Source organism: Trichosurus vulpecula, chromosome 3 (genome assembly GCF_011100635.1).
Source record: "Trichosurus vulpecula isolate mTriVul1 chromosome 3, mTriVul1.pri, whole genome shotgun sequence".
Classification (NCBI taxonomy): Eukaryota; Metazoa; Chordata; class Mammalia; order Diprotodontia; family Phalangeridae; genus Trichosurus; species Trichosurus vulpecula.
This window is the reverse complement of record NC_050575.1, coordinates 379963396-380068420: the sequence shown is the minus strand read 5'-3', so window position 1 is coordinate 380068420 and position 105025 is coordinate 379963396. Positions and strand designations below refer to the sequence as shown.

The 105025-nt window shown below is 43.6% G+C and overlaps 4 protein-coding genes across 5 annotated transcripts; 2 read left to right on the top strand and 2 right to left on the bottom strand.

Moving 5' to 3' along the window:
* Positions 1-281: 281 nt before the first annotated feature.
* On the top strand, positions 282-68703 carry GFOD2 (glucose-fructose oxidoreductase domain containing 2). The gene is made up of 3 exons (XM_036753133.1): positions 282-565; positions 34146-34471; positions 66291-68703. Exons 2-3 carry the CDS (start codon positions 34213-34215, stop codon positions 67187-67189), a joined length of 1158 nt encoding a protein of 385 aa, XP_036609028.1. The 5' UTR covers positions 282-565; positions 34146-34212; the 3' UTR covers positions 67190-68703.
* A 10178-nt stretch (positions 68704-78881) lies between these two features.
* On the bottom strand, positions 78882-81342 carry C3H16orf86 (chromosome 3 C16orf86 homolog). The gene is made up of 5 exons (XM_036748499.1): positions 81238-81342; positions 80711-80916; positions 79907-80109; positions 79532-79708; positions 78882-79254 (listed from the first exon to the last, which is right to left on the bottom strand). The coding sequence occupies exons 1-5, from the start codon at positions 81340-81342 to the stop codon at positions 79100-79102; spliced, it is 846 nt and encodes a 281-aa protein (XP_036604394.1). The 3' UTR covers positions 78882-79099.
* Positions 81343-94577: 13235 nt separating this feature from the next.
* On the top strand, positions 94578-98020 carry ENKD1 (enkurin domain containing 1). Of its 2 annotated transcripts, none has more exons than XM_036751430.1 (8): positions 94578-94657; positions 94977-95078; positions 95573-95740; positions 96228-96400; positions 96531-96680; positions 96845-97008; positions 97216-97352; positions 97613-98020. In XM_036751430.1, exons 1-8 carry the CDS (start codon positions 94594-94596, stop codon positions 97771-97773), a joined length of 1119 nt encoding a protein of 372 aa, XP_036607325.1. In that variant the 5' UTR covers positions 94578-94593; the 3' UTR covers positions 97774-98020. The 2 variants fall into 2 exon arrangements, with proteins under 2 accessions (XP_036607325.1, XP_036607326.1); XM_036751431.1 differs by having other exon boundaries at positions 94582-94668.
* A 580-nt stretch (positions 98021-98600) lies between these two features.
* PARD6A (par-6 family cell polarity regulator alpha) lies at positions 98601-101400 on the bottom strand. The gene is made up of 3 exons (XM_036752102.1): positions 101338-101400; positions 100494-100716; positions 98601-99640 (listed from the first exon to the last, which is right to left on the bottom strand). The coding sequence occupies exons 1-3, from the start codon at positions 101398-101400 to the stop codon at positions 98865-98867; spliced, it is 1062 nt and encodes a 353-aa protein (XP_036607997.1). The 3' UTR covers positions 98601-98864.
* Between the last annotated feature and the right edge of the window lie 3625 nt (positions 101401-105025).

Here is a 105025-nt window from a genome sequence, read left to right as displayed (position 1 = left end):
GGCGGGCAGTAAGAGCCGCCCTAGAGGCCGCCCCAGGTCTCCAGGCTCGGGGCTCCGTCTGTTTCCCTGACAGCTCTTGAGTTCCGCCCCACCCTAGCCTCCCGGACTACGCCTGAGGCGCTCCTTTCCCCGCCGCCCGCAGCGGGGGGGGGAGCTGGAAGGCCAGCGCCGTGGTTCGGGGTCTGAGGAGCCTGGGAGGGCGCGTAGGGGCCCTTTAAGAGCTGAGCGACGTGGGGGCGGGGCCGCCCCGCCTCCCGAGGGCAGGCATGCGCAGGAGTGCTTCCCCGCGGCGGGGTCCCGGTCCCTCTCTGCCCCCGCCCCTTCCTGAGCCCCTGGTTCCTTAGAAACGGCCGCGGTCCCGGCCACGCGCGAGGCTGCCGCCGGCCACCAGCGCGCGCCCTCGCCCTCGCCAGCTCCCGCCCCGTCCCGCCCTGTCAGTACCGCAACTCGCATCTCCGCGCGCCGAGCCCCGCACGGGCCCCTGCGCGGCCCTAGGGCCCCCGGCGTGTCTGAGGTGGGGATGCCGGCAGGCTCGGGCCGCACCTCCGCGGGCCCCGCGCGCCAGGTGAGAGCGGGGAGCGGCGGCCCGGGCTGGGGAGGGCCGTTGGGGGGAAGGGGCGGGGCCGGGGACGCCGGGACCACCAGCCTCCCGGCCTCAGTTTCCACCTCTGTAAACCGAGGAGCTCGGGCTCGGTCACGGCCACGAGCCCTTCCAGTACTGCATCCCGGCACCTCGGCCGGGGCCCCGGGGCTAAGAGCCCCAAGGGTCCTCCCCTCCCTCCTCGTTTTATAGACGGGGAAACTGAGGACCCCAAGAAGGGAAGAAGCCGCGGCTGGCTGGGCCACGGTCAGGGGGTAGTGACGGAGTCCGCATTCGAACCCAGGACCCGCAGCTTCGTGTCCCGCCCCGCCGCTGCCTTCTCTTGTGCTTTGGCCTCCCCTGAGCCTGTAGGTTTTGAGGGGCGAACCCCTGTGCGGCTCACCCGCCGTCCTCCCTGCTCCCGCTCAGGCATCCTTGACCGCCGGGTGTTCCGTCTGCTTAAATGCTTTGAGTGATCGGAAACTGATGAAGGACCCGGGCAGCCGCCCTTTGTTGGCTGCCTCTCATTGTGATCAAGATGTTGTGTTCAGATGAGGGAGGGAGAAAGGGAGGAAAGAGAGGAGCAAAGGAGGAGAGAAAGGGAGGAAAGAGAGGAGGAAAGGAGGAGAGAAAGGGGAAAAGGAAAAGGAAGGGAGGAGAGAAAGACGAGAGGAAGGAAGGAAAAGAGAGAGGGAGGGAAAAAGGAAGAGAAGGAAGGAAAGAAGTAATCATTTATTAAATGCCTCCTTTGTGCCTGGCACCGTGCTAAGACTGCACAAACACTCTCCCATTTGATTCTCACAACAACTGTAGAAGAGTAACAGCAGCCCTGGTTTGCACGGCACTTTGAGGTATGAAAAACACTGGCTCACAGCAGCCTGGCGAGGTAGATGATGCAAGTAGGTTCGCTATCTTACGGAGCAGAAAACAGATTGAGAGATAAGTGACTTGTCTATAGTCCCAGCTCTGAGCCCAGCTCTCCATTGTCCAGGAGCCTGCCTGTTCTTTCTGCTGTCCTGAAGGCTGTTCCCATCCCACTGCGTATTGTCTGACTACTAAGAGCCCTCTGGAGATGTAAGGACAGCCACAGGGTTGCTGCAGGGAACCTCCTAGAACCTTACAGCTGGAAGGAACCAGCTCTCTGTGGCGGGAAGAACGCCTGCATCTGAAATCAGAAGTTCTTGGCTCAGTCCCTACTTCCTCTCTCCAGCCTTTACTTCTTTGATCTGTCCTAGATGACTCCTAAGGCCCCTCCTAACTCTAATGGTGTGTGACCTGAGTGATTACCTTACTTATATAGAAAGACATGGAGCAAATGGGCAGAAAAATCAAGTAATGACAGCTTATTCCTGGGCAACAGGGATTTCCATGAACAGAATTATCTGTCAGATTTTGATTCACAGGAGACTTGGATGCATTGAATGTAGAATGTTAAGGTTGGAAAAGGACCTTGGATATCATGGAATTTGGCCCTGTCATTTCATAGAGGAGGCAACATCTTGTCCAAAGGTACAAATTAGTCTACAGGTGTTTATGATCGTCAGTGGAACCTCCACCTTTTGACTCCTTGTCAAGTGACCTTTCTACTTCACTTCATAATTTTACTAAGGAGAAGTTGAAATTGGAGCATTAAATCCCTCATAGAACTGTCTCATGTTTGGAAAAGCCTGGGATTTGGAGTTAGAGGATCTGTGTTTGAATATTGTCACCTCACTTGTCTGGACCGAGAAAAGAGGGAGTTGGACTCACTGATGCCTGGGGTCCCTTTCAGCTTTCTAAACCTCTGCTTTATCAAAATGTCAGAAGCAGCTCTCAGAGGAATTAGTAATCTGTTAGCACCTCAAGGATCTGAGGTTTTTGTCAGTATAAGAAACAAAAATAGGATTTTAAAATAGAGCACACTTGCAAAAAAAAAAAAATAGAGAAATGAATCCAGAACCTCATGAGGCTAGTTTCCCTTAAAAACAATGCAATTTGATGTAACTTTTGAATGATTCCACACCCAAATAAACAGGGATTTTTCATGGACTAAAACGTCAAAGCCCCCTTTCACATAAGAAATACCTGTCAACTTGGAGGAATCTTATTAAATGTGTTTTATTAGTTAGTACTTAATCCTCACCTCCTGATGTTTTAGGCTAAAGGAAGCAGGTGGACCTACAGAGACAAATGAAAGATAATATCCCCATACCAAAGCAATGTCAGAAGTCCACAGCAAGTGGTGTTCTCAAAATTGCATCATGTACCCACCACCAAATATAAATACACATAATCTGCAAGTGAAGAGCTTAAAAAATGAATGACCAGGTTATAGTATACTGCTATTTTTTGGTGTGGACCTGTGATTTCCTCTGTGTAAGGAGCTCCTTTGGCAGAGAATTCCCCTACTCTTGCAGACTGGTAGCTGTTTAGCAATTTAGAATCTTGAGAGTTGCCACACAACCAGCATGGGTCAGAGGCAGAGAGAGAAAGCTAAGGGAGAAATTTAAAGAAGCTTAAAAAACCAGGAATATTTCCAATTATGAAGTATCTAAAATCCACCATTCCTGTGGTGCTGCACCTACAGTGTGAGGTGTGCTTATAAGAAAAAAATGCTCCTTGGCAGGACTGCAGAAGGAATAATTAGCCTAGCCTTTCTAACCAGTCTTTGGGACAGTGGCCTAAAGGATGGTCACAGAGGGCTCTCTCAAAACTTGCCTTCCTCACACTTTATAATAGATGACGTCATCCCTATCTTTGGTTTCCGTATTTCATTGTATAGGGAACCATAGACTTAAATAGCTTATACTATAGCTAACATGTAAGCCCATCCAATACTTCACCTGTTTCAAACCTTAATGTTTATACTCTTGCTCTGGGACATAAAGATTTGGGCCTTGTTAAAGCAGAACTGCAGTGAACTTGGCTGAAATTCCTAAGACCATCAGCATCTCTCTTTTAGGAAAATTTGACATAAATTCTTTGGAAATAGTGTATCTTTTTTTTCTCCAAATACATATAAAGATAGTTTTCAACATTCATTTTTTATAAGATTTTGAATTCCAAATTTTTTCTCCTTTCAACCTCCCATCTCCCCTTCCCAAGACAGCAAGCAATCTGATATATATTATACGTGTGTAATCATGTAAACATATTTCCACATTAGTCATGTTGTGAAAAAAGAAAAAACAAAAGGAAAAAGCTACAAAAAAATGAAAATAGTATGCTTTTCCATAATGAGTCTTTTGGAGTTGGCTTAGATCATTGCAATGCTGAGAACTAAGTTAATCCTGGTTGATAATTGCATAGTGTTGCTTTTACTGTCTACAGTGTTCTGGTTCTGCTCACTTCACTCAGAATCAATTCATGTAACTCTTTGCAGGTTTTTCTGAAATCCCACCTGTTTATTTCTTATAGCACAATAGTATTCCATTACATTTATATACCACAGCTTGTTCAGCCATTCCCCAATTGATGCGCATCCCCTCAATTTCCAATTCTTTGCCACTACTTAAAGAGCTGTTATAAATATTTTTGTACATGTGGGTCCTTTTCCCTTTTTTTATGATCTCTTTGGGATGCAGACCTAGAAGTAATATTGCTGGGTCAAAGGGTATGCACAGTCTGATTGCCTGTTGGGTGTAGTTTTGACATGGATTCTAAATGCTGCCTATTCAGAGAGTCTTTGCTTTATCTCGTAGGAGAGAATATGTATTATTAATCTCACTTGACGCATTATTGATTAGAACTTGAAGCCTACATCTATTTTAAGAGGAAGCTAACAGTTACTGCTTTATAATCTTTATTCCTATGTCATGAAATAATTACCAGAAGAAACCTGAGAAATGACCTATTCCAACAGCATCATATTGAGATGAGGAAAATGAGACCTGGAGGGTGACTTGCCCCATGTCTCATAGGTTAGCATAGAACTGAAACTATAACTCAGGTCTTGTTACTCCCCATGTTCTTTCTATTCCCTTCTGTCACAGTGTATATATTTATTGGAATGATCCGTTCATTAATGGTAAAGGAATATTAAGAAAATGTAATTTTTTTTGGATGCTTCTCTAGATCTGTGATCTCATTAACACGGGCAACTCCTTGCAATAATCCAGATCATATTACATCCTGCTTTCTCTTCTTTTGCGATCCTTGCCTGTACTCCCTTTGTAAGTTTTTCCCAGAATGTCTGCCTAATGTATAAGGAGACTTCCTCTTGACTTCTGGATATTGCATGAGTATCAGTGAAATACACATAGTTGTCAATTTCTTAAAGATTTTGTAGAGATGAAAAAGTAGGTACACAATTTAGTAGCTTTTATTCTTTTCTCAGTTAGTTTTTTCCATTAAAATAGCATCTATTATTTTCTGTGAAGTGTTTGTTATCCGCCCTTCTTTCAGATAATACAAAAATCAATTCCTCAAAATTGTGTCATCTCTTCTTTCATGTATACTTAGTCCAGGATGAGCCACTCTTCCCATCTCTGGTTATTTGAGTGTCATTTCTATTTCATCGAAGACTGTGATATTAGAGGCCATATGTATAGAACTGGTGAAATATTGTTTCCTTTTTTGTCTGTTTTCCAGTGTTTTAGATTGAACTTGTTTAACTGGCTCTCTCCCTCTGCTACTCTTCACATATACGTATGTCTGTATATGTAGGCATTTATGTAATCTTAAATACAAAAGACTCAGAAAGTTTAAATGTGAAGTTAGAAATTAAATAGACTATAATAGATTATATATAGAAATATATAGATATATATGGAATTATATATATAGAATATAATAGAATATTAAATAGAAACAAAAAAGAAGTTAGATATTTTTTAAAAAGTCATTAAATCTCAGTGTGTTAAGAGAAAAGTCATTGTTAGCTTTGTAAGTTGATATGTAACAGAGCTATGATAACCTAGATTCTACTCTTGCTTATACTACTTACTCACTTTGGGGCCTTGGATCCTTGGATAAATCACTTCTCAGTTTTCATCTGTAAAATGGTTAGGTTGACTAGTTGACTTAGTGGTTTTCTTCCAGCTCTCAATCAAGGATCCTCTGCCTTCTATTTTCTCTCGGCGAGATGTGTATTTGAAATCACTTGCATAATGTTGTGATTTCATATATAAGATGTAGGACAAAAAAGATGCATAGTTGTAATAACATAGAATTTTCAGGCTTTTTGAGCAAAGATGAAAGACTTTCTGTATATATTTGTTGAGAGATAAGGTAGAATATCGACGCTGTGAGAGAGAACCCAAGGCAAGGGAGAATTTGTTATCTTTGGGTGTTTCCTTCTTTCTGAATTGACATTATTAAGCACATTTATTAGAACATTTCCTTGAACATTGCTATATTCTACATAGAAATTAATTATCTTTTTGTCCCAGATTACACTAGACCAATGAAGCAAGACTGTGAGACAGAACTCTGTACTGTTAGGCACATTGCTTTGAAGGGATTTTGGAACTGAGCTGTAAACCCCTGCATTAGGCAGCTGAAGAGCACAAAGGTAGCATGACTTTTACCACTGTGTGTCAGAAAGGGAACTGGACTTGGAGTATGGGAGGCCTGGATTTACATCTCAGCTACAGGGATTGATGTATGACTTTGAGGAAGTTATTTAACCTCTCCGAGCCTCAGTTTCATCCATAAGATGCAGTGTAAAAATATTTGTAACACTTAGTACCTTATCGGGTTGTTGTGAGTGAAGTCAGTGCATTATAACCAAAAAATGCTACCTAAATGTAAGGAATTATGACTATGGTTCTTTCTCAAGATCACACAGCCAGGTAATAGTGAAGCTGGAACTAAACCCCAGCTCCTTCCTCCTAATTGAATTCTGAAGAAAGACCCTTCTAAGAAGGAGCTTCTAGTGAAGTTTCACTTTTGCATTGGGTTAAAGCTAGTTTAAGTTTGGGTTAACAGTAGAGTTTGTGGAGTCATGTGCATTTTCTGAGAACTTGCCTACAGGTTTGGGGAACCTGTGACCGCAAGGCTACATGTGGCCCTCTAGGTCCTCAAGTGTGGCCCTTTGACTGAATCACAGATTCTGTGAAGTTTGGATTCAGTCACAAGGCTGTAGAGGGCCATATGTGGCCTCAAGGCTGCAGGTTCCCACCCCTAGAAGGACAGAATGACACTTTGCTCTTCAGGATAAATAGCATGGAAGATTTATTTACTCAGGACTTTTAAGTTTTCTCCATTGCCATGCCAGGAGTACCTTTGACAGACAGTTATATAACATTTTACACTGTTCTGGTTCAGTGAGGGCAAGTAATCAAGCTTAGACTATAATAAAATCATTGACTGTGTTTGACAAGAAAGACTACAAGGAATGAGGAAGTGGAGAACTAGTAATATTAACAGAGAATTTGTAGAGTAAATCAGTATCCTCATTATCAACTTTCACTGAGCACATTTCCTAGTTTCAAGATAACAGTGGAAGTGGAACAGGTTTACTGCAGATCACGTGATCTGTTACACCTGATATTGGAAGCTGTAATGCAGAAGTCAGGAAACAAAAGAGCTGAATAAACATTTGAACCTATTGCACCTGAATTATTCTGATGTCTTTAAAGTTGAACATATCATTGTAGGAGGTCTAACACTACAATTTTAATTAGTGAATTTTATATAGTAAGTATTTAATATATGTTTGTTGAATATTAGAGTTGCAATGGGAAAAATGTTTTAGAGAATATTACTGTAAGAATACAGTATGTCAGTACTTGAGTGGATCCATGATTTCATCTTTGGGCATGCGCCATAATTCAGTCTATCTAATCAGTAAGCATTCGTTAAGATCTTGCCATGTCCAAGGTACAGTGCTAGGCACTAGAGATACAAAGACAAAATGACCAAAATCCATTAATACCTATTTATCCGGTGTTCTTGTCTACAGGCCACAGCCTGTAGACCTTCCCTAAGTCTTGTTCTGTTTTGTGGATATCAGTGATATTATATGATTGGAAATCATGGAATACCATGATCTCATAAGAATAAGAAATTTTGCAGATAGCAATGAAAAGCCACATTATGGGTATAAGTAAGTTATAGCTCACTACCAATAGTAACATTTGCCAAAAAGTGGCATAAAAGGAAGCAAGGCCATATATGACATGCTTAAGTAGTTAGTGTTGTCCTAATATTATCAATATATTTTAAAAATACAACATAATGACAGAAAATGCCCTTTCTGGCCTATAAAAGTAGTTCTGTCTCACACATGCCTTTTTGTCTCACTGTCTTGCCTCCTTGGTCTAGTGAGATCTGTCACAAAAAGCTAATTAATTCTTATGTAGGCTATAGTAATGTTCAAAGAAATGTTCTGACAAATGCGGTCAGTAATGTTGATTCAGAGAGCTGGGGACAGCCAAGGATTAGCAAATTCCTCCTTCCCTCATCTTCTCCCTCACAGACCTTCCGTGTTCTGCCTTACCTCTCAGAGAATATAGGCAGAAATAGGATTGCTTTATTGGCATTCAGAATGCTAATGAGATCTTCAAAAGTAGGGTTAGAGAGTCATTGTGGATAGAATAAAATGGATATTTTAGATTGAGAATCCTCTGCATGTGGAGCATCATGAGAAAACAATGAAATATTTTAAATCCCTAAATTATAGCACCTAATATTGCTTTCAGTATTAGTTGAGAATTAGTTCCAACCCATCACAGAACCTTTGCTAATAGGTAAAAGAGAAAGTTTGTGGTATAATTGGAAGGAGTAAGGAAGGAAGCAGACATTTATTAAGCACCTACTGTATGTGCCAGGCATTGTGTCAGGCACTTTACAAGTATCTCACTTGATCCTCACAACAGCCCTGGGATGTAGGTGCTATTATTTACAATAATATTTACAATATTATTTACAATTGGGGAAACTGAGGCAGACAGTGGTTAAGTGACTTACTCAGGGTTACAGTTAGTAAGTGTCTAAGACTGGATTTGAACTCAGGGCTTCATGAGTGCTGCCCTGCACTTTATCCTCTAACCTGCCTCAAGAACATTAGAGTCAGAGGACCTGGATTAGAAACTTGTTCACTCTGTGACTTTCCATAAATTATTTAACTCTTTGAATCATTATTTAACTCTTTGAATCCTCATCTATTAAAGGAAGGGACTGGATTAGATGATCTCTAAGATTCCTTCTCTCTCCGAATCTTATCGTCTTAAATTCTGAAACAAGGTGAATTGATGTCATCTAAAAAAATAAACACAAAGAATTGAAGGAGTGAAATAGTCCTACTTTGTTTAAAGATAGAAAATCCCTTATCTAGGATCTGTTTCTTCACAGTATCTGCCTAGAGAAGATGACTTGTAGGTGCCAGCTCTTTGTCCCTGTCATCAGCAGTTCTCACATCAGCCTTGTGACAGGATGCCACCACGTCTGTGACCTAAATAGCGCCTCCTGGACTGCTGTGATCAGCCCTGGCAGATTAATCCCAGCTTGTCCAAAGCCATTTATAGGGAGGGCTTTCTCCAACTCACACCCTACAATGGAGCATTAGGATTAAAAGCCACAAAGCACGTGACCCAAGTCGTTTCCTGGTGCTGAAGTCATGCTTCTACTGGGACCACCATTCAGTAAGTGGAAAAGGAAAAAGCAGCTCCATGAACTTCGTTGTTTTTTTTTTAACAAGTTTTTATTATTCATAGCTTCTGGTTCTTAACAGCATCATTAGTTCTCCCCGGTACCCCTCTCCCTCTCCCTCCCAGAGAGCCATCCCATAATCATATTTTTCAGGGAGGAAAAAAAAATCAGTCCACTGATGAAAACATTGAAAAAGTCAAAAAACATGTGCAGTGTGTAACATGTCTGGACCTTGGGGGGGAGGGGGCGTCCTCTCATATTTCTCCATTGAAGTCCTGCTTGATCTTTATAATTTTGTTATATTCACTTTTGATTTTTTTGCATATGGTTATTATTTTTTCTCCTCTTCTACTGAAAATACAGTATTATGTCTCTTCAGGTGCTTTACTTACCAGTTCTCACTGGCTCTCTTCTCCTCACTCCTGATACCCTCCTCTCATTTGTTGCCCTTTTCCCTTTGGAGATTTGTTTGTTGGTACCTTTTTCTCTTTCCTGCTTTTATCTAGTTATATAATTCCCCTTCCCCCCACCTTTTCCCCTCTTAGTCAAGTAGATTCCTCTCTTCCCCTTCAACTAATCCTATTCATTAGTTTTTAAATTTCATTTTTTGCACCCCTTTCCAAAAATTATTTCTCTCACTGTCTTTATTATCCATCCTCTCTTGTCTCCTCTAGACCTTCATTCTCTGATTCAGACCCCTATAATTATCTGGTTTTTCTCTTTTCTCTGTATTCCTCATGCAATCGAGGCTTCCAAAGTATGGAGACTAGGCTCTCCCCTGCAGGTGGTTTCTGCCGCTGCCTTGTAGAGCTTGCCTTATTAATTCCCCCTTTCCGTTGTGTCTTCCTGAACAGTGACAGTTATTGCAGCTATCAAAGAATGTGCTATACCTACCATACCCCTGATTTTGTAGCCCAACAACACTTTTACCCTTCTCTAGTTGCCTTTTTGACCCTATTTGCCTCAAAATCTCCTCCCCGGGGCCATGTTCTCCCGCTCCCCTGAGAAGGTTGCTTCCAGGAGTTCCACCTCCTCCCCTCCCTGGGTAGGACAAGAAGACTCTTTAAGCATCAAATCCCCCAGGCCAAACCTAGCCTTAAGGCCCCCATCTCCCTTCTCAGACTGTTGCTTCACCCATAGGAGCCATCTTCATGGAGACCCCTCATATCACCAAGGCAAGGCCTCCTTCCTCTCTGCCTTTTTCTATCCTTTCTTCCTCTTCCTCGTTCACTCCCCTGTAGGCTCTTCTCTTTCAGAGACAACAGGAGTCCCCTTCTCCTTATTTCTTTTCCTTCATTTGACCTCAGCGTATCATATATTTTCTCTATCACTCTCTTCACGCGCCTTCCATGTTGTAATGTAGTCCATAAAAATGTCGATTTACCTGTAGGCGGGGTGTGACGGTTCTGTCCGTAAGGCCCTCTCTCTGCCTCTTTACTGTTACCTCTGCCAGATTTCCGTCTTCATCCCTGTCTCCTTGTGAACATTTAGAACGAGGTCTCTTTTCCTGGTTTCTCTGTTGCCACTGCTATCCTTGGCTGCTGTACTTATTTTCCATTTCTGCTTTTCTGTTGTTCAGGGTGTTTGAGAAGCAAATAATCTCTTCGGTTCTGATTTTCTGTCTAGTGGTGTTTCATACTCTACTTTATTATTGACCTTCCATCTCTTTTTATTTACAGTTAAGCTTAGATTTGCAGGGTAGGTCACTCTGGGCTGCATCCTAACCTCCGTTGCTCTTTGGAACACATGCTTCCATTCCCTCCTACATTTCCTGGTAAGCGCAGAATAGTCTTGTATTTTTTGAATTTTCTTTCCTTTGTGTTTGAAGGTCTTTCTCCTGATCAGTTGCAGAACTTGTTTTTTAATTAAATTGTTAAATTTAACCACGATATATCTTGGAGTTTGCAGCTTTGGGTTTTTTTCTGGAGGTGAATTGTGAATTCTGTGCTCCAAGAGTGATCCAGGGCAAAGTCTGATTGCTCTCTGCATGGTCTGAGCTCTGCAAGTTCATGCCGTGGGTTTGGGCCAGAGCAATAGTAAACAGTTGCTGAACTCAGCCCTTATCAGCTACCTAGGAAGATCTGCAGGTTCAGTGACAGAACTGCAGATTCCTTTATGGTCTGGGTTCCTTCCCTGGTTATTCCTCTGCAGGCTTAAGGCTGGGCTGGAGGCTGGAGTTGAGTCCTTGCTCTGCCCTTGGGGTCTGAGCCACACCGCTACGGCTAGCTTCTAAATTTGCATCCTGCAAGTGTAGGCCTTCACCTTTCCTTAAACCAGAATGCCAACCCTGGGTGCAGGTCCCTTCCTCAGCCTAGCCTGGAATTCCTTCCAGATGCCGTCCATTCCAGTCACAGTACCCTGGTAAGGATCTGGGCCCTCCTCTTGCCTTGGTGCACCACCTCTCCCAGGGCAGTGGAGTATTCCACTGGGTACTCCTAGCCAGACCTCCCCTAGCCAGACCCCTTTGGAGGCTGAGACAGACCTCTCTGCCTATCTCTAGTGTAAACCTGTACAGGAAAAATGATTCACTCTGACTTTTTCTTGGATTTCCCCTGCAGGATTTGATTTGTTTGGAGGTAATAAAATGAAAGCAGTTTTTTAGTAAAATTAAAGGGATATAGCATGGAGTTCAAGGATAGGGAAGAAGACCCAGTATTGAAATAGCCTGACTGGGGAGGGGATCGGGGTGGGGTAAGAGTTCTGACAGAAGTGGTTGTAGTGGTAATGTAAAGGAAGGTACAGATTGATGCAGAGATGCTGTCAAGGATGTGAAGGCATACTAGCCAGGACTTGACTTTTTAACCCATCATGCCTCCTGATTTTTAAGGTTAGTATTGCTTAATTACTTTTATAGAGGAGAAGATAAGGACACACTTTAGTTACAGTGTAGCAGTACCAGTTTTGGTCTTTATAACTCCAGTCTGTCAGACTCTCACCTGTGGCTATCCTTGGCCTTACTAATTCTCGGAGAAAAGCATAAAAACAGCAGTAACAGTGCAACAATAGCATTCATATAGTGCTTTCAGGTTTGCAAAGTGCTTTACTGTGAGGATCATTTGATCCTTGAGGCGACCCTCGGAGGTGGGTGTTATCATTTAATAACATCACTGTTTTGCAGATGAGGAAACTGAAATAGGCAGAGGTTAGGTGACCTGACCAAGATTACACAGTGAGTAGGTCTGAGACTGAATTTGAGCTCTTCTGTCTACACATCCAGCACTCTATCCACCAGGCTCCTCTGCAAACGGATCTTTGTTGGCACTGTGCACGCAGAGTAGAGACCAATAGTCCTGTGCATTTTAGTCTTACTATGACATAAGACTAGTCAGTCATTCAGACAGAATCATCAAAAGCCTGAAACTTATTTCTAACAGTGTTTCTTTTACAGAATTCAAAATCCAAACTATATTGCAAATGTGGAAATTGAAAAACGCACACACACGCACATGCTTCCTGTGTGAACAGCATCACTCCTGTTAAAACAAGATGTGAGCCTGAAATAGAGGAAAAACGTAAAAGAAAAAAATGATTTCCCCATGCCAAATGAGTCTGTGCAGGAGCCAGGATTTGCTTTGGTTTCCCAGGCCAAACTTAGCACTAGAGGTCAGCTCTACTTCCTTTTTGGGATTAGCCATTTTTAAAGCTGAAAATAATCTTTGCCTTAAAACTTTCCCATAGAACCACCTCAGTCTCATGCTCTGTTTTTTCCTCCCTTTAGGGATTTACTAGAAACTAGGCAGGAGGGAAAAAATCTTAAAGCCAAGCAATCCTTTGCTTTACCAATATATAAAAAGTCCTTTTCTTGCCAGTCTCTGAATGTGATTGTCTCCATAAGAAGGGGAAGGAAGGCGGGAAGGGAGCAGAAGCTTGTTTTCCCTGTCTTGCTGGGAGAGCCGTAGGGGGCAGCTGGCTAGCGCAGACCTGAACTTTTTGCTAGCCTCTTTTCTGAGGTTTGAGAAAGGCTCCCCAGGTGCTTAGGCCTGGTTGTTAACTCTTCTGGAGGCCTTTCTTTTTACCAGCCCAGCTTCATGTTAACTCAGTCATAAAGCACTTTGGATTATTTTATATACCAGTAAATCGGTTATAACACTTTAGGCAATATATTTCATTGCAAATGCCTTTTCATTCCCAGATCATAGATATGTGCTATTAGGGCTTTAAAAGTCTTGAGATACTGTTGTTGATTTACTCAGGAAATTGCCCATTGTGCCAGACAGAGTCTTGTTGTTTCTTAAACAGATGCTTTTGGGCTTCTCTTTGACTACAACTGGGTGGGTACCCTGGGCTTGCCAGCACAGGAAAGTGACTAGTGCTTGGTTTTATGGACAGTAAATCTAACTAAAAACCTTTTTGAGGTTTTGAAAGCAAATGCTGGTTGCTAGAATTTGCAAAGAATTTCATCTCAACTAAGCAGCAAGGAAATAAAAACTCTAGGTTATATATAGGATTTGGAGACCACAGAGGTTCATAATCCAACCCCTTATTTTCTGAATGCAGAAAAAGGCTTAGCAAGTAGCAGCTTTAGGATTTTAGCCCAAATCTTTTGACTCCTATGTGCTTTCCATCACATCTTGCAGTTCTTCAAATCTACCTCACTTCTTTTGTGTCATCATTAATTAAAAAAAAATCAGAATTTATTGAGTGCCTACTGTTTTTAATCAAAAATTGTGATACGTGTTCTGACAAAAGATACCCTTTCTTTCCAAGCCTTGTTAACTCTTTGCTTTAAAAATGAGAGCTGTCTCATGGAATACAGAATAGTTATACATGTGTGTATACAAACATGCATACAAACACACCTCTGACTTCCTCCTCCATTTCTTTCTTTACCTCAGAACACTTTTCTCACAGTTTAATTTCTGAAGCTTCACCGTATTCTCAGGGTTGTCTTGTTTGGGACAAAGTTTAGCTGCTACTCCTTGCGTTTCATTTCTTGAAAACTGTATCTTTCTAGTCTATAATGAGGTCATCTGTAATTACTCAGTCCTCAAACCACCCCTGAAAGGCAAGTTGGCATTATTTGAAGCTGAAGCTTCCAGTGATAGAGCGAATTCTGGCCGATTGCAGAGCGCGTGGATGAGCTAAGAGAAAAGCTCTAGGAACAGGTGAGAAGAGGCTACAGACAAACTAACTTGGAAGATCCAATGTTTCAGTTCAGAAAATATCCTAACAGGAAAAAACAGCTGTTAATCTATTTCAATCAAATAGTGAGCAGCAGTCAAGTTCAGCCAGTAAAGCACTGAAATGGTGCTGCCTCAACCCCTTTGGTTAGCCTATTAATTGAGACAAGAGTAACTTTTGCTTCGGGCTCACCTCAGAAAATCTTGTGTCAGTAATGAACTGGATTTAGAATTTTCCCCTTTTAAAATAAGGATCATTATTGACAACCTGCCTTTCTCTTCCATTTCTAATTTGCTCACATAAAATTAATGCCACAAAAAGAGAATATGTGTTGCCTGGCTTGGTGTACCTGGGTATGAGCTTCAGTAAATCAATCAGAGAAGACTTTACTCAGTACTGCTGATTATTTTCATTAGTTTGACAAGATATTCCCAAAACTTGTCTTTTAGAGAGGAGAAATGTGATCTGACAGCTATAAAGGTGCCTACTTGTTCCATCTACTGATCATTGATTTGTTCTATGATCTTAATTGCTGCACATTACTGTCTTTCGTTGTAGTTTTTGGTTGGCCCGGCGAGGGTTTTGGCCTTCCTCAATTGTACTGCCACAATTGGATTATGGGATTATCTCTACTATTCAGATAGAGTAGAAATAAGCTTTCTTTGCAAGCCATGTTATGGTCTATCACTGTAGATGGGTTCCCTGCCTCTAGGTTAAAGATCATTTTAGTGTTTATTAAATTATAGAATCATAGCATTTTAGAACTAGGGGTATATCTAATTAACTCTTTTATTTTACAGATAAAAGGACTGAAGTCCCATAAAGGTCAGATGACTTGTACAAGATCACATAGGTAGGCTTCCTGGTTCTTAGTGCTTTAGTCCACCATATGACCCTGCCTCTTCTCAGGCAGTTTTCTGAATTTGAGGTTGATGTCTTTCTTTAACATCTTTCTTTAAATAGAAACTGGTGCCCTTGTAGTTTGTAACTATTCTGAGTAAATGTGCTTCTGTATGTAAATCATGATTCTTCACGTCCGGCTCAACTTAAATTGTCTTTTATGTAGACAATTTCTTTTCAGTAATGCTCTGTGGAGATGAAGCGTGAAATATCAGCATTAAAGGTGTAGATTACCTAAAGGGCCACGGAGAGAGGCATGAGGGGCATCAGACAGACTGTAGCAGGTTATCAATAAAGAGCCCTGTAGGCCATCATCAGAGGGCTATGACTGGGAAAGAGTGGTTACACAGCAAGAGTAAGAGATAATCAGTGGAAAGCCCAATGCCCTGTAGACCTCTAAAGGAAGGTGGCCGTCATGGTAGATGGAGACCCTTTGGAGGGTTTATAGAGAAGACAAATGGGAAGGAGTGGATGGGGTGGAGTTAGCACTGGTGGAGGGAATACCCACACTGATAGAAGGTAGATCTAGCTAACATCTATTGAAACATTGAAGTATGGGAACAGTTTGATCTGTGTCTGTGTGTCTGGTCCTTTAGAGTATGCATGAACCTAAAATAATGCCTTTGAATTTTCCGGAGAAATTGAGTTCTCCCTTTAGGTACCACTGGTTTTATTCAAACCATTAAAAAAAATGTTGACCTCTGTGGCAACTACTGTGCTATGTCTACACAAAACAGCGTTGAGAGGGAGATTTTCCTGGCTATTGATGTCAGGTTTTTATTCACAATGAAGCCCATTCTGCAGCTGGGCTTCCTTGATGTGCTTCTGGCCACCCGCCCATCCTTGCCTCCTTTGGTTGACCTTATAGTACAGTAAGTGCTTTGATAGCTTTCATAGCTACAGCTTGTTTGTTAAACTCACTGTGGTAAAGGAATGGAGGAAGCTCATTTGGGACAAAGTCTTTGCATGTAAATCAGACACCTACTCTTAGAACTAAGAGAGTGGGCAAACATGGAGTGTCATTTCCCTTGGAAGCAGGTGCTATGGATTGTCAGGCCTTCACATCTGGAAGATCATTTAGTTAAATTCAGCAAACATTGATTAAGTCACTAGAAAGTCACTCTGTGTCTACATCGCTCTTGTGCCTATGATGATCATGGGGAACCAACCTGACTGAAAGGTTCTTTTGACAAATCACTTACTGCCTCTGGGACTCAGTTTCCTCCTCTGTGAAATAAAGGGTTTGGATTTTCTCTCAGGTCTCTGCAGAGTCAGATCCTGTAAATCCATGTCTTAATTCTGTATATCCCTCATTGGAACTTGTTCATGGTAGGTGCTCATTAAATGTTTGCTGATAAGACTAGTCTGCTGTGTTGCATCAGGAAAGCAGTAATTATGGTAACTTTTTAATGACAAAGTCATGAAGGCTGGTATGTCAAGTAGATACTACCTCTGTTGCAAAAAAAGCTTGGATGTAGGTGTATTAAAGACTCAAAAAACCCTATTTAGAGTTTAAAATCTAACCTTTCTCGAAGTCTCAACCTGAAGATGAAGTTTGAACAGAGTTTATTTTAATTGTTTGGTTGATTAGAAGAGATTAAGATGGGTCATTTTTTTTAAGGTTCTAAAGAATCACTTCATGATCTTCAAGTGACATTTTTTATTCTCTTACAGATATTTTTATTAAGTGTAAGATTCTGAGTAAAAAAAGTCACCTTCCAATTGATTTCTGTGACCAGAGTTCACATATCCATAAGAGCAAGCACTTCATGGAGCAGGGGAAACATGAGAAAGCAGCAGGGCCTTTTGTTCTGTCCTAAGGCATTGGGAGTTTACTTATTACATTCTAGTTAATAAAGAGCTGACTGGGCGCAGCTAGGTGGCACAGTGAGCAGAGCACTGGCCTTGGAGTTAGGAGGGCCTGAGTTCAAATCCAGCCTCAGACACCTAACGGGTTTCCTAGCTGTATGCCCTTGGGCAAGTCACTTAACCCCAATTGCCCTGCCTTCTCCACCCAACCCCCCCCCAAATACAAAAAAACCACACAAATTAAAGAGCTGACTGAAGAGACAGGAAGATCTAGATTCAGGTCCTGCCTCCTGGCTTTGTGACCTTGGGCAAGTCACTTGATTACTCACTTGCCCTAGGCAGGACTTCAAGAAGGCAAGTTGCAGAGAGAGTGCCAACTTGCCTTGGTAGAGGAAATTTCCTCATCTTGGTTTTCCCTCTACAAATGAAAGCATGGGTCCGACCCCTTACCTAGAGTTTATTTAGCCAATGACACACTTGCCTTTCCATTAGACTTTAGTACTTCTTAAGAGAGTCACTACTCTGTTTTATGCTAATTTAAAAATTCAGTTTCAGAGTTTTCATAAACATGAACAACTGTGTGTTTGCACTAACAGAATTCCCACACTACAAAGATCTAAACCATATAGGGAGAGGAGAGAGAATAAGCATTTATAGAATACCTGCTGTGTGCCAGGTACTATGCTAAGTACTTTTTACAAATATTATCTCATTCGGTCCTCAGCAACTCTCTGAAGTGGGTGATATTATTATCCCCACTTTACAGCTGAGAAACCTGAGGCATATAGGTTAAATGGTTTGCCCAGCATCTCACAACTAATTCCACTTCTGTTTAGCCCTCATTGTTAGGAAGTTTTTCCTTGCATGGAGCAAATGCTCCCTCTTTGTAATTTCTACACATTGCTACTAATTCTACAGTCTGGGAAAAATTCTGCAACTGATCATGCTTGGAATGCACTCCCTCATATCTGCTAGATGAAATCCTTCCCTTCCTCTAAGATGTAACTCAGCTGCTACCTCCTCCATGAAGCCTTCTTTGATTCCCCCAAGCGAAAGTTAAATTTTCTAGAGCGTACTGTTTCTCCTTAACCCCATCATATTCTTCCGTGTGTTTTGTTTAAGTGTATATGCGTCACATCTCTTCCCTGAATTCTCAGCATCAACCCTGAGGCCTTATAATTAGAAAGTAATCAAATAGTTACTGAATTGAATTTAGTGTATTTTAATTTGATTATTAGTTTGAAAACTGTTTGTTTACATATTAATGAATTGTATGCCACATGGTGCCCATTAATTTCTCTCCACAGTCTTTGAGGTCAAGGGATAGAAGTAGGAGGGGTTCCTGGCCGGTTCCTTGTGAAAAGTACTATTAGTTTATTTGAATGTACAGAAATTGAGGTGGGGGAGGGAGGTTGGAAACAAGGAGATTTTAGATTCTGTGACTGCTGTTCAACATTTTATTAATGGACCTGTTGGAATTGTGGTCCTCTTCTTCACCTATATCTTCAGGCACATGTAAACAGCAACCTTCTTTAAATTAAAAAATGCCATTAGGTTTCTAGTTTGTGCAGTAACACTTAATCTGAGGGAGAGAAAACTTAGCTAAAATAAGGTCCTTAGTTTCGTGCAGCTTTTACAGTCCAGCAGAGGTATCAGAGATAAACACAGATAACTATGATATACAATATTACATGATAGGTAAATTAGAGAAGTGCAAAACAAGATACTTACATCATGGAGGAGTGTGAGGTCACACTGCATTACAGGTCCCCAAACTCTCTTTCCTGTTTTTGTACTTCTCCGTTTTTAAATACAATAAAACATTATTTGAAAATATAAGAATCATTCTTAGCTCACTGACTTTGCCAAAACAGGCTCCCAGTTGGCACTGATGACCTCTAGTCTGGTATGTCCAAAACATACTTTCTCCTTATACTCTCCCTTGCCCACTTCTTTCCCTGTTGCTGCAAAGGGTAACACAATCCTCCCAGGTCCTCAAGCTCACAAACTGTGTTAGCCTGGACTTGTCACTGTCCCTCAGCCCCCTCAGCCTCAGGTGCTAAGGCCCATTGACTTCACCTCTGCAGCATCTCTCTAGCCCCCTTCTCTCTTCTGACGCTGTCACCCCGTGGTAAAGGTCCTTGTCCCTTCATGCCTGGACTGTTGTCATAGTCTGACAGCAGGGTCTGCCTGCCTCAAGTCTCTCCACTCCAGTCCGTCCTTTATTAAGCCACTAAAGTGATTTTCCTAAAGGGCAGGTCAAACTATATCATCCCCCTTTTCAGTAATCTTCAGTGGCCCCTTATTGCCTCCACAATCAAATATGAAATGCTCTGTTTGCCATTCAGAGCCCTTCATCACCTCGCCCCCTCTCATCATTGCAGTTTTCTTACACTTTACTCTCCATATTCTTCGATCCGGTGACACTGACCTTGTGGCTGTTCTACAAACAAGACACTCCATCTCTTGGCTCTGGGTGTTTTCTCTGGCTGTCCCCCATGTGCCTGGAATGCTCTTTCTCCTCCATTCTGACTACTGACCTCCTTGGCTTCTTTTAAGTCCCAGCTAAAAAGTCCCATTTTCTATAGGAAGCCTTCCCCAATTGCCCTTAATTCCAGTGCCTTGTATATATTTGTTTGATGTTGTCTCCCCCAGGAGATTCTAAGCTCCTTGAGGGCAAGGACTGTCTTTTGCCTCTTTTTTTCAGTGCTTGGCATCTTATAGTAGGTGCTTAACAAATGTTTGTTGATTGATTTGGCTGGGTCCTAGTTTGCCAACTCCAGAACTAGAGGGATCAGAGATGCTTTCCTGGAAGATCTGACATTTGAGTTGTAATTTAAAGGAATTCACTGATTAAAGAGAGAGGGAGAGAATTCCAAGTTTTGGAAACAGCCTGGTAAAGGTATAGGGACAAAAAAGTTTACTGCTTTCCTTGTGTTATTAGAAATGAATGAAAAGTAGCCAAGAATATTTTTCTGCAAAGCCTTTTATGTTTAGAGGTATAGGGGCACAAAAACAGTTTTTTCATACATTCAGTATTCCACAAATATCTACTAAGTGAGGAGCCATCTTTTCACAAACTCATTTATAAAACAAAATATCTGATTTCTTTAGGTTACTTATGTTCACATTGAAAAATTAAAATACAACTGCAAAGGCCAACCTTGAATAACAATTGCCCACCAGCTGACATGCCAGACATTCTTTTACCTTTTTTTAGTGTCATGAATTATTTATTTCTGTGTTGTTTTGGGCTTCAGTCAAATTATATTTTAGCAGTTGTGAGCCTTATAATTATCGTCTTTTCTGTCCCCTGAATGTACTGGTCATAACCTAGAACCTATGTGTTCACTCAGGGCAGTGCTGCAGGTTTATGGTGAAGACTTGGTTTTTTTCTTATTTGGGTTTATCTTTTTTATGCATTTGTTGAAGGCTCCCTTCCAAAATCTGGGACACAGAATCAAAATGGGAAAGAGCTGGTGTTCCATCCAATTCATTCACTCAGAAGGGTGTGCTTTGCTGTTGTTGTTCAGTAGCTTCTTTGTGGCCCCATTTGGGCTTTTCTTGGCAAAGATATTGGAACATTTCCTTCTCTGGCTCATTTTACAGATGAGGAAACTGAGGCAAACAGGGTGAAGTGACTTGCCCAGGGTCACACAGCTAGTACGTGTCTGAGGCTGGATTTGAACTGAGGTCCTTCTGACTGGAGCTGGCTCTCTAGCCATTGTGCCAAGGGCAGTGCTAGATGGACTTCATTTTGTGTAGATTGCTCAGGTTCAGGGCTTCATGCAAAATGTTCTTATAGCTTCCTTGGGAGATTTTTTTTTTATTTCTTATTCTGTTTAAATAAAAGATATTAGCATCAATATGTGCCTTTTTTACTAGGCTAAGAATTCTGCTTGCTTACTTCATATATGCTTTATACTATAGACTAATTGTCCATCTCCCCTGGAATTTTTGCTATTCCTCACACTTAATAATTCATCTCCTATCTCTGGTTCTGCATAGACTTCCTCCTGTGTTGCAGTTTCTTCTCATCCTTACACCTTAGAATACCTGGCTTCCTTCCAAGCTCAGTGTCGTCTTTTTTGTGAGCCCCTTCCTGAACCCTTCAGCTGCTAGTGCCTCTCATTCTTTTGCATAGCAGTGCTCACAGCCTGCCCCCTGGAAGCACCTGGAGGGCCAGCTTCATTTTTGCCTTCGTTTCCCTAGTGCCTTATACAGTGTCTGATATGTATACAGTAAGCTATTAATAAGTGCTTGTTGATTGATTGTGATTATGTTTGCCTTTCTGAGATTAGAGAACATTAATGTTTGGAGAGTCAGAAAGAAAAGCAGGAAAAATTAAACAACATAAAAAAACTGACTTGCATTCCAGCATTCTTCAAAGCTTTTCATATGTGTATCAGTTAAAATTCAGCTAAATGGGCTTATTGTGGTCTGTCGGTAGTGCTTTACGGTCTGATAAAATGAAGATTTACTTGAGAAAAGGAAAATAAAATGCATGGAGTTAGGAGGGCCAAAATGAGGGGAAAACATAGGCACTGGTAGAGCTGGGGGGGATTGCCGCCACAAGGGTGTGGGCAGTGAGGAGATTCTCTTGCAGGGCATGTGGTCATGGCAAATGGTGTAGAGACCTTATCTTCCTGATTCTAAGTGGTGAGGTAGATTTGGAAAAGGGACTCGATACAGTGATAACATCTCTAGAGTAGTTTCTTTGTGCCAAATCAGAACAGATAAGCACGTTTGTTAGTCTCATAGAAAGCGTTTACTGCAGAGAAAGTTTGGCAGTTATTTGGACTTTCCTGGATGCCTGATTGTTTTGCCTGTGGCACAGAAACAGTCTCTCTCTTCCTTCCTGTCCTGTCCCATGAAGAGTTTGTCCATGGCTTTCTGGCTTTGTGTGCATGTATTTTAAATCTCTTGAACTCTGTACAGTGCTAAGCACTGAGTAGGCATTCAGTAAATCTTGTTGGTAAATTCTCTGCAAACTTAGTCTTACACCATCTAGTTCATATTACCTCATGTTTAATGGGTGAACATTAGGGGAAATTTGTTTCTTCAATCATGGAGAATCAAGGCAACCATAGTGTAGAGTCAACAGCACTGGATTTTGAGCCAGAAAACCCGGGTTCAAATCTCCCCTCCCAACTCTCCTGCTTTATCACCTGCATGCTGTGTGCAGTCCCTTTACCTCTGGGCTTCAGTGTTCTCATCTGTAGAGCAGAGGACTTAGACTGGCTTATCAATGCTGTGATCCTGTAGGAGCATGGAGCCAGAGGGGTCTGTAGAGCTCCTTTTGCAGATTTTCATGAAGTCCAGAGAGGTTGAATTACATATGGTGCCATATAACTAAGTCGGTGCCAGAGTGAGGACATCGCCCGGTGAGTCACACAGGAGAGCTCAAAACTCATTAGGCATTGCCATTCTCAGTGTCAGTTGGAATACTCATCTTGATTTTCGTGTCTCTCAAACTGCCTATTCGAGATTTGCATAATTGATGACTTGTGCGCATTACTTGTCTTGCCCCATCTTGAACCTACTGAATGCTTCTTTTTAACACACCAGCGCAATGGTGCAGGGCCAGGGTCTCCTCTTTTTTAGTGAGGTGAGTATCGCACTTTTGACAAGTTCATCTCCTGAGTTTAATAATACACTACTTACATTACAGGGATTTTGGAATGATCGCATTTTGTTGTTCATTCAGTCTTGTATGACTCTTTGTGACCCCCGAGCCATACTGTCCATGGGGTTTTCTTGGCAAAGGTACTTGAAGAGTTTGCCATTTCCTTCTCCAGTGGATTAGGGCAAACAACAGTTAAGTGATTTGCCCAGGGTCACAAGCCTAGTAGGTATCTGAGGCTGGATTTGAATTCAGGTCTTTCCAACTCCAGGCCTAGTACTCTATCTACTGAACCATGATCAGATAATCGTGGATATAAAGTGCTTCGTAACCTTAAAGCGCCATGTGAATGTCAGTAGTAGTAGTAGTAGGTGAGGCTTGTGACCTTTGTGTGACCCTTGAGGCATCTCTGTTGTGTAGACAGCCCGCATCAGCTCATGCACTGCCTTCAGAAAGCAATAGCTAACTCTAGCAATCGTCCAGAGAGGGACATCACTCCTTGGTTTGCTCGCCAGCTGGCACTCTTTGTGGGTCTTCAACTTTGTGGTTCTCACCAGTTTTTTGGGTACTTGCCTAAAGAAGCTGTCCCCTGTGGTCACCAAAGTACACTCCTCCTGCCAATGCTGAGGTGGCCCCCCTAGTCCTACAGCACAGCTGCAAGCAGTGACATTAAGTAAATTCAACCTGTGATTGTATGCAGAATTTGGCTAGGGGGTGATAATAATAATAAGGAAGGAAAAGTATTTATTACACAGCTACTTTGTGCCAGGTGCTCCACAAATACCAACTAAATTGATCCTTACAACAACTAGGGGAGGTAGGTGCTACTGTCATCTCCATTTTACAGATAAGGAAACTAAGGCAGACAAGTGACTTGCCCAAGGTCACACAGCAAGTGTCTGAGGTAGGATCTGAACTCAGGCCTTCCTGACCCCAGGCCCACCATTCTATTCAGTGTACCACCTAGCTGCTTCATAATATGATTTAAATATCAAAATAGGAAATCTTTGGCTCTAGCCTCTGCTCCCACATCTTGAATCTTCTCTGTCTCTCTCTCTCTTTCTCTTAGTGACATCCCCCCCCCAACACACACACATTCACAGGACACAAGCACTCAACATACACTGTGACCACACAGTTTATTGACCATAGCACAAATGAAAGGAAAAATTTTAAATACTCCTACTTGGAGCCTTCTGCTTTAATCATCTTCCAATCTCTTCCCCTTCCCCGTCCCAGTTCTTCAGGTGTAGCTAGGGAATTCTCAAACCATATTTGCCCTCAAATTGTGAAAAGGGAATAAGGGAGGTGGCGCATTGGTCTGGTACTGTAGCTACAGGCCACAGGCCACAGAGTACAAACAAAGGAAGGGAGGGGAGATTTGGGGCTCTAGATTAGTCCCACACAAAGCTCCCCATCTCATTCAGGAAGAAGAGTCTCCTGGTATTTGTTTTGGAATGTTATCTCTAGCCTACTGTTTGTCTCTAGGTAAGTCTAAAGAAATTGGCTTCAAAGAAAGGAAAATTACTAATGTATAAAGTACTCTCCCAGACTACTCCTGTCAATGAACATACTCATTCTCCTTTAAGTGGTAGTCCCATTGAAGGGAACTGGGTGTGGTACTTCTATCCCTTTGGTGTGTCTGATGCTTCTTAAGGGCTCAAGGGCTCAGGGTTTGACTGGCATAACCGGTGGAGGTAGAACCCAGCTCTAGGTCTGCAAAGCTCAGGTAGACTCAGGTGTGCCAGGGGTGTAGACAGCGCATTTCTGTTTCTTTCCCGGAAAGACAGTCCTGGCAATGGATTAGCCGTGCTGAGAGGTTTTGACAAGCAGTTCTGGCTTGACTGCACCATCCACAGTTCCACAGATAACACCTCAGACTGACTCAGTGGCACACCCAGGGACATGACTGATGAGGCTCTAAATACCATTTATTTACAGAGAAGTTTGGCTCAGTCTGCACCTTCAGTTCTTCTCTGTTCAGATTCCTTCCCTTCAAAGTTTGTTTGTTCTCATGGCACCAGTTCTTAAGTTGAAGGAACTTAAGGTCATGAAGTACTTTGGCAGTCTGGAGAATAATATTTTTATATTTATGAAACTAAATGCACAGGATTACAAAGAAAACCAGTTATGCTGAAATATAATTATCTAAGTATTTTAAAACCAAGTTTACACACCCAAGATTAAGAGCCCCCTATCCTAAATACCGACTCCCAAAACTTACTAATATTGCTTAAAAAGTAAATTTACAAGGTTTTTTTAGATTTTTTTTAAATAAAAAGGCTTTAAACAAAAAATTATCAACATTTTAGAACCTATTAACAGATTCTAACATTTTTAGTAGTATGGGATTGAACAGATTCTAACATTTTTAGTAGTATGAGATTGATAATCTGGTCAGGTCAGTTGGAGAGTCTAGTTTATATCACTGGATTCCTGGGATTTCCTTTTCATTCCTGAAACTGTGCCTGGTATGTTGATTTGTGGTCAGCTGAGCATATTATCTACATGAACAAGCCAGTCATGAATTTGGGCCTGAGTGCGATGCTGTTTCATCCATGGTGGGCGCTTTTGAGGCTTCTGACCCACGAGCAACATTATGAAAGAGGGTCTTACAGAACACAGTGCTTTTGGTAGCTGATAAGATGACTTGTGGTCATTTCTTTTCCCCCAAAGGCTGCCACAGTGCTCTTGTTGGTACTGCGGAAAGATTAGCGGTGTATCACACCAAGTTCTAATTCTTTGTCCATGAGCAGACTTGTGGTTTCACTGGTATAGGGAGCACCACGTGAAAAAAACTCCTGCCAATGCTCCGAAGTACCTGCTCTGCTACTTAAAGCCCTAGAATTGCATGGGACACTGAGTGATTAAGTGACTTGCCCAGGGGCCCAGGGTCAAAGGCAGGATGCCTCCTGTCTGATTTCTTGTTTGATACTCCACTCCTGCACACAAAAGCTGTTTTGAAAGTATTTCCAATATTTATGAATGAGTATAAGTGTTATTCTCCAAATATAAAAGTTTTAGTTATAGGATATAGATTACAGATTGGGCAAGCTAATCTTCGTTTTATAGATGAAGACACTGAGGCCCAGAGAGGTTAAGCAACAAAGAAATATAATGCCTTCAGCTCTGTGTAATTTTATCTTTTTATTTGCTGTCTTCTGTTCTTAACTCTCCTGTCAGTGATATAAGATTAAAGCCCAGAGGCCTTTAAGCAAAAATTTCAGAAAGGACTCTTTTTCCCTTGTTAGTGGCAAACTAAAATCTCCAATAGAGAGGGGGCCCTACCTGCATGAGTCCCCCTTTTATGTATAAAAGTGGGGTGTGGATTAGATGATCTCTAGGTTCCTGCTCACTCAAGCAGTCCCCCAATTTAAAGATAAGGAAATAGCTTCAGGTAGGTATAAGGTAACTTGCCTAAGATCTCCCAGCAGTAGATTATGGAATTGTAACTTAATTAGACAGTCAACAAACGTTTCTTCTCTGTATAACCTTTGGCCAAAGGCCTTTCACTTTTACGGCCTGTAGGTCTCTTGTCTGATAAAATGAGATGGCGTTTAAGATCTACTCGAACTCTTAATTCTAGATTCCTTTTAGCTCAGGTTTTCTGACACTAAGCTCTTCTATGATACCATCTTGCCCCTTCCACTTTGTGGATTGAGCATCAAAGGCTTAATGAGTTAGATTGATGGAAGGTATCCTGCCATCCTAGGAAGACTGGAATCTGTACAATTCAGGACCGTTTTGATACAGAGTAGGTGCCTAATTAATGCTTGCTGGCTTGATTTAGGTTTGGTTATGTTGCCTCTAACCAGTGCCCATCTGTAAAGTAGCGATTGTCAAACCAGGTTTGGTTCAATAGGGGAGGTGAGAGGAAATGAATCAGTGTGTGCTCTTTTTGAAGCCAGTACAGCCAGCAAGGGGCCTGCCCTCTGTCAACATTATTTTCCGCCTTTTCATAAGATGCTAAAGGGGAATGAATGGGAACATTTTCAGACAAGGGTTACTAGGTAACTATTCTCAAATATTTTAATGGCTTTTATAACAACCAGGAACCATGCCTAACTCTAAAAGTGTAAGATATAGTAGAGCCTATCACCCCACCAAATGGCTATGCTTAGAAATGAGAGAGGAATCAAAATGGATAATTCAGCAATTCCATGTATTTTCTGTATGCTTTTCTGAGCCCTTTAGTTTTTCTAAACTAATAGTATAGCTGATTCCACCAAGGTAATTATTTGCCCTTTCTTCATGGCCAAGCAGCTTGAACAATTTTCATCTAAGTTTGTGCCAAGATGGGAGAGAAGTACCATGGTGGAGCAGAAAGAACCCATAGTCAGCCAATGTTTGGTGAGCCCCTTCGATGCGCCAGGCTTAGTGCTGGTACTAGGAGTACAAATGCAAAATGCGGCAGTTTCTGCTCTCAGAGATTGACATTCCCCTTGGAGAGTGCTGTGTGAAGATCAATGAGTGGCCCAGAGAATGCAGCAAAGGGCCTGGATTGGGCCCTGGGCAAATCCAATAAATGCTAACCATGACTATTATCTTCACAGAGAAGTAAATATGGGACAGTTATTAAAAAAAAATATGAAGTTATTTCAGTGGGGCATTCTTGAAGGAGCTATAACTTGAACCAAACCTTGAAGGGAGCTAAGAGTTCCCGGGCAGAGGCGAGGAAGGCAAGCATTCCCGGCCTGGGAGGCAGCCTGTGCCAGGACAAGGAGACAGCAGTAAGCAGGGCAACTTGGCTTAAGGCTAGAGCTCCTGAGAGGGATGTGCGGTTACCTCCCACGGCCCAGGCACGGTGCTGAGGGAGCTAGTGCAGGAGACAACATACAAACAGCCAGGTACAGTTAAGCTGTGTGCAGGGTAAACTGGAGATAATCACCACAGAATGAAGAGGGCTCAGGAAAGGCTTTCTGTAGAAGGTGGGCTTTTAACTGAGCCTGGAGAGAAGCCATGAGATGGAGATGAGAGCGTTCCAGACGTAGATGGTGAAAGGAGTTAAATACCAGAGGGATTTGTATTTGATTCTAGAGGTGGACAGCCACTGAAAGTCCTTAAACAGAAGGAGACCTGCTCTGTAGGAAGATCCACTGGACACTTATATGGGAGTAGGCCTGAAGAGGAAAGAGCAGAATTCAGGGAACCAGTGAGGATATTGCCGAGGTCCAAATGAGAGATGATAGGGTAATTGTGTGAGGAAAGCCAGTATTCTGACCGTCTTTTGTGTATCATGGCCCCCTTGGGCAGTCTTGTCAAGCCTATAAACTCCTTCTTGGAATACTCTTTCTGAATGAATGAAATACATAGGAATACAAAAGAAATCGATTATATTGAATACAGAACACAATATTAGTGACAGTAGGAACAGAAACTGGACTCCATTGTTACAGGAAACTCTCAGATAAAGAAACTCCTTTTTCCATTGCAGATAAGGACCTTTTCTGCAACATATAGTCTTTTAAAAAATTATTATTTATTTTTAACATTAATTTTAAAAAATGTTGAGTTCTCAATTTTCTCTCTCTCCTGCCCCTCCCCCCACTGAAAAGGCAAGAAATGTGATATCAGTTATATATGTGAAACCATGCAAAACATTTCCATATTAGTCATGTGCAACAACATATATAGTCTTAGAGGGCTGTTCAGAGCACTGAGAGGTTAAGTGACTGATCCAGTCTGTGTCAGAAGCGGTATGTGAATGAGTCTGTCTAGCTCCAAGGTCAGCTCTATCCACTGGATCAGGGCTACCTCTCACAGGGCTCCTATCTCCCTTCACAGAACATCTCTCTTCAGTCATAGGAACATTCATTAGAACCTTCTTCCACCATCAAAAGGCTTCTCTCTTTTCCCCACTTTTCCATTGTTACCCACTCCTCACTCTCCCCTGAAGGTATTTCTTTTCCTGAGAACCACAGAGGTCACCCTAGCTTCACTGTTAGCCGTCAATTTAACTGGGGGAGCATAACACATTCATTTCTCTCCTTTTTTTCTCCTTGTTCCTTCCATGTACCCTCCCATTTTATAATTTAGATGCACAAAGCATATCGATTTACCTGTAGGAAGGATGTTGCCCAGTTTTGTACACAGTACCCTAGGCCTGCCTCTACCATTATGTACACCTGACTTCTGCCTTCACTCCATACAATCAAAGTCTTTTTCTGGTCCCTCTGATAAAGGCCTCATTTCTCAAACATATAGAGAACTGAGTCAAATTTATAAAAATAAGAGCCATTCCCCAATTAATAAATGACCAGAGATATGAACAGTTTTCAGATGAAGTAATCAAAGCTATCTCTAGCCACAAGAAAAAAATACTGTAACTTGTCAGTGATTGGAAAAATGAAAATTAAAACAATTCTGAGGTACTCCCTCATACCTATTAGATTGGCTAATAGGACAGAAAAGGAAAATGACAGATGTTGGTGGGGATGTGGGAAAGTGAGACATTAATGCTGCACTGTTGGAGTTGTGAACTGATTCAACCATTCTATAGAGAATATAAAAGGGCTGTAAAGCCATGCATATACCCTTTGACCTAGCAATATGACTACTAGTTCTATATCCTAAAAGAGATTAAAAACAAAAAGGAAAAGGACCTGCATGTACAAAAATTTTATAGCACTTCTTTTCTAGTGGATAAGAATTGGAAATTGAGGGGATGCCCATCAGTTGGGGAATGGCTGAACAAATTGTGGTAAATGATTATGAGGAAATGCTATTGTGCTATGAAAAATGATGAGCAGAGCGCTCTCAGAAAAACCTGGAAAGACTTACATGAGCTGATGCAAAGTGAAATGTACTGAGGACACTGTAGTAGCCGTATTGTACGATGATCAGCTATTAATGACCTAGCTATTCTCAGCAATACAGTGGCCCAAGACGACTCAGAAAGACTTATGATGAAAACTGTTATCCATCCCCAGAGAAAGAACTGATGGTGTCTGAATACAGGTTGCAGCATACTTTTTTAACTTTATTTTTCTGAGTGAGCGGAGCAGAGCCAGGAGAACGTTGTGCACAGCCACAGATATGTGGATTCCGTGAGGACCAACCCTGACATACTGCGCTTCTCTCAGCAACCTAAAGGGGCAAGGACAACTCCAGGGGACTCACGATGGAGAATGCTATCTTCATTCAGAGAAAGAACTGCGAAGTTTGAATACAGACTGAGGCACACTACATGCTCGCCTTTTCTGCTTCTCTTTTGTTTTTGGTTTTGGGTTTTTTTTTTGTTTTTTTTTTGGTTCTGTTTCTTCTTTCTCATGATTCATTCCATTGGTCAAAATTCTTCTCCACGACTTGACTAGAGCATAAATTAATGCAATGCGAAGTTATACATGACAGTTATATGAGACTTCATGCTGTCTTGGGGAGGGAGGGGGGAGGGAGGGGAGAAAAACTGGAACTCAAAACTATGTAGAACCGTGTGTGGTAAACAAAAAATAAATAAAAAATAAATTAAAAAAAAAATAAAAAAAAATCAGTTTATAAAAAAAAAAACAAACTTTATTTTTCTTGAGGGTTTTTTTTGTTTTTGTTTTCTTTCACAACATTACTAATATGGAAAATGTTTTGCACGTGTACACAAGTATAATCTATATCGAATTGCTTGCTTTCACAAGGGGAGGAAGGAAGAGAGAGAATTTGGAACTCAGAATTTTAAAAACAAGTGTTAAAATTTTTTTACATGTAACTGGAAGAAAGGAAAATACTAAATAAAAATGTTAATAGCAAAAACCTCATTAAGAATTACTGCTTTCTGCTTCTGAAATGTGGAAAGAGGAAAGGCAGTTGAGTGAAAGGGGGAAAGTGTAGAGCCAGAGGGTTCAACTCTGAGAAGCCAAAAATGACATCAAACGACAGAATCTTAGATTTGGAAGGGGTCTAAGAGGTAGCATGACACAATAGAAAGAGTATTGGATTTGGAGTCAGAAGACTTGGGTTCAAATTCTGAATCTGTCATTTATTACTTGGGGGACTTTGGGCAATTCCCTTCTCTAGGCTTCCTATCCTTATCTGTAAAATGAGGGGACTGCACTCTTTTGGCCCTTCTACCTCTAAAGTTTTTAATGTTTGGCTCTCTAAATATACCTGACAGTGGTCCTCTAGCTTTCACTTGCAGATCTGTAGTGACAGTGAACTCACTACCTCCTGTGGACAGTGCTAATTTTGAGGAAGTTGTCAAATTATACCTTTCTGTAACTTCTAGCCTAATTCTGCCCTCTGGTTTTGCCTTTAAGGACAACACCTTAATACTTAATAACCTTTTTTTCTGGGCTGTCATGTTCATAGATGTTTAACAACTACAAAGTTGAGTTAACTTTTTACTTGTCCATGGATTAGAGGATTCTTAATATTCACCAAGAAAGGCTTTTGGGGAAGAGATCAAATAAGAGAGATAGGACCACCCAGGAATGCAATGATGATAATAGATAAGAGAAGGCAGAGCTACTCATTTTTAAAATTTTGCCTTTGACTCTGCCAGGAGAAATGACAGAATAAAAATGGTTAATGGAGTTGAAACCCAAAATCTGTAAGGATGTAGTAAGAGAGTACCTGGCAGCTGTGAATTCAACTTAATCAACCATCAACAAGCATTCCTGAGTGCCTACTATGTGCCAGGTCTGTGCTAAGCACTGCAGAGGACTGATAGATAAAAGTGCTGAATTGCTGCCAATGATCTCTGAGACATTATGGTGAATAGGAGAGGTGTGATAGGCCTGGAAAAGTAAAATGTCCTGATACTCAAAAAAGGAGGTGAGTGGAATCTGCAAACAGTAGGCTGGTATGCCTGGCTTCAATTCCTAGGAAAATATAGCCATTATAGATCACTTAAAAAAAAGAAGTGTTTTTTTTTTGTTGTTAAATTTTGCATTCTGAGTTGTCTCCCTCCCTACCTCCCAACCCAAAGGCCAACTTTTGATATATCTGTATATGTGGAACCATTCAATACATACTTCCAAATATCACTTCTTTCTCTGGAGGTAGATAGCATTTTCCTTCTCAAGTCCTTCCTAGTTGATTTGAATTATCATGTTACTCAGGATAGCTTACTCAGGATAATTACTCTTCCAACGGTATTGCTGTTACTGTATCCAAAGTTCCCTCAGCTCTGCTCTTTTCACTCTGCATTATTTCATGCTTTTCTACTTGTCATTTCTTACAGCAGAGTAGTATTCTCTCACAATCATATACCACAACTTATTCAGCCAATCCCTAGTTGATAGGCATCCCTCACTTTTTAGTTCTTTGCCAGCACAAAGAGAGCTGCTATAAATATTTTAGAACATATATGTTTCAACTACAAAGGACCTATACCACCAGAGAAATACATGGAATCATGTATTTTATAGTTTCTCATGTATGTCTGTGGTATTGCTGAGTCAAAGTGTGTACACAGTTTTATAACTCTTCAGGCATAATTCCAGTTTGTTCAGAGTAACTTGGATCAGTTCAAATTCCACCAACAGTGTATTAGTGTTCCAATTTTTCCACATCACCTCCAACATTTGTCATTTTCTTCTGTCATTTTAGCCAATCTGATAGGTGTAAGATGATACCCGAAAGTTTTAATTTGCATTTCTCTAATCAATAATGATTTAGAGCATTTTTTTTTTCATTTAACTATATATAGCTTTGATTTCTTCTTCCAAAAACTGCCTGTTCATATCCTTTGGCCATTTATCAGTTGAGGAATGATTCATATTCTTCAACATTTTACTCAGTTGTCTATATATTTGAAATATGAGGCTTTTATCAGAGAAACTAAATGTAAAATTTTTTCCCAATTTTCTGCTTTCCTTTAGAGCACATTTTTAAAGGTATTGTTTGTGATGGTCTAACAAAGGAAGTCATGGCATCAGTCAAGTCCATCATGGCTTCACCAACAACAGGTCATGGCAGACCAATTTCATTTTCATTTATGACCAGATTACTCGACTGGTAGAGACTAGATTTACACCGAGAATGCAGGTTGGGTCAACATTAGGAAAACTAGAAAGATAATAGACCATGTTGATAACAAAACTAATAAATATATCAATAGATGCAGAAAGAGCATTTGACAAAGTGCATTTATTTATGTTAAAGACACTAGAAAGCTTAGAAAGAAATGGATTTTTCCTTAATATATTAAAAAATATTTATTAAAGCCCAAGAATTAGCATTATTCAAAGTGGAGTCCCTGATGAGAACAGTAGTGGGGGGAAAAAAGCTACTCGACAGTATGGAAAATAGTAACAAGAATTACAAAAGAAAAGTTTTGCAACCTTGGTGTCATCCTTCCCCCCTCACTTACCTCACATGTCTAATCAGTTGCCAAATCTTGTTTTATTCCTTCACAACATCTTCCGTGTTATTTGCATCTATCCCTTCTCTCCACCCATGGGCTTCATCGGCTCTTACATGGGCTACTGCACTAGCCTTCTAACTGGTCTCCTTGCTCAAGTCTCTCCCCACTATAGTCCATCCTCCCCTGAGCTGCTAAGGTTGCTTTCCTAAAGCGTCGGTCTCACTTAATTAGCTCCCTGCTCATTGAGCTCCAGTGGTGCCTTGTTACTTCCAAGATCAAATACAAGCTTTTTTGTTTGACGTGTAAAGCTCTTCTGATCCAGGGCCCTTCGTAAGACTCCCATCTCTGTACACGTTATTCTCTGTCACAGACTTCCCGATGTATCAATACTGGCACACTTAAACACTCCTCTGGATTCAGTGCCCAGTCACAAGCAGGTTCCCCCCCCCCCAGCTGTGGATGTTCTGGCCCCCTCACCTGCCCCCTGCTGTCTGCCCTGGCTTCCTTCGGGTCTCAGCTCAAATCCAATCAAGCTTAAAGAAGCCCTTCCCAGCCCCGAGCTGCTAATGCTCTGCCCTTACAAATTACCTTCCATCTCCTCTGTATCTGTCTTGTATGCACCTAATTATTTATGTTGTCTCTCCATTAGCATGTGAGCTTTTTAGAGATAGGTGCCCTGTGTTTGCCCTCTTTTGTGTACTCATGGCATAGTGCCAGGCACATAAATAATAGCAATAACTAGGATCTGTGAGTGCTTTGAAGTTTGCAGATGTTTTCAAAGCAGCCTTGGGATCCAGGTACTATTATTATCGCTTGTTTTACAAATGAGGAAACTGAGGCAGACAGAAGTTAAATGACTTGTCCAAGGTCACACAGTAAGTTTGAGACGAGATTTGAACCCAGATCTCCTGATTCCAAGTCCAGGGCTGTCCACTGCCTCCTTGCTGCCTGTGGTAAATACTTAATAAATTTTTTGTTTCCTGACTGATTATAATGGTGAGAGCCAGAGACTGGATCCCATCTGAGCTGCTTACTGTCTGTGTGACTGGGGCAAGTCACTTTACCTATTGGGGCCTTAGTTTCCATATGTATAAAGCAGGAGGCTGTAATTGAGATGGTCTCTAAATTACCTTCTAACTCTAAATCCTATGAACTAATAACATTGATAACAAATGAGTCAGAAAGTAGCTGCTGATTATTGTCTTTTCTGCTAATAATGCGGTGTAACATTCTTGCTATTTTAGGAGCCATCCTTGATCTGTGGGCCTGAGGAATGAGGCCCTGGTGAAGAGATGAATTGGTAAAGCCAGGATGAAGCTGCTACCGGGAGTTGGAGTCTTTGGGACTGGCAGCTCTGCTCGAGTTCTGGTCCCGTTACTGAGAGCTGAAGGCTTCACCATAGAGGCGCTGTGGGGCAAGACTGAGGAGGAGGCAAAGCAGCTGGCTGAAGAGATGAGCATTTCCTTCTACACCAGCCGGACAGACGATGTCTTGCTACACCAGGATGTGGATCTGGTTTGCATCAACATCCCCCCTCCACTCACTCGGCAAATAGCTGTGAAAGCTCTAGGTACAGTGAGGTTTTTCCGTCAGGCCACAAAAAAAGGGGTAGATTGGTTTTAATTATTTCTTTTTTCAGCGCTTGAAACATTGCCAGACACCTTCATGGGTATATGTACAGTGGTGGTAATATCTGGCGCTTACAGAGCTCGTGAAGGTTTACAAACCATTTTCCTAAAAATAACCTTGTCAGGCAAGCTGGGTTGTACTAGTATTGTTTATCCCTGTTTTATAGATGAGAAAGCTGAGACTCAAAGAAATTAAGTGACACGTAACGAGGAGGGATCAGCTGGATTTTAAAGCTGAGTCTCTTCACTCCAATTCAGCATTCTGTCCCCTACCTTTTAGTAAATGTGACAATGTATGTGAGCCAGTGATCCAGAACATCTCACCCTGGGGTGTATCGGGATGGTATAAGAACTTAAGTTGCACTTCTGTCTTTTAGAAGGGTTCCATTGCTTGAAGTAAGTATATGTGTCCTGCTACCAAAGTCCTGGGCTAGAAAATTTCCATGAGAAAACATTCCCTCTCAATTGGGCTCTGCCATATAGGTCAGAGAATCCTTATTCTCTGTGACTTCATGGAGTCTCAGAGCTGGAAGTGACCTTAGAGTTAATTTAGTCCTAAGATCACATACACACCTAGGAAGTGACAGTGCTGGGGGTAGAACTGAGAGAGGCCACTCCTAGGATTTACTTTTTAAAATGAAATTCCATTGTATTTTCTGGTTCAAATTCTCTCCCCTGCCAGTCTCTTCTTCCCTCTCCACCCTCTTCCTTCATTGAGAAACAGGAAGAACAAAGCCCATCACAAAAACCTATAGGCAACATTTGCCTTGTCCAGAAAAAGCCCCCCAAAGCAGAGCCTCAGTCTTCACTCAGAATCCTCGCCTCCCTCTCTGGAGCGGAAGAGTGTGTCTCATCATCCTCATAAAGTTTAGAGAGTGCAGGAAGAGGCCTCGATGATCATCTAGTCCAGCCCTCTCATTTTGCAGTTGGGAAAAGGGGGGCCCACAGAGATCATGACATGACCAAGGTAGAGCCAGGATTCGAACCTGGAACCCTTGGCTCCAAAGGCAGCTCTCTCTCTGTCCTGCCCCCATACTAGAACTCCTGTCTTCTGATTCCAAGGCTTGTGTTGTTTCCATGTAGATTGGCTAAAAACAGGTGAGACCGTGTCATAAGTCGCAGAGATCTCCTCCAAACAGTTATTATTGACAGTGCAGTTTGTGATGCAGTTCAAGTGAAGGCTGATCCTTTTAACTTGGTATGTTAAGTATTTACTGTGCGCCTTTCATTGTGCTAAGGGCAAGGCAAATTTTGTTGTTGTTGTTTTCAGTTGTGTCTGACTCTCCATGACCTCACTTGGGGTTTTCTTGGCAACTGGAATTGTTTGCCATCTCCTTCTCCTGTTCATTTTACAGATGAGGAAACTGAGGCAAATAGGGTCACACAGCTAGTTAAGTATCTGAGGCTGTATTTGAACTCAGGAGGATCAGTCTTTCCATTTGAAGTCCTATCCAAGCTCTGCCCACTATCCACCCAGGTGCCTAAGGACTGGGGCAAAGGAAAGGTGAAAACATGGTCTTTGTTCTCAAGGAGCTCACATTCTAATAGGGAAGACAAAATGCAAATAACTGTACAGATATCAGATATATGTGTGTGTGTGTATACATATACTTTATATATATATATATATATATATATATATATATATTATCTCAAAGTTGAGATAAACCATATATATATATATATATATATATATATATATATATATGGTTTATCTCAACTTTGAGATTCTGTGCAACTATGCCTTTAGCATTTTGTTATCCTGCTTCTGATTTCCCCTCCATATTGCAGAATTCAGTGGCTTGATGGCTGGTGATTGTTATCATAGTTGGTGCATATGTATTTCCATTTCTATAAACTGAAGCACCATAGAGACTATCACTAGTAAGGTCACTGTTGCTTAGTGTTAGTAAATACCATTGTTAACAATGATGTTATTAGAAGCAAATTTCACTGTTTTATTTCCTGAGGACATATTCCCCAACAGACTCTGGGAGAACAGCCTGCCAGCTCATTGATGTCTTACTTTCAGATTCCAAAACACATCTGAGACACAGTTTGAATTCTTTCTGCTTCAGTAATATTCTATCATACATCGAGCTAGGGCCTGCAAGACTTTTTAAAATTGCTTCCTAAACTTCCTATAATAAGAAATAAAGTTAAATCAGCACATATTGTGTATCTACTATGGGTAAGGCCCATGAGGCAGGCACTGGGAGATGTGCAATGAAGTAAAAAAACAGTCCCTATCTCAAGGAATTTGCCATCTCATTGGAGGGAACCAAGAAACAAAATGCATGAAAACCTAAGTAATAGTATAATAGAGTGTGTGTGTGTGTGTGTGTATTTTTGGAGAGGGGAAGGCAGGGAAATTGGGGTTAAGTGACTTGCCCAAGGTCACTCAGGTCCTCATGACTCCAGGGACGGTTCTCTATTCACTGTGCCATCTAGCTGCACCCGTCAGCATTTTATATATATATGGAGAGAGAGAGAGAGAAAGAGAGAAAGTAGGTGTCAATGCATTAGTTACTTTTCTTAAATTGCTTGTTTCTCTTTTTTTTAATATTTGTTATAAAGAATGGCTTACTGGGAGAAGAGCCAAAATATCTGGAAATAAAGGTGATATCAAAACAAAAGCTCAATAAAAGTAAGATTTAAAAAGATAGTAGAAGAGATGTCCTAAGGTAGTATGTTATTGTCAAATTTTACAAACAGTGACTACTTAGATTCAAAGTTTGTTTTTTGTTTTTTTTTACAAATTTCTAGCACTGTGAGAATTGAATTTTCAGAACATTCTGAATATGACACTCCTGTCCTACAACTAATATTGCCTTTATTCTGGGTGCTATTTCTAGGCATCCAGGGACTAAAAAAAGGCGAATCACAAGGGAGTGGCATTTATGTACAAGGTCCGCTGCTTAGCTCTGGGAATATGAAGATGGAAAACAACAGAGACCTCAAAAATGTGGTCATCTGGGAAGCTAAGGGAGTTAGAGATGTAGTGCAATGTGAGAATAGTTGAGACAAAGTCCTATGGGAAAATGTTTTGTGTCAGGAGGAGAAGATTGCCCTGAGGGGGTCAGGGACAACTTCATTGTGGAGTTGGGGTCTGAGCTGAGGCATGAAGGAAGAGAAAGCCTTTAACAGCCACTGGTGACAAGGGAGGCCCAGACCTGGGAGTCAGTCTTTGCTCAAGTGTATACTGGACCTCGAGAACACACGCACATGCCCATGCCCACACCACTGAGGTGGGAGGTGGCAGTTAAGGTCAGGAACCAACTGATCCTGTTTGGTTTGAGCCACAGGGTGTGAAGGGCAGTATTGTGAACAAGGCCAGAAAGGGAGGTGGAAACCAGATGGAGGATGCCAGAACATGGAGCTGATAGTTTGTCCTGTGTGTCATAGGGAGCCACTGTACCTGGTGATTTAATTTACAAAGTTGCACCAGGACTAAGAATCAGAGGCCCTGAGTGTGAAGTAAGACTCTGCTGTTTGGCATGATCTTGAGCAAGTCTCCCCTTCTGAGTCTCAGTCTCCTCATATGTAAAATGGGGGGATTTAACCAGCGGTTCTCACGCTGTGGGCTTAGACACAGTTTAAGAAGTGCTGAAGGGGTTGGAGTGGGAAAAGCTTAAGAATCCCTGAACTAGACAATAAAGTCTGTGATTCTTTCTACCTCTAACATGAAATAATTTGTTGACATGGCTAATTTTATTTCACACTGCTTACATGCAAACTAACACAGATGAATTCAGTTGTTCAACCAGAGCCACAGCTCAGAGCCCCATTCTCCTGGCTGCCTTTTAGGACTGTAGTGACTGTGGCTAGGCCCAGCCAGGCACTGTGCTAGGTGACAGAATTCCCCAGTAATCTTTGGCCAGGTGCCTTCTGTTCTTGGCATGGAAGAATTCTGCAATTTGGGGCCATTTATGTAAACAGGAAGTAGGAAAAAAGAACAAAGGTATCTGAGAGCCTGTGTAGTAATTCTATAGAAAGATTTTTTCCTCCTCCAAAAAAATCTTCTCTGTGGCAAGTTAATGTACCAAAAGCCCCTCTCAGAATGTGCTCTGTACCTTAGTGACCTGGCAGCTAATACCAGTTAACTCTAGTCTGTAACTGTAAGGTTTTCTTAGTGTTTCTTTCAGTTTATCTTGATGGTGTGAATTTAGCTGTGGTCAGAGAGCCCAGGTGGCTACTTTTGAAAATTTTATATACAGGATTGCCATAGCAGTGGTCTAGTGGTCCGAGCACTAGACTGGTCTAGGGGTTGGAAGACCGTGGTCTTTATGCTTTCTGTTCTTTCACAAGCACGTCGAGTCACCCACTTTAGGTCTCAGGCTCTTTGCATATAAAATGAGCATAACAGTAATTGTCCCTCCCTAATTTACCAGCCTTTTGTAAAGAGGAAGGAGTTAATAGATGGCTAAACTTTGAACTCTTTGGAAGGAAGGCACTAGTGTCATCATAAAATAGAACAACTGTCGTCTGCTGTGCCAAGCTAGACTGGTCTGCAAGTCAGATAACCAGAGTTTTGAGTTTGGAGCCCTGGACAAGTCAGGTCACTCATCTGAACCCCTAGATGTGGTTAGCAGTAACATCTCCTAAAGCAGTGAGAAGCAGTGGGGGTTAAAGCAGGTTGAAGAAAGCTTGCCGAGAGAGCCAGCTTAGTAGAGTATTCCTCAGGGCCTTTGGGGATGGATATGGAAAGAGAACTACAAATGAGAGAAAAATGGAAAAAATTTTCAAAAAGCATCTACATAAACTTTTTTCTGTCAAGGCCATCACTGTCCCTGAGACACTTGGAGATACGTTAGAAATGACAACGAGAAAGAACACGGGTGATAACACTAATCACAGCTGGTATTTCTCCGGTCCTTTCAGGTTTGCAAAGGGCTTTACAATATTGCCCCATGTGATCCTCACAACAACCCTGTGAGGTAAATACTGTTATTATTCCCATCTTAGGCATGAGGAAGTAGGCCCACACAGGAACACACAGCTAACACACATCTGAGACAAGGATTTGAACTCAGCTCTTCCTGACTACATTTCCGTATAGAGGAAATACATTTGTAAACGCACCGAGGGACCAACCTCCATGGTATCTGAAGGAGGGGAGAATTTGGAAGGGTTGGGAAAAGTCTTGAACCTTGTTAATACCCTCAAAAGGTGACTGAGAACCTTAATAAATGTTGATTTCCATGCCTACTCTCCCCTATATAACAAAGTATTTATGAGAGTCATCTCTCTCCGAATTGAGGGAGTCCTCAAGGAGTGTGTCAGTATATTCATTAATGAACCACATCTTTGTTATCTCACAGTTGATTGAAAGCTGTACAGAATATGATAGTCCCATTGTGCTTATAGTTTGCTGATACCTAAAAAGTATTCACCACAGTAGAACAAAATGCCACCTCACAGGATCTTTTATAACAAAGTGCTTTCCACCCATAGATCAAGATCCTGTAGAATTCCTTGGAAAAGGTAACCACAGAAATAACCCTGTGATAACAATCATCAGACAAGAAGTCCATCAGTAAGCATCTTTTTAAATGTTGACTTACTCTGTGCTAGGCACTGTGCTAAGTGCAGGGGATACAAAGAAAAACAAAAACCTGGCTTCTGTTTTCAAGGAGCTTACCTTCTAATGGAGGAGGTAACATGTAAATAGCTAGATGGATTATAGGGTGTGTGAAAGAGAGTACAGTGTAAGAAGACTGGAAAGGTAAGAAGTGTCCAGGTTAAAGCTTTAAATGCCATATGGAGATGTTTATATTTGATTCTGGAGGTAACAGGGACCCATTGAGCTGGGTGCGGGGTGGTGTTTTGCGATGCACCAAAAAGTATTCCCCATTGTAATGGAGGAAATATCACACAGAATTCAGATTGAGGGATTTATCTTCACTATCTGTAGGGAATTCTTATTTCCTATGGATAGAGAGGTCCTCCACATGTATTTGTGGATGACATTGTGTTGATTGCCTTAAGTTCCAAGACTTTGTAGCCTCTTGAAATAGATCTCTAATCACTGAAAAAGAGTTTGGCCTATCCATACACAAAGGAAAAACCAAGTGGATGAAGAATGTTTATTGCACAGATTTCATCATGCATTTTGAATGGATTCCCTGTAGAGCTTATCCAACAGTATGTATACTTGGGACAAACAATAAGACATGTATCTGGGCCTAGATACAAAAAAGAGAGGGAAAATGGACTGTATTTCTTTTAGGAAACTACAAAGCACTTTTACTGAACCTAAGCTTTCCATAATAGCAAAGGCGCACCTTTTTCAGGACAAACATTTTACCAGTGTTGCTATATGGCAACTAGGAAAACCACTGCTTCCGAAAAAGGAAAGATATGTACCACACAGAGGGAACTGGAAGGGCTCATGGTAGCTGTGAGTCGGCTGCAGCATAGAACCAATGAAGAAATTAAAAGAAAAGCAGTAGTAAAGAGTGTTGTGAAGGAATAGTATGACTGAAAGAGAAGATGGGAGTCAGAAGGGAGAGTGAACAGGTAAAGGGCCAGATTGCTTCACTGCTATCCTTGTGATGAAAGTGAGGAAGTCCTCCAGCATGTTGGTGCACCCCTGCGGGGAGCTTTTAGGAGGATATGAATGAGAGTGACTCAGGATGGGCAGGTTTGAATGAGTTTGCAATCTGTATCATTGGAAGGAGCCCCCGAATGGATGAGACCATAGACCTTTTTGAGAGAGTAAAATGACGTTAATGTCCTGTTTGTCTTCCTCCCACCCACTTCTTTCCACCCGGATTGTTGTGATGAAAGTACTTAATTTGTTTTTAATTTTTTAATTTAATTTGTTATTATTGAAGATGGTGGCCATCATCATATAGTTGTGTCCTCCTCTTGCCAGCTCATGTCCAATATTACACTGCTAGTTCACTGCAGATTCATAATAGTGCATGTTAATGTTTTCCTAGGGTAAAAATGTATTTTGTATTTATAATTGCATCTTATTACAACTTAAATTTCTATTGTGAATCCAGTGAACTCTTTTCCTTCCCACGTCTAAGCCCCAGAACTATCTCATTTCCGCAGATGGTTACACGGGTGGGGAAACAACTACATCCAGTCTTGGAATTTGATTTCATCAGATTCATGAGGCAAGGACTAATGGGTGATCCCATTGGGGGATGGTGGAAAGAGCACTGGATTGGGAGTTAGAAATGCAGCTCAAATCCTGGCTCTGTCACCTTTGGCAAGTTCTCTAATGCTGCTCTTTGGGCCCTGCCTTCTTCTGTAAGATAAGTGAGATTCTTAACATTTCCAAGGACCCTTTCAGTTCTAAAATATCCTATCAGATCCTATGAAAATTCCCATCCATGCATGTATTGCAAAACTACAACAGATTTCTCTAAAGATCTACCGGGGGTCTTACTTGAGAGGCCACAAGGTGACTCTTCTCTGAAAGCCTATCCCATAAGCCTCATTTGTCTTTAACTTTCCACATATTTCTTTGCATCTTTCATTATGCCTTATGTCTGAGTGCCTTTTTTTTTTTTTACTTTATATTGACTTCTCTATCTTCTCACTCTCTTTCTGTCTTTTATTCCTTCCTTAATTGGTTATATTGAACCTGATGTTTATATTATTTTCTTGTGGAGTGAAATTTCATTTGTTCTATACATAATTCTTTTTTTAAAAATCAAAGATGAAAAACTTGCCTTTTACTTAAGTGACCCACAGGTAATTTTTCCCCTACTGTGGAAGGGCCCTTGGATAAGAAAAAGGAAAGAGGCCCTTGCTTTTGGTTTAGACCTTTTCCATATAAATTATTTATTGATCTCTAAACCCTGACAGTTTCAGCATCTTACAGGGCATTTTTCTTCATGCTATGTTGGGTGGGCATTCTGGGTTATGTAAAAGTAGTAAAAAAAAAAAAAAAAAGTCCCAGGAATGTCCGCTAAGCAGGAACACTTAGGGAAGAATTTGGGGCCTACAAAGCCCTAAATTAAAAAAACTAAGCAAATGAATAAATTATTACACAAATGACTAAGAGGGATGCATTATTTGGTGGCAACTTTTCATACATGTTCTTTAGTGCCTCTACTTTCCAGAGAACAAATTCACCCTTATGGTTTTTTTTTCAGCTTTGTTTTTAAAAAGTAACTTTTAAAATTAGTAGACATTAAACCATCATGGCCATCAATGTATTCTTCCCCTAAAGTCTTTTTTTAATCAGCCACTAAAAGATGAGGATTCCACATTCAGTGGAATATTCTTTTGCTTCTGACAGGAAACAGCAAGTAGCAACATTGTTTTCTTAGGCTGGTGACATAACAAAAAGAAATTGCTTCCCCGGCACCAGCACCTAGATAATCTGGCCCTAGAACTAGAGTGTTAGGACCGAGGAAAGAGAAAAAGCTGAATCCCTAGGCTTTTGTAAGATGATACATCTGTATAAATCTATACTTTTAGATTAAGTCATGTGAAGTCAACAAAAGAAGTAACGCAGACCAGGAGCTAAAGGAATTAGACAATAGGCATATATATTAATTAGCTGTAGAAAATCCAGTCTGCCACATGGGTGCTATGTTTCCCTGATCCTTCACATCTTTCTCTGTGACAAAGGTAGGTGGGGGAAAAACTGGGGAAATTCTTGAGGTTATTTGGTCTTTCATCAAATCTAAAGAAATAGCACTCACAAATCTTGTTTTCTTCAGTCAGCCACAAAAGTGATTTTTCTTAAAATTCAGGTCTAATCACATCTCCTCCCACCCCCTCCACTCCAGTGGCTCCCTCTCTGGACCAAATACAGAATGCTCAGTTTGGCATTCAAAGCCCTGCATAACCTAGCCTCCCCCTACCTTTCCACTAGTTTTACACCTTAGTCTCTGACACATACTCTTCCAAACAGTGACATTGGCCTCCTGGCTATTCCACAAACAAGACACTCCTCTCTTAGCTCCAGATATTTTCTCTGGCACACTACCTAACAATGGATGTTCTCTTCACCCCCAATATTCTCTCTTGGTAAAGTCTTCAGTTTGCTTAGGCTTCACTATCATCTTTAAGATCCCAGACTCCCAGATATGTATATCCACCTCTTTTCTCTCCCCAAGCTTCGGTTCTGCATTACCAATTGCCTGTGGGACTTTTTTTTCAAAGAGGATGTCCTGAAGACATCTTAAACTTGATATGTCTAACACTGAAGTTATTTTCTCCCCTAAACTCCCAACCTCTGCTTCCAAATGTCACTAATTCTGTCAAAGGAACTACCATCATTCCAGTGTTTCATGCTTGTAATCTTGGCGTCATTCTCAGTTTCTCACTCTATTTAAGCACTCAGCACTCTTCCTGGTCCATTGTTGTTCTTGTTCAGTTATGTCTGACCCTTTGTGACTCCCTGGACCATAGCATTCTTCTGTCCTCTACTATTTCCCAAAGTCTGTCCAAGCTTAAGTTCATTGCTTCCATGACACTATCTATCCATCTCATCCTCTGCTTTCCTCTTCTCTTTTTGCCTTCAGTCTTTCCCAACATCAGGGTCTTTTCCAGCGAGTCTGGTCTTCTCATTATGTGGCCAAAATATTTCACCTTCAATATTTGTCCCTTCAGTGAAGTAGTCTGAATTAATTTATTTAAGTATTAACTGATTTGATCTCCTTGCTATCCAAAAGATTCTCAAAAGTCTTCTCCAGCATTACAGTTTGAAAGCATGGATTCTGTGGCATTCAGCTTTCCTTATAGTCCCACTCTCACACCATACATTAGTACTGGAAAAACCATAGCTTTGATTCTAAGGGCCTTTGTTGGGAAGGTGTTATTTCTGCTATCCAAATTTGCTATAGTTTTCCTTCCAAGGAGCCAAGTGTCTCTTAATTTCATGGCTGCAGTTGCCATCTGCAGTGATCCTTTGAGTCCAAGAATGTAAAATCTGACACTGCTCCCATTTCTTCTGCTTCTCTTTGCCAGGAAGTGATGGGACCAGTTGCCATGATCTTAGCTTTTTTAGTGTTAAGCTTCAAGCTAGCTTTTACACTCTCCTCCTTCACCCTCATCAAAAGGCTCCTTCATTCTTTACTTTTGGCCATTAGAATGGTATCATTTGCATATCTGAGATTGTTGATATTTCTCCTGGGAACCTTAATTCCAGCTTTTGATTTGGCCAGCCTGGCATTTTGCATGATGTACTCTGCATGTACATTAAAATGAATAAGGTAATGATATAAGCCTTATCATACTCCTTTCTCAATCTTAATCCAATTTCTTAGTCTTAAACCAATCACTTGTTCCATGTTCAGTTCTAACTGTTGCTTCTTGACCTGCATACAGGATCCTCAGGAAACAAGTAAGGTGATCTACTACTCCCATCTCTTTGAGGACTTGCCACATTTTGTTGTGATCCACACAGTCAAAGGCTTTTGTGTGGCCAATGAAGCAGAAGTAGATAATTTTCTAGAACTCCCTTGCTTTCACCATAATCCAGCAAGTGTTGGCAATTTGGTCTGTAGTTCCTCTTCCTCTTTAAAACTAGTCTGCTCTTCTGGTGATTCTCAGTTCACATATTGCTGAAGCCTAGCTTGCAGAATCTTAAGCATAACCTTGCTGGCATGTGAGATGAGTGTAATTGTTTGGTAATTTGAACATTCTTTGGCATTGCCCTTCTTTAAGATTGGGATGTAAACTGACTTTTTTCGCCCAATCCTGTGGCCACTGTTGAGTTTTCCAAACTTGCTGAGTGCAACACTATAGCAGTGTCTTCTTTTAGGATTTTAAGTAGCTCTGCTGGAATTCTGTCACCTCCTCTAGCTTCATTGTTAACAATTCTTCCTAAGGCCCACTTGACTTCATTCTCTAGGGCGTATGGCTCTAGATCAGTAACCACACCATTGTGGTTATTGGTGACACTAAGATCTTTCTTGTATAGTTCTTCTGTAACTTCTCACCACTTCTACTTAATCTCTTCTATTTCTGTTAAGTTCCTACTATTTTTGTCTTTTATCATGCCCATTTTTGCATGAAACATTCCCTCAATATCTCTGATTTTCTTGAGGAGAACCCTTTTCTTTCCTATCCTATTGTTTTCTTCTATTTCTTTGCATTGTTCATTAAAGAAAACCTTGTCTCTCCTTGCTATTCTCTAGAATTCTGCATTCAGTTAGTTATATCTTTCCCTTTCTCCTTTCCCTTTCCTTCTTCTCAGTTATTTGTAAAGCCTCATCAGATAACCATTTTGCTTTCTTGCTCTTCTTTCTCTTTGGGATGTCTTTTGCTGCTGCCTCCTGTACAATATTGTAACCTCTTTCCATAGTTCTTCAGATACTCTGTCTACCAGATCTAAGTCCTTAAATCTATTCATCACTTTCACTTCATATTCACAAGGGATGTTATTTTGGTCATGCCTATACAGTCTGATGGATTTCCCTACTTTCTTCAATTTAAGTCTGAATTTTGTAATAAGAAACTCATAATGTGAGCCACAGTCAGCTCCAGGCCTTGTTTTAACTGACCGTGTAGAGCTTCTCTACACCTTTGGCTGCAAAATACATAATCAGTCTGATTTCTGTATCGACCATCTGGTGATGTCCATGTGTAGAGTCACCTTTTGGGTTATTGAAAAAGTGTTTGTTATGACCAGCAAGTTATCTTGACAAAACTAGTAGTCTCTGCTGTGCTTCATTTTGTACTACAAGGCCATACTTCCCTGTTATTCCAGTTATCTTTTGATTTCCTACTTTAGCATTCCAGTCCCTTATGATGAATGTGACATCTTTTTTTTTTTGGTGTTATTTCTGGAAGATGTAGGTCTTCATAGAACTGATTTAGCTTTGGCCTCTTCAGCATCATGGTCAGAGCATGGACTTGTATTACTGTGTTGTTGAATGGTTTGCCTTGGATTGAAACATATCATTCTGTCATTTTTGAGATTATATCCCACTTCTCCTTTTCTCGCCCTTTTATTGACTTTGAGGGCTACTCCATTTCTTCTAAGGAACTCTTGCCAACAGTAGTATATGTAATGATCACCTGAATTAAATTCACCCATTCCCATCCATTTAAGTTCACTGACACCCAAGATGTCAACGTTTAATCTTTCCATCTCCTGTTTGACCATATCCAACTTACCTTAGTTCATAGATTTTACATTCCGGATCCCTAAGCAGTATTGATCTCTACAGCATCGGACTTTCTTTTCATTACCAGACACATCCTCAGTTGAGCTTTCTTTTGGCTTTGGCCCAGCTGCTTCGTTCTTTCTGGAGCTACTTGTGGTTGTCCTCTGCTCTTCCCCTGTAGTATATTGGACACCTTCTGACCTGAGGGGCTCATCTTCCAGTGTTAAATCTTTTTACATTTTAATACCGTCCATGGGGTTTTCTTGGCAAAGATACTGGAGTAGTTTGCCATTTCCTTCTCCTAGTACACAGCCAGTGCTTAATAAATGCTTGTTCTCCCTCTCTCCCCATACCCAGTCATACAGCTACTGCAGCAGTCTTCTGATTTTTCTCAGACTCAGTTCTCTCACCACTCCCATCCCCCTTACACGTTGCTGCCAAAGTGATTTTCCTTACAAGCAGATGACCATGTGACTCCCCTACTCAACCAAATGCAGTGGCTTCCTATTTCCTTTAGGATAAAATATAAACTCTCCTGTGTAGCTTTTAAATTCCTATGCAACCTCGTCTAGGATACAGTCTGTCTTTCCAGACTCATTGGACATTAGTCTCCCACCTTCAGCACTTTCCTGTTTAGCCAAACTGGCCTTCTCTCTGTTCTTCACACAAAGCACATCCCCCATCTCCTTCAATAAATAAGCATTGTATTAAGCACTAAGATACAAAAAGGGGCAAAAGGCAAGGCCCTCCCCCTGCCCTCGAAATCTAACAAGGGAGACAATACGCAAACAAATATATGTAAAGTAAGCTATATACAGGATAAATAGGAAATAATTAAGAGAAGACTTGAGTAACAGAGAAGACTTCCTATAAAAGATGACACTTAAAGGAAGTCAGGGAAGGCAGAAAGCAGACTTGAGGAGAGAGAGCTTTCCAGACAAGACAAGCCTCCTTGTCAAGGGGGCACTTCTTTGACAGAGACAGGAGAAAAGAGGAGAGAATGAGAGATGATATCAAGAGGTTTTGAGATGAAGAGAAGAGGGAGCTTCCCTCCCATAGCCTTGGGTGAAGTCCTCCGCTGATAAAGAGTGGTGAAGGGAAGTTTGGGAGGCTTGAGAAAGAATAAGAAGGTTTAGTATCGCTTCTGTGAGAAGTGGTATAAGGAATCAGAAAGATAAAGAATACTGCCTTGATGCAGTGAGGGCTCTGTTGATGTCGGCTAACATGAATATGTAATGTATCCAGTTGGCTAGTGAATAGGAAGCAGATGGTGGGAGTACTCTAGGGCTGAGATTGAGCAAGGGAGCAGCAGCCCTAGAACAGACTGGGTGAGGGATTCGAGAGCAGATGACGACCTCGGGTGGGAATGGCTAACTAGTAATTGAGGTTGGAGAGCTAAGAAAGTGAAGTCACAGGGCAGAGGTCTTTATTCTAATGCTAATTCCAGGATGGAGGTCTTCCTGATGGCAAACAGAGAGGAAGCCTAGGGAGAGGTGGGAGAGGAGGCTAGGGTCAGAGGAATGTCAAGGCTTCCAGTTAGAGAAATGGCACACTTGTGGATAATGGTGAGAGGTGGTGTACACTCATCTTTTGTGGCTGAGGTAGATATGAAGGTGATCATAAGGCTTAGTGAGGTTGAGGGGCCATCTACATTGATGCTAGAGTCCTGTGGTATAAGGCAAGGAGGAGTTGGGCAGAGGGACATGGCAAGAAAGGCCCTGGGCTCAGTGAGAAAGGAGAGATAAGAACACTACAGCAATCATAATTGTAATTGGGTGGGAAATTGCTATTGAGTGGACTTCAAAAGAGGTGAAGGAGGTGAAGAGAAAGTCTGGCAATAATAGTGGGGAGCAAGAAGAATTCCGACTCCTCTAGGACCAGTATAATGGGGCTACATGGCCAGTGTTAACTAAGATAAATCAACATACAATCCCCTCCTCCACTCCACCTTTGAGAAATATACAACATGAAATGCTTCTGTAATCTCAGGAATTATACTTTCCAAATAATTCTTATTTTTAAAATAGTGTGCTCAAAATTGTCTTCTGTTAATAGGAGAAAACAGCTGCTTCTCCAAGTTATTTTTCTTTTGTGAATTAAGAGGACTTTTTATCATCATCATCATCAGCCCACTGAGTAGAAGGAGACTAAACCTGATATTCTAGGTTTGGAATCTAAATATTGACAAACCCATTTTTGTGAGATAAAATAATAGAGAATTCCAAACATCTTAGACTTCCAGGCAAGCTAGCAATTGCCATCTGACTCAACCTAAAACAAATCAGGCACAAAGGTCAAAAGAAATTGTGTAAACTCTACCTTTCCTTTGAGAGGTGGAAGAGAATAAAGAATGAGGAGGAATGCTTGCAATTGGCCAGTAGACAGACGGGGGCAGGGAACAAAAAAGGGGTATGACTGTCTTTGATCAGCAGAGGCAGGGGCAGAAACAAAATTATTTTTGATTGGAAGCAATGACAGCAACAGTTGTAAAGGGGATAAAGATCTTCCCTTCTTATAAAGAGAACTGTTTAAAAAGAAAGGAGTTGCAAAGAAGAGACAATATCAGGTTTTCACAGACAAACAAAAATATTCCGGGAAGAATCATAGCTTTTGCAAAAATTAAAGGCTGAAAACAAAGAAATAGAAAAATAAGGATGAAATAGTAGGATCAGCAGTTTAAAACTGAGACTTTTATATGCTGCCTAGTCAACATCTCCCCTATTTTACTAGTGAAGAAACAGGTCCAGCGAGATAAAGCAATTGTCCAGGGCCACAGAGAGCCTGGACTTGAACCGGTGACCTCGGATTCTGCTGCTGCTGCTACTGCTACTACTGCCGAGATTCCTCTTCCCTCTTTGGAGCGTCCTTTCCTTCTTCTGCAGCTGCAATAAAGGGAGTCTCCTGCCCCAGAGACTAAAAGAAAGGAGTCCCACTGCAGTGGTCATCAGTTATGTAAGGGATGTTCACAGATCAGAGGCTTGTACCTTGGAAACTGCCGCCCTGATCTCCTTGTTCAGCCACTGGTCTTCAGTAGCCAACTTCAATTATTATTGTAGTGTGCATTTAGTCTTCTTTCACCAACCCTAAAATAAGAGAAGATCTTCAAATTACAATATCAGTCATACCAAGAAGAGATACATAAAGAACAAAGAACAAAAGCACAGCGGTTGGGTCCGGTTTTCACAGCCCGTTTGAACCCAGACCTTATACATCATGTGAAAATGTTGTTAAAGTTGGAATCTCCAGACCTTCAGAATCCTGGGGTGTATAGTTGGGAGGTATCTTAAAGACCATCTCGATCAACCCTCTCCTTTTGGAGATAAAGAGACTGGGTAGGGGGGAAGGGAGAGGGCTTGTCTTAGGCTGGGGAGAGAGTGTCTGGAAGGTCTTAATGAAGTACCTCCTAAGTGCCAGGCACTGTGCTTTTTGTGTTTGCTGGAAATCTCAAGGAAGGCAAAAACACAGTCCCTTTCCTCAGATAATTCACAGTCTAATGGAGACAAGAAATAATTATGTACATAGAAGATATAAAAGTGTGTGTGTGTGTGTGTGAAGTGGATTCTCATCATTTGTGGTAGTTATGTTCCATAGTCACCGTGAGCACTGAATTATCGAGCATGGAACCGTTGCTCCAAGGGGAAACACAGGGCTAGGCTCTTTTGAGTCTTTGGGCACAGCACTTCCTGGAGCAGCCTCACATACAGATCAGTTTCCTTTTTCTGAATGACCATATTGTTAATACGTTAACATTGAATTCACAGCCAACAGCACTATGGCTCATGCTTGAAGGAAGCTTATCTAACACACATTTTTTCTCTGCAAGTCACTTCACAACCCTTTTAAGCTGAGAAACATTAGACAGCACTTCAGCACTACACTTGAGGGCCATTTTAAACAGTGAAATCACCAACAGAAAACACAAAAATGCAAAAAACATGGCACTCAATGTAGAGCAAAAAGGACCCTTGCTTTTAGTAGGACAGCTAAAACAAGGCCAAATGTTGCCTTATTTGACTTTAGCTGGGAACATACATATCAGGCAGCTCACATTTTTCAACACTCTGCAAATGACTGCTAGTACACCATGAGTATTTTTTGAGGGCTTACAAATAAATTTTAGCAAGTAGGCAATTTCACAAATACAGGATCTCTGAAGAATGTGGATTGATTGTCTATGTTTCTATATGTATACGTATACGTATACGTATATGTATATGTGGTGTAAATGGAAGGAGACCTGAAAGGGCCTCCTGTCAAAGTAGGACTCAAACTTTTGGACTCTTGGCTTTCTGGATAGAGAAGTTCTGCCATAGCCATTGGACTTTATCTTCTTTGAACTGGATCTCCTTCAGATAGCACTTCTGTGTGACTGCTTCTTTAGATTGTGGGCTTGGTTTTTGAGGTTTTTTAAAAATTATTAATTTAGCTTTAGGGAGAAGATCAAAAATTTGAAGGGCTTTTAATATGGATTTTTTAGCTCACTGCTGTTAAGAAAAACCTTTTTACAATGCTAAGAATAATAATAATCTGCCTATGGTCAGAACCAGTATAAACAGCAGACCCTGGAGTGAAGTTTTAATGCCTCTCTGCCACCTGGACTGGACTAGGTGGGAAGAAATAGTCAAAATACGTGGTGCTAACAATGGAAGAGCAGTAAAAAAGCCACCCAGTACAATGAGGTATCTAGTTTGGGTCATATCCCAATGGGAGTTTCTTAAACGATCAGGCCTGTGTTCCCCAGATGTCAGTGTGGATGGTAGACAGCAGACCTGTACAACTTATAAACTTCTTCCGGTTACAAATAGGTTAGACTAGAGACAGACTGAGGATGTTTGGTTGCCTCAGGTCATGTGATAAACAGGAGGGTGTGAAATGGAAACCCTACATTTTTCAAGGGCAGCCCTAAATCCTTTGGTGTGCCACAAGCAGGCCTGGTATACAGTGTAGTGGAAAGAGCTTTGGGCTAGGACTTTGGCGGCCTGGGTTCTAGGCCTCTCTCTGTTGCCAGTTCACTTTGTAACTTTGAGCAAGTCCTTTCTCCAAAGGTCAGTTGGAGGGTCATTTAAAATGAGTTAAAATCTCCCTTCTTTGCAGAGATGACAGGGTGATCTCAGTTGCATAGTATATATGCTGTCAGACAAGGTTGGTGTCTTTGTTAGTTTGCTTTTTTTCCTCTTCTTTAATCTTTGTTCAAGGAATGGCTCAACGGGTAAGGGATATATTCAGAAGTAAGGGTGGTAATAGAATTGGCCAAATGGAAAAGGAATTACAAAAACTCACTGAAGAAAATAATTCCTTAAAAATTAGAATTGAACAAGTGGAAACTAATGAATCAATGGAATATCAAGATAGAATAAAACAAAATTTTTAAAAAGTGTTTAAAAAGATAGAAGAAAGTGTGAAATTTCTCACTGGAAAAACAACTGACCTAGAAAATAGGTCCAGGGGAGATAATATAAGAATTATTGGAATACTTGAAAGCCATGATAAAAAAAAAAAGGCTTGGATAGCATCTTTCAAGAAATTGTCAAAGAAGACTGCCCTGATACATTAGAACCAGAGGACAAACTAGAAATTGAAAGAATTCACCAATCACCCCCTGAAAGAGATTCCAAAATGAAAACTCCCAGGAACATCATAGCCAAATTCTAGAGCTCACAGATTAAGGAGAAAGTATTGCAAACATCACCCCCCCCCCAAAAAAAAACCCCAAAGAATTCAAGTATCATGGAGCTATAGTCAGGATTACGCAGGCAGCTTCCACATTAAAAAACCAGAGGGCTTGGAATATGATATACAGGAAGGTAAAGGAATTAGCATTACCACCAAGAATCACCTTCTCAGAAAAATTGAATATAATCTTTTGAGGAAAAATGGATATTTAATGAAATAGAGGACTTTTCAAGCATTTTTAATTAAAAGATCAGAGCTGAATAAAAAATTTGACCTCCAAATACAAGACTCAAGGGAGACAGCAAAAGGTAAAAAAAGAAACAAGAAAGGTAAAATATAAGCTATTCAATAAGGTTAAAACTGTTTATATTTCTATATGGCAAGATAATATTTGTAACTCTTAAACAACTTTATTACTGTAAGAGCGATTAGAAGGAGCATATGTAGACAAGAGGGTATGGATATAAGGTGACTTTGATGGGATGATAGCCCAAAAAACAAAATAAAGGTGTGAGAAAGAAAATTGCACTGGAAGAAGGAGGGGGAGATTGAATGGGGTAAATTATCCCACATAAAAGTATCATGAAAAAGCTATTATTGAGGGGAAGATGGGATTGGGGGTGATGGGCAAAGATTTAACTTTACTCTCATCAAAATTGGCTCAAAGAGGGAATTATACACACACTCAGTTGGATATAGAAATCTATCTTATCCTATAAGGAAGTAAAAAGGAATGGAGATAATGGGGGGGGGGGACTGATAAAAGGGAGGGTATATTGGGGAAGAAGATGATCAGAAGAAAAACATTTATAAGGAGGGAAAGGGTGTGGGCTAAGAGAGGGAGATAAACAATCGAAAAATAGCATGGAGGGAAATATACAGCTATCATAAGTATAAATGTGATTGGATTGAACTCAGCCATAAAATAGAAGTGGATTGAAAAATGGATTTAAAACCTGATTCTTACAGTTTGTTGTTTACAGGAAACACTTCTGAAGCAGAGAGATACACATAGGGTAAAAGTAAGGGGCTGGAGCAGAATGTATTATGCTTCAGCTGAAGCAAGGAAAGCAGGGGCAACAATCATGATCTCAGACAAAACAAAAGCAAAAATAGATCTAATTAAAAGACATAAAGAAGGAAACTATATCTTGCTGAAAAGTGCCATAGACAACAAAGTCATATCAATACTAAACATATATGTACCAAGTGGTATAGCTTCTAAATTTTTGAAGGAGAAGTTGAATGAGTTACAGGAGGAAATAGATAATAAAACTATGCTAATGGGGGACCTCAACTTTCCCATCTCAGAACTAGATAAATCTAACCAAAAAATAAAGTAGTTAAGGTGAATAAAATTCTGGAAAAATTAGATATGATAGATCTCTAGAGAAAATTGAATGGGAATAGAAAAGAATATACTTTTTTGTCGGTACTACATGGCACCTACACAAAAACTGACCATGTATTAGGACATAAAAACCTTACAACCAAGTGCAGAAAAGTAGAAATAGTAAATGCATCCTTTTCAGATCATAATGCGATAAAAATTACATTCAATAATGGGTAATGGAAAAAGAGATTAAAAATTAATTGGAAATTAAATAAATAATCCTAAAAAAGTGGGTCAAAGAATGAATCAGAAACATTTGATAATTTCATTTAAAAAAATGACAACAATGAAACAGCATACCAAAATTTATGGGATGCAGCCAAAGCTGTACTTAGGGGAAAATTTATATCTCTAATTGATTACATCAGTAAATAGAGAAAAAGCATATCAATGCATTGGGCATGCAACTAAAACACTAGAAAATGAACAAATTAAAAATCCCCAATTAAACACCAAATTAGAAGTCCTGAAAATCAAAGGAGAGCTTAATAAAATTGAAACTAAGAAAACCATCGAACTAATAAATAAAACTAGAAGCTGGTTTTATGAAAAAAGAACCCGATAAAATGGATAAACCATTGGTTAATTTGATTAAGAAAAGGAAAGAAGAAAACCAAATTACTAGTGTCAAAAATGAAAGAGTGAATTCACCACCAATGAAGAAGAAATTAAGACAATTGTTAGGAGCTATTTTCCCAAATATATGCCAGTAAATTTGATGATCTAAATGAAATGGATGAATATCTTTAAAAATATATAAATTATCCAGATTAACAGAAGAAGAAATAAAATACCTAAATAATTCAATCTTAAAAAAGAAATTGAACAAGCCATCAATGAACTTCCTAAGAAAAAACTCTCAGGACCAGATGGATTCACAAATGGATTTACAAACGAATTCTACCAAATGTTTAAAGAACAGTTAATCCCAATACTATATAAACTATTTGGAAAAACAGGTGAAGAAGGAGTCCTACAAAATTCCTTTTATGACACAGATATGTTGCTGATACCCACACCAGGAAAAGCCAAAACAGAGAAAGAAAATTGTAGACTAATTTCCCTAATGAATATTGATGTAAAATTTTAAAATAAAATACTAGCAAAGAGATTACAGCAATATATCACAAGGATTATACACCAGGACCACATGGGATTTATGCCAAGAATGCAGAGCTGGTTCAGTAGTAGGAAAACTATTAGCATGATTGACCATATCCATAACAAAACCAACAGAAATCATATTATTATCTTAGTAGATGCAGAAAAAGCCTTTGACAAAATATAGCACCCATTCCTATTTAAAAAAAACACTAGAAAGCATAGGAATAAATGGAGCTTACCTTAAAACGATAAGTAGTATTTATCTAAAACCATCAGCAAGCATTATCTGTAATGGGGATAGGCTAGATGCCTTCCCAGCACAATCAGGGATGAAGCAAGGGTGCCCATTTTCACCTCTATTATTTAATATTACACTAGAAATCTTAGCTATAGCAATAAGAGAAGAAAAAGAAGTTAAAAGAATTAGGATAGGCAATGAGGAAACAAAGCTTTCACTCTTTGCAGATGATATAATATTATACTTAGAAATCCTAGAGAATCAAATAAAAAACTACTTGAAATTATTAACAACTTCAGCAAAGTTGCAAGATACAAAATAAACCCATATAAATCATCAGCATTTCTATAAATTACCAGCAAAGTCCAGCAGCAAGAGATAGATAAATTCCATTTAAAATAATTTTAGGCAGTATAAAATTCTTGGGAGTCTACCTGCGAAGACAAACCCAGAACTATATGAACACTTACTATAAAACACTTTTCACACAGATAAACTTACCCAAACAATTGGGAAAATATTAATTGTTCATAAGTAGGCTGAGCCAATGTAATAAAAATGACAGTTCTACCTAAATTAATCTATTCAGTGTCATACCAATCAAACTATCAGAAAATTATAGAGATAGGAAAAATAACCAAATTCATCTGGAAAAACAAAAGCTCAAGGATATTGAGGAAGTCAGTGAAAAAAAAATATGAAAGAAGGTGGTCTAGCCATACCAGACCTCAAAGCATGTTATAAAGTAGTAATTATCAAAATTATATGGTACTGGCTAAGAAAAAGAGTGGTGGATCAGTGGAATAGATTAGTTACAAATTACATTATAGTAAATGACCATAGTGCTCTAGTACATGATAAACTCAAAGATTAAGCTTTTGGAACAAAAGCTTATCACTTGACCAAAACTGCTGGGAAAACTGGAAAACAGTATGATAGAAACTAGATCAACATCTCACACTGTTTACCAAGATAAGGTCAAAATGAGTCCGTGATTTACACATAAAGGGTGATACCATAAGCAAATTAAGAGAGCATAGAATAGTTTACCTGTCAGATCTATGGATAAGGGAAGAACTTAGGACCAAAGAAGATACAGAATGCATTACAAAACATAAAATAGATAATTTTTAATTATATAAAATTAAAAAGTTTTTTGCACAAACAAAACTAGTGCAACCAAAATTATAAGGAAATCAGAAAACTGGGGGGAGGGGAGATTTGCAACAAGTATCTCTGATAAAGGCCTTATTTCTCAAATACAAAGAAAACTAAGTCAAATTTATAAAAATACAAGTCATTACCCTATTGATAAATGGCCAAAGGATCTAAACAGGCAGTTTTCAGACTAAGAAATCAAAGCTATCTATAGTCATCAAAAATGCTCTAAATTACTGCTAATCAGAGAAATTAAAATAACTGTGAGGTACCATCTCACACCTATCAGAATGGCTAATATGACAAAAAAGGAAAATGTTGGATGTTGGAAGAGATATGGGAAAACTGGTGACGCCGATGCATTGTTGATGGAGTTGTGAACTGATCCAGCCATTCTGGAGAGCAATTTGGAACTATGCCCAAAGGGCTATAAATTTGTGCATGCCCTTTGATCTAGCAATACCACTGCTAGATCTACGTTCCAAAGACATTAAAAAAAACCGGGGAAAGGACCTATTTGTACAAAAATATTTATAGCAACTCTTTTTGTGGTGGCTAAGATTTAGAAATCAAAGGTATGCCTATCAGTTGGGGAATGGCTAAACCATGGAATATTATTGTGCTCTAAGAAGTGACAAGCAGGATGACTTCAGAAAAACCTGGAAAAACTTCCATGAACTGATGCAGAAGGAAGTGAACAGAACTAGGACAACATTGCACCCAGTAACAACAACATTGTTCGATGAAGAATTGTGAATGAGTTAGCTATTCTCAGCAATACAATGATCCAGAACAATTCCAAAGGCCTGATGATGAAGCATACTATCTGCCTCCAGAGAAAGAACTGATATTGATTGAATACAGACTGAATCATGATATTTTTCCCTTTTTTCCTTTTATTCAAGTCTTGTGTAAAATGACCTATATGGAAATGTTTTACATAATTGCACATATATAACCTATATCTGATTGCTTGGTAACCATTTCAGGGAGGGGGAAGAGGAGAGGGGAATAGAATTGGGAACTCAAAACTTTAAATAAAAATGTTAATTTTTTTTTAAAAAAAAGAAAGGGTGATATAAACCAGAAGACCATAAATGGTTATGTTAGATCTGAGGATTAGTTGAAGGACTGGAAATGTTTAGCCTGGAAAAGAGAACACATGTCTACTATTTTCAAGTATCTGAAGGCTGGTCTTATGGAGGAGGAATCAGATTTGTTCTGCTTGGTCCCAGAGAACAGAACAAAAAGGGAGAGCAGAGGGTTACATTAAAGCAGATTTAGACTTGGTATAAGAAAAAAGTGGAGCTAAGAGTGGAATGGGGTCCCTCAGAAAGTCCTGGGATCCCCATCACCGCAGCTCTTAGAAAGGAAGCTGAACTACCATTTGTCATAGATGTCATGGGGTATTTGTTGCTCTTCATGATTGGGTTGGACTAGATAACCTCCAAAGTGCTTTCCAGAAATGGGATTCTGAGTAATTGGATATCTGTTACTTTCTAGCTCTAAAGCTCTGCACATTAGAGATTCAAATGCTAGTAATGTAAAGGGGCGATCACTAAAACATACAGTTTGGTTAAAAAGTAGCAAACATTAGTAGAAAAACACTCTTTAAAAAAGAACACCAGGTCAGCTAGGTGGTGCAGTGAGGGCAGCTAGGTTGCACAGTGAGTTGAGCACACTGGCCTTGGAGTCAGGAGGACCTGAGTTCAAATTTGGCCTCTGACACTTGATGTACTTACTAGCTGTGTGACCTTGGGCAACTCACATAACCCTAATTGCCCTGCCTTCCCCCCTCCAAAAAAAAAAAAAACACCACCAAAATTTGGAACTACAGAAAATATGAAAATATTCCAAGAAAAATTTTACTTCCACACAAATCTGAAAATCTCAAAGCTAAAATGGACTCCTCCCACATAAAATTTAATTAACATCAGCTTGGTCCTATTCTCACCCAACCCCCCAACACATACCCACACCCACCAACAGCAGTCATTCATTTGAGGCTGTCTTTCCTTAGGACAGTATCTTGAAAACCTTTTCCTGTTACTGTTCCCTTGTCAGAATTTTCATCTGCCAGTTGCAGCCCTTTCCTTTGGAGGATTTGTGGCCTTCCTGCCTGCTGCATGCAGCTGAATGAGTGGGTTAAGACCTTTATTTTGTGCGTGTCTATATCTTTACTACTAGGCAGTTCATTTTTATTTATTTGGTTTGGCATCAGTGGGTGCCTGGGTCGCTCTTCCTCCAGAAGACTGAGCCTGAATACAACTTGCTTACTGTGGAGATCTGAACTGTTTCTCAGTCCCAGGTGGGACTTTCCCACTCCTCTTCACCAAGCTCTTAGCATAGTACCTCCAGTGCCTGATATATAGTAAGAGTCTGATAAATACTTGTTGACTGACTTACCACCTTCATCTTCAAATTTAATCTGAAGCACTTCCACTTGGAACCTCCTTGACATTTATCTGGGACATTAGCTTTTAGGCCACTGCCCTTCTCCCTTTTGAGATACAGAGTTGGAAAGCTTTCACTTTGACCTCCATTAACATAATATACTAGGAATACCCCACCCCTTAACAAACATAGCAGTTTGGAGGCATCAAAAATAGTGTCCTACTTCAAAACAGTCACCTCAAGGGGCTATAAACATCATTCAGCTCAGTTACCCACTTTCACCAGACTCAGCTCTGAATGGACTTTGGTTGTTCAGAAAACCAAATCTACCCTTGAGCAGTTAAGATTTGCCACCACTAAGAATGTTCAAAAGAATATTTCCTGGGTTCTGAAGAACTTCCCAAGGAGGAATTCCAAAAATGTTTTTTAATGATGATGGTGGTGGTGATGGTGGTGGTGGTGGTAGTAGTAGTAGAAGATGATAGTGGTGGCGGTGTGGTGGTAGTAGAAGATGGTGATGGTGGTGGTGCTGGTGGTGGTGGTGGCGGTGGTAGTAGTAGAAGATGGTAGTGGTAGTGGTGTGGTGGTAGTAGAAGATGGTGATGGTGGTGGTGGTGGTGGTAGTAGTAGTAGAAGATGGTGGTGGTGGTGGTGGTGGTAGTAATAGTAGAAGATGATAGTGGTGGTGGTGGTAGTAGTAGAAGATGGTAGTGGTGGTGGTGTGGTGGTAGTAGAAGATGGTGATGGTGGTGGTGGTGGAGGTTACGGCAGCTTGGAGAGAAGGAGGAGAATTCTGTGTTGGAGCAGCTGTCTCATTCCCCTGCCTTGGAGGCTTCTTCTAATAGTGCATTTATGCATCTGCGGGGAATTCCTCCTTATAGTCAGCAGAGTAATTATAATAGCTTGCATTTCTAGAATGCTTTATTATTTGCAAAAATCTTTCATCGCAATTTCCCTGAAAGGAAGGTATTGCAAGTATTGATATTTCCATTTTAGAGATGAGGAAACTGAGGCTTAGAGACATTAAGTGATTAGCCTATAGTCACACAAAGTCAGAGGCAGCATTTGGACCCAGGTCTTCCTGATCCAAGTCAACATTATATCTACTGTGCCACTCTGCCCCAATACCTTAATATTCTCCTTACTCACTTTACAAGAAACAGAAAGTCCGTATGCTGAAAATAACCCATAGAATCTAAGTTGAAAGAGGACAGTCCAATTTGTACCCGAACAGAAATACACCATTAGACCGTCTCTGACAAGTGGCCATTCAGCATCTGCTTGAAGAACTCCAGTGATGGGAAACACACCGCCTGCCAAGATAGCCCATTCCACTTTTATACAGGGCTTAGGAAGGGTTTACTTAATGTTGAACTGATTTCTGCCTCTCTGCAGCTTCCACCAATCCCCTTTAGTATCTTTACCTTTCATAAATGCTGCTAATCCCATCCAAAAAGGTCCTACCCAAGGGCTAGAGTGGGAGTGATACTGCAAGCTGATGATTTGGTGGGGTCATGTCATTACTGCAGTTATCATAATATGGCAGCCTAAAAAGTCAATATCATCTTAGGCTATTTTAAGAGAAGAATTGTGTTTAAGAGAAGAATTAGGAGGCAATAGTTTGACCATACCCTACTCTACATTTTAGGAGTAATATTGATAAACTGAAGATTGGCAAGACAGTTGGACAGCCAGGGTGAGGAAGGGACCTACAGGTCATCCGATATGAGATTCAGCTATTGTTGAATGACCCAGAGATGGTTAGCCCAAAAAAGAGAAGTGGGAGACCTAACTTTCTTTGGGCATTTGAAGACAGTCCTGTGGATGAGGGATTTAGATTTGTCCTTCTTGAACCTCAAAGGTAAAACTAGGAGAAATAGCTGGAGGTATATTTTAGGCTTGATGTATGGGGCAAAAATTATTTACATTTAGAACTCTCCAGAAGTGGAATGAGCTGTTTCAGTAGACTAGAGGCCACCAGGCAGAAGTTGAATGGCTCCTTATCAAGTATGTTGTTTGGGTGCAAGTTATACTAGATGGTCTTTGCTGTCCCATTCCAACTCTAAGATGCTGTGATAAAGCTTATCAAACCATCTTATGAACTTTATATTTATGCTGCTGATATTTTATAAGTACTTGTTTCCCCTCTTCAAATGTTAAGTTCATTGGGAATAGGAATTATTTCATTCTTTGTTCTTATGTTCCCAGTACCTAGCACAGTACCTGAAACATAATAGGCACTTAATAAATATTTGTTAATTGATCTGACTTAAGAAAGGTCAATTCTGAAATGGGAAAAGATCAGCTGAATAATAAAGGGGGAATGGAAGACCAAGAAGCTCACCCTGTTTGGAGGCTTTTGAAAATGGAGATGGAAAGGAGAATGAGCATGTTTTTAGAGACCTGATTACGAACACTTCAACATCACTTGGTAACTACTGTGAGTTTTCATCTGGGGTTTGAGGAGCTATGATTAAACTCAGAAACAGCTGTGAAAATTGTGGAATTTTTTTACAGGGCTTAAGCAGCACTATGCAGAATATGCTTAAATGTAAATAGGCAGGGGCAGGCTTAGACCTTTTGTCTGTTCAGCCTTTTTTCTTTTACCATCCTCCTCTATGAAAGCAACCTTAAAATTAAAGACAAGCCACTAACATTCATAGCTCCTCTTAATGAACACATTATGGATCTAAGAGATTAGGATTTTAGGCATACTTTTATTTGCAGGTTATAGTATCTCAAATAGCGAGTTCATGTTGCTTCACAAGTTTAGTATCAGCTATGTAAAGTAAAACTTTTCTAAAATGAGTATTAGGAGGTGGGCGACAACCTGGCATAATGGGAAAAAAATTCATATACTCTATATCTTGTATGGCCCTGATTATCACAGTCTCCCCCATTAGAATGTAAGCTCCTTGAGGGCTTACTTGCCTTTTTTTATCCCCAAAGTAAGTGATTGATCCCCTGACACATGATAACCATTTAATATGGAGCTTTAAATTCCCATGAGCCTTAGGTACCCCCTTGGTTTAGTCTTGGCAATTTGGTAAGCAAATTTGTTGTCATGTTTATAATATCCTTTAACAAATTTTAGACTTTAATCATATATCCTCTGGGATACAAGCATACATGTGTATTTGTTTAGTGCCTGGCACATAGTAGGCACTTAATAAATACTTCCTTCCTTCTTTCCTGTGGATTTCTCTCATGCTAAAGTTTTGACCATTCTATTTACCCTCAATCATTCTAGTTTAATTCAACAAACATTTATTAAATGCCTAACAGATGCCCTAGGATTATAAATAAAAAAAAACCCCAAACAATCGTTATTCTTAAGGAGCTTGTATTGATTTTTATAACATATACGTAGATAATTAAGTACAAATTAATTAGAAGAGTGAGGAAGCATTAACAGTTGGGAAGATGGAGGGCAAACTTCTTAGAGGAGGAAACAACTGAGAAATTCTTAGAGGCAGAAATGAGGAGGGAGTGAATTAGAGTGAGGGGATGAGGCTTGTGCAAATGGAGGGAAACAGGAGATGGTCTGTCAAGGTTTGGAAGACAGTTAATGGTGCACTTTGGATGGAAGGTAGGGTGTGTGGAGGAGAGTCCTTCTACAGGTAAAAGTGGAATTAGTTGACTGCTGAGGTCTCTTCTAATTCTAAAATTCCATGATTCTGTGTGTAATGTGAAGTAAGTCTGAAAAGGCAGATTGTGGAGGGCCTTAAATACCAGGCAGAGGAGTTTATATTTTATCCTGGAGGCAAATCATGGAAGAGTTTTAGGCAGAAGGGTGACATGGTCAGACCTGTGCTTTAGGAAGATTGTTTTGGTATCTCTGTGGAGGATGGATTAGAAATGGAAGAAAGTAAAAGCAGGGGGACCAATCTGAAGGCTATTGTAGTAGAAATGCACTTGAGAGAACAGAGGACCAGAGCTTGGGTGCTAATTGTGGATACAGAGAAGAGAATGAATGGGAGACATGTTGCAGAGGTAGAATTAACAAGATTTGGCATTTGATTGAGTATAAGGAATGAGAGAGAAAGAAAATTTAAGGATTGCAAATTTCAGTGATTAGAAGAAAGGTTTTGCTCTCAACAGAAATAGAGAATTTTGAAGGAAGGGCACTCTTGGGGGAAGGAGATGACTGTGAGTTAGATTTTGAATGTACTGAGTCTTAGATGCCAATGATATATACAAGTGGTGATGTTTAGCAGGCAGTTGACAATGTAGGGTTGGAGTTCAGCAGAAAGATAAAACCTAGATAAATAAATCGAGTTAACCTGCATAAAAGTGGTATTTAAATCTGTGGGAGCTGATAATTTCACCCAGAGGGGAGATAATATAGAGGGGAAAAAAGACCAAGCACAGAGCCTTGAAGGACACCCCCATATAGGGAGGGGAACATGGATGATGAACCAGAAAAGGAGACTAAGAAGGAGTAGCCTCACAGGCATATAGATGACACAAAAACTATTGGAGGACGGGACAGTGTCAAAAGTTTGGAATCTGGTCCTGCTAGGCCAACTTCCTTCACAAATCAAAAGTTTCAGAGATGTCAAGAAGAGATTAAGAAAAGTACACTAAGAGATCATTAGTAATCAAAAAACCATTGAACTAATAAAACTTGGAGCTAGTTTTGTGAAAAAAAAATCAATAAAATAGATAACCATTGGTTAATTTTATTTTTAAAAAAGTAGAAAACCAAATTACCAGTGTCAAAAATCAAGTGTGAATGTACCACCAATGAAGATGAAATTAAAGCAATTATTATGAGTTATTTTGCCAAATCATATGCCAGTGAAACTGACAATCTAAATGAAATGGATGAATATTTACAAAAATATAAATTGCCCAGATTAGTATGAGGAAATAAAATGTTTAAATAACCTATCTTAGGGTGGGGGGGGGGGCGTCGTGGAATTGAACAAGCTATACATGAGCTACCTAAGAAAAAATCCCTAGGTCCAGATGAATTCACAAGTAATTCCACCAAACATTTAAGGAGCAACTGGTCCCAATACTATATAAACTATTTGAGAAAAATAGGTAAACAAGGAGTCCTACCAAATTTCTTTTATGATACAAATACAGTTTTGATACCTAAGTCAGGGAGAGCAAAAACAGACCAATTTCTCAAAAATTTTAAATAAAATACTAGCAAGGAGATTATAGCAATATATAACAAAGATCAATATCTATGACCCAGGTGGGATTAATGCTAGGAGTGAAGGCCTGGTTCAATATTAGGAGAACTACAAGCATAATTGACCATATCAATAACAAAAACAACAAAAATCATACAATTATCTCAACAGATGCAGAAAAAGCTTTTGACAAAATACAATTCCCATTCCTACTAAAAACACTAGGATGAATAAACTAAGCCTTTCTTAAAATTTTAAATACTATCTTTCTAAAGCCAAGAGCAAGCATTAATCATAATGGGAATATAAGCTAGAAACCTTCTCAGTAAGATCAGGAGTGAAGCAAGGATGTCCATTATTACCACTACTATTCAATGTTGTATTAGACACACTAGCTGTAGAAATAAGGGAAGAAAAAGAAATTGAAGGAAAAAAAATAGGCAATAAGGAAGCAAAGCTATCACTCTTTGCAGATAAAATGATACATACTTGAAGAACCCCAAGGAATCAACTAAAAAAGTAATTGAAACAATTAACAACTTGAGCAAAATTGCAAGATATAAAATAAACCCACATAAATCATCAGCATTTCTGTATATTATCAACAAAATCCAACAGGAAGAGATAGAAAGAGAAATTCCATTTAAAATAACTGTCAAGACAATATGAACACAATTACAAAACCCTTTTCACACAAAGACGGATCTATACAATTGGAGAAATACTTATTGTTTAAGAGTAGGCTAATCCAATATAATAAAAATTACAATTCTGTCTAAACTAATTTACTTATTCAGTGCCATACCAAACTACCAAAGAATTATTTTATAGAGCTATAGAAAATAATGGAGGCAGCTAAATGGCTTAGTGGAATAGGACACTGGTCCTCTAGTCAGGAAAACTTCAAATTCAGCCTCAGCTACTTACTAGCTGTGTGACCCTGTGCAAGTCACTTAACCTCTGTTTGCTTTAATCCGCTGGAGAAGAAAATGGCAAACTACTCTAGTATCTTTACCAAGAAAACTCTGTGGACAGTACTGACATACTGTGGTCCCTGGGGTCATGAAAAGTCACGCATGATTGAACAACTCAGCAACAACAGAAAAAATAACAGAATTCATCTAGAAGAACAAAAGTTCAAGAATATCAGGGGGATCCGTGGGAAAAAAAATTGTGAAGGAAGTTGGCCTAGCAGGACCAGATTCCAAACTGTTACAGAGTGGCAGTCATCAAAATAATCTGGTACTGGCTAAGAATAGATCAGGCATGCAGTACACCATAGTAATCTAGTATTTGATAAACCCAAAGATTCTAGCTTTGAGGGTAAGAACACACCATTTGAGAAAACTCTACCAAGATAAGGTCAACATGGGTATGTGATTTAGACATAAAAGGTAATATCATAAGCAACGTAGAGGATCATGGAAAATTTTAGATCTAAGTCAGTTCTGTGGATAAAGGAAGAGTTTATGAGCAGAAAGGAGATAGGATCACAGGAAGTAAAATGACTAATTTTGATTACACAGTATTAAGTTTTTGTACAAACAAAACCAAGGAGCCAAAATTAAAAGGAAAGCAGGAAACTGGGGGGAGGGGGATTACAGTAAGTTTCTCTGATAAAGGCCTAATTTCTCAAATATATAGGGAGCTGAGTCAAATTTATAAAAATAAGATCCATTCCCCAATTGATAAATAGTCAGAGGATATGAACAGGCAGTTTTTAGAAGAAGAAATCAAAGCCATCAATAATCACATGAAAAAGTGCTCTGAATCACTCTTGATTTCTGTTTCTGTTCAGTCATTTGCAGTCATGTGCAACTCTGTGACCCCACTTGGAGTTTTCTTGGAATAGATACTGGAGTGGTTTGCCATTTCTTTCTCCAGGTCATTTTACATTTGAGGAAACTGAAGCAAACAGGGTTAAGTGGTTTGCCTGGGATCATGCAGTTAGTAAATGTCTGAGGCCAGATTTAAACTCAGGAAGATGAGACTTCTTGACTCCAGGCCTAGCACTCTATCCACTGCACCATATCACTGGCCCCAGTAGCTGCACTATTGACTAGAGAAATGCAATTAAAACAATCCTGAGGTATCACTTCATACCTATCCAATTGGCTAATGTGACAGAAAAGGAAAATGACCAGTGCTGGAAAGGATGTGGAAAAATAGGGACAGTAATGCATTGTTGGTGCAATTCTGGAGAACAATTTGAATCTTTTCCCAAAGGGCTATAAACCTGTGCATACCCTTTGACCCACCAATACCACTACTAGGGCTGTATCCCAAGGAGATCAAAGAAAAGGAAAAAGGACCTACATGTACAAAAATATTTGTAGCAGATCTTTTTGTGGTGGCAAAGAATTGGAAATTGAGGGGATGCTCTTCAGTTTCGGGAATGGCTGAACATTGTGGTATACTATTGCGATGAAATATTAGTGTGTTATAAAAAATGATAAGCAGGTTGGCTTCAGAAAAAGCTGGGAAGTGAGCAGAGCCATTGTGTCTCATATAGGAAATCAGAATGGTTTTCCAAATTATCTATTCAGGTTTCCTGTTCTGTCTTGTCCTCAGGTATTGGGAAGAATGTGATCTGTGAAAAAGCAGCAACCTCGGTAGACGCCTTCAGGATGGTGACAGCGGCACGCTACTACCCCAAACTCATGAGTCTTGTGGGGAATGTCCTTCGATTCTTACCTGCCTTTATTCGGATGAAGCAACTGATTGAAGAGCATTACATTGGCACTGTAATGATCTGTGACGTGCGTGTGTACTGGGGCAGCCTTCTTAGCCACAAGTACAACTGGATCTGTGATGAGCACATGGGAGGCGGTGGTCTGCACACAATGGGCACCTATATTGTTGACCTCTTAACTCACCTAACTGGGAGGAAGGCTGAGAAGGTCCATGGTTTTCTGAAGACATTTGTGAAACAGAATGCCGAGATCAGTGGAATCCGGCACGTCACCAGTGATGACTTCTGCTTTTTCCAAATGCTTATGAATGGGGGTGTTTGTGGCACAGTAACTCTCAACTTCAACATGCCAGGCTCCTTTGTGCACGAAGTCATGATTGTGGGGTCTGCTGGTCGCCTCATAGCCCGAGGATCTGACCTCTATGGACAAAAGAGCACTTCGCTCCAGGAGGAACAGCTGCTGACAGACTCTTTGACAATCAATGCAGGGCTTCTAGAAAATGGATTTAAAGACATTCCATTGCTGTACCTGAAAGGCATGGTATACATGGTGCAGGCTTTGCGCCAGTCATTTCAGGAACAAGATGACCATCGCACCTGGGATTGTAAGCCAGTCTCCATGGCAGCCTCGTTTGAGGATGGGCTTTACATGCAGAGTGTGGTTGATGCCATAAAGAAATCCAGCAGGTCTGGGGAGTGGGAGACTGTGGAAGTCATGACTGAGGAGCCAGATGCCAATCAGAACCTTTGTGAGGCACTGCAAAGAAACAATGTATGAGCCGGCTGCTGGCCATTTGGGATGGCGGTGTAGGGTAGGGGGTATACCAGGCCCCAGCCTTCTTTGTGGAAAACACATGGGTTTGTGTTTAATAAGTCAGGTTATCATATGTCTGGGCAAAAACCTGAGGTAACGTCGGGGGAAAGGCAGGGTGATTTCTCCTCAGACTCATTGGGAGGTTCAGGGCTTCCATTGCTGTTGGATCAGATTGTTAGCAAAACTTGAATTTCCCTTTGCACTTCCAGAAAAGGACAGAGCTCTCACCCATGACATCATGGGTGTGAGAAGAAGTCAGGCCTGCTTGTTCACACCTTTTAATAGGATGGGAAAACATACATTGAGGAGCCAGATCTGCTGCCCCCGGCCTCCTGGGAAGTTACTTTAGGCATCCAGACGTGGAGAGAACTGATAACAAGGTCTCTCTCCCCATCCCCCTCCTGGGCAAGGATACCTCTGTCAGGGCCTCGGGGCCCATCTGTGGCTCCTCTTCCCTGACCTACCTTCCTTTGTTCACAAAGGGGCAAGATGTAGAGAAAGGACTCTCCTCTCTGTTGATTTATAGGCTCAGGTCTTCTAACTGAAAGGTAAGATGGGGAATATGGGACCACCTTCACACACACACTACCCAGAGTCTAAATGCTGGAAGAGAAGGGGAAAGTCCCAGTTCTAAAGAACTCCCTCTTGGAGGTGACTAGAGCAAATGTTTGGTGCAAAGAGAAGAAAGAGAGGATTAAAACACCTGAAAAAATCTAAAATAAATTAATAAGAAGATCTGATATTCTGAATTGTTTGTGGGGTGGGAGAGGGAAGAAATTTTGTGGAAATTTTAAAGACTCGTTTAAGGAGACTGAAGTTTTTATTTCTTTGTGGACTCTGCAGTGACTAGTCCTCAGCGATTTCCATGAAACAGGCATAGAGGTAACTGATTTTTGGAGAAACTTATCATTTGAACAAATTGGCCCATACATCTGGGCCCCTTTCTCTGCCTCTGACTCTTTAGCTTCCATCCTGGCCTCTCACCAGCCCCTCCCTACCATGGGTCCCATCTTTGGTGTTCTCTGAAGGGCTGGCTTCTCTCTCAGGGAAAAAAAAAACAACACAAAACATACAGAAATGTAGGTGGTACTTATGGCTTCCTGAGGTCATGTGTAGTTTCAGGAAGACTGGGAGATTGGAGGCTTCTCAGAAAACTCAGAGCTGAGTACACAGAGGAAAAGTGACGACTGCCACAGAAATGCGCATGCAGTCCCTAGGATAAAGAAGGGGCACCAGTGGTGTCTCAGGAAGCAACTGAGGGCTGGGGGCAGACCATCTGCAGGCCTCCCAGGACACCCCCTGCCTCCAGCCTGGGTCAGGTTTGGGTGGAAAAACGCACTGCAGGGACTGATTTTTACCTGTAATGCACAGGAGGTAACTCCCGTCTTATTAAATGTGTTTTGTGTATGTGAGGATGCTTTAGTTTGTTCTTTCCAGCCTTCTATGTGTTCACATGAAGCATCGATTTCAGCTTGATGGTTCCATGGAGTGATCTTTTGGGAAAAACAAAAGGCATCACCCTGCTTACTTGTATGGAGCTTTTCTTTCCTAACCAAGAGGCCCCTGGCGCTGACAGCTAAAGTCCTTTCAGCTTTAAAGTTAGATGGCCTTGATTCCAATGGTCTCGCCTGTCCTCAGCCAACTCCCCAGAGAGGAGGAAACTCGGGCCCTGAACCACTTCCCATTCAGCGGCTCTCTCTTCTCCCCCTCCCCAAAAGGAAGCAAAGATTCGGTGAAAACTTCTTCCCATTGTTTTACTATAGAGATACCATGGAGTGTACAGTCCAGTGTTATCACCTTGTCCTTCCTTCGTTTATTCCTTTATTCAGTAGCATATTAAGAGTCTGTGGTGTGCTGAGAACTAAGCTGGGGCTGGTGGAGACACAGTACTTACCTGATGTTAGTGTCACAGCCTGGGGAATGGAATCTTCTTTTCCATCACTGCCTGTCTGTTCTCTCCTTGATTTATCGTTTCCTTTGCCTGGGCCAGCTGATGAAATGGGGGACTCTGGACTTTTGTAGATCTAGTCTTGGACTGGGGGCCAGCTGTCTCCATGTTGACAAGCCTGAAACACAACTATATGGGGATGGAAGGGTCCTTGGGCTGTTCTTCTTGGGAATGGCCCTGGACCTCTGGGCCTGCTCCTGGGCCGACACATGGCTCCACTGCTTGGCTGTGACCTTTACCACATCCAAGCCTTGGGTACTGCTGTGCATTTTTGGAAAGAACTGGAACCCAAATTCTGCCGCAAACTGGATTCTGGAGCCTGCCAATTCCAGGCACCATCAGAGGTTCCCAAAATGGGCGGTACCACCCCCTGGGGGGCACTGGAATGATCCAGGGTGGGCAATAGTACCTTGGATCAATTGGGGGGTGTTAAATGAAGATAAGAGGACAGTGGAAGCATGAGGAAAGAAGAAAAGAGAATTTTGAAAAACCGTTTCTACATGTTGTATAACAGAGTTAAAATAACTGATCAGTGGTCAAGTCCACTGACAGGTCTTAACAAGCAAGTATTGGCAGGTGAGCATGCCGGGCATTGTTGGGAAGTCCAGCATGTATTGGCAGGAATATGTGCTTCTAATGACTTGTTTATAATATGATACTGTATGGTTACATGATACAATATTGCATTATCAAAATTTCAGTGGGGGGGGATCCCACAAGTTTACCATAAATTATTAAATTTAAGATGCAAATTTTTTTTTTAAATTCATATGTTTTTGAAATGTTTTTTTTAACTATTAAAGGGTTAAAGAAAGTAGATTTCCAGGAGGGTGCTGAGCAAATTTTTTTTAAAGGGGGCAGTAGGCCAAATAAATTTGGGAACCTCTGATTCTAGACTCTGCTCAACAACTGTTCCTCCTTTGGCCCTACACTACTTTAGCAAGGGGGAGAGAAAGAGAGAAAAATTCCCTTCCACACCCTTCCCTCATAAGGGAAAAGGTGTAGCACATCCTCTAGAGACCTCTCCTCCACCAACTCCTCTGTTGAATTAATTAGCTTTTAAACTCTCCAAGGAGGCCATCCTCCCCTAGTATCTGTCCCCATCCCAATGGTAACAGCTGCTCAAAGTTTTTGAACAGAGGTATGACTAACATGGTCACACCTGAGCCTTAAAGGAGGTCATTTTGGCAGCTATGGAGACAGTGAGAGACTGGGAGCAGGGAGACTCATTTGGATAGAATTAGAAAGTGCTGAGAGTGGGGCAGCTAGGTGACAGTGGATAGAGGGCCCCACCCCGGAGACCTGAGTTCCTGAATTCCTTCAGGTCTCAGCTAAAGTCCTGCCTTTTGCAAGAAGTCTTTCCCAGTCCTTCTTAATCTTGGTGCCTTCCCTCTGAGACTACCCCCCAATTTGCCCTGTAGACATCTTGTTTGTACCTAATTGTTGTCTCTCCCATTAAACAACTCCTGGAGAGGAGGGAGTGTTTGCTTTTTGCTTTTCTTTGTATCCCCAGAACTTAGTCCATTGCCTGGATGTGACAGGTAGGCACTTAAATGCTAGTTGACTATGAACTCAGAATTTGGCATCATGCTTAGCACATTGTAAGCACATAATAAATGTTTGCTGATTGAGTATCAATGACCCAGAATAGAATACACTAGGTTAGTCAACCAATAAACATTTATTAAGTGCCAGGCACTAGTCCAATCACAGAGGATCTCCAGAAAGGTCAAAGAGTCTCTGCTCTCAAGCAGTTCAGACACTGACTCCCCTTGCCTTGGGACCAACCGTGCAGCGCTCCCAATGTGGCCAGACCATGGTATAGCACACTTCAGAGTCAGGATTCCCAAGATCTGAACGGTCAGATCCTAAATAATGATGGTGGATCTCATCCCTAACACGGATGAGCCAATAAGGTATATAAGCCTTGGACCTAAGGTTCATGCCCCCATATCCAAGCAGTTACCAACTCTTTTCTCCACATTTTCTGCGTCTTCTCCTTCCTTTCATTCACCCTCAACACTTTCCTTTTTTGGGGAGGTGATCAAGATTGAGAGGTTTGCCCAGGGTCACACAGCTTGTGTCTGAGGCTGCATTTGAACTCGGGTCTCCGGGGTGGGGCCCTCTATCCACTGTCCCCTGGCTGCCCCACTCTCATTATTACTGCTTACATCTGATTTACACAGTATTGTATCTTGTATTGTAGTTGTTTGCATGTTGTTTCCCCAGTAAAGTGAGAAGTGCTTGAAGAGGACAGTTTTTGCCCAGTATCATCCTGTATCTTTCCTCCCTTTTGTGGCCAAACTCCTTGAGAAGACCCATCTGTAGCAGGTGTGTCTCTACTGCCTCACCTCTCTCTCTCTCTCAACTCTGTGCAGTCTGGCTTCTGACCAAAACTGCTTTCTCCAAAATTACCAATAATCTCTTAATTGCCAAACCTAATGACCTTTTCTCAGTTTTCATCCTTGTTAACTCCTCTGCAGCCTTTGATACTGTCAACCACCCTTGCTAGTCTCTTCCTACTTAGCCGATGACTCCTTTGTTTCCTTAGCTTGATCTTTATCCGTGTCGTACTCTAATAGTGGGGAGTCCTCAAGGTTCTGCTCTAGGCCCCCTTTTCTTGTCTCTATACCATTTCACTTGGTGATCTCATCGGTTCCCACGGTTTCAATGGTTATCTCTAAGCTCTCAGATCCACCAGTCCAGCCCTAACCCTTTTCCTGACTTCCAGTCTCACCTCTCCAATTGCCTTTTAGACATCAAGAACTGGATGTCCTATAGACATTTTAAACTCAACATGTCCAAAACTGAGCTCACTATCTTTCCTCCCAAATCCTCCCTTCTTAACAACTTTCCTATTACTGCGGAGGATACCACTAACAAATTCTCCCTTCTTGGTAACTTTCCCATTACTGTGGAGCATACCACTAACAAATCCTTCCATCTTTCTAAAAGGAGAATTCATGTAGGAGAGCTTTCTAACTTTGGAGAAGTTTTGAGAGGGAATGCCCTCCCTCTGAGTGTTTTAGAGATAGAATTCTGAAAAGCAAACCATGGATTAGATCTAGGATATTCCATTTTAATCAAATCTTCTCTGGATTTTGCTACAAATTCTATATATGTAACAGTAGCCAGTCCCCGGCACATACGCATTTAAATACTTGTTGATTGTTTTGCAAAGGACAGAAGAAGAGGATTTCCAGACAAGGATACGATAATGACACAGATTTTGAGCCTGGGTGACTGGAAGATTGGTGGTGCCCTTGATAGTAATAGGAAAGTTGGGAAGAGAAGAAGATTTAGAGGTAAAGATAGTCAATTCTGTTTTGAACATACTGTTTGAGATGTCTAAAGGAATCCACTTTGAGAGGCCCAATAGGCAGTTGGTGATAAGAGACTGAAGGTCAAGTGAGAGGTTACAACTGGATTTATGCAACTGAGATTCTGCAGAGATGATCTCTCTCTTTTTTTTTTTTAAGCACCCTTTCTACTTAATCTGTGCTTCTTTACCTTCAAGCCTTGAATGAGCGGGAACATTTCACCTCACATCCAGCTTCTGTCTACATTATCCAGCTCATCCCTGCTCGGCTTCCTAGGACCTGTTTAAAAATGGGCAATCCTAGCTTCCTCCTTGATTAGCTCAGGGTCCCTTCCCTTTGACCTCTAAATCCTATGGCCCTAAGAACCCCTTATTTTACAAAATAAGAGGAAGCTAGAGTCAGAGGGGGAGTCTTTGCCAAAGGGCTCTCAGGTAGCCACAAAGCAAGAAAGCCTACATTCTGTCACATGGTAGGAGAAGGCATCTCTCTGCCCTCAGAGAAGAGGGCTATAATACTCCTCCAGGAAACATAGGAAGTAAAACTGATTGTACTTTTTGCCTTCAGCCTTAAGTTTCTGGGGAAAATACCTAATTTGGCCAAAACATGAGGAATGCCTGAGAGCTCTCCAGACACAAAGAAGAATAGGGGGAATCATATGAACGTCCGTGGTCTTGGACCTTGTCACAGAGTGACCCCTACTGGAGAAAGGTGCTGTTACATTGTTGCTGTGCATGAGGAAGAAATTTTTTTTTTTTCCACACATCTTGAGGACCTGGTTCTCCAACTTGGTTTCTTGAAAAAATGCATTTTATTGATGCCTTTCGTACTGATATCACAGTAATTCTCCACTCTTGCCTCTGGATTGAACCTTCCCTTAAAACAATTAAGCAAAAACATACAAACCTTGTCTGATATGATGTAATATTCTATACTAATAATCCCCCTCCACCTCTCTGTGGCGAAAGAGGAGGTATGTTTCAGTCTTCTTAATGTCTATTTATTATCTCTTCTCTGAGACCTTCATTTTTTTCATTTCTCATTCAGCTTCCTTTAAGTTATTTTTATATTACATTGTATAAGTTTTTGTTAGTTTGGCTTATTGCATCAATTTATAGTCTTCCCAAGTATTAGGACATATTTGTCATTTCTTATTGCACAACAATATTCCATTACACTCATATGCCATAGCTTTTCTCTTCATTACACAAATAATGGACACCCACTTTATTTCCAGTTCTTTGCTACTACAAAGAGAGCTGCTATGAATATATTGGCATATGTTTTACCTTTGTTTCTGTCTTTAATTTCCCTGAGATTTGTGCCCAATCTTGGGATTGCTAGGTTGGAGGGTATAGGCAGTTCAATCATTTTTCCTGCATAATTCAGAAATAGTTGAAATCTAGACTAGTTGGACCATTTCACATCTCCACTGATGGTGCATCATTGGGTCTATCTTCCCACAGCCCCCCAACTTTAACTGTTCTTACATTTTTTCATCTTTATCCATTTGGACGGTATGAAGTAAAACCTCAGAGTTGTTTTAGTATACAATTATCTTATTGCTAGTAATTTTGAACATATTTCCAGGTGATCATTTATAATTTGCAATATTTTTGAAAACTGTATTACTTAGCCATTTGTCTTTGGGGGGAGTTGGGTTTTTTTTAAAGATGAAACTTTTCATGTCAATCAAATATAGATTAGTTGAGAACAAGTGACTTTTTCCCCCTCCAAAATGGTCCCCAAAAGAGAATTATTTTTTACTATGATGACCTCAATGATGTCAGGAGTCTGAACTCCCTAACTTCTGTGAGGACAGACCATAGCATAAATTTCCCTGAGTATGACCATAGACCTGAAAGAAATCTTGCAGGACACCTTTCTTTCCTAAGAAAGGTGGAACCGACGTTGGACAAAGATTTTGCTACAATTCAAGTGTTCTTTCCATTATGCCAACGGTAACTTCTCCTCCCCAGCTGGAGCTTATTCCAGAAGAATAGAGGATAAGGGACACTGAGCTGAACGTCAGGAGACCTGACTACTAATCCTCTCTGTTTCTTCAGTTCCTTCCTCTGTAAAGTGATGTGTAAGTAAATACTAGATAATTTGTAAGGTCCCTTCCTAGCCAAGTTTTTTTATTTTTAAAATTTTCCGGAATGGAATTCTGAGTTTCCTGGGAACAGCAAACTGTACGTAGGCATGTGACCCTCATGGCTTAGGCACTACATTTATTATTTGGTCCATTTGGCAGTTGAGGTAAGAGTAGCTAGATGTCACAGTGGATAGAGCGCTGGGCCTGGAGTCAGGAAGACTCATCTTCCTGATTAAAATCTGGCCTTAGACCCTCACTAGTTCTGTGACCTTGGGCAGGTCACTTCACCCTGTTGCCTCAGTTTCTTCATCTGACAAATGAGCTGGAGAAGGAAACGGCAAACATCTCCAGTATCTCTGCCAAGAAAACCCCAAATGGGGTCACAATGGGGTCAAATGTTGGACATGCCTGGAAGGCGACTGAACAAAAATCACTGAAACTTTAAGCCATATGAGAAAGGAATCCCCTTCCAACAAACCTGACAATGGCCATCTAGCCCCTTCTCAAAGATCTCGAAGAAAGGGGAAACTACTACCTCTCCAGGCAACCCATTTCACTTCTGGACAGCTCTAATTAGTAGGAAGGGTTTTTTTTCTTTTTTTCTTCTGATCTAGCTTTAATTGATCACAAGTGATCACCAATTTGCCAGTAGATAAGTGACCAAGTAATATAAGTGGCCTCTTTTTAACTTGTACTGGTTCCTTTACTCTACTTCTGCCTTTTGGGGCCAAACGGGCAAGTCTAAGACCCAGAGAGGATCCCACCCAAGGCTATATCCTTAGAGATGTCCCTGACCTAGATGAACTGATTGAGCAATGATTAAAAAATGCCCACCTGGTCATACCCTCCCCATCCCAGGGGTCCCACACCCCCTCATCATACAATGCCCTTCCCCAGCCCATCTCATTCCCATTAACCCTTTTTGCTGCCCATGCTTCTATGGGGCTCTCTTGAATTCATCCTCCCCATAGCTAACAAATCTACCTTCATCTTTTCCTTTTATCCTTTCATCTTTGGGCTCCCTCTGGCTAGAGGCTAGCCTCACTGGCCACCTTTTCCAGCACTGGCCGAACTTGCACTCATTCCTCTCCCCCCCACCCATCATTGGCTGAGGCGGAGAAGTTGGAATTCCCCTCACTCTCCATGGCCACTTCCACACGCTCCCTCTACTTCTGTCTCTCAGTAACTTCTCTTCCTTTGAGGTTCACTCAATCTATATCCAAGATGCTACCAAAATCCTAGTAGCTGTTGTCTACCAACCATCCAACAGGACACTCCTTATCTTCCTCCACTCCCCCCCAGGCCCCAAACCTTCACTTCTTCCAAACATCTCTATTACTGTGGAGAATACCACCGTCCTACCCAGGTGTCCTCCATAACTCCTCCCTGCCACCCACCCCCATATCCCATATGCTGCCAAGGCCTGTCAGTTTTACCTACAATTGTCTCTCATTTATACCTCCTTCTGTCCGAAAAGAGTGTACCTGGTCCAAGCCCTCATCAACTCCCACCTGCACTATTGCTACTGGGTCTGCTGCCTCAAGTCCATCTCCCACTCAGCTGGCACAATGAGCTCCCTAAAGTACAGGACTGACTATTTCTCTCCCCTACTGAATAAACTCCAGTGGCTTTCTGTCATGTCCAGGATCAAATATAAAACCCTCTGGCACTCAGAGCTCTCCATGACCTCCCCCTCCTCATCTTTCCAGTCTGCTCACACCTTACACCCCTCCACATACCCGGTGAAACTGGATTCCTCATCGTCCTTTGCACAAGACACTCCATCTCCCAACAGCATTTTCCCTGGCTGCCCTCATGCCTGGAATACTCTCCCTCTTCATCTGTGTGTCTCCTGGCTTCCTTCAAGTCCCAGCTACAATCCCACCCAGCCTTTTCCAATTTCCTTCAATGCTAGTGGCTTTCCTCTGTTGATTATCTCTTGATTTAGTCTGTATGTGTATGTGTGTGTGTGTATATATACATATATATATATATGTACACCTACACACATACACATACACACATATATACCTATCTTGTTTGGACATGATTGCTTGTATTTGTCTCCATTAGATTGAAAGCTCCTTGAGGACAGGGCCTGTCTTTTGCCTTTCTTTGTATTTCCAGCACTTAGCACTTAGTTCCGGCACATTTGTTGTTCAGTCTTTCCAGTCATGTCCAACCCTTCATGACCCCATTTGGGGTTTTCTTGGCAAGAATACTGGCCTGGCATAAAGTAGGTACTTAATATTTATTAACTGACTGATTGAAGACCAGAGAAGTATGGCAATTTGCTTAAGTTTCCACAGCTAGTGAGGTGGGGAGCTGAGACTTGACCCTAGGTCTAGTGACCTAGAGAGACAGCTGATAAAATCAGATGAATTCAGAACTGGTTGGATTCAAGGAACAGTTATTGGTTCATTGTCAACATGGCAGGGAGACTGCAGGGATGTGTTCTTGTCTCTGGTTGTTCAGCAATTTCTGAATGGATAAAGGCTTATCAGATTTTCAGATGATATCAAGTTGGGAGGGTAGCAAACACACTGGAGGACAGTGTCAGGATCCAAAAGAATCTTGGTAGGCCAGAACATTCAGTCAAATATATTGAGGTGAAATTCAGTAGGGAGAAATGAAAATCTTACACTTAGGTGCAAAAAAAATTGACTTCACAAGTTTAAATGGGGCAAGTTATTTGGAATAATGTGCAGTTCTGGACTGGGTGGTTTAAAAAGGACACTTGATAAGCTGGATGGTGTCTAGAGAAAGAAAAGCAAGATGGAGCCACATCTTAAAAGGAAGAAATTGGGTGTGTTTATCCTTGAGACTGGAAGATGCAGGGAAGGCATGGCAGCTGTCTTCAGATAACTGAAGAAGAGGAAGTGGGCTTGTTCTGTTTGGTCCCAAAAGGCAGAATCAGAACAATACAATGGGTGGAAGTTGTAAATAGGCTATTTGGTCATTTATCTTTTGAGAAATTTGTGATTGATTTAGGGTTAGGGTTAGGGTCAAAACAAAGCAGCCCTTCCTACCAGTTAGAACTGTCCAGAAGTGAAATGGGCTGCCTGGAGAGGTGTAGGTCCCTCCTTCCTGGAATTCTTCAAGCAAAGGCTAGAAATTTGTTAGATTTGTTTGTAGGGCATTCCATTTCTTTATGGGTTAGGCAAGATGGCCTCTGAGGTCCCTTCCAGTTGTCAAATTCTGTTCAAAAGTCCAATGGCAAGATTCCAAGTTCAGTGCTTTCGCTCCTCCAGAGCTCAGCAAAGGAGCAGGTCTTCTCAACCAGGAATCCTAATCGGCACAGTGGTATTGTTCTTTAGGACATAGCGGATGGAAGGCCAGCCATGGACTTGAGAAGACCTGTGTTTATGACCTTACTCTGACACATACTAGCTGTGTGACCATGTGCAAGGTATTAATTAACTGTCAGTTCCCCAGGCAACTCTCCAACACTCTTCAATTATAGATGAGTATCTAATCTCCACCTAGAGTGGAAGTTTCCATATTAGGATTTCCCCATGATGAAATCACAGGGCTGAACCCCTCAAAAGAATATTGCTCTGACTTTTCAGACTGATTCACACTACAGCATGTCAGGAAGGGAGAAGGGGAAACCACCATCCAGTAGAAAGAGCTCCTAGAAACACAACCAGCTTCCTGCACCTGACTGGCCTAGCCCCCAAAGAGCAGGAGCAATGTGGTGGAACAAGAATAGTAATAATAATAAAGACAGGTCACAGTTCTAAAGCACTTGAAGCTTTATAAACCACATTCTCATTTGATTTCGCAGCCCTGGAAAGTGTGTGCTGTTATCATCATGTCCTTTGGACAGATGAGGAACCTGACGCCCAAGGTAATTAAGTGATTCATTCAAGGTCTTACTAATAAATACAAGGCAAAATTCAAAGCCAAGTTTCCCAATCAGAAGTCCAGTCTTCCTACTTTACATGAAGCTGAGCATGGGCTCAGGAAAACCTGGACTTAAATCAGCCACTCCTCTGCTTTAACATTGGCAGAATATGTGTCTTACCCATAAGGGTGTTTGAAAGAAACTGCTTTGTAACCCTTAAAGTGCTATAGGAACGGGAACTATCCTAATTAAATGCTCCGTGCTCCGTGCACACGCAGCCCTTGTGCACACACGAGAATCTAAGCAATGCCCTCATTTTACTCTTAAATTTCTATTTTCTTCGTAAAATGAGTCCAAAGGGAGAAGATGTAACCCTCAGGTAGCTCTCTGTTTCCCCTGGTTCTCCTCAGTGAAGCCAATCCCACAGGTAATAATACCAAAGCCCCAAGACTGCTAAATATGTTTATTGCCAGTAAGGCTGAGAGCTTTCATCCAGGAATACTGCCAAGTGGAGAAGGTGGCATAAGGGTCTTTGGGTGGAGACCTGATAAAGCCCCTTGGGTCTTTCTGGCCAGTAAGTTTCTCAGCAAAGTGCCCATCTCTCCTGAGCCCGCCGTGGCCTGGCTCACTCAGCTGCCACAGCAGCCTGAGCCAGACAAGCCTTCTGTCACTTATACTGGGGGGAAAGCGGGGGAACAAGGTGAGCTGCACACACACTCAGCATCTTGTCAATATCCACCTGGGTTGACTTGTCCACCTCGGCCTTCAGCTGGCTACCCGGAGTAAAGCTCAGAATGGGCACAGGCTCCTCTCCTCCCTCCTCTGCAAAGGAAGACAGCCCAAGGGAGGGAGGGAGGGAAAGGAAGCATGTGGAAGAGGGTCTTGATTTGGCTCACCCCAACCCCGGCTCTGGACAGAATGGAATTTGGTCTCTGGGACCAGGACCACTGTCAGCCGTTCTGAGAACAGTCATCAAGGTAATGGGAAAATGGACCTGCACTTAGCCCTGGTGAGGCTGGAAGCACCAAGTCCAGCAGGGGGAAGAACAGGGAGGGAAGTTCCCGAAGGCCTCACTGCTATGGCTTAGAGCAACACTGACCTCTCAAGGGTGAGGCCTGTGGCCTCTTGGCCCCTGCCTCCTCTGGGCCTCCAGATGCCTCATCTGGGACCAAGCCCAGTTCCACTTGGACCTCAGCTTCTCCCTCCCCAGCCTGGTTCAGCTCAGGGTTGCTGTAGTTGATGTACTGGTATAATGGCCTCAGACGCTGAGCTTTCCCTGCAGGTGACCATAATGTGGCCTCTGAGCCATAGATAACACTCTTCGGGGGCCCTCTCCCCCATGTCCTTGGGGAATCAAGAAGGTGCTGGGGATTCTTGGAGAGGACCCTGAGCAAAGGCTTCAGGGAGCTAGGGTCATGGGAGCTAGGTCCTTAGAAGCACAGAAGCTCGTTGCCCACCACCAAATGCCACTCACTCTCCAGCCCAAGGGCTTCTGCTGGGGTGGGTCCCACAGTGGCAGTGGCCAAAGGGGGCAGCGCCCCGAGGCTCTTGCGTTTCTTGGCCTTCTTGTGCTGTTTGGTTGGTGGGGAGAGGTCTCCTTGTGCAGCGTCAGACTCTTCCTTTCTCAAGGGTGGTCTTCTCAAATCAGAATGCTGCAGCTGCAGCTCGGCCTCCACCCTGGGTTGGACATAGGGAGGGATGGAAGAGGGGAATACTGGAGAGAAGGGAGGCGTGGCCATGCAGCTCCCACCACAAACACCAACCCCATCATCTGGGGGTGGGGGGAGGGGGGCTGCAGTTGGGCCTGTCTCCAGCCTCTCTCCCTTGAAATTCCTTTAACCACCGAGGGAAGGAGGACGCGGTTGCCTTTACCCTCTCTCTTGCCACCCCTTCTGGGCCCAATTTGCCTCAGGATATGGAACTCTGTGGCCACATTTAGCCACATTACAACCCACTAACCCTTTCCTTTTTTTTCCTCCTAACCAAATCCTCCTGACTCTCCCTCCCTTTCTCCTCACTGACCATCTCCACTAATCCCTTCCAATCCTTCCCACCCGCACCCCCTAGCCTTCATGCCTGCCCCGCCCTCCTCAGCAGGGTGAGCTCGGTTCTGCCCAGCGACCCTCGTCGGGGCAATGCCCAGAGCCTGGGGGAACTGGGGCTCGGCCATGCTCCCCATGTGGCAGGCAGGCGATGTTTCGCTCTTTTCTCCAGTCCAGCAGCCAGTAGAGGAGCAGCCTCGGAAGAGCTGCTGGGACCCCGGCCCTCGCCCTCTCACTTGGCCGGCTTCCTCTTGAGCCCATGGCTGGCCCGCAAGGGCGGGACCGGCGGCGGGGGGCGGGGACCCCGCGGCTCCAACTGCTCCTCATCCTTTGCCAGCAACTCCTCCAGCTCCGGCTCGGGCTCGGGTTCGGGTTCCGGCTCGGGCTCCAGCTCCGGCTCCAGCTCGGGCTCCAGTCCCGACCCAGCCTGGCGCTCTTCCCCCTGCGGGTCACCGAGGTCTCGGGCTGGGGCGGGTGGCCACCAGCCCCTCATCCTGTCGCTAGCCCCGGGCCGTTACTGGGACCGTGGAGCCCTAGCGGGCAGCCCAGTCTTCTCCCCTGGCCCGGAGGCCACCTCCCGCCCCGAAGCTCCTTGCTAAGAGGTCCCGCTCCCCTCCCCCTTACTCCTTAGCTGCCTCAACTTCTCCCTTCAGTCGATCCCCGACTGTCGCCTCCCCCACACTCAGAGACCCCCAAGCCAGTCTCACTCCCTCCCTTCTTACTGCTGCTTTGCCATTCACTCTGAACTCCCACTCCCACCCACCGCAGTCACCTCTGCGCCCGGGCCCCCGGGGCTCTCTGGGGCCTCTCCAAGCAGAGTTGACCCTGCCTGGTGTCCCAGTCGTCTCCCGGGCCCTGCCATGGCCATGACCGCAGGGAAGGGAAAGAGAAGTCCAATTCCCTTGGAATCCCGGGACTCGACCTCCTGTCCTTCGCTCGCGGGTTGGGGAGAGTGTTAGGGCGGAGGACTCTAATCGAAGGTAATCGTGGCCCCTGGAGGGCCTCGATGTACCCCGTTATTAGGGTTATTGACAATCCGATAGACATTGTGCCTGCTGCTGGAAAGAAACCGACGAAAACCTGTTCCTTCGGCCTCGAGGCGACATGTGGCCTTCAGGGTCCTCAAGTTCAGCCCTTTGACTGAATCCAAACTTCACGGAACAAATCTTCTCAATAAAAGAAAAGTTCTGTAAAACTTGGAGTCAGTCAAAAGGTCGAACACAAGGACCTAGAAAGGCCACATGTGGCCTGGAGGCTGCAGGTTCCCCACTCCTGCCTCCTGCCCAAAGCCTCAGGCCCACTGCCCTTCAGCTTCAGACTCCCCCAGTCAGGTGATGAACAAATTCATTCATTCCTCCAACAAGCCTGTATTGAGGCCTTTGCTGGGGCAAACAGCTGAAATTTTAAAAAGAAATTAGTTTGTTTTTGCCATCAGGGAGCTTTCACTCTCATAACAGCTAGCACCTTTACAAATAATCTCACTTTGTTCTCACAATCCTGGAAGGTAGGTGCTACTATCCCTGTTTTATTGGGTGCAGGTAAGTGACTTGCTGAGGTTCATAGTCTACTAAGTGTCTGAGGTCAGGTTTGAATTTAGGGAGCCACCGAATCACCTAGTGCAATAGTAGAAAAGACATCTATACTACTTGGCTTCGTGATCACCATCACTTAACCGTAGATTCGATTTTCACTTCTATGTGTATGACTCTCAAATCTACTTACCCAGCCTTAACCTCCCCGTCCACTTCAGGAACACATCTCCAGCTGCCTACTGGACTTCTGGAGCTGGATGTCTCACGGTCATCTTGAAGGCAACACGTCACAAACGGAACTCATTCCCCACCCCACTCCCTTCTTGTACCAGTCCTCCCCTCTTCCTAAGGTCCCTCTTACTGTGGCAGGTGCCATCATCCTCCCCCTCCCCCAGGCCTCACTCTCATTCCCCATGTGCAGTCAGTTGCCAAGCCCTCTGGATTTTTGATCTTGTAACATCTCTCCTCCACTGCCCCCTTCTCTCCTCTGACACTGCTACCAGCCTGTTTCAGGCCGTGGTCAGCTTAGACCTGAACTATTGCAATAGACTTCTGTTGAGTCTCTGCCTCAAGTCTCTCCCCAGGCTAGACCTCCTCCACTCAGCTTTCAAATCGATTTTCCTTTAAAGGGCAGGGCCTGACCCTTTGTGGCCTCCTTCTTAACAAATGTCAGTGGTTCCCTGTTGCCTCCAGGATCAAATATGAAATCCTCCATTTGGCTTTTAAAGCCCTTCAGAAGCCGGCATCTTTATACCTTCCCAGTCTTCTTACACTTTAGTTCCCTCCACATACACTGAAATCCATTTACATTGGCCTCTTTGCTGTTCTTCACACTAACACTCCATCTCCTGACTCCAAGCATTTTCACTGACTGCCCCCACCCCATGCCTGGAACTCTTTTCCTCCTTGTCTCTACCTCCTGATTCCCCTGATTTCCCTCCAGTCTTGGCAGAAATGAGTCTCAGTCACCTTTTGCAAGAAGCCTTTCCTTATCCCCCTTAATGCCTCTGAGAGCATCTCTAACTTATCCAGTATACATCTTGTTTGTATACAGTTGTTTGCATATTGTCTCCCCTTCTTAAGAGCAGGAACTGACTTTTTCCTTTCTTTGTAAACCCAGAGCTTAGCCCCACGCCTGACACAAGCTTACTAAGTGCTTGTTGACTCGACTTGACATAAATGCCCATAATACAAAAGGCATGATAAGTAAATGCACCAGAGAGGTAGGAACAAATCACTTGCTGGAGGGAGGGCCCTGGTTTCTAGATTTGGCTGGAAGCAGTTAGAGAAAGCTGCCCTCCAGGCAGAAATGGCCTTTCAGTGGGCTTTGAAAGTCTTGGTGGGGAAGTCCAAGAAGAAGAATCAGAGGACCTGGGGGAAAGCTTGCCACTCTGGGTGCCTCCAGCTGGCATGGTTGATCCCTCTTGTCCAAAATGCCCTCCCTTCTTCAGGCTGCTGAGAATCCCCTGCTTCCTTCAAAGCTCATACCTATAAGAAACCTAACCTGCTACTTCCCTCTCCCTCTGGAAATTACTTTGAACCTACTTCTATTCTCTATGTACTTGTTGCCATAAAGAAAAAAAAAAGTGTGCAAACTCCTTGAAGACAGGGACCTGTTTTCTTTTCTGTCTTTATAATTGGGGCCTAAGCCAGGGAGCTCCCACCAGAATCCCTTATCTGTTCTCCAGTTATAATTTAACCCAGGGCCCAAAGGGAGGGTAATTTGGGGAGGACAGTAGAAGAGAGACTGACAGAGTGCTGCTGAGGATGGTCCCTATCTCACCTTCTCAGAAATCTGTTTCTGATTTCGGAGACTTTTCCACCTTTCAGAGATTTCCAGGGAAGTATATACTTTGGGGGAGACAGGAGGCTGGGGAAAGGGTGGGGGGTTATGGAGGTCAGGAGAAAGGACAGAGCATTGACAAGGCAGCAGGTGGGGGTACTACATCAAGTTCCCATTAACCCTTGGGATTCAAACGTCCTTCCTCATCATTTCTTCGATGCAGTGATACTGGCCCTTTGGCTGGCCTCCTTGCCTGGAAAACTCTTCAGCTTCTTTTAAATCCCATCTTTTACTGGAAGCCTTACCCAACCCCTCCCTTCCTTTTGCTAATTATTTCCCATTTATCCTCTTTAGAGTTTGCCTTCTATATATTAGTTTGCATGTTGTCCCCCTCCTCCCCAGAAGATCGTGAGCTCTATGAGGGTAGGGATGGTCTTTTGCCTCTTTTTGTATCCCTACTGCTTAACGCAGTGCCTGGTACACGGTAGGTACTTAATGAATATTTACTGATTAATCACTTTAGATATAGGCGCATGCCCGATGAAGCCAGGCTGCTGACTGCCGTAGACTTCACATTGATTGATGTTGGGACCACAATGCTGTGGCTAAAAAAGACGTCTTAGAGTCTCTTGGAGAGTTGCTACTCAGGAAGAGTTGGGGAAATTGGAGGTGGATGGTTGGGAGCACCCAGCTCCTAGGACCTGAAGCACTGTCTTCAATAACTAGGAGCATTAGAAGGGAGCTGGATCAGAATTCAGTCATTTAATAAATATTTCTTAAGTGCTTAGGGTGTGCCAGGCAGTATGCTAAGGGCTAGGGATACAAAGGCAGGCAGAAGAGTCCCTGCTTTCTAGAAGCTCATAATTTAAAGGGCGGGGCACAACATGCAAGTAAACATGTACAAACCATATATAGGATAAATAGGGAATAATTAAGAAAGGGAAAGCACTGGGATTAAGAAGGATGGGGGCAGGGGGGCGGGGCAGAGCAGCCAACTATAAATTCAAGTCAAGATGGGCTGGAGAGCTAGAACAGCAAGAAGGCTGGGACGCTGGCCCAAATCACTGACACCTAGAGAAGGGTCATGAACAAGTGACCCTCCCTTAGTTCCTTCCGTGACCTAAGTGGAGGCAGTTGATTTGGGATGGTTCCCTAGGGGCTCCAAATAAATGGGAGGAGGTTTGGAGACTGGGCAGCTTTACTGTCTGATACATCATGTAGCCACAGAAAAGTCCATTGCCTATCAATGCAAAAAATCATCAGAGAGCAGAACATTTTGGAAAGGTGGGGTGGGTGCCGGCACCACTCATCATGTCATGCCCCAGATTCATTCAGAACCCAGGTCAGCAAAGGCTGCTCTTTGACCAGCTCTTTAGGCCAATCCAGCTTGGACAGCCAGCACATGCACAAAGAAACCATGTTTACGCATGGATCAAGGTCTGGCAGGACCAGTGGGCTTGTGGCTGGGGTAGTGCGCCACCTTGTGGGAAAAATAATGCATTACACTTCCTTGTTGGTTTATGGCAAAGTGATGCTCTCTTCCAGGCCCACAGAAGGAGGGGTAGAAGCCAGATCGCTGCTTTAGCACCTCACATGTTACTTGAGACACCTACTCAGGGCACAGCTTCCAGCCAGCACCAATGTCACATCCACGGACCCTCGTGGACATAGGGACAGACTGCACCTGTGATTTCACTGGTGAAGGGAAATTCCAGATAAAGAAACTTCCTTTATCAGTTCATCTCAGCACCTTCTTGGCAGCTTGGGCTTGGAGAATTGTGCCTCTCAGAGAGGTTAAGTGACTTGTCCAGGGTCACTCAGCCAGTCTGTGTCAACAGCACAGCATGGTCCCAGGTCCTTCTGGCTCTGAGACCACCTCTGTGAACCCTAAGCCACAGTGCCTCTCTCTAAGTGGACATTTAATGAATGCTTGTTGAAGGTCAAATCCTCAGGTGACCTTGAGCAGATGACTCCTCCTTTCTGGGCCTCAGTTTTCTTATCTGTAAAATGAGAGGGTTGGGCTAGACCAGAGGATCTCCAAAGCCCCTTCCAGCCGGGAGGTCAACGCATGATTGTAGGAGCCACTAACTACCAGGCTCACAAGTCTGGAGTCTATACATCAGGTGGTGAGTAGTTTCTAAAGGTTTCTGAGTAGGCAGTATGATCAGAAGAGAGCTTTACTAAGATCAATTGGGCAAGGGTGTGAAGGAGGCAGTCTAATCAGAGAGGGAACACTGAATGTAGAATCAGGTGTCTGGGTCTGAATCTCTGATCTCCCTGTAAGTAGCTGCGTTACTTGGAGCAAGTCACTTAATCTCTGGGAGCCTTCATCTCCTCCTCCCTAATAGAGTGAGTATTTAGACTGAAAGGACCCCACCAGCTCTGAGAAGCTCTGAGAATCCCCATTTTTATAAGAAAAAAACAATAATAAATCACATTTATGTAGTGGTTTAAGGTAGGTGAGGCCTCACTGGATTGTTGTGGGGATCAAATGAGATAATAATGTAAAGCATGTTCCAAAACTCGAAATAGTAGTCAATCAATAAACATTTTTAATAAATGTGTTTACCCTACTATGTGCTGGGTACAATGCTAAGTGTTAGGAATACAAAGAAAGGCAAAAAATAGTCACAGTATGCAAACAGCTACGTACAAACAAGATCCAGGCAGGATAAACAGAGAGTTCTTGACAGAGTGAAGGCACAAGAATTTAGGAAGCTTGGCAAAGACTTCCTATGGAAGGTGAGTTTTAAGCTAGGACTTGAAAGAAGCCAGAGAGGCCAGGAAGTGGGGATGAGGAAGGAGAACATTCCAGGGGTGGAGGATGGACCTCAACTCAAAGTCATGGAGCTGAGAGATTGGAGTGTCTTATCTGAGGAACAGGAAGGTGGACAATGTCACAGATGGAAGAGGAGTTGGGTATATAAAGTCTAAGAAAACTGAAGAAGTTAGAGTGAGGGGGCCTAGATTATGAAGGGCTTTGAATGCCAAACAGGATTTTTGTATTAGATCCTGGGAATGACAGGGAACCAAAGGAGACTGAGAAAGCTCAGACAGATAGGTAGAAGGAAAACCAGCAGAGAGTACTGTCTGGAAACTATAGAGAAAGGAATATCAAAGTGAAACCAGTGACCAAAAGTGTCAACGGCTGCTGAGAGATCAAGAAAGATGACAACTGCGAAGAGGCTGTTCCCTGACTGGGGAACCTGCGGCCTCGAGGCCACATGTGGCCTTCTGGGTCCTTGGCTTGGGCCTTTTGACTGAGTGCAAGTTTTACAGAACAAATACTTTTATTAAGGACCATTTGGAGAGGGCAGTTTCAGTGGAATAATGAGTTCTCAGGCCAGACTATAGAGAGGGAGAGAAGATAAAGTACAGGCATGTATTGTAGGTGGCCTTAAGGAGTTTGGGCCACAAAAGGCCGAAGAGATTTGGGGTGACACTTAGTGAGGATGGGAGGATCAAGGGATGGGGTTTTAATGATAGGAGAGGTATGGGTATATGTGTAGGCAGCAAAGAAGCAGCCAGTGGAAGGGAGAGATTGAAGGTGAGAGGAGGGGATGGTATGGGATCATCCATGCAGGTAGAGGGATTGTGCCACCTCATCATGAGAGATTGGGTGGAGGAGATAATGGCAGGATGCGTCTGAGTGATATGAATTCAGAAGGGAGGGAGAGGGATCTCATAGCAAATGGCCTCCATTTTTTTCAGTAAAATATGAGGTTCTCAGGTGAAAGGGGGTGGGAAGGGAGCCATGAGAAGTTTGAGGAGGGATGAAAAGGTTTGGAGGAGCCACTGTGGTATGTGGGATACCAAGTTGATGTTTTTCTTGGAGGTTTCTGATATAGGCTCTTTGACTTTATTAATTTCTTCTGTCTGTATGTTTTGGTCTTCTTTGTCAGCAAAGAAAGAATGCAGAGTCTGAGACTGAATCTCGGTGCGTTTTCGCTGCCTGGCCATAATCCCAGCCAACTAACTTGACCTTTGAGTTTTTCAGTGGGGTATGACTGCTTGTAGACTACAGAGTTCTATGTTCCACGTTTGGGGGGGAGGTGCCAGCTCTGCCGCACCAGCACTGCTCCTTCCCCAAGGACCCCCAACCCGAACTGGGCTCAGATCTTCGGCAGGCTGTGCACCCCTGCTCTGATCCGCCACTTAATTCTTCCCACCAGGTGGGCCTGGAGCCGGAAGCAGCAGCAGCCGTAGCTGCCCCACCTCCGCTGCCCCCGGGGCTGGAAGCCGAACCGAGAACTCCTTCCACTCCCGCAGCTTTTCCCACTAACCTTCTCAGCAGTCTTTGGTGTTTGTGGGTTGAGAAGTCTCGTAACTGCGGCAGCTCACTGAATCAGGGCGCTAGGGCCCCCTCCGCCCGGCTTCTGGTCTGGATGGTCCAAGTCGCTCAGGCTGGGCTCTGCTCCACTCCGTTCCCAGCTCCCAGCTCCATGCGGGATAGACCTCACCCAGAGACCATCCAGGCTGTCCTGGGCTGGAGCCCTGCTTCCCTCTGCTGTTCTGTGGGTTCTGCCGTTCTAGAATTGGTTCAGAGCCATTTTTTATAGGTTTTTGGAGGGGCTCGGCAGGGAGCTCAGGCTGGTCCCTGCTTTCCAGCCGCCATCTTGGCTCCGCCCCCCAGGATACCAAGTTGATAAGGAAGCTATAAAGGATTGCCTAGCAGCAGTGAGGGCCCAGTTAAGTTGATATAACATATATTTATAATGGACCCCTTCAGAATGGTTGCATGTTCAGTGGAACAGAGGCAGCAGATGGTGGGAGTGACCCAAGACCAAGGCTTGGCAGGGCACAATATGATAAAAGGGCAAGAGACTCGAGAGAAGAGGACAGTGTAGAGTTGAACTGGTTCACCTATGGGGTCAAGATGGGAAAAGGAGGAGAGTATGGTTAATTCAGTGGGGAATGGATTGGAAGAGAACTGAGGGGTCCACAGTATGGATGAAGAACAGGGTTGGGTAATGGAAGGCAGAGGGAGAGGCAGAACCCAGTAGACTGTGGTCGGATTAGGGAATTTCAGAGTTCACAGATATGGAAATAGTCCTTTTATGAATGATGGCAAGATCAACCACAGGTGGGACCACAGGTGGAGGTGAGATGGAGGGGTAAGTTATGAGAAATGAGTAAAGTGATGCCCTGGGGATGCAGGGCTGTTTAGGGGGAGATGTTAGTCCTCTGGTATACAAGCAGGAGCTTGGGAGGAAAGACTGGATTCCCTGAGGGAGGAAGATTTAGAGATCCATAGACAACAGCTACCAGGATTTTGATTGGGTGACAGATTTGAATTTCATGAACCTCGAAGGAGGAGAGGTTTCTGGGTGATGGTGGCACCTGGAAACGCCAAGGGGAACGAGGGAAAGCACAGCCAGTGCTGGAAAGAGTGACCACGGAGGCCTCAGCGAGAGCCTGAAGATGGGAGGAGCCAGAAGGGAAAAAGTAGGAATATCAGCTATTATCATCAGCATTTTTGTTGTGGTTGTTACCTGCTTCTTCATCTACAAGAGCACAGCCTGCTGGAGCTGGTAGGGCTCTTAAAGGTCACTTGGTCCAGACACTCATTTTGCAGATGGGGAAACCGAGTCCCACTGAGGTTAAAAAGATGTGCCCAGAGTAACCCATCGAGTAAATGTCTGTGACAGGGTTTGGTCTGGGCTCTTTCTGACTCCAGGTTCAGCTCTCTATAACCTGTGCCACCTGGCTGAAGTAACAGGTGTTGGCACCCCCAAACCCATTAAATTGGCAAATATTATAAAAGACTAGAAACAGCTAGGTGGCGCCACAGTGCACAGAGTGCCAGGCCTGGAGTCAGAAGACTCATCATCTTCCTTACTAGCCTTGTGACCCTGGGCACGTCATTTAACCCTCTTTGCCTCAGTTTCCTCACCTGTAGAATGAGGTGGAGAAGGAAATGGCAAACCACTCCAGCATCTTTGCTATGAAAGCTCCAAATGGGGTCACAGAGAGTCAGATACAACTAAAACAACTGAAAAACAAAAGAAACAGTAAATTTGGGAGGGACTGAGGAAAGCGGGGTACACCAATAAATTCTTGAAGGAGCTTGAATCGGTTTGAATATTTGGGGAAAAAATTGGAACTGTGTGAGAAAAGACACTAAACTGTTCAGACGATTTGATCTTGGTAGCCCAGGAGCTCAGAAACCAGAAAGGCCTCAAACATAGAAAATACTCAGAGGAACTTATTTTTTGTGTGGTAATAAAAAAAAAAAACTAGAAAACTGTGGGTGGCTATTGATTAGGGAAATTGTAGTATATTAAATGTAATAGAACGCTATTGTGTTATGAGAAATGATCAATAGGAGGTATTCAGGGAAACCTGGGAAGCCTTGTATGAACTGAATGAATAATAGGACCCTTGACCCAGAGCCGAAAGAGATGTGAGAGTCCAACTATTCCAACCTCATTTCACACCCAGCTCAAATGGAAGTAAATATAACTAGGGGAACTGTGGGCACTTAATGCTGCAAACACCCCAGGTACAATTTGGTCATTGATTTTGTTTCAATGTTTTTGTTTGTTACAAGACACAATTCAGGGTTGGGGAGGAAAATACTGGAAGAACACATGTACTGTCAACAGGCAATCACACTGTTGTGAGACGTGTGTGAAAATCAGCTTTATTACAAGAGAAATGAGCAAGCACGTGGGACCCAAAGAGTTTCCAGTCCTTATAGAAGTTTGCATATTTATGACCGTACAACAAAAGGAGGAGAAAACAGGAGGGGGCCTGGGAGGGGAAAGGTGCAGTAGCCCCTCCTGAAGGGGGGCAGCGCAAGGTGAAGGCAAAAGCTGCATTTTTCTCCCTTGAGAACTGCTGAACTATGAAGATAGGAGGGTCCAGCAAATGGCCCCAGCTGCACAAGCATTTTCCTAGTCTGGCATAGATTAGCTGGTGTCTGTCTTACCTCCCAAGGACACAGAGGGGATCCAGCTTGGGGTGCAAACAACGAATTATGTCAGCTGCCAGGCTTCGTCCTTGACACGTTCAGGGTCTCCTGCATGCTCTGGGTCCAGTGTTTCTGGAAAATATGGCAACTCAAAAAGACAATCTCAGGGGACCCCATACCAGCACATAACAGTACAAAGACAGGTTTTATGCTGGCCAAAAATATATCACTAAAACAATGGGAGTTTTGCCGCTGTGGTTTTTGTTTTTGCTTTGTTTTTTTTTAATTGGCACAATAAAGGCCAAATGCAGATTAGATGAGTGGAGAAAAATGGTCTTGTTTCCTTAGCTTACCTTTTGTTCTGTTCAAACTAATTTTCACCCTGAACCAGAAAGGATTTTGAGAATGTCTAACTTTAAGTGAGACAGCTGCCTGGAACAGAGGACTATACTCTCTTTCTAAACAAAGGGCTCATCCTTAGCGCCTATGAACAGCACCTTCATTCCATCGAAACCACAAATACCCTTAATCATCACACCCACAATTGTTGAACCTTCCTGATCCAGAATTCTGAAAATTTCACTCTCATATCCTCTCGTAGACACAGCTAGGTGGCACCACAGTGATTAGAGCACTGGGTATGGTGTCAAGAAGATCCGAGTTCAAATCTAGGCTCAGACTCTTACAAGCTGGGGTGACCATGGGCAAGTCACTTTACCTCTGCCTCAGTTTGCCTCATCTGTAAAATGGGGATAATAACAATACCTACCTCGCAGGGTTGTTTTGAGGATAATATTTTGTAAATGGCTGAGGGAAGCCACTGGGTCTAGTCTGGGCATTTGGGTTCAGAGTAGCCACTCACTCTGCCAGATAATGTTTGTAAGGCACTAAGCATGGCACCTGGCTCATTGTGGGTGCACTTCTTTCTCTTCTCCTTATCCTCCTTATCCTATCCTCTCTGCTTCTGTTTCACTCCATATGTATGTATGTATGTATGTATATATTTTCCCCCCTTCATTGAGACCTGTGGTCAGTTTTCCCTTTCCCTTATTTCCCAGTATATCAATCCTGCTTTGGCTTCCCTGTCTTCCCTTTGAAATCCTATAGTTAACCAGCTCAGCTGTGTCCTCTGCTGCACATACTTTTCCAAACCCCATTCCTAGCCCAGGGCCCTCTGCCAGGTTTGTGTTACCCTTCTGGGAGGGTAGAAGGAAGAGTTAAAAAGAGCTGTCAGCCTGCTTTTATCAGGGAGAATTTCCAGCCTCCATACCTCAGCAGATGGGAGTTGGAATGACCACCACAGTCATGGTGGAGGTGGCCCCAAAGAGATGAAGATTGGGAAAGAATGTGTAGAACAGGACCAACAAGATGGCCTCAGCTGCACATCTGCAGTTACCATGAGACCCAAACCACAAAGACATCCCTGGATGAGTTGGAGGCAGGAGATGATGTCCCCAGACCAGTCTCACCAGACTGGTTGGAGGCATAAGTTGTCCCTTCCCCAGGTTTGTGCCCTGGCTCAACCTCCCACCTGTGCCAGCCACACCCGTTCTCTATGTCTGTATCTCTCATGTGCAAGTATGGTCCCTACATGTGCTCAGTCCAGCCACCTGTAGTGTGTGCATCTGTGGGATAGTAGATGCCACGTGTATAGACAGGGAAGGGAGTGTTCTATTGCCATTTCATTCCTTATTGTCAAAATATTTTGGAGAGGGGCAGATAGGTGGCCCAGTGAGTAAAGCACCAACCCTGGAGTCAGGAGGACCTGAGTTCAAATGTGACCTCAGACACTTGACATACTTACTAGCTGTGTGATCTTGGGCAAGTCACTTATCACTTAACCCCAATTGCTCTGCCTTCCCCCCTCAAAAAAAAAAGATAGGTGGTCCAGTGAGTGGAGCACCAGCCCTGGAGTCAGGAGGACCTGAGTTCAAATCCAGCCTCAGACACTTGACACATGTACCAGCTGAGTGAAACGTGGGCAAGTCACTTAACTAACCTCAATTGCCCTGCCAAAAAAAAAAAAAAAGAAAGAAAACGAAAGTATTTTGGAAATACCCTGTTTTCTGGAACTAAGGCCCAGCAAGCTGCTGTGTCCTGAGCTTGGCATAACAATAATCCTTTTCGATCAGGATGATATCACCCTCTGGCAAAGTGTACTGCACCAGATTTCACTCCCCCTATTTCCCAGGGCCATCCATCTGTAACAATAATGCGGCTAGCAGTTGTTGTAGGGGTGTAAAACCCAACAAGACAAGCAACAAGAGCTGCCAGCACAGGTTCTTTTGATCTGCTTTACTACAGAAAGTATCTTTAAGGGGTTAACAATCTTACTTTAATCACACATACAAATATAACTCACTTAGTTCAGGAGCAAAAGCCAGCAGCTTGAACTTCAGAACAAATACAAATAGAAATTACAAATATCAACAGACAGACTTTGTCTTATTCAAATCACAATTCATAGTTACCAAAGAACCAGTGGGTCTAGATTAGCAAAGCTGGGGGGCAGTTACAACAGCTTGCCCAGAGTCTCAACACTCCCTCCAAGAGTGAACCCCCAAACAAATCAATCATCCGGGTTTCTTCCAAGCCAGGGGGAGCTTCACAATGGCTGCCCAGAGTCTCCACATCAACACTCCTCCAGTGAGTGAGAGCCCCAGACAAAATGCTAACCTCTGAGTTTTTATACTCTGTTCAGGGCTTGGACTCACACCTAATCAGCAAAAGGGTGTGTGCCTAGAGCTTTGCACCTAGTAAGATTTAATCAAAGACACTTAATTTAGGATTCTAAAGCAGCAAAAAAAAAGTCTCACCTTAATTACCAATACACCATCACATACTCACAATCCCTGTTTGTCACTGACAGGTACGGCAGTCCTATTCCCATCATAGAACTCTGGCTCTGTGCCCTGCACAGTGGGCACGACCCCCAAGACTTGAGACAATGACTGTTCCCACAGGACCTATAGGAACAGTCACTCAAGACCTAAAATGATGATGTCATGGTTGGCCCCAGGATGTATGGTCCAGCACATTGAACCCTCCTTCTTAGGAGGTGGGGCTTCGGTAGGCTATGTCATTTTCCTCACTCTGAAATTAATTAGACTTCTGTCTTGCGTCCTGCCTCTCCTGCTCTAGCCTGCTCCATTTGTTCAGCTCCTGCCCAGTCCGCTCCACGTTACTATGCCCTTTCATTCAGCATGCCTTTGCTTTGAACTAGTTGTGCCTTAGAACCGATGAGGGGGAAAGGAAATGCATCATCGGGGATTCAAGAACTAGGGTTTTAGGTGATTACGGACCCACGAAATACATTAAATCCGGAGTAGCCCTCCTGGGGTGCCCCTAACGCAGTCGATAAAACTTAAGAGAAAAAAAGTGCTGAAAATTAAATAGCCAACAAATAGTGACTGCCCTGTGCAATGTCCGAGCAAGCCTCTTCCTCTCTGGGCCTCAGTCTCCCCATCCGTAATAGGGGACAGCTAGGTGTTGCCGTGGACAGAGTGTCGGGCCTGGAGTCAGAGAAGCCTGAATTCAAATGTGGCCTTAGACATTAAGTAGCTGGGTGACTCTGAGGAAGTCAGTTTGCATTCAGTTTCCCCATCTGTAAAACAGGGGTGACAACAGCACCTACATTGCAAGGTTGTTGTCGGGATCAAATGAGATAATAACTAGCACAGTGCCTGGCCCATTGTTCTGTCCTTCAGACCTCGCGGCTCGTGGTGGGCGCTACCGAATTGTTAGCTATTATTATCGATGGGGGAGGGGAGAGTGGGCCAGAAGCGCTCTAAATCCTTTGAACTACAAATCCCAGAATGCACCACTCCCCAGGGATTTCTCCACCCCCCCACCCCCCCCCCACCCCCCCCCCCCGCCTCAAGCAGGAAGCTGATGTTGCCGGGCGACGCCAACTCCCGGTTAGGCCCTGGCGCTGCAAAAGCCTGGGACTTGGAGGGTAACTTGATGGTGCGAGGGCGGGTACTTGTGACCCCGAAGGAGGGATGGGGGCGTCGCGGGGCGGGGGAGGGGAGCCTGGCGGCCCGAGAGTGGGACTGGCCTGGGAGGGCGGGGCGGCATGGGGGTGGGGCGAGGGAGCTGCCCGGAGGGGGGCGGGGGAGGTCCCAACCTTCGAGGGGGGGGGGCGGGGCGGCACGCCTTGGGGGAGGGGGGAAGGGGGCAGCCCGGGGCGGGGGTAGGGGTGAGGGGGTCCTGATCTGGGGTGGGAGGGGCTGGCTTTAGAGCCGTACTCAGGCCAGACCCCTGTCCTCTTCTAGCGGCCGATGTCTACACCATGTGCGAGGGACCCTCCAAGATCTCGGGCCCGATACCCCCCGACCCCACGCTGTTCCCCAACTACTACAAGCGCCCCGGCACAGGTAAGAGGCCGCAGCAGGACCCCAGGTGGGCTGCTTGGTGGAACAGGGCGGTGGTGGGTGAGGTGCACCTGGCGGCAGGCATTGCCCAACACCCCCATCACGGACTGGAAGGGACCCTGGCTTTGCGCTAATAGAGGCTCCGTTCTGGCCCCGAAGCTGAAGTAGGCCAAATATCTGAGCCTCACGTTATTTGTAAAGTGTATGATATTTTGCAGTAAGGCTAATATGGGAACATGTACAATTTGTATCGAATTGCTTGTCTTCTCAAGGAGGAGAAAGGGAAGGGAGGGAGGGAATTTGGAACTCAAAATTTAAAAAATTGTTTTTACATGTCATTGGAAAAAATAAATTAAAAAAGTAAGTAGATAATAACATAATGTAGATGAGGTCATGTGAAATCATGATTTTTATGCCCCTGTTTCACAGGTGGTTGCAAGCAAAGTACCTGTGAGTTCTGAGTGTTCTAGCACTTCCCCTCTCCTGCTTGCTTCTAGCCCGGAGCCTTGAAGGAAGTGCCCTGAAGCTCGGCCTGGAGCCTCCCTGGCAAGGTGCCCCTTTGGACCAGCCTGCTCCTCGAATTTGCCCTGCATCTCGGCAAGGTCTGGTGGGCGTTCTGCTGCAGCTCCAGGAGGTCTCACTGGGGAGGGAGCCCTTGCCCAAGAGTAAGTGTTAAGGGCAGCAGCCTGGGCTGGCTGGCACCAAGAAAGCTTCCCTTCACCCACTGCCACTTACCCCAGGCTTTGGGGAATGGGATGGGAAGCCAGGAAGACCAGGCCCTTGGATGAAGACCATGACAGGCTCATCCCCCAGGCTAGAACCACAAAAGACACTAGACTAGAAAGTTAGGAGGCCAGGGCCTATGGCCAACTCTCTGTGTATCTTTGGGCAACGTTAGTTGCCTCAGGGGTCTAGCTTAGTCAGAGGCAGTAGGGGACAGCTAGGTGGGCATCTTACATTGCCACCCATTTGATGCTGGACAAGGCACCTGGTGGGGCCTCAGCTTCCTCTTTATAAAAGGTGAGAGGGTTGGAGCAGATGATGTCCAGCCTTTCTTCCAGTTTAAACAACCTATGAAAACTTATGAAACTGCCAGGAGTTCAGGCCTCTTTGCCCATGGAGCAGGCCTGGCAGTGTCTCCCTGATTCTCAGGGAAAGACCTGAAAGACCACGAGAAGGAGAATGTGAGGCGGATCCGGGAGATCCAGAAGCGGTGCCAGGAACAGGAGAGGGGACAAGACTACAGCCGGCCGCAGCCTCTCAAAGCCCTGTGGCGATCGCCCAAGTATGACAAAGTAGAATCCCGGCTGAAAGTCAAGTTGCAGGTACCTCGAGCCCCCAGACACTGCCTGGCCAGTGTCTGATCACCTTCTCTGCCTAGCTGGCCCAGAGAGGGCCAAGGGCTGCATGGGCCTTAGCTCCAGAGCCTGCCTCACTGAGTTCTGCTTTTCCCAGGAGCCATCTACCACCTCCAGACCAGAATTGCCGGCATTCCTGCGGGCATATTCCCGCTGCGGACCTGGGGTGCAACCTCGTCGTGTGGCTTCTGCAGGCCTGGCTTTGCCCAGGACTGATGGGTCCCAGCCACCAGGCACTGATGGCAAGGTGATCTGTGTGCAGGGGATGCTGGGGGTGCAAAGAAGGACATAGCAGTGTGGCCCCATATGGGAGAAAGGGCTCCCCAGTGTCCTAGGCTGTCTCTCTCCCTGTACTCCTTCCTGCTGCAGCCCCAAGTATCCCACCCTCCATCCTACTCCTCTGTCCTGTAGGGGCAGGCTCCGGCTGTGGACTTCATCACCCACAATGCCCGTATGGCCAAAGTGGCTCCTCGGCGGTGCTCACGCTCTGTCCAGTGTCTGGCTGAGGTACAGGAACAGCAGCGGCGGGCCCAGGAGGAGTACAATGCCAGGCAGAAGGGCCAGGTGCCTCACTAGTACGTCCTCACTCGTCTCTTCTCTGTGCCCCATCAGGGATCTCCTCAGCCTCTGTCAGGGAGGAGGGCAGAGAGCAGACCCGATGTCCACGGTAGGGAGGCAGGGCCCCAGTCCTCTGCTCCACCTTCATGAATGGCTGAGTGAGGCATTTGGGTCTGGTCTGGGCATTCAGGGGCAGGGCAGCCACTCACTCTGCCCTTTGGTAGCCTGGTGGAACGTAAAGATCTGTGGCGCCGGGAAGCTGAGGAGCGCAAGCGGAACCAGCCTGACCCTGAAATACCCCCAGGTCATACTATGATGCCTGAGAGCCAGCGCCTGGATACCTTGAACTCCCTTCTCCAGAGTGAGTGTCCAGGCCAGTTAGGGTCTGGGGGACGAGGCAGGGCCCTAGGGAGGGGGTGAGGAAACAGATTGGAGCCAGGTAACTCCCTCTCTTCCCCCCAAGGACCCTCAGTTCTTGCTAGCCCGATTCCTTGCTGATTGCAGTCTTGCTAACCAATATCCACGTGCCTGAGAAATGTGTGCTCAGTTCTATTGAATCCCAGGGTCTTAGCTACCAAGGAAGGGAGCTGGACCCATGTGCACTCTAGCCCTTTTCCTCAGGCCAACAAGAACTGCTCCAAGAGTTGGTGCTGCTGCCTTCCGGAGCAGACTCCCTTCGAGCCCAGAACCACAAGGCTGAGCTAGAGAAGAAGCTTTCCCAGGTAGAGGAGGCCCTCAAGATCTTCTCCCGATCCAAAGTCTTTATCAAGATGGATTCCTGAGCACTTCCCCTCTGGCCCATAGGAAGGCCACTGGAGACCCCTCTGCTCCTGGGGGGAGCAGTGCCTCGAGGCTCCCGGGGCTGGAGTGTCTGGCTCCTGGAAGGGAAGGTACTGGCACTTGTGACCCTGGCCCACGGTATAATGGTAATCCCCTGAGGCCCCCCATAGGAACAGCAGAAGGAAAAGGCCCAGGGAGCTGCTGTTAAGAGTATTTTTCTGTTTTTAAATTAAATCTTTTTTTACATGAGCAGTCACCCCAATCTCCTTACTCCTGACGCCTTCCCAGTCTAAGACTCCCATCTTTCTCATGCTTCTCTATAAATGCTAAGCTAAGTGGGCATGGAGGCATGGAGATGGGGCTCTGTCAGCCATATCAGTCATCTTGGTTGGGGAGGGGGGAGGGTGACAGGAGAACAGCTATTTTTGCTAGACCCAAAGCTCAGGACCCTTGCCAGCTGCAGGGACCCATGCTCAAAGAGAACAGCCTAAGGGAGTCACAGTTCCTTTTCTGGCCTTCCAGCTTAGTCTTGGCACTCAGGCTTTAGGTGAGCCCCCTTATGAAGGCCCATGGCCTTCAGGTTTTGGTGTCTTCAGTGTACGAGGGCCAGAAGGAGGAGCCAGCAAGAATATTCTGGTTGGGACAGTGCAGGCTACAAGAAACCCTGACTCCTTCCCCTTCCTCTCCCTGAACCAGCTGTGGCCCTCGCCTAGCCCACTCATGGCATTTCTGAGCCAGCAGGGAAGTGATCCACACCCCCCAAAATGCCCCCCTATAGCAGAGAAGGGCCAGTGTTTTCTAGAAAAACTTTAATATTTCATAGATGGGGAGGGTCAAGTGAGCAAAGGCACTGCCTCAGCTCCTGAAAAGGCAGCTCCCCAGCTGGCTGCCCATTGAGAGGGAGAGGCTTGGGGCAAGGGAGTAGGGCAGGGAAGACAACTCTCTCCAGGAAGAAGACAGAGCAGGGGCACCTTGGGGGACCGAGGTTAGGAGCTGTTCTTCTCCCATGTCCCACCTTGGCCCTGGTGTCCATTGGTCCAGGCAGAGGCTAGGAGGACAATAGCCCTTAGGGTCCAGCTGGCCAAATCCCAGACTATAGGGTGATGCCACTGCCGTCTTCCCTTAGACTGCCCCCCCGGGCAGGGCTGGCCCCATCCTGACTGTCCAGTGACTGTAAGGACCCTCGAGAGCCAGGCAGTGAGCGACTAGGGCGCAAGTCCCGTTGGGAAGGGGCCAGAGGCACCCCATTAGGGCAAGGAGGGAGGTAGCCAGGCAACCTATGGCTCTCAATGACCAGGTCACTGTCCTCATCACTGTCTGGCTCAGGAACTTCCACAGGAGGGAGGGGGGCAGTCGGCTGAGCACCCAGAGGTCGGCCTGCCCCAGCCCGCACCACATTGTTGCGTTGGTTGGCAGGCTTGACAGTGACAATGAGGTTGTGGCTGTTGGCCACCATCATGTCTGTCACCTGGTCCAGCGACTTGCCAGCCACATCAATGCCATTGACCTCAAGGATTTCATCACTGACTGCCAGGAGCCCAGTGCTCTCCGCCAGGCCTCCCCGGACCAGGCGGGAGATGAATATGCCAGGCACCTTCTCCAGGCCTTGGGGTGCCACTCGGACGCTAACGCCATCTCGGATGTAGAAGCCCAGTGGACGGTCTGAGCCGTGCTTGTGTAGCTTCACACGCCGGTGGCTCTCAGGCAGCAGGTCGACATCGATGACAGAGGAAATCTGGCGGAAGTCCTGGGGAAGGCTGATGAGTAGTGGGGGGCGGGTCCGGTGAGGGGCTGCAGGTCGGAGGAGCAGACCCTTCTTCCGACGCTGTAAGGAGTTAGAGGTAAAGGCCATGCCGGTGGGATCCGCTTCTGCTGTGGGATGGAGCACAGCTCAGTATTGTTCCTTAGGCAGCCCAGCCCTCCAAGGTGCTGAGAGATTCCCATACCTCAAGCTAGTTGGCTGTCAGCTTCTAATTCAAGATTTATGCTCTGGGTTGTCAAGCCTTCCTAGTTCCCACATCTAGGCCTCTAAGGATATGGGGGCCCTTGACTGGTCCCTGGGGAGGATATCCTTTCTGCCTGGTTATCCAGGCAACCCCATGGTGGGGAGAGCCAGCTGGGGCTCATCCACTCTTTTCCTCCCCTCCCCCACACAGCGTAGTGCCCACCTAGCTTTGCCCAGCCCTTCTCTGCAGGCCCAGCATGGGGCGGGGGGATTCATGCCTCAGACACAGTGATTGCCTAATGGGGTGTGCTTTCCTACCATGCTGTCCCCCGCAAAGACCCAGGAGTCACAAGCAGGAGCAGCAGCAGAAATAGTCAATAGAACCCTACTGGGGAATAATAGGACCCCAGCAGTGGTGGGTACAGTACAAAAAGCCCTGGCTTTGGGGTCAGAGGATCTGGGTTCAAATCCTGGCTCTGTTACTCATTAGCTATGTGACCTGTGTGTTTGACAAGACCCTTCCATTCTCTGAACCTCAGTTCTCTTTATCTGTAAAGTGACAGGGTTGGTCCAGAGGATGCATAAGGTTCTTTGCATGTTCAAACCCAATGAGCTCGAGTTTGGGTGGGAGAGAGCACCTAGTTGCTCTCTCCCAACCTACCCTGGCCTTAGTTTCTCCATCAGCCCCATGTGCAGCCTTAAAGTCCTCTTCCTGACCATCCTAGATATCTCTCTGCTGAGCCAGAAGCCTCCCCACCCCCGAGACAGGCCTCTCACCCCTCTTCTGCACAAGCAGGCGGAGGGGCGGTTGCGTGCTAGCAAGCGCCCGGTGCAGGTTGTCATCGTTGGTGAGGGGCAGCAGATCCCCGTGCACATCCGTGTAGCCCAGTAGCACGTCCAGGCCTGGGATCTGGTGCACGGCTCGAAGCAGCCTGGAGAACTCCTGGAAGCCTCCCACCGAGGCTCGGGGCAGCGCGAAGCGCCGGAACTCTGCATCGAACTGAGGGGAGGGAGACGTGAGGGGTAAGGCATAGGGAATGAGTCAGGCTCCTGCCAGTCCTTGACCGGCACCCGAGCCATCTTGATGGGCACAACCTCCCCCCCTCCCCAAAACACACACACACACACACACACACACACACACACACACGCAAGGACAGACCATCCAACCCCAGCCTGTATCCCCTCCCCTGGGAGGGGACCTTGAGAGCTCTGGGGGGTCAGGGGCTTATGGGTAAGCTCGGGAGAGGAGGCGAGCAGCGATTTAGGCAGGGGGCTGGCGCGGAACGCGCGGGGGCCAGTGGGGGTGCTGAATGCAGGGACAGCTCCAGTCCTCAGCAGCAGCAGCAGGAAGCCCGGGCACAGGGCCTCTCTGCACCCCGGCCCCCCACCCCGGGGGCTGGCTCTGTGTGCGGGGCAGGGAGCCCGGAGCAGAGCCAGCCCCACCCCCCTCCAGCCCCCAGACTCAGATCCACGATGCTCGGCGGGGCACCGGGTGGAGGGAGAAGCAGTGATGGGAGGACAAGGAGCGCAGAACTGAGGGAAGAGGTTCAGGGATGGAGAAGGGGAGCCGGGACCCAGGCGGGGCGGGGGGCGAGGGGCACGGGGCCGGGGCCCTTACTTTGCTCTTCACCTCGATGATGCTGTCGGGGCTCCGCGCCGGGGTCCGCTGAGGCTTGGCCATGGCTGGGCCGGGGCCGGGGCCGGGCCAGGGCTGAGGCCGAAGCGGCGCAGGTGCACAGCCCGGCCCCTCCCCGGCTCCCCCCGCCCGCGCCCTGCAGCAGAGCCCGCCCCGCCCCCTCTCCGCTCTCCCCTCCCCGCTCCCCTCCCTCCCGGTCCTCGCTGTCCGAGACTCGCTCGCCCCTAGAGCTGGGGGGGAGGGGAGGTGGGTACCGACCATGACGTCATCTGCGTGGGGGAGGGGGAGGTCTCCGAACGCCCGCGGATGGAACGCGGAGACAACGTTCCCTAGGTAACTGGCGATGGGAGGGGTAGAAGGACAGGCGGCCCACTGTCCGCGCGGACGTGCTCGCGCGTGGGTGTGTGTCCGTGAGCTCCGCACCGCCTCCCCCCCAGGCCCCGCAGGGCTCCCCGCGTCCCTGTCATTATTCGCCGCTTCCCCTCCCGAGCCTTGGGCCCCGCTTCCTCCCTGGTGCAGAGTCGGGGAGGATGGTGGGGGGTGGGGAAGAACATCGTGGCCAGGACACAAACCTCCGAGTCTTGACTCCCGGATCCCCGACCCAAGGATGCGGCACCCCCCGCATCCCCAGCAAAGACATCTGCGAGGACCTGAGGGGCCCTGGACCGACCTCCCCATGCCTGACCCCCTCTGTCTCCTGTACTCATTCATCCAAAAAACATTGATTAAACACCTACTGTAGGCGTTGGGAGAAATAGTTTAGAGAAGACCGTGGTCCCTGCCCTTTGGGCGCTTGCAGCCTCCTAGGGGGTACAGAGTGGGGTGGGTAGATGGATGGGCACTAGACTTAATCTCGAGGGACCCCAGTTTCAATGCTGCCTGACAATCCTGTGGGCATGTCATTTTCTTTGAGACAGTTTCCACATCTGTGACATGGCACAATACTTGAACTACCTACCTCATGGGGTAGTGCCACGGGCAAATCTTAAAGAGCTAACATTAAGGCACAAAGATAGCTACAATAAACAAAATTGCCTTCTAATTAGGGAGGTGCAAAACAAAGTTGTTTATGTGGTCCAAGAAGGGTGTCATTACCATCGGAGGGATGGGGAAAAGCTTCATGATGAAGTGGCATCTAAGTTGGTTGCAGGATGGTTCTCTAAAGGGAAGAGGCACCCCCCCAGCTGCTTCCTGCATATTGTTACCTTAGGTAAGTCATTGATCCTCTCCTTATCTGTGAAATGGGGTGGGTGGCTGGAACAGATAATATCTGGGGTCCATTCCAGCTCTGCATCTATGATCTTAACAAATGGAGCTGCATTCTCTCTCCATTGACCCAATCTTTTCCTCAAGGTAGGGCTGCCTTTCAGCCCTCTACAGGTTAGGTTGCAGGGAATTTCTTTAGCCAGTTGTTGGCAGAGAGGACAGTGATGGCAGGTAGGGACCATGCCTTATATGTCTGTCAATGCCAATTCTATCCCCTGGACTGGTCATTTCTAGCTATGACTAACTGCTCACTTCTCTAGAAAAATGCTCCATGTAAATAGGGGTTTCGTGATACCTTTTTGATGCTAGCAATATTCCCCCTCTAAAATATGAAATTGTGCATGTATTAAGATGCTTATTATTCAGGGAGATAAAAATAGGCTTTATTTTGTTCCATAATTTTCCCAGGGCACACCATCCCTCCCCAGCAGCCCCTCAGACAAACATTTATGGCTTCTGTCAGATGTCAAAAAAAGACTAGAGGAATCTGGGAAAATGCTGCTGTAAGTCACAAGACAGAGTTCTTTAAAAACTGCATTTCCCTATCCACAGGAGGACTGTCCCCTTCAAGACATTTGGGACACAGGGTGTAGATCTGGAAGAGAACTCTTAGAAACTCCCTTTCATAGATGACGAAATGGGAGCAGGAGAGGAGGTTGTCCAGGATCGCACAGTGTAAGTTGCATAAGCAGAAGGACTAGCATTTGAACTGGAGCCTTCTGACTACAAGTATTAATAAGATGAGCTAACATTTATGTAGCATTTATGATATGCCAGGCACTTTACAATTATCGTCTCATTTGATCCTTACAACTCTGGGAAGGAGGCGCTATTATCATCCCCATTTTATAGAGGAGGAATGTGAGACAGAGAGAGGTTAAGTGACCTTCCAGGGTCACACAGTTAGTGTGTTGTTCGGTCTTTTCAGTTGTGTCCAACTCTCCATGATCCCATTTGGGGGTTTCTTGACAGAGATCCTGGAGTGGTTTGCCATTTCCTTCTCCAGCTCATTTTACAGATGAGGAAACTGAGGCAAACAGGGTGAAGTGACTTGCCCAGGGTCACACAGCTAGTAAGTGTCTGAGGCCCTATTTGAACTCTGGTCTTCCTGACTTCAGGCCTTGCGCTGTATCCACTCCATCACCTAGGGCCTTATTAGTAGGTGTATGAGGCCTCATCTGGACTCCTCCTCCTAACTCCAAGCCCAGTACTCTGTGCACCATGGTGCCACCTAGCTGCCAATGAAAGGTTCCTTCCAGTATACCTCTTGGGGAAGAGGGCAGGGGGACACTGATTACCCCACCCCCTCGAGATGCCACTGATAAATTGCAAAACTCTTCTTTGTATCATCCTTTGGAGCCTGTGGTACATCACCCTTAGCAATTGAAGGCGGACTTGAATTTTGGGAATAATCCTAAACCAATACAACTCAATACATTTATTAAGGGGAGAGATTGACCACCTCATCCCAGGTCTTCTGACTCCCAAACTAGTGATGATTTCACTGGCGCTGTTACTTTTGTTTTTAAACAAAAATCAGTCACATTTAAGGTGCTCAATTAATAATAAGATTCATAATAACAATAATAGCTGGCATTTGTACAGTATTTTAAGCTTTTCAAAGCATTTTATATATTGTCTCAATTAATTAATCCTTTCATGCAAAGAGCATTTCTTTAGTAGTTTATTGTGTAGTGGTGGCCACCTGGCAGTGGGAAAATTACAAAAGGAAGTAAGAGATATGGGAGGTCTCAGTCACCTTGAGTCATAGTGTGAATCTGGCCTCAGTGGGCAGGGGTGCTCCCTCCAGGTCATCTCAGCCCCTACTGAACCCAGATGTAGCCTACATCTTCCCAGACCCCTTGAACCTTGTATAGCCCAGGTCCAAGAGCCCTTTACTGCCAGTTTCTCCATGAGGAGGGAAAGGAAGCAAAGTAGACCAACACTGAAGAAACCACCACCATCACCACTAGCACCACCCCTGCCTTAGACACAGAAATGGAGGTAGCATTTCTCATTCCTTGGAGAGAGAGCACTTGGATTACAACTCTGGAGCTGCATTCAAATCCCCGTTGTGAGTATATGTGTGTATGTATGGGTATATGTATGTGTGTATATGTATGTATGTGTACTTATATATATTACACACACATATGTGTATATATACATACACACATATATACATATATACACATACATTTGCTTTTCTAGCACGTATACATCCTTCTACTCTCCCCATCCTAGCACATACACATACCATCTACTTGGCACATAGTATGTAATAAATGCTTCTGTCGGACTCTTAGAAGTCAGGTGACATTGTGAAAGTCAGATTCCTCATTTGTAGAATGAGGATAATGACATTTGCACAGGTTTAATGTGAGGGAAGTGCTGTGGCTCAAAA

What these genes read in the sequence shown, in the direction of transcription:
- GFOD2 (XM_036753133.1), top strand. Translation starts at nt 34,213, where the DNA reads ATGAAGCTGCTACCGGGAGTTGGAGTCTTTGGGACTGGCAGCTCTGCT. An exon ending in AATAGCTGTGAAAGCTCTAG is followed by an intron (nt 34,472 to 66,290) that starts GTACAGTGAGGT and finishes TCTTGTCCTCAG; the next exon opens with GTATTGGGAAGAATGTGATC.
- C3H16orf86 (XM_036748499.1), bottom strand. Translation starts at nt 81,342, where the DNA reads ATGGCCATGGCAGGGCCCGGGAGACGACTGGGACACCAGGCAGGGTCA. An exon ending in CGGGCGCAGAGGTGACTGCG is followed by an intron (nt 80,917 to 81,237) that starts GTGGGTGGGAGT and finishes GGTGACCCGCAG; the next exon opens with GGGGAAGAGCGCCAGGCTGG. An exon ending in ACAGGCCTCACCCTTGAGAG is followed by an intron (nt 79,255 to 79,531) that starts GTCAGTGTTGCT and finishes CTTCCTTTGCAG; the next exon opens with AGGAGGGAGGAGAGGAGCCT.
- ENKD1 (XM_036751430.1), top strand. Translation starts at nt 94,594, where the DNA reads ATGTTGCCGGGCGACGCCAACTCCCGGTTAGGCCCTGGCGCTGCAAAA. An exon ending in GGCTGAAAGTCAAGTTGCAG is followed by an intron (nt 96,401 to 96,530) that starts GTACCTCGAGCC and finishes TGCTTTTCCCAG; the next exon opens with GAGCCATCTACCACCTCCAG. An exon ending in AAGGGCCAGGTGCCTCACTA is followed by an intron (nt 97,009 to 97,215) that starts GTACGTCCTCAC and finishes GCCCTTTGGTAG; the next exon opens with CCTGGTGGAACGTAAAGATC.
- PARD6A (XM_036752102.1), bottom strand. Translation starts at nt 101,400, where the DNA reads ATGGCCAAGCCTCAGCGGACCCCGGCGCGGAGCCCCGACAGCATCATC. An exon ending in TCATCGAGGTGAAGAGCAAA is followed by an intron (nt 100,717 to 101,337) that starts GTAAGGGCCCCG and finishes CCCTCCCCTCAG; the next exon opens with TTCGATGCAGAGTTCCGGCG. An exon ending in CCTGCTTGTGCAGAAGAGGG is followed by an intron (nt 99,641 to 100,493) that starts GTGAGAGGCCTG and finishes ATCCCACAGCAG; the next exon opens with AAGCGGATCCCACCGGCATG.